This window comes from Acomys minous (genome assembly GCF_964271855.1).
Source record: "Acomys minous genome assembly, chromosome: 1".
In the NCBI taxonomy this organism is placed as follows: domain Eukaryota; kingdom Metazoa; phylum Chordata; class Mammalia; order Rodentia; family Muridae; genus Acomys; species Acomys minous.
Window position 1 is genome coordinate 149,969,451 of NC_140483.1, and position 144,179 is coordinate 150,113,629.

Sequence of the window (144,179 nt, forward strand, 5' to 3'; positions counted from 1 at the left end):
ACATTTTTTAAAACTAAAGAAAAAGAAAAATTGCCATAACACTTAATCTTGAATATCAACTTGAATAATTTGGAGTCACCTCGCAGAAGATACCTCTGGGTGTGTCTGTGAGAGTCTGCCCTGAACGTGAGTGGCACCTTCCAGGTTGGCGCCGATGTAAAGAGGTTTGAGGAAAAAGCGGTGCCTGTTGCCTGCCTCTCTTCGTTTCTTTTCAAGACAGACTATCTGTCACAGTCACTGACGTTACAGTTTCTTGAGAATCAGCCAGAACCTTTTCCTCCCTCTTCCCCTCTAGGACCATTTAAGTGTATGTTAAACAATAAGGAAAACTACATAAAAACGTTTGGCAAAAAATATCCATGAAACGGAAAGGGAGGCGGGGAGGGTGAGTTTACTAAGCCAGGTATGGCAGCACACACCTGTAATCCCAGTACTGAGAGGAAAGCTGCAAATTCAAGGCCAGTCAGGGCTCTGTAGTGAGACAGTATCTCAAAATTTTTTTACTTTTTTTTTTAAAGTTGACTAGGCATTCTTGTCCCACTCTGGGAGTCAAACTGATGAGCGGCCACTCACCTGGGTATTGCTGGTCTCTGTAGCAGAAGGAGAATGCCATGGCTATAATTAAGTACTTAGTTCAGAAACGGCAAACATTTATATTCATAAACCAAAGGAAAGAATTGCTAAAGAGCCCCCATCTAATCACCAGGGGTGGGGGTGGGGAGTGTTACCCATGGTCAATGAGCTACATCAATGACTATCCTGAATCCCAGGACAGCCAGGGCTACACAGAGAAATCCTGTCTGGGAAACCCAAAATAAAAATAAAAAAGATTGCTAAACCCTATGAGAGCAAGAATACATATTACACCGGGTATGGTGGCCCATGCCTGCAATCCCAGCACTTGGGAGGCATAGGCAGGCGAATCTCTGTGAGTTCAAGGCCAGCCTGATCTACAAAGTGAGTCCCGGACAGTGAGGACTGTAAGAGAAACTCTATCACAAGAAATAAAAATTTTAAAAAGAAAGAAGGAAAGAGAATGCATATCACAATATTAGATAATTGTGATATCTAATGCTGTATCACATGATACAGCAAATTAGAAGATATTATAGAGTGATGGAATATAATTCAGTCATACAAACTAGATTGTGGACTTTTTTTTTTTTTTTTTTTGGTTTGTTTGTTTTTTTGGTTTTTTTTTTTTTTTTTTTTTTTGGTTTTTCAAGACAGGGTTTTTCTGTGTACCTGGCTGTCCTGGACTCACTTTTTTGTTTGTAGACCAGGCTGGCCTCGAACTCACATTGCCTCTGCCTCCCAAGTGCTGGGATTAAAGGAGTGTGCCACCACTCCCGGCCTGATTGTTGACAATTTTTCATGAGAAAAAGGGGGGAAAGTGGCCACAGTGTTGTTTGGGAAGCCAGCAGAATGTATTAAAATTATTTCACTAACTTTGAAAGATAGAAAAGGCTGGAAAAATCTCAAGAATGGGATGGAAATGACAGCATGATTCTGTCTGGCTTTTATTTTATTCTTTATGCTTTCCTGCAATTCTCACATTTTCTATAATGAACGTAGGGTCCTCTTACGATAATGTGAATTACTTTTCTGGAGAAGCATCCCTCCATTAGTAATTCCGTTTTTCAATTAGTTTTGTTAGTTATGGTGAAATTTAAAACTCATTAGATACATTAAAGGTAACATTTTTAGATGCTCAGGGTACCCTTGCTCCTGACTGCTTTTAAAATGAATCTGTAATTAGATAGAATAAGAGAGATGAGACTGGAAAGGCTCTCTCAGGGTAACAGCAAACGCATGAAAGGCCCCACTTCAAATATTGCTAAATACTTACCATAGAAATGGTTGTCTTGTGGACATAGTTTGCAGGAATGCAATATATATAAATTGAAATTTGACTTTAGATTTGCTCAGTATGAATAGAGTAAGTAATCCAAATTCAAATCAAACTAAAAGTTTATACTTACATCCTATGAAAATGAGATGATAATCAAACCGATATTAAAAACAAGGTGATGCACTAAAACCCATTACTTTGCACAACAACTGAAAAAAAAAAAAACAACTAAGCCCATTTGCCTAGAAGAATATACTGTTTTAATTTTTCTTTCTACTTTGTTTTTAAAGATTTGTTCATTTTTATTTTATGTGTATTGGTGTTTTGCCTGCATGTTTGTCTGTGCACCGTGTGCATGCCTGGTGCCGGTGGAAGCCCAAAAAGAACATCAGATCCCTGGAACTGGAGGTACAGACAGTTGTTAGCTACCATGTAGATGCTGGGTATTGAACCCTAGTGGGTAGCAGTGCTCTTAACTGCTGAACCCTCTCTCCAGTCCTTTAAATATTTTTTAAGGATTTATTCTTATTTTTATGTGTTTATGTGCAGTGGGAGTGGGGGAATGGGTGTTAATGTGTACATATGCGTGCGGTGTTCCCAGAGGCCAGAAGAGAGTTCTGGATCCCCAGGAACTGGCACTTGTAATCCACTCAGTGTGGGTGCTCAGAGGCAAACTCTGATCCTCTGGGAAAGCAGCAAGCACTTTTAACCTCTAAGATATCTCTCCAGCCCCAGAATATAGTATTTTCAATTAGCGAAGCCATCCACTGCATACATGATTACATGTACGTTAACTGGCAACAAATATTCTAAATAGAGAGCTCTAAGCTCTCTTGGGTAACACAGAAGACACGAAAGGTGTCTTCACATTTGGTGGATTTGATCTGTGAAGACTGAGAGAGTAAGGAGCAGCGTGAAGATCAAGAAATCTTCTCAGAAAAGAGAAGAGTGTGTCCCATTGAATGAAAGGAGTTACACTGCCATGACTTCAAGGTTGAGACCTAGCTAGCTATGGTCTCAGCGGTGCTGATTTAATACTCCTCCCCGCGCCCCCCACTTAGGAGAGTAAACTCCTTAGACTCAAAGAGGATGCAATGTATTCTTCGCCTTCAACTCGCCTTTCAGCTTTTGCTGTAGGGTGTTCCTCTACTACTGCCCTGCTAGTGTATGATCGGAGCAGAGAGAGCAGTGTAAGTGAGGGGAGGGAAAGTCCTACGTGAGTGGCACAGAGAGATGCTATGTAACTGTCCTCTGGCTCCCACTGAGATGCCAGGCTGAAGTTATCCTCTCCCCCATCGCCCCCAGCCGCCTCAGACTCATTCCTGCATCGCCCCTCCCCCTGGAATGTCTTTGTTCAAGCAGTATCTCCCCCGGAAGGGGCCATTTATCATCCCTGTCTGCTTCTCCATTCAGTGCTACCTCTGACTCCTTCCGCCAACCCTTCAGCTATCAGAAGATCAATCAATCGGGTCAGGAGTCTTTTCTAACAGTCCAGACACATACGCTGCTTCCTCTGACTTTTCTAACAGTCTAGACACGCACGCTTCCTTTGACTCTTACAGGGGGAATGGAGTTCTGGTCTGACTAAAGGCCAAACGTCCCCTACCTAGATGTCAGTCACTTCAGCAGTACCTCATGCACCTTGACCTCTGGGCATGAGTCAGACTCTGCCTGTGTCCCTCAAGCTTCAAGAGCCCTGTCCCTCTCTGCATGCAGCTCTCCCATGTGGGAGGTGAGAATTACAGGGCTGTTTTCATTGCCTTCTTTGGATGCCAGGAATACCTGGCTATGCTTTGCCCTGAGGTGTGACTTAAGTCCTCAGTGGCAGCTGGGAGAGAGAGAATCCTGTTACCTTTACTTTTCTCCTCTGTTCCCACACCACTCAGCCTCCCAGCATGCAACAGAAGATTGGTAAGTGCCCAAGTTATGAAAATAGAAATGATGCCGGGCGTGGTGGCGCACGCCTTTAATCCCAGCACTTGGGAGGCAGAGGCAGGCGGATCACTGTGAGTTCGAGGCCAGCCTGGTCTACAAAGTAAGTCCAGGGTAGCCAAACACAGAGAGACCCTGTCTCAAAAAACCAAAAAAGGAAAAAAAAAAAGAAAGAAAGAAAGAAAAAGAAAATAGAAATGATGGCAAGTGGAGGAACCAGGGACACTGGGAAACAGTGACAGAATTGATGTGCCATGGACTCAAAGCTAGAGAAGGAAGGACTTCAGGAAGATTCCTGGACTAAAGGGTTTTCAGGAGGTCATAAAATATAGAAGAAATGGCTCAATAAACATTCTGGAAAGATTTGGTTATCAGTGCAGTTGATTGGCTGAAGGCAAAGGAGATGAGAAATGGCAAAACTGACCTTGGTGCTTCCGTTTAAGGAGCAGCCCGTGTAGCTAGTCAACAGCATAGTTCCAGTATCCAGAACACTTGGTCTTCAGAGCACAACGGTCGGTGATGCTTTAGAACAAGCTGAATTTGAGGGACAAGATACTAACTTTTCCTAGAGAGACATAAGCCAAGGCGAAATCCACTCAGATAGGGAACCAAAAAGAGACAAAAGGAAATTATTGCTTCCATGTCCAGCCTGGTGTATCCATGAGTTTAACTGATGTTACTTACAGGAGCATGGACCAGGGATTACTTAAGGAGCATGAGCAATTTACAGATAACTACCCCACCAAGGAAGAAGTCTCACTTCCCATCAGTTGTTAACTGCTTAATATTCTGAGGAAAGGCTGGGTCTCATATGCTTTACCTTGTGAGCCCTTGTGTGCATTACCTTATGAAAGAAGCCTGTCAACTCCAAAGGGCCCTTCCTTCCATAGATGTTAGTGTGCCCCTTCGTACAATGGCCTCATGTAGTAATCACAGATGCTCTGATTTCAGGACCACAATGACCATGTCATGGCCAGAGAACAAAGTTCCTTAATGACTAGTGAGGGGTCCACGTGTAAACAAGTCTGAACTTAGAACATTCTTTGAGATGCCGTCTTTCAGAGCTGGGTCAGGGATGTCACCAGGAGTCATAGGATTGCCAAATGATTGCCAAAGCCAGAAAGAGAAAGACTAAGAAACAGTAGTTGTGACCAACTAGGAAAGGTCTATCTTGCTAGAGGACATAAAAAAGGCATAAAGAGAACTCTCATGGAGGAAACTGAGCTCACTGGTATCCCGGAAAAAGAGCTTCATCTGAGTCTAGCTAGTCTATTCTAAAAGAAAGAAAGAAAGAAAGAAAGAAAGAAAGAAAGAAAGAAAGAAAGAAAGAAAGAAAGAAAGGTTACAACCAAAACTACTTCTTCTGCTTCCTAATCACCTTCACCTTTTAAAGACTTAAAAAACAAACAAACAAAGAAACAAACCTCAGGTTCCACATCTTCACAATGAAGATAATAATACTATCTCCTGCCCAGGGTGGTAAAGAAGAATGAGTGAGGTAAGGGGGAGAGTCCCTGGCACAGCAAATGCGGATGACTCCAACCACTGTGACTGTCTGTCTTAGTTTCCCTTCTATTGCCATGATAAACACCATAACCAAAAGCAGCTTGGAGAGGAGAAGGTTTATTTCAGCTCACCGTTGCAGTCCGTCATGAAGGGGGAGTCGGGACAGAAACTCAAGGCAGGAACTGAAGCAGACAGCAAGACAGGAGGATGTAGCTCAGCCGGGCGTGGTGGCACACGCATTTAATCCCAGGTCTCTGTTGAGGTCCCCGTTCCCATTTGACTCTAGCTAGTGTCAAGTTGACAAGAACCTAAGCAGCAGACTATAATTATCTGTAACAGTTGCTTCTGATTAACCCCTAGTCATTCTTTCATGAGATAAGGGTTTTAAACTTATTTCAAACACTTTTTTTCTGGCCTCATTTAGCCCTTCCTTGGGATGCAAATGGTGCTAGGAAAAAGAAAGTGATCTACACACTAGATTGCTGGTACCCTGGCACAACTCATATAAACACACTGCCACTCTGCTGCTGGTTTGACTTTCAAGTCCACTCTGCCAAGGTTAGGGTCACTCGTCATGGTGGAGAACACTAGAGGTTCAGTGGCATTGCCACTAGCCAAATGATTGTTGCTGAATTGCAACATGTATTTGGTATGCTGGGTTTTTACTGCTGTGTAACAAATTACCATAAACTTGAGGGCTGAAAACAGTACCCTGTGTCTTAACTCACAGGTCTGAAATTTGGCTACCACCTGGCTGGGTTCTCAGCTCCAGGTCTCACAAGGACAAAATCAAAGTGTTATGTTGCACTGTTTCTTTAAGGGAGCAGCATCCTGTTACAGGATGAGTATGGTTGGGCTTTGTGGTTGTGGGACTAAGGTCCCTGTTCTCTTCCTAGATGTTATCTAGAGTCCTGGTTTAGCTCCTAAAACCCTGCTAGAGGCTAACAGCAGTCAATGCAAAGCTTTCTTCCGGGCCAGATATAAAGTTTTCTTCCAGCACCTGGCAGAAAAAGAACTGTTTCACCCAGTGAGGGTGGGTCTGCCCAAGACAATCTCTCCTTTAGCACATAATTTAGAAAGAAAGGGAGCTGAGGAGATGCCATACAAGCTCAGGCACCTGACTTTGGACCCTTAAAATCCATGGGAAGCCAGACTTGGAATACACAGTTGTGAATAGAGACTTTGCCTCAAACAAGTAGGAAGGACCAACATCCAGTTGTCCACTGATGTCCACCATAGTGAGTGTATGCCTGCACACCACACACACACACAGAAAGAGAGAGAGAGAGAGAGAGAGAGAGAGAGAGAGAGAGAGAGAGAGAGAGAGACAGAGAGAGACAGAGAGACAGAGAGACAGAGAGACAGAGAGAGACAGAGACAGAGACAAAGACATTGGAAGACACATTAAAATTCTTATTACTACATGTATCTATGGAACAATGTTTATGTTCTAGAAAATTCACAAAGTTGTGGGAATAAATAAAAGACTTCCTTTATGCTACATCGCCTCCTCTAGTCTGGCACTATCCAATGCAGACCCCATGAATCATACACAGTCATTGGGCACTTGAATATTTAGTCCAAACAACAATATTCTGTGAAGTTCAAAATATACATATCAGCTGGGCAATGGTGGCACACACCTTTAATTCCAGCACTTGGGAGACAGAGGCAGTCTGCTCTACAGAGTGAGTTCCACAACAATCAGAGCTACACAGAGAAACCTTGTGTCAGAAAGTATTTTTTTTATGTTGGCATAATAAAATGTGTTATTAGAATTCATTTCACCCATTTTTTTGTTACTCCTTTTATTGCCTACCAGGAAGCATAAAAAAAAATCACATATAGCACTTGGGAGGCAGAGGCAGGCAGATCGCTGTGAGTTCAAGGCCAGCCTGGTCTACAGAGTGAGCCCAGGACAGCCAAGGCTACACAGAGAAACCCTGTCTCGAAAAATCAAAAAAAAAAAAAAAATCACATATGATGTGGCTTACATTTTATTTCTATGGGACATCCAAAGAAAGCTAAGAGCAAGAAAAGAAACCCAGACCAGCCACAGAGCAAGAAGATGGTCACTATCATTTCCACAATGCCACAGGAGGGAAGTCAGTGGCATTTAGGGGATACAGAGCTGTGGTCAGTTCAGCTGGGGAGCAGATGGACACGGGGAGACTTGGTATCCTGTTCCTGAGAAGGGACTTCATTCTCCCAGGCAAAACCCTTTCCAAGGCACAGAGACTCTTCTATGAAGCTGCGTGACAACTGCTGAGTGAGTCTTTATTTTTGGTGACACCATTCATTGCGAGTTTATAAAACAATGACAAGTGCCCAAGCGCGCATGGACCACTGCCTGACAAACAACAAGCTGCATCTCCCTGCGCCTCTCTCGTCTTTCCCCTTGACACCAGCAGACATGTCAGACTCTTGGCTACCTTGTACAAGCTCCTAGGCTCTCACCACTGGGAGCAGCTTGTCTTCAAAACTCCTCATTGGCAGGGCTTCTTTTGGCTTTTGATCTTGCCAATAGATGGCAGCTATTATCAGCTTAATTAGAGGGTAGTTAATTACCCTCGTGGCCCTCCCAATTAGTTCAAAGAACTCCCTTAGCTTCCTAGCTTATGAAAAACCAGAGAAAGAAAGAATCTAGAATGTTATGTATAATTTTTTTCCTATGTCTTCCCCATTAGGAATATCCCTGTTGGTTACCTTTTTGCCTGAGTCCCCACTTCCCATAAAGACCTGGTGAATCGTTGGTATTCATTAGACAAGCACTTTCATATGCAAATATTGGATATTTATTAGGCATGCTGAGGAGTAAACAAACAACAGCTCATTTAACCTCTTCAGCTCATAAATGTAATAATAATAATTAGTAGGCATTTACTATGTGCCAAGGATTCTTCTGGTCTTCTTTGGTTTGTGATGTTCACTTAAGGATTTAGCACTAGATGAGCTAAGGCATGAGAGGTCCCAAGAATTGTGCCTGCACCAAGCAAGTGGTCAAGACTTTAGCTAATATTTAACTCACAACATGCCATAAACAATACTGTCATTCTTCTTTTGCACGTAAGTAAACTGAGGCGAGCAAAGGTTTACGTTGTAGACTCCATGCTCTTGTTTCCTTTCCGTGGCTGCAATAGAACACTGCAGCCAAGGAGATAGGGAGATGGCTCAGCAGTGAAGAGCATTTGCTGCTCTCAAAGAGGACCTGGCTTCAGTTCCCAGCATCCACATGGTGGACCACAGCCATCTGTAACTTCAGTTTCAGGGGATCTGGCACCTTCTTCTGGTCTCTGTGGACACCAGGCATACACATGATGGTCATAGTTTATCTCTGGGGGAAGTCAAGGCAGAAACATAAAGACAGGCCTGCTTGCTGTTCTATACAGAACCATCCAGAGAACTCGTTCATGAACAAGGAAATGGAGCAGAAACCATGGATGAATGTGCCTGTGGCTCACTCATAGGCTTAAGCTTCGCTAGCTTCCTTCTACAGCCTAAGAGAGTCTGCCCAGGGAGCAGTGCTGCCACAGTGGGCTGTGCCCTCCTCCATCAACTAACAGTAAAGCCTTAAAATGGAGCTTCCGGAAGAGAAAAAAAGACACCCATGAGACTTCATGCATGGCCTGCTCAGTGGGGTGATACCGGTTGGTTCAACGGTTCTAATAGGCAATGCGAATGTGTTGTCTTGTACTCTCTGTTTAATTCTTTTATAGTTTGCATAAAGTGTCCAAAGTCCTGACGTTCATTTGCATTTTAGACATTTCAAGTTCTAAGACCACAACCTGGCTGAGAGGGTGTGTTGTGACGAGGCAGAGTACAGACGGTGCAGGGTGGGAACCTTCGCTTATCATATGGCCTAGAGCCCTGTGACCTTCAGCTCAGCCTAGTGGGTGTCACTCAGGAACATGCTGGAAATAGCGATCTTTAGGCCCCACCAGAGGCTTTCCGCTTAACAGGTCTCTCTGGCTTTGGCCATTCTCCACTTCTGTGTCTGAGCTCCTACCTATGGGCTGCTGCTGCTGCCCATGAGTCTTGCCCCCTAGTACTTTCTGTGTAAACACGTGCACAGACACATCCAGAGATGCACCTGCCTCCTAGGCAATTCTAAATCCACTCAAGTTGACAAGGAAGTATAGCCATCACAGTTACATGATTCTGTATATAGTTTTCTGAATCTTTGAACTGTGTTTTACATATATTTAAACCCCAATATCTACTACTTGCCCAGGAAATTCAAGAAGCCCAAAAGAGAATAGCCTCACTTCCTATTGGAGTCACAGCCTAGTGAAGGCGGGAGCTTGGAATTAAAGGATCATGGGTAGATAGGTTTATGTTATGAACTGTAATCTGTCCTACAAGACACAGTGTTTAGAGTACTGGGCTCTCACACAAAAGCAGAAGTGTGAATCAGAGGTTATTTTCCTGAAAATGTAGAAACTTGACTGTGAGATGAAGGATACACAGGTATTTCCTAAGATCAGGTGGTTCGGGACAGCCAAGCAACTTTAGAGTAGTGAAGGGGTTAAGTAACATCTGTGTTTCTCAGGAATAGTTTCAAGTAAAAGGACACAAAATAATGCTTACCAAGTGGCCAAGGGAAGCTGGAAAGATGGCCTGGCATTTAAAGGCACATGCTGTTTAGTAATGAGAACCAGAGTTTAGATACTATAACTTATATAGCAAGCTGGGCATCCTGTACACGACTGTAACTCCAGTTCCAGGAGGGGCAGACAAGAGCATGGAGCAGACTCTTGCTGGCTTCCAGCCTAGTGCAGAAAAATGCTAGCCTCAGGTTCTGAGGGAGACGCTGCCTCAAAGGAATAAATGGAGAGCGGTAGAGGAGGCCACCCAATGCCTTCTTCTGGCTCTTACAAAGGTACACACACACACACACACACACACACACACATACAAAGGCATGCATATGTACACACACACACACACACACACACACACACACACACACACATAGAGGGGGGCGGGGCTGGGGAGATGCCTCAGAGGTTAAGAGCACTGGCTGCCCTTCCGGAGGTTCTGAGTTCAGTTCCCAGCAACCACATGGTGGCTCACAACCATGTATGATGTGATATAATGCCCTCTTCTGGTGTGCAGGCATGTAGGCAGAGCACTGTACACATAATAAATAGATGAATTTAAAATGAATTGAAGGGGCTGGAGAGATGGCTCATCGGTTAAGATCACCATCTGCTTTTCCAGAGGTTTTGAGTTCAATTCCCAGCAACCACATGGTGGCTCACAACCATCTATAATGAGATCTGATGCCCTCTTCTGGCCTGCAGGTGTACATGCAGGCAGAACGCTGTGTACGTAATAAATAAATAAATCTTAAAGAAAGGAAGAAAAGAAAGAAAGAAAGAAATGAATTGAATAATGGAGGCGTGGACATGTAGCTTAACAGTACAGTACATGACTGGCCTCATGCAGAACCACTTTGCAAACATTGGTGCCTTAACAGAATATAACAAGCCTCTGTGAAGACAGGATAAAGCTCCAATGGCTGTTAAGTCTCAACCATTAGGCAAGGTCTTTTATATAGAATAGGAGGTAAACAGGCAAACCAGTCCCCAAGATTATTTTTTTCTAAGTCCTGGCTAATGTGCTTGTCAATTTCTGTGGTGTAAATACTTCCACTAGGTTTGATTTCAGGATGGTGACAGGAAGCTATGGGACAGAGAGTTGAAATGACATATGTACATGGCCCTCACATGCTAACATAAGTTGGCCTCAACTGGCCATGGCATTAGACCTCAACTCTAGATGAACCCTAAATATGATAATGCTCAATCCTGTGGTGTGGGAAGCAATAGGCAGCTGCTGGTGGCAGATGGGATGCCTGCCGTACACTTTTCAGAGAATGAAAACGTCCTCTTATTTTATGAGGAAGCCGTGAGGAGGAATATGATGCTTTCTTGCTTTATGTAATCAAAGGCTGTGACTCCAGTGTAACCTCGAGTTTACAAGCCTCATTAAGTCTCTCTTTCTGTATGCATAGGATAAGAAGTGCCCTGAATGGATGAAATCTTTACTATTTAATGAAATGAGGCCTTTTATAATCCAGATTTGATTTATACCCATAAAGTGTTTTAAGTTTTCTAGTTTTATTATCAGGATGTAGGAACACATACACACATCGAAAAAAAAAAATCAACCATCTATTTGCTTGTGATCATAAAACGACACTTTGGGACTGGAGAGATAACTCAACAATTAAGAATGAGGACTGAGCCAGGCGTGGTGGCGCATGCCTTTAATCCCAGCATGTTGGAGGCAGAGGCAGGTGGATCGCTGTGAGTTCGAGTCCAGCCTGGTCTACAAAGAGAGTTCAAGACAGCCAAGGCTACACAAAGAAACCCTGTCTCAAAAAAACAAACAAACAACAACAGAAAAAAAAGGGGGGGTGTAGACTGCTCTTTGCAGAGAACCTGCATTTGGTTCCCAACATCCACAGGACATAGCTCCCAACAGCCTGTGACGGCAGCTCCAAGGGGACCTGACACCCTCTTCTGGCATGTACACACACTCCCCCTTCACCACACATAATTTAAAGTAAAATCACTCTTTCTTTCTCATTTTTAAAGATGTATTTATTCATTCACTCATTTATTTGTTATTTATACATTGCTCTGCCTGCATGTATGCCTGTACACCAGAAGAGAGCATTATATCACGTTAATAAATGGCTATGAGCTACCATGTGGTTGCTGGGAATTGAACTCAGAACCTCTGGAAGAGCAGCCAGTGTTCTTAACCTCCAAGTCATCTCTCCAGCCCCTTTCTCTCTCTTTTTAAAGCATTTTCCCTCTTGTTAGTGTGTAATCAATAACATGGCTGGTTAGGTAACTTGACTGCATTTCCAACACCTGGTCCTAAGCCTCCACTGTGGAGGGACCTAAGAAGTCAAAACACTATATATGTAACTTAGATATTCATTATGTCAGAAGTGTATCCCGTCAGGTTATGGGATATATTCTGCAATTGAGATTTTTAGGCATCTGAATTTCCAGCACTATGTTTTGGTTTTGGTTTTAGTTTTTGCTTTTTTGAGACAAGGTTTCTCTGTGTAGCCTTGGCTGTCCTGGACTCACTTTGTAGACCAGGCTGGCCTCGAACTCACAGTGATCCGCCTGCCTCTGCATCCCAAGTGCTGGGACTAAAAGCATGCACCAGCACAGCCCGGCCAGTGCTATGGATTATAGCTTGTCATACATAATTTCTGACGTCTTCAGGGATCTCTGACTTCCCATAGAAGTTTACAAAGAGAAGCATCAGTGCTGATGGCATCCAAGGTTTTGTGTTCTAGCTCATATAGAAATTGGAATTTCTTAATTGCAAAGATTTTTTTTTGTTATCATTCCCATTTGTTTCATTTTCTTAATTAAAGGACTATGCACTATTTTTTAATATTTCATTTAATTTTAATTTATGTGCATGTGTTGGTGTAGTAGTGTCAGATCTTGGAGTTAGACAGTTGTGAGCTGCCATGTGGATGCTGGGAATTGAACCAGGGTCCTTTGGAAGAGCAGGCAGTGCTCTTAACCACTGAGCCATCTCTCCAGCTCCCTATGTACTATTTTTTAATTGATGTTTTCTATTTATTTACTTTGTGATGTTGTTATGAGGTAAGGTGGATGAGCACCACAATACACAAGTGGAGTCAGAGGTAGTCAATGCTCGCCTCTCCTTCCATTATGTGGGTCCAGGAATTGAACTCTGCTTCTCAGGCTTGGTAGCAAGTGCCTTTACCTTTACCTGAGCCATCTTGTAGGCCTTTATCTTGGTTTTAAAGACTGCAGTACAAAAGTGGTTTGCTTGGCAAAGTATTCAGGGCAGAGGATCCAGCATCATTGGGGCTAACTGTCCTTCTAAATTATTCTCCTATGATACACTTATCGCATTTTTAAAAGTGAATGGTGTACATGCTCCCATGGAATATGACTAGAAATCTCTCCAAGAACTTATTATTTTTAAAGCACTCCCCCTACAGGGATCTGTCATGACATCCTCCATCCAGGTTTGTCTCGAGAGCTGCACATGGTATACTGAAGAACTAGTCCCCATGGGCACAGGGCCATGGGCTGGCCATACTACTCTGAGAGCTCTTTAACTTTTTATTATGGACATGAATTTTTAAACACACCCAAAATTAGAGAGAAATGAGCCACAACAGCCTCAACACCTAAGTCATTGTCAACTCATTGTCAGGCTTGTTCCATCATTAACCTACACCTTTCCAGTCGTTCGACCCTGTTTTCTATTCCTGCGTGACTCGCCCAAGAAGCCATGGATGCAGCAGTCCCTTGCCCACCTTCAGAAGATGCAGATGTCACTGTAGTCCTCCTCTCTGAGCACAACCATCGAAGAAGGAATGAACACATTTCCTAAAGTTGTCTTCAGCCATTTTTTTCTCTTTTTTTTATTATTAATTTATTCTTGTTACATCTCAATGGTTATCCCATCCCTTGTATCCTCCCATTCTTCCCTCCCTCCCATTTTCCCCTTATTCCCCTCCCCTATGACTGTTCCTGAGGGGGACCTCCTCCCCTGTATATGTTCATAGGGTATCAAGTCTCTTCTCGGTAACCTGCTGTCCTTCCTCTGAGTGCTACCAGGTCTCCCCCTCCAGGGAACATGGTCAAATGTGAGGCACCAGAGTACGTTTTTCAACCATTTAAGGGAGTTCCACTTTCAGCTCAAGCAAAAGACACTCATCAAGCGAGACGGGCAGGTCACTAAGGCCAAAGAACACTTTCCAGTTTAACCTGCTGCATGGCCCAGAACACCTTAAATCTCCCCTCAAGCTTTCAGCTCTAAGAGGCACTGTTTACTGAGTGCTGTAAGAAGTGCTGTTTACTGAGTACTCCAGTACTCATTGGAGGCATCCTCATTTTGGAGACTTTAAATTTAAATCAGATTTACAAGGATCCCTGTAATGGGAGCGCTTTAAAAATAATAAGTCCTTGGAGAGGTTTCTAGTGATATTCCATGGGAGCATGTATGTCCCGGACTGTCTCAGATACAAACACTACCCCTGGTTTGTCTCTGTTTGTCACTGGCCTATCTTCTGCCCACCCCCAAAGACTTATACCTGACTGAGACGGTCTGTGACACATGTACACCATTCACTTTTTAAACTGTAATAAATGTATCATAGGAGAATGATGTAGAAGGACAGTTAGCCCCAATGATGCTGGACAATCTTGCCCTGGATAGTCTGCCAAGCAAATCACTTTTGTATTGCAGACTTTAAAACCAAGATAAAGGCCTACAAGATGGCTCAGAAACCTTTAAGCCCAGCACTCAGGAGGTAGAAGCAGGTGGATCTCTGTGAGTTTGAGTAAATCTAGGACAGCCAAGGCTACAAGGAGAAACACTGTCTTGGAAAAAAAAAAATAAGTAAAGTCCTTTCTTTAGAGCAAAGCAGACCATACTGGGAAGAAAGAGGAGAAATTTTCCTTTACCCAGCAAATTTATATTTGCTGTTTGTTTGTTTGTTTGCTTGCTTTTTATTTGTGTGTATACATGTGCACATCGTGCGTGTGTGAGTGTGTGTGTGTGTGTGTGTGTGTGTGTGTGTGTGTGTGTGTGTGTGTGTGTGTGTATTCAGGTGCCCATGGAGGCCAGGGAAGAACATAAATCCTCTAGACTGAAGTTGCAGGCAGCTTTGATGGTGCATGCTCTAGGAACCAAAATCAGCCCTCTGGGAGATCCGCAGGCACTCTCAACTGCTAAACTATTTCTTGAGGACCTGCCCTAGATATTCTTAATTAAATAAACAAATAGGGCTAAGAGAGAGATGGCTAAGCAGGTAAGGACACTTATGACCAAGCCTGAAAACCTGTCTTGCATCTAATGGTCCACAAGGTCAAAAGAGAGAGTATTGACCTCTTCAGGCATACACACACACATGCATACAATTTTTGTTTTGTTTTCTTTGTTAAAATAGGGTTTCTCTCTGTAGCCTTGGTCATCCTGGACTCACTTTATAGACTAGTCTGGCCTCAAACTCACAGCAATCTACCTGCCTCTGCCTCCCAAGTGCTGGGATTAAAGGCATGCGCCACCATACCCAGCCACACACACATATGATTTTAAATTTTGGAAAAAAAATAAGCAAGTATTCAGACAAAGGTACTAATTGAATATTAAGAAAATGTTGGAAATAACTGTCCAATAACAGGAGACTGTGAAACTAACACATAAGATATCCATACAATGAGCTTTTATGAAGACTTGAAGAATGAAGGCAATATATTAAGTAAAAGAAGGTGAATCTTCAAATAAATAGTGAAATCAGATGGTAGAAGAATCTAAAATTTAAAAAGACTTGGACATATTAACCAATTACACATTGTGGTCCCAAATAAGGCTAAGCCTGCACGTGTAAGAATGCTGAGGCAAGCCAGGTATGGTGGCATATGCCCATTAATCCCAGCACTCGGGAGGCAGAGGCAGGCAGATCGCTCGCTGTGAGTTCGAGGCCAGCCTGGTCTACAAAGCGAGTCCAGGACAGCCAAGGCTACACAGAGAAACCCTGTCTCCAAGCACCGAATAATAGTTTTTGAAAGCTACAATGGTACACGTGCAATTATTCTTCAATGTAATCGCGGCATGCAGTTTTTCACATCCTAGAATTAGGTGTGAAATGCTTTGCTGACAGGAGATGAGGGTCAAGGGTTAGTATGTGCTGCTCTCTATACTTACATCTTGAAAACATCCACTATGAAAAGGTTGGGGGAGCTGGAGAAATGGCCCAGGAGTTAAGAAGAGCATTTGCTGCTCTTACAGTGAGTGGACTCAAGTTTGCTCCCCAAAGCACGCATGTTGGGTGCTTCACAAATGTCTCAATTCCAGCTCCAAGGAATTAGATGCAGTCTTCTGGCTTCCAGGAGTACCGATGCACAGAGACAAACAGAGAGAGAGAGAGAGACATATAATAATAAGTAAAAATAATTTTTTAATGAAAAGTCAGGGGCTGGAAAGGTGACTTAGTCATTAGGAGCACTGGCTGCTCTTTCAGAGGACCCAGTTTCAGCTCCCAGCACCCACATGGCAGCTAACAACCATTCATAATTCCAAGTCCGGGGGATTGGAAGGCCTCATCTGGCCTCCATGGGCCCCAGGCATGAGTAAGATGCCCAGACAGACATGAAGGCAAAACACTGATATACAAGCCAGGCGTGGTGGCACACGCCTTTAATCCCAGCACTTGGAAGGCAGAGGCAGGTGAGTTTGAGGCCAGCCTGGTCTACAAAGAGAGTTCCAGGACAGCTATGGCTATTACACAGAGAAACCTTGTCTTGAAAAACCAAAAGTAAAAAGTAAAAAATAAAAATAAAATAAAAGATATGCATATACATAAAATAAAATAGTTAATAAAGTAAAATGTTAAAGTTTTAAGTTAAGAGGTAGTATTATAATGTGACCCTATTAATTTATTCTATTTTTCATTTTTTGAGACAGGATTAAGCTGATTTCAAACTTACTGTGTCGCTGAGGATGGCCTTGAACTCCAGACCCTCTTGCTTTTGCCTCCCAAGTGATGAAAACATATCCAGCTATTAACTTATTTTATTTATCCTTTTTATTATTCTTTATTTCTGTTGTCTTTTGCTTGTTTGTTGGGACAGTGTTTCTTTGTGTATCCTTAGCTGTCCTAGAGCTCATTCTGTAGACCAGGCTGACCTCAAACTAGGGAGGCCGAGGCAGGTGGGTCTTCCAGTTCTAGGCCAGCCTGGTCTACAGGGTGAGTTCCAGGACATCCAGGGCTACACACACACACACACACACACACACACACACACACACACACACAAACAAAAACAAAAACAAAAACACCTGTGTCGAAAAACCAAATAAAAAAAGGAAAAGCCCACCTGGGCAGGGCTCCTTCCCACAGTCCTCCAGAAAGAGGAGTCAACAACATGGCTGGCTGGTGAGTTTGGAAAAAGTGGGGTATCAGGCTGGAGAGATGGCTCAGAGGTTAAGGGCACTATCTGTTCTTTCAAAGGTCCTGAGTTCAATTCCCAGCAACCACAAGGTGGCTCACAACCATCTATAATGAGATCTGGTGCCCTCTTCTGGCACACAGGCAGAATACTGAATAAATAATAAATAAATATTAAAAATAAAAATAAAATAAATAAAATGAAATGAAAAGTAAGGTACCATTTAGCACTTTCTCATCTGTTTGGAGCTACCCTCAGCAGCCATGTCCTTCTCAAAGGGGGAAGTGGCTTTGTTCTGCTGCTGTTGCTGAGGGCCAGTGGGTAAATTGTTCAAACCCTGAATTCCAGCACTAGGACCTGCGAGGCTCAAACTAGGAAGCTTCATTCCCAGAGTAGCATCAGTCACTAATGAGTGCCATCTATTGGCCTCTACCTGCTGAGTCCTCTCTTCATTTCTCACTTAGTTCAAAAAATGAGTAACTAATGGCCTCATTATTGAGCCTCTTTAAGACCCCTTAAGTCCCCTCCCATCAGCCTTTGCTCCCAAAGCCCCAGAATGCGGCTGTGTGCATATGTGTACACATGGTATAAATCTTTTCCACAATAAGAAAACCTCACTTCCAGGACAGCCAAGACTACACAGAGAAACCCTGCCTGGAAAAACCAAAAAAAGAAAAAAGAAAATGAAAGAAAACCTCTCTTAACAAGTTTAGTTTATTCAAAATTTTTTTATTGACTATACTTTTTTCAGGTTAGATTTATTATTTTGGAATAAAAATTGCATTTTACCATCAGCTCTACATTTGACCCATAGTGAAAATCCCAGGTAAGAATACAGAATATAATATACATATCATATTATAATTCTTCAATAATTGATTACCTTTCTCATGCCAGAAATTGTGTGTGCAAATGTCATGTAGATTCCAAAATAGAAAATGTTATAATGCTCTTTACAGAAATAGAAATTATGATGATCGAGGGTGTTTAAATAACTTGCCCAAGGTCACAAGATGACCAAGCTGGATGCTGGATGCTGGATGCCCAGACCCTCATCTTTCCATCATTGTTTTTGTTTTTCCTCTCAACTATCTGTCCAGTAGTCCCTCCCTTCTCTGCTTCAAGACCAGATCACTGCCCCCATGATTCCTCCAGCTGGGCCCCACCTCCTGAAGATTCTAGCTCATCTGAAAATAGAACCACCAGCTGGAGAGAAAGCCTTCAACACAGAAGCCATGAGGCAGAGGGAGCTTCATCTCTAACCATAGCATTGTGCCCTAGACCCCCACCCCTTTCTCTCAGCAATCCTTCTGTGGAGACCTTCCCTCACCACCACATATTCTAGCCTTTGGCACTACAGAAAACTACAGAAACTTTTGAAACCCTAGAAATTTCAGTATACATTTAAAAATGATCATTAAACCCCAAGAGCTATGCTCCCAAGAAACTTGGCAGGAGGCCGTTGGGAAGCTGTGGCTGTCTTTTTGTTTCCATCTCAGATTTCTCACAAGGAATGTCCAGCACCCACCTCAAAGGCCTAAGGGAGGAGTCCACAAAGACACCAGTATGCACAGAGCCAGCAGCTTGATTTGTCCAAGCTTGACCGAGAAGCCGGGTTCTATTTGGAAAGGGTAGCCTTTCCTTAAGTGAGGTGAGGTTCTTTCCCGAAGGTCAATAGTTGTGTAATATGTTCAAAGATTGAACAAATGTTTTATCAGCTACTGAAGGAATGAGACAAAGCAGTGAAAGAGGAACACACAAATATGCATATATGTGTATATATGTATGATATATATGTATATATATGTAAAACTATTACACACATAATGATATGTGTAACTAAAAACCTTGACAAGAGCAATGTAAGGTTTATTTCAGTGCACAGTTCCAGAATACAACCCATGATAGCTAGGAAACCACAGCAGCAGAAGCCTGATGATCTGGTCACATCACACCCACAGTTATGGAGCAAAGAATGCACGCATACTCATGCTCAGTGCATTCTCTTCACTGTTATTCAGGTCACATAGGTCTCCTTCCTAGGGGATGGTACCACTCACAGTTGGTGAGTCTTTTACCCCAGTTAATGTAACCAAGACAATTCTCCACAGACAGACCCATGAGCCAGTCTGATCTAGACAGCCCACACACACACACCATTGAAATTCTCTTCTCAGGTGATTTTAGGTTGTATCAAATTGACAATTCAAACTAACCATGAGAGGGCATAAAAATTAGATTTCCTGAGAATGCAACAGTCTTACTTCAGGGTTTAGAGAAGTGGCTCAGTAGCCCAGCACATGCTCAGGATACATGAGACTATGGGCTTATTATCCAGAAAAAAAGACACACACACACACACACACACTGATCTCATTGGTTTTTTCTTTTGACACATGGTTTCTTTGTGTAACCTTGGCTATCCTAGGCTCACTTTGTAGACGAGGCTGGCCTCACAGCAATCTGTCTGCCTCTGCCTCCTGAGTGCTGGGATTAAAGGCATGTGCCACCATGCCTGGCTCTCATTGGTTCTTAATGTGAATCCCAAATACACTTAGTAAATGAGCAGTGTGTGTGTGTAGTATTAGAATCTTATGGAGAGTTTGATTACAAAAAAGTATCTTGAACAGCTTGTTAGGGGAACAATAACGCATTAGTGACACTGTGACAAAAATACCCTGCAGTTGCTGGGCAGTGGTGGCACACGCTTTTAATCCCAGAACTTGGGAGGCAGAGGCAGGCTGATCTCTGGGAGTTCAAGACCAGCTTGGTCTACAAAGTGACAGCTAAGGCCACACAAAGAAACCCTGTCTTGAAAAACCAAAAATAAAATAAATTAATAAAAATATCCGGCATGCACAGCTGAGAAGAAGAAAGGTTTATATGTGCTCACTTTTAGAGATTTCAGTTCAGAGTCTATGCGTCTGTTGGTTCTGGACCCACAGTAGAGAAGAACATGACAGCAGGAGGACGTGGCAAAGACCCAAGACAGACAGAAATAGGACAAAGACAAGACACCCCCAAGGGCTCATTTCCTCCAGCCTAATCCAGTAAGGTGGATCAGAGGCAAAGGCATGTGCCACCAAGCCTGACAACCCAAGTTTCATCTCTAGGACCCACATGATGGAAGGTGAGGACTGATGCCTTCAAGTTGTCTTCCAATATATATACACAAACACATAGACACACACACACATACACACACACACACACACACACACACACACACACACACACACCCCACATCACATACAATAAGTATAATTTTAAAAAGTTCCATCACCTCCGAAACATAGTGCCATCAGCTAGAAAACAAAAGGTCAATATAGGAGGATTGGTGGGGGGACTCACAAAGCTCCTGTGTATTTCATAACACAAAATCCATTCGGCCCATCTCCAAGAATTCCTATCATCTTAACAGCTCTATCCTGTGAGAGTCAAGGCCAACCCCTAACCCCTATAAAAATCAGAAACCAGGTACAGGGACACATGCCAGTAATCCCAGTAATGGGGAAACTGGTGGAGGAAGAGTCAGAGTTCAAAGCCAGCCTGGACAACACAGTGACTTTAAGACCAGCCTAATCTATAGAGAGAGACAAAATCTTAAACAAAGAAAAGAAAAGACAATGTGGTGGTTTGAAAAAGAATGGGGCCCATAGGCTCATATATTTAAATACTTAGTCTTCACAGATGTGACACTACTTGAGAAGGATTAGCAAAGGTGGCCTTATTGGAGTAGGAGTGGCTGAGTTGGAGGAAATGTGTCACTGGGCATGAGCTTTGAGGATTCCAAAGCACCAGTATGTAGCTCTCAGCTCCTGCTCCAGTGCCTGCCCCCTGTATATTCTCCCACGCTCCCCACCATGACATTAATGGACTATCCCTCTAAAAGTATACTCAACCTCCCAATTAAATGAAGAAAGAAAAATGCTATCAGCCAGGTGGTGGTGGTGCATGCCTTTAATCCCAGCACTTAGAAGCAGAGGCAAGCAAATTTCTGTGAGTTTGAGACCAGCCTGGTGTACAGAGAGAGTCCAGGAAAGCCAAGGCTAAACAGAGAAACTCTGTCTAGAAAAGGCAAAAGAAGAAAAGAAAAGAAAGAAAAATGAGAGCAAAGCAAAATCAACACCTAGCAGGACAAACATTAAATCCTGCAGTTTCATGCCTGATATCAAGGACACCCGGCACTGAGATATGGGCCCCAGAGAGTCCTGGCCACACCCATAAGGCCTTGCCATTTGCAGCACACAGACCCTCTCCCTCTCTCTAAGGATGACTCTGTTCATTGCTTGTGACTTTTTCCTGGCGTAGTCCACATTCTTAGCATTTCTGGCTTCCTGGGGTCTCTATAACTGCTTAGAATTCACCATCACAGCTTCACATTTCACCAGCTCTTTTTAGAAATCTTGAGTAAGTACACATTGCTTCGCCCTCTGACACTCCCATTAAGATCTGGGCCCTGGCCTCCCCAACCCCTTAATTTGCATTCTGTATACCTATAAAACCAACAACACTCGAATGATGCTGGGATCTGCCCTCAGCCCGCTCAAGCAGTAGCTAGTCTCACTCGCACTGTGATTATGGTGGCTTCTAAAGGCCTGGGTGCCTGGAAATGGCAAACTACCTAGTGCTCTCTTTTCCATGTAAGGTTTTTAAGTGATGTTTTGGGTTTTATTTTTTTCCATAAACCTTTAAGCCTGCATTGGGTACAGTTTGTCTAGTTTCAGAGTCACCTTTATGGGATCTTTCCTATTATTCTTATGCAAAGTATTTAGCTTCTTTTTAATGTTCCAGTCTCTTTCAAAACCATGACTTCCTTAGCCCCAACTTTACACAGGCTTTTATGGACAAACTATAAATCTGTCAAGTCTTTCTGCTCTGTTTTTTTGTTCTTGTTTCCCACTGTAAATCTTGCCCAAAACAGGCAACAATAGCCATGCTATCGCCTGAGCGCTATATCGCCTTGACATTTCTTACACCAGATTAATTAGTCCATTACCTTTAAGTTCTGCCTCCCAGTCTCAGGACAATGTGCAGACAAGTTCTTTGCCAAAATGTGACACAAATGGTCTAATAGTCACAGTGGAATCACTGTTCTCATCTGGAATCTCATGAGCAGTGTCTTCATGATCAGAATTTTGTCAGCGTCTCGTCTTCTGAGCTCCCACCAGTGTCACACATTAAGCTGTTCACAGCATTCCAGAGTTGCTCTACCATGTCAAACTTTCCCACATTCTTCCCACTAACCAGTTCCAATGGCTTCTGAAACTGGCAATAAAAATACCTGATGTAACTTACAGGAGGAAAGATTTATTTGGGCTCACTGTTTCAGAGCTTTCTGTTCACAGTCCCTGGCTCTGTTGATTCCGGGCCCGGGGTGAGGCAGACAGTCATAAGCATGAGGTCACAGGGCAGACGTGCTAGTTCATGGTGGCATGTGAAGCCAAGGGAGAAAGGAAGAAGCCAGCATGGAGATAACTCTAAGGACCTGCTCCCGGGGGTCTCATGTCTTCAGCTGGGCCGCACCTCCTCTGATCTCCAGCACACCTCAGAATAGTGTCACCAACTGCAGACCAAGCCTTTTTGAAGATTAGTTCATATCCCAACCATAAAAAATATGTTTTAACTAAAAAACAAAGACACATATAAAGAGCCTGGGCAAGGTGGCACACACCTGTAAAGCCGGCACTCAGGGAAGCAGAGGCAGGCAGATTTCTGTGAGTTCAAGGCCAGCCTGGTCTACAAAGTGACCAGGGCTATACAGAGAAACCCTGTCTCAAAAATACAAAAAAAGAAACAAACGAAATAGTACAACAGGTTTGTGGAAAAATTAAACAAGTGAAAATAAAACATAAAACTAGTATGCACTGTGGTTTTACACACATTATCTTCTAATTAATTAATTGATTGATTTTATTTTATTTTTTGGTTTTTCGAGACAGGGTTTCTCTGTGTAGCCTTGGCTTGCATGGACTCTCTCTGTAGATCAGGCTGGCCTCGAACTCACAGAGATCCACCTGCCTCTGCCTCCCAAGTGCCAGGAATAAAGATGTGCGCCACCACTGCCCTGCTTAATTAATTTATTTATTCACTTTACATCCCCATCATAACCCCCTCCATCCTCTACACACACTGTCCTACAAAATCATCCCAATAACTCTTCAAGGTTGCTACAACATCCTCAGGGTAGATAAAGGTACTGAGGCTTGTAGAGTCCATTTAGTGATTTGCCTTGTTAGCAACCCAGCCAAAAGCTGCCCCACAATTCCACGCCTAATGGTCCTTTCCCACAGAGAAAGAAGATCTGAAATGGGAAAGCTATGGAGAGAAAGTCACATGTTGGAGCATGGAGAGTCGATATGAAGGATCCGATAAGGCCCATGACTGACGACAACCTAGTTATATGAGAAGGCAAACTACAGCTGGGTGTGGCTGGGCACACCTATCATCACAACACTTTGGAGGGTGAGACAGGAGGATGACAGTGAGCTCGAGGCCAGCCTGGGATACATACTAAATTCAGCATGGGATACATAGGAATAGCCTATCAGAAAGAAAAGGAAGGAAGGAAGGAAGGAAGGTAGGTAGGTAGGTATAGCTCAGGACAATAAAGATCTATTTGCAGGACCTACTGAAGTTGCTAAATAATAATATTGAGTGTCAAGGAAATAAAACCACACCCAAACAGTAAAGAAGCCTCTTGAGATGCTGAGAATTCACTAGATCAAATTAAAGACCACAGGGAATAAATATTGAAAAACAAAAATACAAATAAAAAAGACGGAGGAAGAAAAAAAGGAGTGGTTGGGTACGTGCTCTGTGCTAGCTTTCACTTCAAGGTCATTGTTTCAAAAGTAGGAATGATGGCTCTTTGGCTAAGAATAACCATCATTTTCAAAGACTGAAAAGAATGTGTTTAGTCAGAGACCAGCTCATCTGGCCACTGGATTACAAATGGAAAACAGATGGGAAGGAAGGGAGGGAAGCACCCAGATGGAATTGAGATGGGCATCCTCAGAGGACGCCAAAGAGGACCTGGGAAGAGTTTCAACAGTGAGAGAAGTTCTGGGTAATTCTTTAAAATGACTGGGAAAGACATCACAAACAAGTTCTCCACCCTGTCTTCTATGTCAGGATTTCTCATTAGCCTGGACCTCAACAATTAGGCTAGGCTAGCTAGCCGAGAGCCCTCAGGATTCTTCATTCTCTGTCTCTCTGTCTCTGTCTTTCTCTCTCTCTTACACACACACACACATACACACACACAGAGGCATACACATACTCACACACACATACAAACACACACAGGCACACACGTACATACACACACAGGTACACACAGAGGCATACACATACACCACACACATACAAACACACACAGGCGAGCACATACACAGCATTGCAATTAGAGGTATATAGCACCATGCTTGCTTTTTGACATGGATTTTAGGGGTTGGATTAGCTCCTCATGCTTGTGCATGAAGCATTCAGTGAACTGACCTACTCCCTCAGCTCCCAATTTTGTGTTTTTGATGTTTTTTTTTCTTTTTAATTTGTTCCTTTTCTTTTTCTGTATATGTTACTGTTTTCTCTCAGCATTGCAAGGCATCATTCCTCAGGACCCTCAGCATATACTGAAATCTATGGATGCCTGGGCCCTTTATATGTAGTGGTGTATGTTACCTGTGAACACATCCTCATGTACTGTATGTGGATCAACTCTGGGTTACTTGATACCTAATGATATATACATCTTATGTAAATAAATATAGTTCCTTGCTTAGGAAAGAAGAAAAAAGCATCTCCACATATTCACTATGGACAACTTTTTTTTTTAAACAAAAACCTTTTCCTTTATTTTTATGTGTAGAGGTGTTTTGCTTGCATGCCTGTGTGCGCAGTGCCCACAGAGGCCAGCAGAGAGTGGTAGATTCCCCAGAACTGCAATTAATGGACAGTTTTAAGCTGCTATGTGGGTACTAGGAGTCGAATCTGGGTCCTCTAGAAGTACATCCAGTGCTCTTAACTACTGAGCCATCTCTCCAGCACCTTGAAAATATTTTTAAGATTATTTATTATTCTGCCTGCATGCCAGAAGAGGGTACCAGATCTCACTAAAGATGATTGTGAGCCACCATGTGGTTGCTGGGAATTGAACTCAGGACCTTTGGCAGAGCAGCTTGTGCTCTTAACCTCTGAGCCATCTCTCCATCGCCCTTGAAAATATTTTTGATCCAGAGCTGGATTAATAATATATAGATGTGAAACCTTATATATGGGGATGGCTCTAAAATATAAATTCTCTATCAACCAGATCTCTCCCTCACTTGTATGTGTCATGGGGGAAGGGACTAAGGAAGCACAGAAGATTAAGTAACTTTGGCAAAATCATCTTATTGTCACAAGAGTTAAAACTCAGAACTGCACAGGGACATACTAAGTACAACAGAAATATCTACCAACAGAGTTTATTGACAAGTTGTATTTTTTTCTTTGGGTTTTCTATATAAGGCCTTTGTGATTTTCCTAATTGACTCCTAACACTTTTTTCCCAATCTGTATGATTATTAGTCAGGCACGGTAGAACAGGTTGGTAATCCCAGAACTCTGGGAGGCAGAGGCAGGTGAGTTGCTGTGAATTTGAGGCTAGCCTGGTCTACAAATAAAGTCCAGGACAGCCAAGGCTACACAGAGAAACCTTGTCTTGAAAAACTAAAAATAAATAAATAAATAAACAAACATTTTAAGTTTATTTCAGTTTTGTTTGTTTGTATTTGATAATGAGATAATACATTTCTCTCTCTCTCTCTCTCTCTCTCTCTCTCTCTCTCTCTCTCTCTCTCTCTCTCTCTGTGTGTGTGTGTGTGTGTGTGTGTGTGTGTGTGTACAAAAATATGCTTGTAACTTCGCAGTGGTGGCACAAACTTTTCTCTTTTTTTCTTTTTTATATATACATTTATATTATTACACATACATACAATAAACTACCTACATCAAGAGGAACCACAAAACAATCAGGAGTTATATAAATGTTACATTCATAGTATTTGGCTACTTGTATTTGGCACATACCTTTAATTCCAGCACTTGGGAGACAAAGGCAGGCAGATCTCTGTGAATTCCAGGCTAGCCTGGTCTACAAAGAGAGTTCCTGTGGGCTCAATATATTTTATTAACAGCTTTGTGACCTAGCATACGTCACTTATAACCCGACTAACCACAACAATAGGAAATGAGGATTAATGGACACAATAACAAAACCGTAAGGATATCAGTTCTGAGGAATGATTCTCCTGGCACAATCTGCAGGATTTCTTCTGCTGGAACCTAGAGTAGCCAGAACCCAGAATCTCAGCAGGAGCCGGAGCCCCGAAGCCTTCCCTCGAGCGGTTCTCTCTAGGAGCGTCTCGAAGCACAGCGATGAACAGCCAAAACTATCCCAAGTCTCCAAAAGGCCCCGCCTCCAGTTCTGGGCTCATTTATATATCTCCTCCCAGAGTCTGTTCACGGGATCTTTTCAGCTGGCAACAATCAAGCTCCCGCACGATGTGGTCGGTCTTCTAGTGGATTAACCTCACCTGTTCTCTCAGGAGACCATTCCAATCCCGCACTTGGGGTCCTAAAAAACAGGTTTATCTCTCCTTCAAGTTCCAGGACAGCCAGGGTTGAAAACAACACCATCAACAAATAACAAAGTGCTTGTATGTGTGTGAGTGTGCACGATGTGGGTGGATAGGCAGGTACAAATGCCACTGTGTCACCTTTGTGGTGTCAGTTCTCTTCCTTCCAACTAACTTTATATAGGTTTCAGAGATTGAACGGTGTCACCAGACTTGTGTGGCAAATGCCTTTACCTGCTGAGCCATCTTGCTGGCCCTATTAATTTCAACTGTAACTAAACCACAATAGAGACTATTATTTATCCTATAATAAACTTGAAATTCCAGTGAAGAAACAAAGAAAGAATGAAACAATTGGGAATGGGAACTACAAATTACAAAATTAATCTCACTTAGTAATGAGCATTATAGGTAGATTAGTAGCTCAAGCTTGTCGACTTTCTGGCTCTTTTGTTTGTTTTTGTTTTGTTTTGTTTTGTTTTGTTTTTCGAGACAGGATTTCTCTTTGTTAACCTTGGCTGTCCTGGACTCACTTTGTAGACCAGGCTGGCCTCAAACTGCTAGTGATCCACCTGCCTCTGCCTCCCAAGTGCTGGGATTAAAGGCGAACACCACGACCCGGTTCTGAGCTCCCTTTTGGAATGAGGGAAAAAAATGTTGAGGGGATTAGGGGCACAGGAAGACTGTTTAAACACACTGAACTTTAGCAAAAGGTCTATTTCACAATTTTATTGCTAATAATTTTTTAACTCTCTTGCAAAACTGATAAGAAAATCAGCTCAAATAAGAAAAAGGAATGTTGAGTTGCATCAGCAGCACTGTTCAAACATAAAAAAGAGGGGGATGCCAGGCCTTTGCCCCAGTAGCTGCTGACGACACTGTGAAACAACCCCGCACCAAACCATAGCTTAGCTATGCCAAGGAAGGTTGTTTCCAGGGTATTCAAGACAAGGCTTTGGTGAACGTAAGAATTAAGAGCCTGGAAAAATCATCTATATGAGCCGGGCGTGGTGGTTTACCCTTGCAATCCTAGCCTTGAGAGGCTGAGGGTTAAAAGTTCAAGGTCATCCTCAGCTACGTAGCAAGTTCAAGGCCATGCAGGGTTACAGGAGTCCCTGAGTAAATAAACATTCTATATGACTAAATACTAAATATGTGGGAGGCACAGAGGTTGGGTGCTCACTAAGGGAATCAGGAACATTGAACATACAGTATTGTTCCTTCAAAGGAAGGAATGAGTAACCTGTTAACCACCTAGAGGCTGGAGGCAGAGGTATTTAATAACCTGGTGACCTTTGCACTATCTGTGAGGCCAAGACCACACCTGATCTCCCCCGGATTCTTATCAAGAGTTTGTTTTTCAGATGGATGGTGGCAGCCATGCCTTTAATCTCAGCACTCAAGAGGCAGAAGCAGGTAGATCTGAGTTGGAGGTCAGCCCAGTCAGGACGGCCAGTTCTGCAGAGAAACCCTGTGTTCTTCATGGAAAGTGTCACAAGAGTTTTGATGCGGTTGTTATCTGATCTTTATTTAGCTTACTTTGTGCTTTATTGTGTGCACAGGACTGAATTAACTACCACCAGGAAATTTTTCACCAAATTATGCTATGCTGTACTTAAATATGTCTAAAATAAACTACTCAGGGTCAGACTCCCAAAATTTGAACCAATATTGGCTACCTAGTTGTGTTGAATTGAACTACCTTCTTGCCTCACTCAAAACTCTGATGGCAGTGATGACTGTTGAGATTCTTGCAAACCATACACACACACACACACACACACACACACACACACACACACCAAATGGCTTTCCAAAAGATTGTAATAAAAGCCAATTCACTGCCAAACTATGAAAACACTCCTGTCCACTTTGATATCACCAGCTATTTAGGAGTATGAGGTAGAAGAAGCATTGTGAGTTCAAGCCCAGTTTAAGGAATCTTAGCATGACCTTCTCTCAAGCAAAAAAAAATGTAAGGGGGGTATTTCAGTTTCTGTTTTGGCTGCTGTAATAAAACATTCTGATAAAAAGCAACTTAAGGAAAGGATGGATTGCCGGGCCGGTGGTGGCGCACGCCTTTAATCCCAGCACTCGGGAGGCAGAGGCAGGTGGATCGCTGTGAGTTCAAGGCCAGCCTGGTCTACAAAGGGAGTCCAGGACAGCCAAGGCTACACAGAGAAACCCTGTCTCAAAAAACCAATAAATAAATAAATAAAAAGGAAAGGATGGATTATTCTGTTCACTGTTGGGGACAGGCCATATGGCCAATGTTCAGCCATCTTGTCAGAGACTAGGTTCCTATTTCTCCAGCAGTCTGCCATTTACCAGAAACCAGCTGACCCTGTTGTGGTTTGGCAGTTAGGCTAAAGATAAGATTTAGATGGAGCCACCCTGTTGTAGTTTAACAGTTAGATTAGATAAAAATAGTAAAATATTCTTCGGTGTGGCAGGACGTTGTGACCTGCTTGGAATTCCTCACATCGTGAGATAGCCTGCAGCTGGGTTGCCATAGCAATATGCTTCCCTGCCCCCTGCCTTATAAAACCTTCTACCTGGACAATAAAGTTTTGAGAGCTTGATCAAAGACTTGCTCCCCTTCTTCGTGTCTTGTGTTCTGTCCCTGTACAGGAGAATTCTCCTCCCGAGCGTTAGTCGAACCCCGGCAGGCCGGGTCAGTTCACAGTTCAACTGTATAGTCCATCATGGAGGTGAAGTCACTTCACCCACAACCAGGAAGCAGAACTCGGTGAGTGCAGGCTGCTGCCCAGCTCCCTCTCTCCACGTGTACAGTCCAGGATCCCGGCCAGGGAATGGTGACACCCATAGTGGGCAGGTCTTCCCACTTCATCTAATATAACCAAGATGACTCCCCCAACCACCACCACCCCAGCCGAGATCATCCTTCACAGAACACTTGTCTCCCAGGTGATGATGTTTCTAGAGCCCGTCACAACCAACACTAACCATTGCAGGGGAGCTGGGCCTTCAGTCAGCGGTAGTGTTCACCTATCATAGGAAAGGTTCAATTCTCAGGACTGCAAAGAAACTAAAGTAAAAGGAGGGAAAGAGAAACGCAAAATAAAGAGCATCGGGGAGGGATATCAGGGTGGGAAGTAGTGAGCACTTTGTCATATTAAACAGGAGGATTACGCTTTGGAGCACAGTTGATTGAAAAGGTGAGATTTAGACAAAGATCGGCAAAGGAAAAGGCAGGTGGCAGAAGGAAGAATGAAGTCTTCAGGTGGGAATGTGCGCAGACAGTCCAATGGACAGCCAAATATGGAGTGTAACTGAAGCAGTGTGTAGCTCAGAAATCAGAAAAGAAAGGAGCAGAGACAAAAAAAAAAAAAAAAAAAAAAAAAAAAAAAAAAAAGACCAAATACTGGGCCCTTGCAGACAATTTTAAGGAGTCCAGACTTGAATTGTTAAGTCATCCATTACAGGTTCAAAGTGAAGTCATCACATTACACTATAAATGAAGGGGAGGGTTGTGTTTGGAACGAACTGTTAGGAGACAGGAGTGAAGGATGACGGGTCCGTGAATGGAGAGACCCTGACGATAGGGACTACACGTGGTATACAGCATGGACCTCAGCAAGCTGACGACACTGCTACTATCGCCTCTGAGTGTCCAGCCTGCCGAATAGAGAACCCAGGCTGGCTTCCTGTCATGACGATCTTCTTGGAGAGGTCGACTCATGTGTCTGGGAGTTACAAGTATGTTCCATTGCACCTAGCCCTTTTTTTTTTACAGCTCAGTTGAAATTGTTTTTAAATATATTTGGGGTCTGTGGTACATTTCTGAATGCTTTGGCAATGAGTTGGGAACTACCATTGCAGTAAGGATTTAGTTATTTACTGGGGGGAAAAAAAGCCACCACTACCTAGTCTAGAACTTGAGAAGAGGCTTTATGTCTACAAAATTAATGTAATAAATTAAGAATTACCTTACGCCTTTGCTCAGTGGCTAGGCACCGGAGTGATTGTTATTGCGGTGTTCTTTTCTTTAGCATCTTACCTTAGTGTTAAGGTCTCGCTCTGAGAGTGGCCACAAGCCAAAATAGCCATGCCCTAGGGGAGCCCTGAAGGCAGGGCAGGTTCCAGCTCAAGTGTCTTGGTCAGGTTAGGCACAATGAGATAAAAATGAAAATTCAAGAAATGGAGGGCAATTACCATTTTAAGACCTGGAGAGTTTAGGATTGTCAGCTGGTCAACGGGAAGTCTGCAGGCACCTGAGCCGGTCCGCATGTGGGATCCTGTAGGGCTCTGCCTCTCTGAGGGCCCACAGGTATCACTCATCACGCATTCCCATGAAGATTTGTTAAAGAAGATCAAGCCTTTCCTTGGTTGCTCATTTATAAGACTGTTCGTGTACAGGGCTCTTGTGTCCATCCTTAGGTTTCATTATGGACAGTGGCTGTAGAAGGTAGGCTTTTGAGTCACTGACATGAGGAACACCTGAACTACATTTCAAATGAGGACATGGGGAGAGGAAGTTTTGGGGTTTTTTGGTTGTTTGTTGTTTGTTTTTTTTGTTTGTTTGTTTGTTTTGTTTTCCAAGCCAGGGTTTCTCTCTGTAGCCTTGACTGTCCTGGACTTGTGTTGTAGAACAGGCCGGCCTCTGCCTCCAGAGTGCTGGAATTAAAGGCATGCACCACCATGCCTGACAAAGGAGAGGAAGTTTTAAGTAGAACAAAGTTGCTGCCATATAACTCAGTTTGAAATAACTTACATCAGACCTAAAAATATGATAAAGTAGCAACTGACTTATCTCAGTTTATGTTTCTCATGAATGTACTTAAGTAAAGAATTGCTACTTTCCAAAAGATGATCAAATCAGACTTTGTACATCGTTGTATTTTCTTTTTGTTCTTTTTTCTTTTGGTTTTTCGAGACAGGGTCTCTCTGTGTAGTCTTGGCTGTCCTGGACTCACTTTGTAGACCAGGCTGGCTTCGAACTCACAGCAATCCACCTGCCTCTGCCTCCCGAGCATCATTGTATTTTCAACTGAATCAGTTTTGTCATTACTATAACTAACATCTGAGAAAAATAAATTAAGGGGAGAGACTTATCTCAACTCATGTTTTCAGAGGATTATGTATGTAGTAATGTGGCTCTGTGTTCTGGGCCTGGAGTGAAGCAGAATCCCATAGTGGCACAGTGTGTGACAGTGGCCGTTCAAATCATGACTGGCAGGAAGCAGGGATACGAGAAGGAACCGGGGCAGGAAATGACTCTGCTATCCAGATCCTATCTCCCAGAGTTTCTGCCACCTTTCAAAATAGAACCACCGGCCCAGATCCAAGCCTTCAATGTATCAGTCCTTAGGGGACATTTTATATTTAAGATCATACAAATGTCTATCTTCAGGAGTCTCCAAAGTCTTTTTCATTTGTTTGTTAGTTTGGTTTGGTTTCTTTTTCAAGACAGGATTTTTCTGTGTGTCCTTGGCTGTTCTGTAGACCAGGCTGGCCTGAAACTCAGAGATCAGGCTGCTTCTGTCTCTGTCTCCCAAGTGCTGGGATTAAAGGCATGTTCCACCACCACCACCACCTGCAGCAGCAAGTTTCCAAAGTCTTGATAAGTCAATTGATGAAAAGTTTAAGTCTCTAGTGGGGGTGGGGTGGGGGACATGGGGGTGGAGTGGGCACTCCTTTAATCCCAGCACTTGGGATGCAGAGGCAGACAGATTGCTGTGAGTTCGAGGTCTGTCTGGTCTACAAAGTGAGTCCAGGACAGTCAAGGCTACACAGAGAAACCCTGTGTTAAAAAAAGAAAAAAGAAAAAAAGAAAAGTTTTAGCCTTAATAGAGACCTAAGGAATCTCTTAGCTGTGAGCCACTGAAGAAAGAGAGAAAGAAAGAAAAAATTACATAGTACCAAGACACATGGGCTGGAATGGATGTAGCTCAATTGGAAGATATTTGCCTACCATACCTGAAGCCCCAATTTCTAACAGAATCACCAATAAACTGGGTGTGATTGTTCATGTCAATAAAGATCATGAGCTTTGCACGTTCCACACATTGCAAGTTCAATGCCAGCTTGGACTACATGCAACTCCTTGTCAAAAACAAAACAAAATAAAACAAAGCAAGATACAACACACAGTAAATAATCACTTTCCAAAAGCAAACAGTGGAGACATACACAGGTGAGATAAGACAAAAGAAAACAAGATTCAAATCACCTGGAGTGTGGTGGCACACGCCTTTAATGCCAGCACTTGGGAGGCAGACGCAGGAGGATCTCTGAGTTGGAGGCCAGACTGGTCTACAGAGTAAGTTCCAGGACAGCCAGGACTACAAGAGCAACCTTGTCTCCAAAAAAAAAAAAAAAAAGTGGGAGTGGGGGAAGGGGGAGAAAAAAAAAAACCTAAGATGCAAAACCAGCAAGGCAATTATTAAATTTTGTAGCTCTATATTCAATCTCCATGGTATATGAAAGGATGGTGCAAGTTCCAACAGGCTGGTGTTGCCATTAAGCCCACGTAGACTCTGTAATAGGTTGACTCTATTCATTGTCTACAGCTTTCATGACAGACACTCCATGTTCTTGGTGGCGCCACCGTGGCTTGGGCTTCACCCTCACAGATCTGCGTGTCAGCCTGTCAGGGCTTCCTCCTGAGAGCTTGAACCTGTAATACATTGATTGCTTGGTCTGGCAGCCCTTCCCTTGAAAGGCAGATGGCAGCCTCCATGACCCTGTGACTCTTGAATTCTGCAAGGCTGCCAAACTTGCACCACTTGGATGATGACAAGATAGCAGCTAGCTTGAGCAGTGGCCAGGCCTCCTGAAACCAACACTGCAGCGGCCTCTGAGAGACTGTGTTTCTGAATACTGTTAAGCATTTACCAGCCGGGCAGTGGTGTGCATGTCTTTAATCCCAGCACTTTGGAAGCCAGAGGCTGTGAGTTTGAGGCCAGCCTGATCTACAAAGTCCAGGACATTCAAGGCTACACATAAAAACCCTGTCTCGGTGGTGGCGGCATACGCCTTTAATCCCAGCACTCGGGAGGCAGAGGCAGGTGGATCATTGTGAGTTTGAGGCCAGCCTGGTCTACAAAGCGAGTCCAGGACAGCCAAGGCTACACAGAGAAACCCTGTCTTGAAAAAAGCAAAAACAAAAAACCCTGTCTCAAAACAAACAAACAAACAACAACAACAACATTTACATGTATTTCCCTAAATTGCAGAATATTTGATCACATTGTGAACCCCGAGATTATAGAAACCTGTTTCTAATTGTGGTATGGCTCAGTCTCTGATTGTAGAGTTTTTTGCTTGCTGTAAACAAGTACTTGTGGTGTGGCTCAGCCCTAGTACACACTTTTAATGCAAAAACTGTTTATTGTAAACAGATGGTTGTGGTGTGGCACAGCCCTAGCAAACATCTTTAATCTGAGAGTTTACTGTAGACAGGATTGCATAACATTAACCTTAAGTCAAGAGTGGAGCAAACAACCAATGACACAAAGTGAACATGGGGAAAAACCATAGAGGGTAAGAGGAAGTAGGGAGGATGGATAGAGGGACACACAGGAAGTAGAAAGGAGGGACATTGGGTTAAAGGGTATTTTAGATGTTGTGGAGAAGGAGAAAGAGCTTTTGCCTTCTGGGATATGAACCAACTAGGTAGGAAAGGGTTTTTCCTTTTGGGATATGAGCTGACTAGGAAGGGCTTTTTCCTCCTGGGAATCAGCTGAGGAGGAAGGTCAGCTGGGTGCTTTCTCTGCCTCTCTGAGCTAGCAGGTTTTCACCCAGCATCTGGCTCCTAAGTGTTTATTGGTAAAATTGAACAATTGGCATCTTCTTTCTTTATAACAACACCCCTCAGTGAATGATCGTCTTAGAGCAGTATTTTTTAGTTAAATGCACATTCCCTCCCACACAACCAAAACCCATTGTACTCCAAATTTTGCTCCTAATTCTCACCATAAAGCTGGCTAGACAAAACCAGCAATATCTATCCCAAAGTCTAAATGCTATGCTGTCTTAACATTTACTCTGCCAAATGAATCACTGTATGATTTAAATTCAGCATCCTGCAAACCTCTCAGGATGCACCCCAGGAAGCCAAGTGCGGTACTATAAGGATCTATCCTCTTGAGGCTACAGTACTTGGGGCTGGCGAGGTGATGCAACATAGCCTCACCATTATGTGGTACCATCCCCTTTCCTGAGTGTGACTGAGCCTTTTCATGTGCTTCTGCAGCAGAACGGTACTCACTCTTGTCCAATGCATGGCATACATTTTGCTTTTTAGCTTCTCTGGTTTATCTGATTCTTCCCCCCCCCCCCTACTAGAATACAAAACCCAGAAAGGCTGGTTAGCCCTCTGCTGTAGCCTGAAGCCAGAACAGTTCCTGGCATGAAGAAACTCAAAAACTGAGCCGGGCCTAGTGCTGCATGCCACAGGCAGGTCTCTGTGAGTTTCTTTGAATTCTGCTGACCTACGTTTTTATCTTAGGAGCCTGTTACCTTGTACAGTGCACCTCATAAACCATCTTTTTTTTTTTTTTTTTTTTTTTTTGGTTTTTCGAGACAGGGTTTCTCTGTGTAGTCTTGGCTATCCTAGACTCACTTTGTAGACCAGGCTGGCCTTGAACTCACAGTGATCCGCCTGCCTCTGCCTCCCGAGTGCTCGGGATTAAAGGTGTGCACCACCACGTCCAGCTTTTTTTTTTCCATAAACCATCTTATAATAATCTTATTTACTAAGGTCGCTTAGATAAAAAAAAAAAAAAAAGAAGAAGCGTACCAAAACATTTTACTTAGTCTTTTAAATCCTTTAAAGAAAGTCACTACCAAAACTCTTCAGATCTCATCTGTAGCTATTATTAAGACACTCAGAGGGTCACTCTTGGGGTACAGTTATATAGTGCAGATGTAGAATGCTTGTTAAGCATGTTTAGGCCCTAGGGTCAGTCCCTGCTAGTGCAGAAAGAAAATTTTTTGAATGTCTCTTTCTCCCCTTTCCTTAATGCTTATGCTTTAATCTCTACTAAAACTTGCTTTTGATTGTTTGTTTTAGACAGAGTCTCACTATGTGACTGAGGCTGTCCTTGGATTTCCTGTGGATCAGGTGGTCTTGAACTGACAGAGATTGATTGCCCTGCCTCCTGAGTTCTGGGATTATGGTTGTATTGCCATGCCCAATTAAATTTGTTCTTAGCCAACTCCTATTTGGCTTCATGTACTTTCCTCATAGCGTTTTGGACCTCACTGACAGTGCCATGATTTAGATATAATTTGAATGTGTCTGACAAAGGTTCTTTTTTTTTTTTTTTTTTTTTTTTTTTTTGGTTTTTTGGAAACAAGGTTTCTCTGTGTAGCCTTGGCTGTCCTGGACTCACTTTGTAGACCAGGCTGGCCTCGAACTCACAGAGATCCGCCTGCCTCTGCCTCCCAAGTGCTGGGATTAAAGGCGTGCGCCACCACACCCGGCCTGACAAAGGTTCTTATGTTGGCATTTAATTCGCATTCTGAGGTGTTAATAAGAGGATAGAAAGCTATTTACACACACACACACACACACACATATATATTTACTTTTGTTTTTGAGACAGGGTCTTGCCACTTAGCCCAGGTTGGCTCAGGGCTGAAGATCCACAAGGCGCAGGCTTCTCAGCTGGTATGGTAGGTATGCGCCACCACAGGTGTGATCAGGACTCCATCATGTCATTATGGTAGAGGCTCCATTGGATACTAATGACTTTATATGAGGAGAAACAAGACCAAGACTGACACTGTTTGTTTTTAACAACATCTGAAATGTTCAATTTTAACAATGCAGACTCAGGAGCCACATGTTGGGGTGAACGCCTGCTAACATAGAGAGGCAGAGAAAGCACCCAGCTTACCTTCCACTTTAACTGACAAAGTCCTCTTTCCTCACACTGTTTCAAAAAACCCTCAGAGTGAAAACCCTTCTTCTTCTTGTGTGTCTCTCTATACAGCCTCCTGACTTCCTCTTACTCTCTATGGTTTTTTTCCTATGCTTATGCCCTATCAACTGGTTGCTCGCTCTACCTCTTGACCTATGGTTGACTTTACTTTGTCCTGTTTTCAGTATCCATGCAAAAGCTCTTGGATTAAAGGTGTGTGCTAAGGCTGAGCCACACCACAACTAGAAACAGATTTTTCTGGTAAACAACTCAATTTTGGGGTTCATAGTGTAATCAAATATCCTCAACATTTTCCACCTTTGTCTAAATAAAAACAAAAGATTTTAATTCTAATACATTAAATAGTAAAACTATTACAATAATGAAGCTATTTCTGCCAAGTTTTCCATAATGTCCAGGTTGGTTGTATTTGGCAATTTTAGGATGAAGGTTTTTGTTGTTGTTGTTGTTGTTGTTTCGAGACAGGGTTTCTCTGTGTGGCCTTGGCTGTCCTGGACTTGCTTTGTAGACGAGACTGGCCTTAAACTCACAGCTATCTACCTGACTCTGCCTCCCGAGTGCTGGGATTTAAGGTGTGCGCCACCACACCCGGCTAGAATTAAGTCTTTTTCAGTTCAAAGTTTTGTAAAATGTTCATGTCAGGCTCTTATGAACTCAGCAGTTTGAATGTCCTGTGCAGTTTGTAGTCTGAAGCTGATCTTTGGGTGGTGTTTGTGAGCTTAGCTGCAATCCTGGCCAGGTAGGACACAGTAATCAACCCAAAAGTGTCCACTGTTTGTGCAGAACCTGGTGGCAGAAGAGGCATGGGGCAGTTTTTTCCAGTGCTTTGTGTTACCACAGTCTAGGTGCGTTTGTCATTGCAGGGTCCCATCATCTTGGAGATCTCAAAAGTTACTGTTAGGAATGATCTCGATTTACTATAGAAAAGATAAATATCTTAAATGTTATATTCAGCAGATCTCAAAAAGGTTTGAGGACCACAATCTATTAAGTGCATTCAAAGTACACAAACTTTGTTCCTAGTTACCTGCTTCAGACTCAAACCTGAAACATGTGCGGAAAGATAGATGAAGTTTATTTCTATAATTAATTAATATTCTGTATGACTACTAGTATCACAACAAATTTTACATGAACATAATAATATATACCTTACATATTCATATTAATACATATATGCATATATACACATAATATATACACAATACTTTCACAGATTTTGAGATAATATTTGTACCTTAAGATAAGTTTTGAAGAGTCAAATGAAAACCAAAAGACTATGAGATTAGTGGCAGTTATTTTTTGTTTTCCTCTGTCCTATACCAGGTGGTTCTTCTGATATGGGACAGATACTTTGGATTTGCTTTTAGAAGCATGCATGGGTTAAGAGAAGGAGAGATCCACACTCCAACACCAAAGCCAGCTTTACTTTTTAATTAAGTTGGAGCCCCATAAAGACTATTTGCCACTTATGTCTGTAGAGGTCAGCAGGGATGAGCTGGAGGTGGGCCATACCACTTGGCCAATTTACTCTTTTTTTGTTTTTTCTAGACAGTGTTCCTCTGTGTCCTGGCTGTCTTGGAACTCTTTTTGTAACCAGGCTGGCCTCGAACTCATGGAGATCTGCCTGCCTCTGCTTCCCAAGTACTGGGATTAAAGGCCTGCACCACCATGGCAATTTATTCTTTTAGGGGGAACATATTTTCTTGATGATCTGACATTTTTTCTTCAGATGTTTCATTTGTCCAGTAGTCTCTGGATTCCCTAGTTGAATGCTTTTATTTTCCTGGAAAGATAAAAACAAAACCCTGCCCTACCCTAACTCTGAGAGTAGGGTGGGGGAGCGGATGTTCCTTTTGGGGGCAGGTTATATCTTTCCTAGGGTAAAATGTTTTCTGGAAACAGAAAACTTCAATTGAAATTTTAAAAATTATTTTGAAATTTTAAAACTAAATATACCTTAGTATGTGTGGATAAATATACCCATATTCCCCTTTCTCTTTATGTATAAATTCACCATTTAAGTATATTTATTTTTAGATTCCAGCCTGCCTTTTGAAAGCAGCTTTTAAATTTAAATTGTAATTTTTATGTGCCTGCCTCTGCCTCCCAAGTGCTGAGATTAAAGGTGTGAACCACTACCTGGCTATGGATCCCTTATTTTTGTTGTTTGTTTATTGTTTTTCGAGACAGGGTTTCTCTGTGTAGCCTTGGCTGACCTGGAGTCACTTTGTAGACCAGGCTGGCCTCAAACTCACAGCAATCCCCCAGCTTCCCAAGTGCTGGGATTAAAGGCGTGTGCCACCGTGCCTGGCTGGATCTATTTTTTTTTTTTTAAAAAGATGTATTTATTTATAAATTATTCTGCCTGCATGTGAACCAGCAGGACAGAAGAAGGTACCAGATCTCATTATAGATGTTTGTGAGAGCTAGGCATGGTGGCGCACGCCTTTAATCCCAGCACTCCAGAGGCAGAGGCAGGTGGATCACTGCCTACAAAGTGAGTCCAGGACAGCCAAGATAACATAGAGAAACCCTGGGTTTTCTGAGACAGGGTCTCTCTGTGTCCTGGACTCCCTTTGTAGACCAGGCTGGCCTGGAACTCACAGCAATCCACCTGCCTCTGCCTCCCAAGTGTTAGGATTAAAGGCGTGCGCCACCACACCTGGCCTCCTAGTTGTTTGTCTTATAGCAAATACGGCTATGCTGATTTTGTGGTTCCTTTTCAGTACTAGCCATTCCACCCCTACCCCACCTATATGCTGCCATTTTCCATTAGTTTTGGTTCCATAAGTGGTTGATGAATTATCAGGAAACTATGTGTTAGCCAAATGTTGGTTCCCATAGTTCAATAGTTGTCTCTTTTGGGGGAGGGGGAAGTGGTTTATGGCCAGCTGAGCTATTTCTTCAATTTGGAAGGGCACAGACCCCTTTGCTACCACATCCTGGTCATGAAGGAATTCAGATAGGTACCAGCTCCATTGTAATACCTTTTCTTCCATGGCTAAGCCTTGAAGGACTCTGCCTTCTACTGGATCCAATACATCAACATAAGGGTGCCCGCATGACCATATGGTGATTGGAAATGGCTGAGTATAAGGTTCGTCATGCCTTCTAAAACATCCAGATTTGTTTCTCAAAGAAAGAATATTTATTCTCTATATATGGAAAGCATTTGCAATAGAAGCCAACAGGCAAATGTTGGTGGACTCCTTTTTGCTTTATGAAGAAGTCCCCATTTGCTAGGTGTGGTGGCATACACCTTTAATCCCAGACTTGGGTAGTAGAGGCAGGTGGATCGCTAAGTCTGAGGCCAACCTGGTCTACAAAGGGAGTCCAGGACAGTCAGGGCTACACAGAGAAACCCTGTCTCAAAAAACCAAAATCAAAAACCAAAACCAACCAACCAACAAACAAAAAACAACAACCAAACAAAACCAAAAACCAAAACCAAACCAAACCACACACATAAAACATTTAACATTGTACTGTGGAGGATGCTGAGGCACAAGCCCTGTCAGCCTGGTTACTCAGAGTTTCTCTCAAAACAGCAACAGCAAGCAAGGAGCTGCAGAGATGGCTTGGCAGTAAAGAGCATTAACCACTCTTCCAGAGGATCTGAGTTTGGTTTACAACATCTACACTGGGCAGTTCTCAGTGGCCTGTCACTCTAGCTCCATGACATCTGACACATTCTTTTGGACTCTGATGTCACCCCTACACATGTGGTATCTACTCTCACACACAGACAAGTAAAAATAAAAGCTATTTATTTTATTTTTATTTCAGTGTTTCAGACAGGGTTTCTCTGGGTCACCCTGGCTCTTTGTAAGTCAGGCAGGCCTTAAACTCAGATCTGCCTGCCTGTGCACCACAAGTGATATAATTAAAGGCTTGCACCACCAGCAGCCTAAAGATAAAATTCTAAAGAAAAGAACCAACAACAAAACCAGAGAAGAACCTGAAAAATTAAAAAACATCCATTTAAAGGTGAGTGGTGGCGGCGCACACCTTTAATCCCAGCACTCGGGAGGCAGAGGCAGGCAGATCTCTGTGAGTTCGAGGCTAGCCTGGTCTACGAAGTTAGTCAAGGACAGCCAAGGCTACACAGAAAAACTCTGTCTCAAAAAAAACAAACAAACATACAAACAAAAAAACCATCCATTTAAGTATTGGGAAAGACAGTTTCAGGCGGAAGAAACCTCACTTACAGAGGACAGAACCAGCTGTTTGAGAGATGCATGAAAGATGGTCCCGAGGATGGCAGTGAATAGGAGGGAGACAGAAGGAAAGACACAAGCTCAGAGAATTTGGCAAGAGTCAGATCATGATGGCTCGCAAAGGCCAGAGAAAGTTTGCATTTTATTCTAATGTGCAACTAAGGTATTGTTGTGGTTTGGATCTGAAATGTCTCCCAAAGGCTTGTGTGGAAGAGGTGGAGCTGTGTGAGGTGGAAGAAGTTAGATTGCTGGGACTACGCTCTTGAAGGGAGTGGAGACCTGTTTTTTTCCTTCTCTTAGCTTCTGGAAACCAGAAAGCAAGCAGCTCTATCGCCACGCCCACCCAACACAACATATCATGTGGCCACAGGCCCAAAACAACATGAGCAAGCAACCACGGACTGACACCTCTCAAACCATGAGGCAAAAGAGATCTTTCCTCTCAGGCTTATCATTGTGACACTTTATCATATCTGGAAGTCAACCACAAATATTACAAAGAAATGTGACATGATTCTATTTCCATTTATGGTTTCAGAAGACAACTTTGATCTAGGAATGGTGGCGCACACTTCTAACCTGAGCACTCAGAAGACTGAGGCAGGAGGATTGCAAGTTTCAGTTCAGCTTGGGCTATGTAGTTAAGACTCTGTCTTAAGAAACAAAAGCAAAAATAAAACCCCCAGTTTGACTGCTGGACTGTTGTTAGTGTGGGGACTGGAATCAAAGTTTCCTTAGGAGACAGTGACTGAAGCAATAGAAATCCTGAAGAGAGAAAAAAAAAAAAAGGCTGAACTTGAAGGTATAGACTGAAGAGTCAAATAGGTAAGATTTGGCAATGGTTTGGATGTGGTGAAAAAGACTTAGTTTTTGGTCTGAGTACCTGGAGAGGCGGAGACGCTATGAACTGGGGAAGACTGGGAGAGAAATGGTTTGGAGGGGAAAGTCCACAAGGAAGTCAATCGCTACCTTTGCCCATGGTTTTTTCCAGAGTCCTGTTACCCTGACTGCAGTGTGCTGCTTTTGCCTTTGGCTAACCCTACAGCCAAAGGGAGAGATCCCAGTTGCCAGTTATTCAGAGTAAGAGTTGAGATCACCTGGTGACTAAGCCCACAGGAAGACAGAAGGCAGGGAATTGGGTATTTATCACAGTGCAGGGACATACCTTGTGAGTGGAGAGGGAGTCTGGGCAGGGAAAGTTCCCACCACAGAATTACAGTCTAGCTTCTGGGGGTCCATGAAAATCCAAATAGTGACATCGTTTGTTCTCACTGTGGTCTGCTTGTTACTGCTGTTTATTCATTCTCACTGTTTTAAGTCTAACAGGGTTCAGTGCACTATTAAGAAGTATACAGACAAGCACTTCTGGTGTCCCTTATGTTCTGGTGACTGGGTGCTGATCACTCGACGCCTCTGTCTCTGCCTTAAATGGACATACTGGTAAAACTAAGCACTTAACTTTGTGTGTGTGACACTAAGATTTACAGGCATTATCCCATCCCCTCCAACCACCGAGGAAGTGACATTTCAATTTTACTGCTAAGGAAGCAGAGGCACGTCCGCCCATTCCTCTAATATTTACCTTTTACCTACAGCATGCTAGGCACATTTTGTAGGCTCTGGGCAAAACAAAATCTATGCCTTTGTGCAGCTTCAGCACGGGTGTTAGTAAAGGAAGAGATGACACATATGCTCAGTACCGCACGTCGTAGACTAATGGGATCTGAAGAAGCTGCTACTCTAAGTCGGGGTAGGCAGGATAAACTTCACCAAGCAGGCGACATCTGAGCAAAGATTAGAAAGCACCAAGTGCAAAGGAAAGCGCTTGTGCTGAAACTGAGGGCAAACTGCTTAATCTCCTTAACAGGGAGGGCAAAACGAAGCTGTGAAAGGCATGACACAAGTAGGCCTCCTTCTTAAATCCGCTTTTCCTTATAGGTCGGAGATCCCAAGGCTAGGGAGAGAACACAAGACTCGCACGCAAGAAGCTAGCTTCTCGCCGGAGTCTGTCGCAAGATCAGAGAAGCGACCGGCATTACAAACGCTCGGCGGGCGGCGTGCGCCCCTTCAGGGCGGGCCCCAGACAATCCTGCCACTAAGGCTCCGCCCGCTTCACCGCCCGCCTAGGTTCCATGCTGCTCCGCATCCACTCAGCGGGTCACCACGTAGCCGTTCCCCAGCTACGGATTGCGCAACTCGCGCCGCTAGGCGGAGCCTGGACGTAGGCGGGGCGAGTGCGGGCGGGCGGATCCGACCAGGCCTCCCCGAGCGCCTCTGCCCGCGAAGTGCGCCTGCGCACTCCCTCAGCGCGCCGCCGACGTTCCAGCAGTGACCCACCGCCCCGCCTCCAATTCCCGGGCGGAGTTCCTGTTCGCGCCTGCGCACTGCGTCGCCGCGCCCCGCGCCTGCTCAGATCGCCCAGGTCCGGCCCCCATCCTCCGGGTTTTTTTTTCTGGTGGGGGAGGGGGCACGTCTCGGCGAGTCACGGTGATGGCGGCCACCATCCTGTGGTGAGGTAGCGGGCTCTCTGCGGCTTTCGGGGAGTCCCTCGCGCCTCCTGCGGGCCCGGTGGCTGGCGCGTGAGGGAGCACCGCGGGGCCGAGCTTACGGGGAAGGCCGCGGGAGCGGCTGCGCAGCCGAGGGCGGGGGAGCCAGGGGACCCGGGGCGAGCGAGACTCGGGGCGAATGTGACAAGCCCCCCCCACCCCCACCGCCTTCCTCCCGAGAGCGCGAGGATCGTGGCCACCCCGGGGCGGCCAGGCCACGGCATAGGCACCATGCAGGTCACCCTGAAGACCCTTCAGCAGCAGACCTTCAAGATCGACATCGACCCGGAGGAGACGGTACGCGCCGCAGGGCGACGGGAGCGCGGGCCCGGGTCGGGAAGGCGCGGGAGGGCCCCCCGAGGGGCGGGAGGGGCGTCAGGTCACCGGCGGCTTTGTGGGCCGAGAACGACGGAGGCAGATGGCGTGGAGCAGCCCCGGCCCGCGCGGGCACCGGAGGCCGCGGCCCGGAGCGCGTGGTCTTGGGGCCGGAGGGCGGGCGGGAGGGGGGGAGGGGAGGCCCGGCGGCCTGGGCGCTGGAGCCTGGCCTTGAAGTGTACATACAGGTGGGGGAGGGAGACCTAGGCGACGTCACCACCCTCCTGCGACCCGGCTAGGTGCGGAGATCTTAGGGGCCGGTTACCCGGCGTGTGATGGGCCTTAAATGTGCCTAGTTTTCTCTGCAGCCAGAAGAGATGGTAGTGGTGGAGGGAATGAATTTTTTGTCTCCCCTTTTATTTGTGTCTTAGATTGTTTACGAGCCTCTTCCCACCCCCCCATCCCCCCCTCCGGCCACCGAACCAACACCCACAGGTAGAATACGCTCTGAGGCCTGGTTGGTGGCGAAGAATTTTGTATTAGGAACCTTCAGATCAGGATTTTAACGAATTCTCCGACGACTTGGGAACTTGCACATTTCTCAGACTCCCAGAATAGTAGTATTTAAAAGGAGGAAAAGAAAAAGAAACTGTTCTCTGTTCTGCAGCTAAAGCCGATTACACTTAACGAATTCGTGTCATAAATTCTAATGCTGTCGTCTTCGGTCTTCCCTGTAAAAAGATAAATCTACTATGGTAAAGTTAGTGTGGTAAAGTTATGTCAGGAATCTAAAAATGCCCCCGTGCGTGTAATTTTCTCCTCACGTGCTGTTGAAACTGTGACGCTGTGTTAAGATAGTTGTAAAGCAGCAGATGTCTGCCTGTTTGTGGGTATTTAAAAAAAAAACATTTAGCGACTGATTATATTTTGCTTGAAGATGAAGGGACTGGTGTTAATTAAGTAGATCTGAGACCCAAATTCTATTTGTGGCTCTGAAACTCGTTTACTACGACGTGGACAAATTACTGTTTCATTTTCTGAAACAGGAACAGTACCAGCAGAGATGGTGAGGATTAAATGGCATTTACTTGGCTCATAAATGAAGCCTACTATGTAATCAATATAGATATATTTGTGTGAAGACATGGTGTTATGTTTTACTTATCTCAGCTAATATCAGAAGTCTCCTACATCTTTAATAAGCCAAGAATTGTGATTTATATTATTTACATTTTATTTAATTTGCAGGAATATACAATAATTCTTGAAGGTACAGAAAATACCAGCTACATATGAGAGCTCTGCAGTCTTCTCAGAAGCAATTGCTAACCCCTAGTGGACAGGGCCCAGTGAAATAAAATTCCTTTTTTTTCTTTTTCTTTTTCTTTTTTTCTCTTCTGAGACAGGTTTTCTCTGTGTCTCAACTCTGTAGTCCAGCCTGGCCTGTAACTCACAGAGATCTGCCTGCCTCTGCTTTCTGAGTGCTGGATTAATGCAGTGTGCCACCATTTTTCTTTACTACTTAAGAGTACTGAATAGCAAACTGAAAAGGTGAAAGTGCAGGGCTGAGATGCCAAGCATTTGTGAGACCCTAAGTTCCATCTCCAGCATGTTGAGAGAAAAAAATTACAGCACAGTTAACTGTTTACTGATGTGAAAAGCGAAATATGTAAAATGCATGCTTGGCTTAGGGCTCATTGTGGGTGATATAGGTCATGGTAACTTTTTGGGCTTATAATATTAGCTTATCCCAGAGTCACTTAAACACAGAGAGGTGAGTTTTGCTTTATTTCTTTAGTATCTGAATTTCTTAGAGTTGTGTAGTAACTTCATACTACTGGGGTTTGTGTGTACACATATATGTATGTTTTATACATATGTATGAATTGTATGCAGCATATATACATTATATGTGCTGTGTAAAATTTATGCCGCACTTTAGTTCCTCTACATGTCTATTATTTTTGAGCCAGTGCAGTATTAAAACCCTAACCGCACTTACTGTTTGAAGTTTCTTTCCAGGGGATGTAATATTTTACACTTTTAGAAATATAATGTTTGGTAAGTTGTTAGTGACTTACTCAACTTTGTTACTGGAACAAATATACTTTGTTGATATTAATGTTGTATAGAAACCAGTAATGCTTGCTGTGAGTTGGAGGCCAGCCTGGTCTACAAAGCAAGTCCAGGACAGTCAGTGCTACACAGAGAAACCCTGTCTCGAAAAACAGAGATAGACAGAGACAGACAGACCAGTAATGCAAACTGTTTTATGAGGCGTGTTTTCACTCCATATTCCATGCCTCCTTTTCTTTGTGCTGGGGATCCAGGACAGGGATTCTGGGCTTTATGCATACTACACAAGCTTTGTACCAGGACTTGCACCATAGCCCCTTTATTTCCATCTATACTGAGGTTTGATCTGTGTGCAAACACACATATGTCTTTTTCATTCATTCATTTATTCATCCATCCATCCATCCATTTGAGGCAGGTTTCCTGACTGACCTGAGACCTCACAAATAACCAAACCACCTGCCTGTGCCTCCACTGTGCTGTGGTTAAAGCTATGTGACCCCTGCCCAGCATACTTTAGGTTTGATAATTTTTTGATACAGTGCTTCCATAAAAATAAAAAGCAGATGACACAAAATACGTTCTTCCTAACTTGTTACAAAAGTGTAACCAAGGATTTTAGAAGTAGATCAGTTTGGGAATTTTTTCTTGTTTTTGTTTTTCAAGATAAGGTTTCTCTGTCCAGTTTGGGAATTTAAAAGTGGATCAGCAGGTAAAAGTTCATGTCACCAAGCCTGATGGCCTAGATTCAATCCTCTCCACGTGCATGGTAGAAGAGAGCTGAATCTAGGAGGGAGGCTGTCTTCTGGCTCCTCACTCACTGGTTTGGGCACCCTCACCACCATGAATGAATATGTTTTATAAAGTAGATATAAAATTAAGATTTTAGGAAAGCCTATGCAGTTTACAGACCTTGTCTTTGGAAACTTAAATTTGTGTTTTCGGGTTTGCCTCAACTAGTTTTTACTTAGAAGGAACTGAGAAATCAGGTAACTTATGGCATCTTGTTTAGAAAGTCTTGGGAGCTTGACGTGAACATGAGCAAAGCGAGAAAGGATTGAAAGCTGAACGCAGTCCTAGAGTAATTCATTGCTGGACTGCGCAGTGCTGAGTGAGCTCTGCCGCTGCTGCTGAGCACAGGGACCTGGAAGCCAGGGTTTGGGTTTTCTGGGAGCTTAATCACTTAGTTGAGGCTCAGTAACTAAAGGGCAAGGGGCAAGTCTTATTTGCCTTTGTCTGTTTGAAAGCTAAAAGTTTGTCTCTACTTTTTGGTTTCTCTGTGTTTACCTGTCCTAGACTCACCTCGTAGACCAGGCTGGCCTCAAGCTCACAGTGGTCTATCTGCCTGCCTCTGCTGGGATTAAAGGTGTGTGCCACCACACCTTGCTCATCTCTACTTTTTAAAACGACAAAAAAACCCCAAACAAACAAAAACAAAAACAAAAGCTGGGCGATGGTGCAAGAGGTAAGTGGATCACTGTGAGTTCGAGGCCAGCCTCGTCTACAAAGTGAGTTCAGGACAGCCAGGGCAACACAGAGAAACCCTGTCTTGAAAAACAAACAAAACAAAACAAAAAACCCCAGTATTTTAAAAGATTTTTATTTTGTGCATGGGTGTTTTGCCTACACATAAGTCTTTGTGCTACATATGTGTGGTGCTTGTGGAGGACGGAAGAGGGCATCAAGAACACACACACACACAGGTGTTAAGTACTGTGGCTAGTTGCCACTCGGGTGCTAGGATTTGAACCTACGTCCTCTACAAGAGCAACCAGTGCTCTTAACCCCTGAGTCATCCATGAACCCCCAGAAGATTTTTTTTTTTAACTTTAAAGTACAATACCACATTCTTCTTTATGCAGTAGTCAAACATTAAGAAACAAGGATAAGGTCAGGGCACCTCTTTAATCCCAGCACAGAGACAGGCAGAAGTATCTGAGTTCAAGGCCAGCCTGGCCTACAGAGTGAGTTCCATTAGGAGAGATTTGCTTCATTTTTTGCTGGGGTTGTAAGTAGATCATTACTGTAAAAATGATGAAGGAAATTTAAGCAGTTTATATCGCATGCTGATGCAATTTTGAAATGTCTAATAGACCACTACTGTAAACAGTTTGGTGGTGGTGGGAGGCTTGGTTGGTTTTGGTTTTTGAGGTTCTATAGTCGTTGTATAGACCTGGTGGGCTTGACCTCAATTTGTGGGTTGTGACCTTTTGGGGGGCACTCAAATGACCCTTTCACAGTAGTCTGAGATATTCTGCATTATCAGATATTTACATTATAATTCATAACAAACAGCAAAATTACAGTTGTGCAGTAGTAGTGAACATAATTTTATGGCTGGGGATCACCACAACATGAGGAGCTGTATTAAGGGGTCCAAGCGTTAGGAAAGTGAGAACCACAGCTTTAACACCCTTAGCGTTTCTGCAGTTCTTAGTGAATATTTAGCAGGACATAGAACAAAGTTCCTAGTTGTTTCAATAGTCTTGCTGCTGATTTAAACTGCTAAGAACATGCAGATTAAGAAATAAATTTTGAGCCAGGTTTGGTGGTGCATGCCTTTAATCGGGAGGCAGAAGCAGGCGGATCGCTGTGAGTTTGAGGCCAGCTTGATCTGCAAAGCGAGTCCAGGACAGCCAAGGCCACATAGAGAAACCCTGTCTCAAAAAACCAAAAAAAAAAAAGAAGAAGAAGAAGAAGAAAGAAAGAAATTTTGGCCAGGCGGTGATGGTGCACACTTTTGGTTTTTTTCGAGACAGGATTTTTCTGTAGCCTTGGCACACAGAGAAACCCTGTCTCGAAAAACCTAAATAAATAAATAAATAAATAAAATTTGAGGTAATGAAATAGTAAAAAGAGTCACCGGAGAGATGGCTCAACAGTTAAGAGCACAGTTTGCTTTTTCAGAGGTCCTGAGTTCAATTCCCACCAACCACAAGGTGGCTCATAACCATCTCTAATGAGATCTGGTGTCCTCTTCTGGTGTACAGGCAAATAATGTATATGTAATGAATAAATAAATCTATTTACAAAGCCAGAAAAAATAAACAAGCATTAATTTGGGATGTGTATGTGCCATGGTATGTGTCTGAGTTAGAAGACATCTAGGAGGAATCAGTATTATCTTTCCATCATGTGGTCCCAAGAATGAATATATATATATATATATATATATATATATATATAAAAATAACTGGGATAGAACCCAGATCACCTGCTGAGGCATTTGTTAGCCTTAATATGATTTTGATTAAAAACAAAACTATAAAGATATTTATATCTGTAAACACTTTGCAATATAGTCATTTACAAAGAATTACTTCCCTTTGATTATTTCTTACAATTTTGGGGATTGGTATAAAATAAATGCTTTAGTTCTTATTCTGTACACAATGTTTGCTAGCCATTACTTTTTTAGGTTTTTTGTTTGTTTGTTTTATTTTGTGTTTTTTGTTTTTTGAGACAGGGTTTCTCTGTGTAACAGCTCTGGACATCCTGGACTCTCATGGACTCTCATTGTAGACCAGCCTCGCACTCACAGTGACCTGCCTACCTCTGCCTCCCAATAGCCACTGTTTTTAAATCTGTTTTTGTTATGATTTATTTATTTATCGATATAGTCAGTGCTAGATTTAGTGCTTTCTAAATTGTTAAAACATAAAAATAGTAACTGTTAAACTGCCATTATATTATAAGAATTCTTGGAATTTAGAGCAGATACAGTAGGATAGAAAATTCTGATTTGGCTTTTCTGAGACTTTTGCTCTTTCTATGTTCACAGTAGGCTTTTTATTTTCCTTGGTAGGCATTTAGTAAAGATTTTCACTAAAATCTACCAGTAAACTATGAAGTTTCTGATTCATTCTCTCCTCCGCCTCGTGTGTGTATGTGTGTGTGTGTGTTTGTGTTTTCAGTTATTGAGTTCTTTTGCAAAAACTGACAGAGCAAGATGATGTGATAGCCTTTGATGGAGTTGTTGCCTTCAAGTCCAGAAAGGTCTTTCTGGAGTAGGTGACATGAAAAACAAGCTGAGATCTGATCATAAGGCACATTTCTGCGGGGAACCTTTAGAATACAGACCTTAGGATTTCTTTTCTTTCTTTCTTTTTTTTGTAATTTTAAAGATTTTTAAAAAAGATTATTTTTTAGTTTTCTTTATATATTACATATACAGTATTCTGTCTGCAGTACTCCTGCACACCAGAAGAGGGCACCAGACCTCATGATAGATGCCACCACACGGTTGCTGGGAATTGAACTTGGTCCTCTGAAAGAGCAGACAGTGCTTTTTTTTGTTTTTGTTTTTCGAGACAGGATTTCTCTGTGTAGCCTTGGCTGTCCTAGACTCGATTTGTAGAACAGTCCGGCCTCAAAAGAACTCAAAGCAACCTGCCTGCCTCTGCCTCCCGTGTGCTGGGATTAAAGGTGCCCACCACCACACCCGGCCAGACAGTGCTCTTAACTGCTGAGCCATCTCTTCAGAAGCACCCCAGACGTTAGTATTTTAAGAATGTGTTATGGAAGTCTAAAAGGCCAGTGTTTCTGAGGTAGCAGTGAGGACCTGAGTTAGACTAGGGTTTAGAGCACTGGGCTGTTGTGTAGGATATTGTTTATGAGTTGTATGGGTTTTTTTTCCCTCGTTTTTTGAGACCATATCTTAATCTATAGCCTAGGCTGGACTCAGGCGTATGGCAATCCTATCTACCTGAATGCTGGGATTATAGTCATGAACCACCTGCCTCTCATTTATGATCTTAAAAAAAAAAAAGATGTCCTGATCCTGAATCGGGAACGGGTACTAAGATGGACAAGAAAGAAAGCAGGTGGGTCAGGTAGGTGCTTGTGCAGTAATTTTAAGTAGTTAAACCTTTGGCCAGGATTGGAGATGGAATTGAGACGTATTTTTGCAAGGTAAAATGTTCATGTTATTTTTATTAAACTTTTTTTCACTTAGCTTCTATCTTAAGTCAGCTATCACACAAATAATTGAGATTTTTATGTTGGTTTATAAGGCTTTGCAATACAATTTGAACAGTTTATGTCTGTTTTTAACCCTCTTTGTTATCCTGACTCCATCTTTGCCAAAATCCCGAAGTTACTTGCTTTTTAGTTCTTTCTTTGCTCTAACTGAATCTTCATCTCTCTGTACCTCTTCCTAGGCTGAATCCCCCGGCTTGCAGGGAGTCTAGCCCTATTCTCTCCCCTGATAAAACCAGTCCTGGTTGTTGGTTTGGGCGGTTTATAGGTCACTACTGGCCCTGTGAGCAGCATCCTAATAGAAGTGGAGCCAGAAGATGGATTGAAGTGATGGCATGTGCGCAAGTAGAAGAGTAGCTATGGGCAGATAGTATTCGTTATCTTTTTTAAAGACTTATTTATTACGTGTACATCTGTAGGCTAGAAGAGGGCATCAGATCACATAGATGGTTGTGAGCCACCATGTGGTTGCTGGGACTTGAACTCAGGACCTCTGGAAGAGTTGTCAGGTCTCTTGTTTTTGTTTTGTTTTGTTTTGTTTTGTTTTTCGAGACAGGGTCTCTCTGTGTTAGCCTTGGCCATCCTGGACTCACTTTGTAGACCAGGCTGGCCTCGAACTCACAGCGATCCGCCCGCCTCTGCCTCCTGAGTGCTGGGATTAAAGGCGTGCGCCACCACGCCTGGCTGTCAGTGCTCTTAACCGCTGAGCTATTTATCCAGCCCCTGTATTCATTATCTTTTCCCCTCTTATTATGGTTTTAAAAATATGAAATTGGTTGGGAGCAGTGGTACATGCCTGTAATCCCAGCCCTCAGGGGGGCAGTGGCTGGTGGATCGCTTGGTCTGCAAAGGGAATCCAGGATAGCCAAGGAAGACAACACAGAGAAACCCTGTATCACAAAACCAAAAAAGAAAAGAAAAATACGAACTTGAGCACAGTACTTCTTGGCTTTATAAACTAGAGGTAAACACTGTTTAGAAAGGAAGACCATGTCTTTGTTTTGCTTTTCTTTTTTTTTTTTTTTTTTTTTAAAGATTTATTATTTATGTATACAGTGTTCTGCCTTCATGTACACCAGCACACTAGAAGAAGGCACCAGATCTCATTACAGATGGTTGTAAGCCACCATGTGGGTGCTGGGAATTGAACTCAGGACCTTTGGAAGAACAGACAGTGTGCTTAATCTCTGAGCCATCTCTCCAGCCCCTTGTTTTGCTTTTCAAGACAAGATTTTTCTGTTTCGCTCTGGCTGTCTTGGAACTCTCTTTGTAGACAGGCTGGCCTGGAACTCAGATCCGTCTGCCTCTGCCTCCTCAGTGCTGCATTAAAGGCATGCACCATCAGGCCCAGCTTGTATTTTTTACCCTTTTTTGTTTTGTTTTGTTTCTTGTTTTTTTCCGAGACAGTTTGTCCGTGTAGCCTTGGCACTCCTGGACTCACTTTGTAGTCCAGGCTGGTCTTAAACTCACGGTGATCCGCTTGCCTCTGCCTCCAGAGTACTGGTATTAAAGGTGTGCGCCACCATCGCCCAGCATTTACCCTTTATTTTTTTGTTTTGTACACAGTGGTCTTTATTGTTTTTCAGCTTCAGTAGTATTGAGAAGTATTAGTTACTCTGTTGCTGTGACAAGACACTCATGACCAAGAGCAGCTTATGGAAGAAAGTGTATTTTGGTTTGTGCTTCTAGAGGGAGCATACGTAGTGGTTGGGGAGACATGGCAGCAGAAGGCCAGAGCAGGAAAAGGGAAGAAACAAAACCATATTTCATATACTTACAGAAGTAGAGAGAGTTAATTGGAAATGTAGTGAGGCCATGCACTCTTAAAGCCCACTCTGAGAGATGTCCTACCTCCACAAGCTGTCCTTGACTTGCTAGCCTGCAATTCACAGGGATCTACCTGCCTCTGCCTCCAAGTACTGGGATTAAAGGTGTGCACCACCAGCCGGCCTGTCAGTAAGTTCTGTATGTTGTCACTGCTAAATACTCAGCATAGCGTACCAGAAGCCAGACTACCTGAGTCAGAGTCCTGCCCAAATAGCTGATTTGTGACCTTGGGCAGCTTATCCAGCCAGGGCTCTGTCCTCATCACAGCATGGAAAGTGTTACATGATAGCATTTTTGATGATTCTGTGCATCTGAAACAATGTGTACATAGAATTTTTCTGTCAGCAGTGCTTGACAGACGGTCCTGTTCCTATACCATTCTTCTCCATTAAGAATCCCTGGAAGCTGTAAAATTCCCCTGGCTGTATCCACTTGTACTGGTGCAGCCTGACAAGTACTTAGTTGCAGCGACTTGTCTCAAAGTCATGAGTTGCCTACTAACATTCATTCTAATCCATTCCCTCTCCCACTGCTGTAGGAAGATTTTAATTTCTATTCTATTTTCAGCTAAAAATCCTAGATTTTTCTTGAGAATTTTGACAGTACATCTACAAGACTACTACAATTACCTACTTGTTAGTGGCTTTTAAATTTTTTGTTTGTTTTTCAAGACAGGGTTTCTCCATGTTAGCCATGGCTGTCCTGGACTTTGTAGACTAGGCTGGCCTCGAACTCAGAGATCCGCCTGCCTATGCCTCCCCAGTGCTGGGATTTGCACCCACACCCAGCTAAACATTTTTAAAAAATTGTAAATGCCTATCTATTATGGATGTACCACTTAAAACTAGTCCCTGCATTTTTTCACTATATCCTGTCCTGAAAGGGAGGGGCACCTATATTAGTCATCTTGTGTGTCTGTGACTAAATATATCCAAGAGAGTAACATGAGGGAGCGGTGATTATTTCTCTCATGGTTTCAGAGGCTTCATCTCACAATCTCTTGGCCTCCTGTACTTGGGTACATGGCAGCCGGAGCTACTGGAGGAGCAGGCCGCTCACCTCATGGAATCAGGAAGCAGAGAGTAGAAGTTACAGGTTAGATTTTAAAAGGAATGCCTCCAGTGACTAACTTGCTTCCTCCCTGAGAGTTTCCAGAATCTCCCAAAATAGTGCTACCAGTAGCAGAATGTTGTTAATACATGAACCCGCCGGGAACATTTCATACTCAGACCCCAGCCTCTCCGCTTCTCCGGGTTTCCAGCTTTAGAGTATGCAGATGTTTGCCCTCATCTTAATAAAACCTCCTTCCTCTTTTGTCCCCCTTGAGCTATGGCTTTGCTTCTTGGTTCCACCTTACAGCAAAACTCAAAAATCGTTGCGTCTGTTTCACTGTTTTTCATGTCTTGCTCTCTTCCAAGTGCCCTAGACAGTGTTCTTAGAGAAGTGTCTCTCTCACCCCTGCTCTCCATCTGTCCACTTGTCTTTTATCTTTGAGGACAGTATTTCCTTTAAAAAGATCTTTTTAGTTTAAAAAGGGAATATTATAAATTACCTGCTTGCCTTAAAGTTGATGTGAAAAATCAGATAATTCGGTACATAAAATGTATAGTAAATTGTGGAAGAAGTTGTGCTGTTTTTAAAATAAAAATCCCACTTTCATCAGTTTTCTTTTATTTTGATAATTCTTATGATCCTTTCTATGAAAAGCTTATGTAAGGTCGGATACTATGGTGCGCACCGGTAATCCCATCATTCTGGGAGACAGGCAGGCAGATCTCTGAGTGTGAGGCTAGCCTGGTCTACAAAGAGAGTCCAGGGCAGCAAAGGCTGCACAGAGAAACCCTCTCTCGAAAAACAAAAAAGAAAAAGAGAAAAGAAATAAAAGAAAAGCTTGTATAAATGGTACGCTTTCAGCCCGACATTGTCAGTGCAGTAGCTTTGAAGGGTATAAGCTGCCATTCCGACTTGAAATTTGATCTCTAGGATAGGTAGTGTATGGAATTTTCTTTTTAAAGAAATGTGCTAGAGCAAATGATGATGTGCCATCTGTTCCTTACAAACACCTGGGCAGTGAAGCCAGGCTCAATTCTGAGTAAACATCATGTAAGCTTATTCAGGCAGTGGGGGTAGATCTGCAAATGACTGGTGTATGTGATCAAAGCTTAGATGCTCAACAGTGAATAAGACTGTTTCTTATCCCCTGCTTTGGTTAACTAAGCAGGTAAGTTCCTGTGACCCACACAGTAAGATGGCTTATTTTTGTGGAATTCACCTTTTCTTTTTTTCCTTCCCCCCTCCCCCCTTTTTCCCTGTCTTTCAACACAGGATTTCTCTGAAATTGCCCTGGCTGTCCTGGACTCATTTTGTTTTTTGTTTGTTTGTTTGTTTGTTTAAAAGATTTTATTTATTATGTATACAGTGTTTGAAAGCCAGAAGAGGGCATTAGATCACATTGCAGATGGTTGTTAGCCACCATGTAGTTGCTGGGAATTAAACTCAGGACCTTTGGAAGAACAGCAGAACAGTCGGTGCTCTTAACCTCTGAGCCATCTCTCCAGCCCTCTGGACTCATTTTGTAGACCTGCCTGGTCTTGAACTCAGATATCCGCCTGCCTCTGTCTCCCAGGTGCTGGGATTAAAGGCCTGGCCCTACACTTCTGTTTCTATCTGCTTTGATCTTGTTAAAATCATAACATCTGGAATTTATTTTTTTGTTGTTGTTTTTGGGGTTTTTTTTTTTTTTTTTTTTGAGACAGGGTCTCTCTGTGTAGCCTTGGCTGTCCTGGACTCACTATGTAGACCAGGCTGGCCTCGAACTCACAGCGATCCACCTGCCTCTGCCTCCCAAGTGCTGGGATTAAAGGCGTGTACCACCACGCCCGGCCCTCTGGAATTTATTTATTTATTTATTTATTTATTGGTTTTTCGAGACAGGGTTTCTCTGTGTAGCCTTGGCCATCCTGGACTCCCTTTGTAGACCAGGCTGGCCTCGAACTCACAGCGATTCACATGCCTTTGCCTCCCGAGTGCTGGGATTAAAGGCATGCGCCACCACACCTGGCTTGGAATTTATTTTAAAAGCAATTAAATTCATGTTTATAGATCGACTTAGGAACATTTTACGTAGTTTCTGTGGGAAAAATAATAGATCCAGAATTTAAATAATAGCCTTAGCAGGCCAGGGCATGGTGGCACACGCCTTTAATCCCAGCACTTGGGAGGCAGAGGCAGGTGGATCTCCATGAGTTCGAGGCCAACCTGGACTACAGAGCTAGTTCTAGGACAGCCAGAGCTGTTGCACAGAGAAACCCTGCCTCGCAAAACAATCAAACAAAACCTTTGGGTAATGATTTCAATGAAGATTGCTTTTAAAAATAGTTGCATTTATTTGTCCACAAATACCACATCCCTCATCTGGAGATCAGAGGGTCCTCTGGGAATTGGTTCTCTTCGGCTTTCACCATTTGGGTCCTGGGGTTCAAGCTTTAGGTTGCCCTGCTTGATAGCAGAACCATCTAGTGCCTGAAGGATTGGTTGTCTTTGTTTACTGTAGCTTCTCATGTAGTGCTCTACCACCAATTGCTGGTTAGGAGAGATACTCTTACTTGAGTTCAGTGTTGCAGTCTTCCTGTTTTCATTGAACTTGGTAGACAGCCTCCATCAACGTCCCACGTGGTGTCGTCATCTCACCCCCATTTTCTTTGTATACCCCTGGCTATTCTGAAGCTTGCTCGGTAGACCAGGCTGGCCTTGAACTGGGATATCCGGCTGCTACTGCGCCCCCATCCCCAAGTGCTGGGGTTAAAGGTGTACAACACCACTGCCCAGCAATAGACACCTGATACATTTCTGTAATTATGCAGAAACTACTTTGGAGGAGAAATTTAGAAATTTGGATTATATAATGATAATTGCTTCTCTTTTTAAATATAAAAATGCAATGTTTTGTATATTGTTAATAAGTGTTCAAGGCTATGTTTTATTTCAAACTCTAGTTTTCTCCTTAGTAACTTAGGCTTGTTATCGTAAAGTGGAAGCTTTCCCTCAGTTGAGTAAGTCTCATTAGACTCTGCCTTTCATGTAGTTGCAGATACTAGGTCTGTTTTCAAAAAGAAATTGTACAGCCACTAGGTTTTTTCCTTTCACAATTTTGTAAATATTCATCCACACACCCACAAGTATTCAAATGAATATTTGTGCAGTAATCCGCTATCCAAGCTTGATGAGTGTTGAAGCTGGTTTTCAGGTTTTAGTGTTAAAACTGTATCTGTCTGCCTTGGAAAGACAATGGGAGACTCTTCTGCATTGAATTGCTGGCTCAGTGGCAGGCACATTGCCTTTAAAATGTCTGTGCTTCAGTATGTAAAGTAGACCACAATTGAGCAAGAAATTCATTGTCACAAGCTCAAAAGCACTTTGTATTCTAGAAACGGGGTTCACTCAGAGGGACCCCGTTTGTAATTAGTTTGTAATTCATTTGTGGCTTCCAAATAGTATCACTTGCAAATACAATCTTTTTCCATAAACTTAATATCTAATTTTGTTATTTTTCTGTTGCTGTGATAAATACCATAACCAAAACCAACTATTAAAAGGGACCATCTTAGTTCATGGTTCCAAGAGGAAAGAGTAAAGTATGGGAAAGCATGGCACTGCAAGACTTCTGGAACTGGAAGCTGGCAGGTTGTGTTTTCATCCACACACAGGAAGCAGAGAGGGAAAGCAGGAAGTGGGATAAAACCGTAGTGCTTCAAACTTATTCGCAGTGATATACTTCCTCCAGCAAGGCCACACGTCCAATAGGTTTCACACCTTCCCAAACAGTACCACCACGGGGGACCAAGTATTCAACTACTTAGGCAAACTTAGTGGGACATGTCTCATTCAGAACACCAAGCCATCCAACAACATGCCAGTTGTTCTTTGCCTTACCATTTAGTTGACTTTGGGCAAGTAATTCAGCATATTAAATGCCACTTCTCAAACGTTTTGACATCTACCATATGACCTAGCTGTACCATGCCTGGCTATTTTCCCAAAACATTCTAAGTCAACACGTCACAGAGATACTTGACTGAGTGTTTGCTGTGGCACTAATTCACAAAAGCTGTTAGGGAGCCACCCATTGGTGCCTGTCAGCAGAGGACTGGGTAAAGAAAATTTTGTCTGGGCATAAAGAACAGTTACATTGTTTGCATAAAAATGGATACAACTCAAGATGACCATATTTAAAGCCAAATGTGGTGGCTCTGTGAGCTCAAGGCCAGCCTGGTCTACAGAGAGAGTTCCAGGACAGCCAAGGCTGCACAGAGTAACCCTGTCTGTAAAAACAAATTCACTTACGAAAGTCGTAATTACATTGATAAAAACTTAATCCTTTTGACTGAAAGTATGTCTCAAATAGTACAAATTTTATCTCAAACCAATAATAGATACGGTAGAGCTGGATCTCCAAGAGAATATCCCCCCAAAAACCATATTTAAAGTCAGTTCCAGGGGCTGGGCATGGTGGCACACGCCTTTAATCCCAGTACTCGGGAGGCAGAGGCAGGCGGATCGCTGTGAGTTCGAGGCCAGCCTGGACTACAAAGTGAGTCCAGGATAGCCAAGGCTACACAGAGAAACTCTGTCTCAAAACACAAAAACAAACAAACAAACAATAAAGTCAGTTCCAGAAATACTAATAGTACACGTTTTCTCTCATTTGTGGACTCTAAGTTTGATGAAGATAAATCAATATATGTATATGACATGAAAGTAGAGGCGAAACTGTCTAGAGAAAAAAGGGAATAGGTGTCCCAAATGGGAAGATATGAGGGAGCAGAGCATGCCCTAAGTGCATTGTATACCTGTATGGAAATGTCCGTATGTAACCCAGTACCATGTGCAATGAATATATACCAATGAGGGGAAAGTGGAAATTAAAACGAATTTTCTCATAAGAAGATAACTAATGACTTAGTGTAGGGGTAGATCAAAGTTGTTAAAGAGGTTATGGACTTAAATTATGACCTCACCGACCATAATTTTATGTCACGGGAAAGTATAATAAATTGGATAATGACATGTAATTTATATTCTGAGTTTATTGATGCTGAGATGATTTTCTGGTGTTTTGGGGTTTTTGTTGTTGTTGTTTTGTTTTCTTTATTAAGATAGGGTTTCTCTGTGTAGCCTTGGCTCTCCTGGACTCACTTTGTAGACCAGGTGGCCTCAGACTCAGAAAGGTTGCCTTTGCCTCCCTGAGTGCTGGGATTATAGGTATGTGCCACCACACCTGAGGTTCTGAGGTTTTTGTTTTGTTTAATCGTTTCATATTTACCTGTGAACTTTAGAACAGTGGGAAAAGAACGAAAATCTCAGATGTTCATTATTACCAATAAAGATTCAGGAGCCAGATACTGGAGTGGGAAAAAACCTGCTAACTCACAGAGGCTGAGAAAACACTCAGCTGACCTTCCTACTCAGCTCACTTCTCAGAGGAGAAAGCCCAAAAAGTTCACTAGCTCAGCCGACAGTCCAGGAGGAAAAGGCCAAAAAACCCAAGGCCAAAGCTTAAAAAGCCTCTTAGCCATGCTGTCTTAAATGCCCCTCAACTCGAAGTCCCTCCTACTCTTTAATCCCCGTCCACTGGCTTCTCGATCCTCCTCCTCTTGATGTTATTAAATCCGGTGTACAGACAGCACAATCACCTGTTTACAATAAAGAGAAAGTTCTTGGATTAAAGGTAGGGCTCAACCACACCAAACAAGAAACAGGGTATTATAGTTCACAACCTTGGGGTTCACAACGGGATCAAATATCCCCCTGCCACAGGAAATACTTTGCCAAGAGTTGTATGGCCATGTTGATGACATTGGCTTTTTTGGTTTTTGTTTGTTTGGAGATGGGTTTTCTCTGTGTGGCCTTGGCTGTCCTGGAACTCCTTGTAGACCAGGCTAGCCTCGAACTCAGAGATGATGGCTGCTTCTGTCTCCCTAGTACTGGGATTAAAGGCGTGTACTACCACACCAGTTTTTTTTTAGGAATTGAAATGCCATAAAGGTCATTCATTCCAGCCCTCCATTATAGGTGAGACTGGTGCTAAAAGAGGTCTAAATACAATATTTAAGTAGTCCAGCGGCTCTCAGCCTTTGCTGAGCTTGGAACCACCTCTGATGGGCATCAAAAACACAAGCAGGGAAATGGCATTATGTCTTGTTGATCTTTGAATTGGTTATAATGAAACATAAGAAACTTGCTTTTAGTATTGATGCATTTGTATTTGTTTCTTAGAATGCTTAGGGTCAAAGGCTTTTGTTCATTTTGCCGTTTTGTGTGCATGCTTGTCATGGTATAGGGTTAGAGAACAACTTTATGGAAGTCACATCTCTCCTTCCACTAAATGGGTCCTGGGAATTAAACTCAAGGCCTCGGGTTTAGCTACAAGTGCCTTTACGAAGCCATTTTGCTGACTCTGGGAGTATCTTCGGGCCTATCTTCCCCTCCCCCCTCCCTGTCCCTCTCTTTCTCCCCCCTCTTTCAAAGTAAGGGTTTTATTTCGCACCTCCAGCTGGTCTGGAGTCCATGCAGAGCAGGCTTGAGCTCTGTCTTACGATTTCTGTTGCTGTGAAGCACCATGACCAAAAACAAGCTGGGGAGGAAACGGTTTATTTGGCTTAGACTTACAGGTTGTAGTTCTTCATTGAAGGAAATCAGAACAGGAATTCAAGCAGGGGGGAACCTGGAAGCAGCAGCTGATCAGAGGCCATAAATAAAGAGGTGCTGTTTGCTGCCTTGCTTCTCATGGTTTGCTTAGCCTTTCTTTTTTTAAAAGGTACTTATAGAGATTTCTTTCTCCTGAGCTTGCAGGGTCATAAGAACTATTATGTTTTACAGTGATTAGGTCTCAGGCTGAGGTGGGCCACAGGTAAACATCACCTGTGGTTTCACATCCCCAGGCCTTATAATAAAAATCAGCCCTGTCTTGAAAAAACAAAAAGCAAACAAATAAATCAGATGTCTCTTCACTGCTTAGCCTTTCTTATAGAACCCAGGAACACCAGCCCAGGGATGGTACCACCTACCATGGGTTCTTCCTCCCCTGGGAATCACTAAGAAAATGCTCACTGGGAGATCTTTTTTTTTTTTCCTTTTTCCTTTTGGCTTTTTTCAAGACAGGGTCTCTCTCTGTGTTAGTCTTGGCCATCCCGGACTCGCTTTGTAGACCAAGCTGGCCTCGAACTCACAGTGATCCGCCTGCCTCTGCCTTCCGAGTGCTGGGATAAAAGGTGTGCGTCACCACCACCCCATTGGTTCTGTTGTCTTTTGAGACAGGATTTCACTGTGTAACAGCCCCAGCTGTTCTGGAACTCATTCTGTAGACCAGGTGCCTGCCTCTGCCTCCCTAGTGCTGGGTTTAAAGGCATGTGCCACCATGTCTATCTTAGAAGGCTTTCATTTCTTTTGGTTTTTTGAGACAGGATTTCTCTGCATAGCCTTTTCTAACTGGGGCTCACTTTGTTTTGTAGACCCGGCTGGCCTCAAACTCAGAGAGATCCACATGCCTCTGCCTCCTTTAGTGCTGGGATTAAAGGCATGTGCTACCATGCCTAGTTTAGAAGGCATTTCTTTTTCTTTTTACAAACATTGGAGACTTTTTTTTTAAGAACTATGTTTTTGGTTGGTTGGATTTTTGGTGGTGGTGGTAGTGGTGGTTTTTTGTTTTTATTTGTTTTGGTGTTTTTTTGGGGGGTGTTTTTGGTTTTTTGAGACAGGGTTTCTCTGTGTACCCTTAGCTGTTCTGGACTCACTTTGTAGACCAGGCTGGCCTCAAACTCACAACCTTCAGCGTGTACCACCATGCCCAGCTGTAGAAGGGATTTCTTAATTTGACTGATAAGGTCATAAATTTTGTGAAATAAAACCTTTAAATTGAAATTTAATTTTTGTTTTGAATTGGTTAAATCAAAATAAAGAAGTTTTTGTTAGATGTTTGTCTATGCTGCTGGGGATTGAATCTAGGCTTCATGCATGCCTTAGGTCTATGTATATATAACATGATAAAAAATAAAGCTCATGCCACAGGCACCTAATAATACAGGGCAGGTCTTTGAGCAAAATATTGGAAAGACAAGATCTTTAAAGTGCTAATTAAAATGTGTTTTCAGTGTACACTGTAATTTTTGCTTAGGCTTAATTTTCTTATTATATTTAATGTTTTCTCTAGGTAAAGGCATTGAAAGAGAAGATTGAATCTGAAAAGGGGAAAGATGCCTTTCCAGTAGCAGGTCAGAAGTTAATCTATGCAGGTATGAATTCAATTTTGATTAATTGCCATGTCTTGCCTGTTTGACATTGTTTTAGTTTTAGAAATGTTGTCTTAGAAATGACAGTATTTTCAAAGTGACTCCGTCAGGAACATGATTGCATAGATAATGATAGTAAGAAATAGTTATCTAATTACAGCTTAATATTCAGTCTTCTCTTTGCACATTTGCTTCCTGTGTCCATGGGGTGAAATTACTTAGTCTGTGAGCATTGTGACGGACTTCGGTGTCATTCATAAACTGAGTGTCATTGCTTTTAATCTATAAAGACATTATATACTAGTTGACTAATGTGCATGAAATCATTCCTGTTAAAGACAAGTTTTACGTCTTCCTAAGCTACCAAATTTGAAGAATGAAGGTTTGTTTTGTTTCAACCATCAAAAGGCCCCCATGATAGGATCAAAAAATATTAAATGCAAGTTATTGGAATTGATAATTAAAGAGGCCCAAGTAAGAAAATTCTTAAGAGTTCAGACTAGGAGATTCAAATTTAATCAGCCTCACTGATAACCCAGGAAAATAGACTCAGGGATTTTTGTGTGGCCTCTTTGGAATGGATAACTAAATTCAAGGGAAAGGAAACTCCCAGGAGTCCTGACTATTCTCAGTGTGTCAGCCTGAGCATGGCCTCCTTGATCTTTGGCAGTGTGCTCACTGAGTCCTGGGATTCTTCCCTTTTCTTGTGTATTGTACTGTTTTTATTGAGGTTTTGTTTGTTCACTTGTTTTGTTTGTTTATAATTATTTTGCTTTTATAACATTGGAACATTTCTGATTCATCAAGTGTTTGATATTCAGAATAGGAAGCTGCTCATCTCAGATAACCAGGCAATTGAAATGTTTTAGTTTCCTTTGTCTTTAAGATCTCCCTGTTTTCAGGACTTACTCAAATTTTCTTGCCTACTAAGTCTTAGATACAATTAGTTAATGAATTAAAAATCAAATCAGTTGGCATTTAATGGTAGACATTTTCCCATCAGACATTGATGCTCTTAAAGTAGTAGTCCACTCATATTTATCTTATCTGGTTGCTAAAGTTTTTCCTAGAAGTTTTACTTGGTAAAATTAATGTTGCTGATAAATTGAGTAATTTCTTTGTAAGGCGAAGCTTAATGTGTCTTTAAACAACATTTTCCCCTTTGAATTATTAGGTAAAATCCTCAGTGATGATACCGCTCTCAAAGAATACAAAATCGATGAGAAAAACTTTGTGGTGGTTATGGTGACAAAAGTAAGTTTCAGGCCCCTTCCTTATCTTTATGCATGTACTTCATGTCAAAAATAGTGGCCAAGTCCACAGCGAAAAATATCTATGCATTTCCATAACATACACAGCTTATGTAATAAATAGCATGGTGCATTTATCTACTTTCCAAAATGTAGGCAGATTTACCATGGTCCATTTCAAAGGCAATAACTAGATATTTGTGGTTCTGAAGTCATCTTTATATAAGACGGCCCATGCCTTTAATCTCAGCACCAAGGAGGCAGAGGCAGGCGGATCTCTGAGTTCAAGGCTATCCAGTTGACAAAGGAGTCCAGGACAACTAGGACCATTACATAGAGATGCCCTTGATAAGAGTTTTTTCTCTCATTTCCTTAAACTATGTTCACTCTGCTTTAAAAAAGAGGTGCTAGAATACGATTAGAATAAAATAATCATGTGATTATTTTAAAATTTCTTAGCAATTAAATTAATGTCTTCACTCTAGCTTTTAATATACAGCCTTTCAGATAGTGGGTAAGTTATGTGTTAGACCTAACAGGCTTATGGCAGGAAAAGAAAAAGAAAAGCATGAAATGAATGCAACTTTAGTTTTCAGTGAAGAGATGAGAGTTTTAGAAAATAAAAAGGAAATGATGGAATGATTTTAGTTTTTTTGAGACAGGATCTTGGCTGTCTTGGACTCAACTTTGTAGATTGGGCTGGCCTTGAACTCTCAGCAACCTACCTGTCTCTGCCTCTGCTACACCCAGCAGTAGAATGATTTTGAGAGTATCTCATCAAAGATTTATTTAATTATGTATGTATAGAATGCTCTGCCTGCATGTACCTCTGCAGGCCAGAAGAGAGCATCAGATTGCATCATAGATGGTTGTGAGCCACCGTGTGGTGGCCAGAAATTGAACTCATGACCTCTGAAATAGCAGTCAGTACTCTTAGCTGCTGAGCCACCTCTCCCTTGGAGAGAAGTGTTTTGTGATTTATGAAGGTGAAATATATTGGGTAATTTTATGAAATAGAGCTTGAGGGCTTGGGGGAAAAGCTCATCCAGTAAAATGCTTGTTTACCTTGTAAGCCGAAGAATCTGAGTTCTGTCTCTCCAGAGAGCCTTCACTAAAAGCATGTGATCACATGCATTGTTTGTAAGCACAGTACGGGGAGGCAGACAGGTTCAGTCCTGGGGCTCAGTGGTCTTCTAATCGGGCCCGCATGGTGAGCTCTAGGCCAATAAGAGACTTTTAAAGGTGGGTGGCCCTTGAGAGTTGACATCTGGCCTCTGGCCTCCACATGCATGCCTACACACACAGAGCGTCAACATGGATTCCTTAAAGAGAGGACTTTGTATACTTGCTTATTGAAAGATAATCTGAGAAATAGCAACACACTGTCGGTCATCTTTTCATTGCTGTAATAAAATATCCAAAGGAGAAATGTAAAGTAGAAAAGGTGTTATTGGGCCGGGCAGTAGTGTTGCATGCCTTTAATCCTAGCACTCAGGAGGCAGAGGCAGGTGGATCCCTGTGAGTTCGAGGCCAGCCTGGACTGCAATAATAGTCCAGGACAGCCAAGGCTATACAGAGAAACCTTGTCTCGAAAAAAGCAAAAAAACACTTATAGGTGTTGTCATGATGGGAACACCTGTACATTTCTATCAGCCTGTAGTTTTTCTTCTGTCCTTAGAAAGCCATTAGAATTGTTCATGTAGTCTGAAAGGCCCTTCCTCTAATACCACAGTCAGATTTAATTCTACCCTCCTCATACTAGTTTATCATAAGACTTTCAGGTTTATGTCAGATGTGGTGGCACACACCATTAATACCAGCACTTTGCAGGCAGACACAGAGCTCTCTAATTCTAGGCCAGCCTGCTATACCTAGTAAGTTCCAGGCCAGCCAGAGCTGCTTAGTGAGATGCTGTCTAAAAACAGTAAGACTTCAGGGTTTAAATGCCTGAGCTTGGGAGGGAGCAAACAGCAACACTCTTTGTAATAATGAAAGCAAGTTTAAGTTGATGGTTGATTTATCAAAGACTAGTAGTGGAATAAATGTGAGTTTCCTCCAAAGTCATAGAATATTAAATAAGAGCAGTAGGAAATAGTGAGATGGATGATGAAAATCTATTGCATATAAAATGGATTATTAATCAACTCTAAAGAAAACTGAAACCACAAAAATTTCAGAAAAGTTGATAGACCTTGGATGCTTTAAGCAAGGTCACTCCAGCTCAGAAAGAAAAAAAGTAGACGTTCTCCCTCATTGATGCTGGCTTATTGTGTACATTCATGTATGTAAACATATGTGAGTATAGTTAAGGTACAGAAAGGAGAACAAGAAAAGATAATAAAAGATAAAATTCATACTAATTACCTTACATATATGGTTCACATATAGTGTACTTCCTGTGTAAGTCTTTTGTTCTCAGTGCGTAACTTTTACCCTTGGCTGTCCTAGACTCACTCTGTAGACCAGGCTGGCCTCTGCCTCCCAAATGCTGGGATTAAAGGCAAATGACACCGCCGCTTGGCAGTGCATAACAGTTTCAATGCAGAATAGGTCCTTAAATGAGCAGTGTCCATGTGTGATTCTGTGGAAAACTGTTACCTTACTGGGAAATGAGCATTTTTACCTTTTGGGTTTCATCGTTTGAAAATTCTCTAGGCTGTTCTTTGCAAGCACTGCTAAATTTGTGCTTTATTCATCAACCATGAGTTTTAGCTACTGAGTAACAGTGTGAAGATTATTAAAATTATGTTCGAAATTTCTTGGAGTTTTTAAGATTGATTTTATTTTTCCTGCAACTCAAGAGTAACATGCCAGGAATTTGAGAACACTGTTAGAACTAAAATGTATTGTCATGCGTGGTGGCGCATGCCTTTAATCCCAGCCCTCAGGAGGATTGCTGTGAGTTCGAGGCCAGCCTGCTCTACAAAGCGAGCCCAGGACAGCCAGGGTTATACAGAGAGACCCTGTCTCAAAAAAACAAAAACAACCAAACTTTCATTTCTCCAAACTAAAGCCATACTCTTAAAACTCTAGCTTTGTATGACTAGCTTATTTCCCTTCGCACAGTGCCACAAGGTTCATCTGTTTTGTAGCATGTCCTTTCCTTTTTATTTAGCTTTATTCATGATGGCACAGGGGACAATAATAGGATAAGCCCACATTAGGGTAGTTGTGCTATATTTCCTTCAATATTCTCATCAGTGTAGCAAAGAGTATAAAGGTCTTGGGATGGATTATGCTTTTGAGGAATAGATGCCAGAAGCCTATCACTTAAAAGATCAAAGCAGCGGAACACTTTCATGGTGCTGTGTATTTAGACCTACTTTTCAGAAATAGCTCACAAGTAATTAAATGCATTAATACGAATACGTATTTCTCAAGATTAGTTATTATAAAATTTTAATGCTTAAAAAAATCAAAAGCTGTATATTTGTAATGTTCCATTTTATTCAGAATAATCATTGTGAAGGACTTTTATCTCATTGCAGATTTAGAACCTTAATTACTTTAAAGAGGTAGGTACCAGGGCGTGACGGTGGCAGTGTGTTACTAGGACCTCAGCACTCAGGAAGCTGAGGCAGCGAGACCCTCTCTGAGAATACAAACAATAATCTTCACACTGTTAAGTTGGCAGTTAAGAATTACAAAAGGAGGACCTGGAGAGATGGCACAGCAGTTAAGAGCACTGATTACTCTTCCAGAGGTCCTGAGTTCAATTCCCAGCAACCATATGGTGGCTCACAACCATCTATAATGTGATCTGAAGGCCTCTTCAGGCATGCAGGAGTACAAGCAGGCAGAACACTGTATACATAATGAATAAATAAATCTTAAAAAAAAAAAAAAAAAAGAATTACAAAAAGGAAAATGGAGTATATGGTAGCAGTGTTTTAAAGGCTTTTTTGAGCCCACACTAGTTGGTTAGCTTCCTCCAATAGTTTATTAGTTCATGTTGAACAAGACACAATTCAGCTCACTGCTTTTGATTTGGGATTGTGGGAGACTCTGCTCAATTTTAATCCCATCTTCTGTTAAAATAGTTGATTTAAGTCTACAGAAAAGTTATGAGCTGAGTAGACTGAATACTAATAGGGTTCAGATAGAGTGAAATTCAGTATGATTTTTTTAATGCCTGTGTAATTTAATTTGCTGCATAGAAGGCTTTATAGCTATGCTTTTGGTTGAGGAACTACCAAGTATATGATCATACATTGTTTTGCTGTGTATATGTTTCTAGTCCTTTGTTTACTTACAGCTGTTGTTGGTTTATAGTCAGTAGGCAGTTTTTTTCCCCTCCCAGAATAAAGCATATTTGGAGTGACCTTAGACAGTCTACTTAGACTGCAGTCTCCTTTGGTAGTGCTGTTAAGTGGCAATATAGACTTTAAAGTTACAAGCAAGATGCTTAAGTAAAGATTTGTAAAAAAAACTATATGGCATTTTGGGGCACGTGTATTCTATATTTAAAACTGACTTTTTGGGGTTCTTTTTCAAATTGAGTTGTAAAGACCGAAATGACTGTCCAATGCTAATTGCACTTGATAGTTAAGGTAATGTCAGTTATCTTAGGAATTTTGAGGAGCAGTAAATTCCTTTCATTTGCTAATGTTGATCTTTTATTATCCATTCAAAAATTATGGTCAAGTTACTTGGTGTTTTGTTGTTGTTGTTGTTTTGTTGTTTGTTTTAAAGATTTATTATTATGTATATAGCACTTTGCCTGCACATACACCTGCAGGCCAGGAGAGGGCATCAGATCACATTATAGATGGTTGTGAGCCACCATGTGGTTGTTGGGAATTGAACTCAGGACCTCTGGAAGAGCAGTCAGTGAGTGCTCTTAACCACTGAGCCATCTCTCTAGTTGCACTGGTTACTTGTTACTAGGTTGATCATGTAGCTATTGTAGTACAGTGAGTGATCACATAATGCCTTTTATTTACTTGGCTTTTTACCACATCCAGCCCAAAGCAGTGACAACACCAGTGCCAGCTACAACTCAGCAATCAAGTACTCCCACCACTACTGCAGTTAGCTCTACCACAGCAGCCGTGGTGGCTCAAGCTCCAACTCCTACCCCTGCTTTGGCTCCCACTCCCACACCTGCATCTACTACTCCAGCCTCAACTACAGCATCTTCTGAACCTGCACCTGCTAGTGCAACTCAGTCTGAGAAACCTGCAGAAAAGCCAGCACAGACACCAGTGGCTACCAGCCCTGCACCAGCTGACAGGTAAGGTCTGCATTTAAGAAATTATATCACAAAGCAGTCATTTAAAAAAAAAATCAAGCTGACGACTGTGTTACATTTTTATTTTTAAGTGAACTCTGAATTGCGCTCCTGTTTTTCATGTTTGCATATATATGTGCACACACTAGTGTATGGAGGACACAGGCTGAGTAATGTGTCTTCTTCTATTCTTCACATTGTTTATTTGAGATGGGGTCTTTAGCTGGATCCAGAGCTGGCCAGTGAACCTTTGGGATCAACCCATTACCACCCTCACAGCCCTAGAGTGATAGGGACATGCCACTGTACCCTACTTTGTCATGGCTTTGAGGGATCTGCAATCAAGCTTTTTTTTTTTTTATGCCTGCATAGCAAGCCATTTTTATCAGCTAAGCTATCTTCCTAGCTGGCAGTGTCTGTTCTGATACTTTACTACTAATAGTATAGGCATACATTTTTTATGCAGCTTTCTGTATTCTCAGCTTAAAAAAAATATGTTTATTGGAAAGGCACTCATTTTGAGTAGAGATGTTTAAGAAATATAAAAATTTTAAATTATTTATTTATTCTGGCTTTTCAAGACAGGGTTTCTCTGTGTAAAAGCCCTGGCTGTCCAGGACTTGCTTTGCAGACCAGGCTGGCCTGGAACTCAGAGATCCACCTGCCTCTGCCTCCCAAGTGTTGAGATTAAAGGCACCATGCCCGGCTAAGAAATATAAAAATTTTAAAAGAATAATTATAAAATATTGACAGCCAAACTTTTGTTTTTTGGTTTTTCGACACAGGGTCTCTCTGTGTTAGCCTTAGCTGTCCTGGACTCACTTTGTAGACCAGACTGGCCTCAAACTCAGTGATCCGCCTGCCTCTGCCTCCCAAGTGCATGCACCACCATAGCTCAGCAGTCAAAACATTTTTTATTTGTTGTAATTCTGGCTATTTTTTTTATTTATATAACATAAGTAGCCTTCCATGTCAATAAATAATTCAGTTGCTGTGTTGCATTGTATGTAGTTCTGACATTTGTTAGCTCTGTTAATTTTAGAAAAGTATACTTAAGATTGTTGGGTGTTTTTCTCATCTATAAAATGTGGTTCATACTAAGACAATCTAAAGCAAGTGGAAAGCGGCACATGTGCACATGACTGCTAGGTAACAGTCAGCAGTAGCTTCTCTTTCGCATAACTCCGTTTGTTGAACCAGTAACTAAACAGTATGGATTCATTTATTCAGAAGTGCTATTAGAGGAGGTGACTGGCACCCGCGGCTTTTGTAGAACACTCTTAGCTGCTTCCTCATTACTGCTAGAGCCGCTATTCCTCACTGAGACCTGGTGAATCAAATGAGAGGGATGGGGGAGGAATTGCAGTGAAGGTTATTGAACAGTTGTTTTTTTGTTTTGGTTTGTTTTTGATTTTGGACAGGTTTGTGTGTGCTTGTTCTTATTTGCAGGTGCTGAGATGTTCCTTTATTCATAATGATAGTGGTCAAAGCAAATAGCTCAGTCATAGTAATTTTGGCTAGAAATCACAGAAGGGATTTCCTGCCTTATCTAAAATATGAGTTCTATTACTGCAGCCTGAAATTGACACAAGCTAAGCACTATAAAGCAGCATTGTACAACTTCTAAGAGCAAGTGTTTTACAATTTTTATTGCATTTTTATTTTTGTATGTGTGTGCGTGCACACCCGAGGCATGCATATAGAAGAGTACACTGTGGGAGTTGTCTCTCCTTGTACCCAGGGATGAAACCCAAGTCCTCTAGCTTGCTGCTCAAGAGCTGTCTCTCTGGTCTGGGCATGCTTTTTAATACACAGGCAAATTTTGGGGATGTTCTGATACACTTAGTGATTGTCTATGTAATTTAGGAAGAAGTGAGAGTGAATCAAGATTGAGGAATAGTGTTTAAAGTACAACTCAGTCTTTAGTGTGTAGAGAGATTTGTAAGTGCTGAGTGCTGGGAGCGATGGTGTAGTGCTTATGAGCACTGACTGCTCTTCCAGAGGACTTGGGCTCAGTTCTCAGCACCCGTATGGCAGCTCACAACTGTTTGTAATTCTAAGATCTGATACCCTCACACAGACACACATGCAGGCAAAACACCAATGCTCATAAAATAAAAATAAATAAATGATTTTTTTGTTTTTTAAAGATAATATGAACTTAATGCCTGGCTGTAGTTTTGTTTTTAAAACTGGAATGAGGACCCATGAGATATCTCAGTAGGTAGAGGCACTTGTTTCCAAGCTGTCCAACCTGATTTTGATTCACTTGGCCACGTGGTAGAAGAGAAGCAAGCGGCCCGTGCACATCCTTTGTCCTCCTGTGTACTCTGCCCACACGGTGTACACAAATGTGTGCCACACATGCACACAAATGTATTTATAAATGTAATTCACAACTAAAGTTGTGGTTCATAACTGTCTGTAACTACAGGTCCAAGAAATCTAACGCCTCTTCTGACCTTCAAGGCACTACACATGTGGTGCACATATATACACACACACTCAGGGATACTAAAGTAAAGTAGACAGTGTAATTGCCTTGATACTTAATATTTATAAATAAATACTGTACCTTGAGCATAACTCCACTCATAACCACCCTCCATTGCTCCTCCCATTTGTCCTCTTCATTCCTGTAGATGACTTCACTTCTACGTTGTCATATATACACATGTGGTTTCTTATTTCCACTGTCAGCATCTCTATGGGGTTTTATAATTTTGTTTGTCATCCTTTTATTTTGAACCTAATCTGATTCCTCAACAGAACGTGTGTGTGTTTGTTTTGCTGGGGATTAACTTAGGATCTTATTGGATCTTAGGCCTTAAATTGGTTTTCTCTAGGTTAGAATAAGTGTATACCCCTACCTGCCATTTTGTGTGTGTTTGCTATAGAATGTGTATGCCTTCTTTCCCTATTATTGAAAACTTACAGGTTAAACTTCACTGTGAAAGACTTGCCAGCCTCATTTGGTTTCTACATCTGATACTTTTATCATGTACTACTTATGATATTTCTTTTGCTGTGACTTTGTAGGTTATTTTCACTACAGTATCGTTTTCATATGTCACAGCATATTTTCTGTAAAGGCATTGTTTTGTGTCCTTTTGATGTTACGTAGAATGATGGGTTCTCAGAAGTGGTCTTAAGATTGAATTTTCCCCTTAAACCCTGCAGGTAAAGCTTTTGGTATAATCTCTTAAGAGACCGGTATTCCCACAGACTTTAATACTTAAAGAATTCTTTAGAAATTAGTTCCTATAATAATTTAAATGAATTTTGCATACTTTTAAAACTGTGATTTTTCTTTACAGTACACCAGGAGATTCTTCCCGGTCAAATCTTTTTGAGGATGCAACAAGTGCCCTTGGTGAGTGAGTGTCTAACTTACAAAATACGCCCTCAGACTGTGCAGTTTCATCCTCTAGATCACATTGGTATATCAGTTTCATGATCACTTACTTCTAATTAAGTTTTAAAATGAAGTATTTCAACCATTAGTCATTTAACTGTAGAGACTTTGATATTTTCCATACTGAATTCTTTAAAATCTCCTCTTGCAGCTAAGTATGCTCCTTGAAGGAAATTACTTTTCCAATGTGAACTTTATATGTAGTCTTATCAGGTTTGGTCTGTGTGTGGCCTCCTCCAGAAGCGCCTTTGGAAGACCTTGCCAGTTTGTTTTGTGTGCCTCCCCCTTGCTTGTTTCTTCCTGTTTTCATCCTCTATGCTGGCCTTCTAGAGTGCAAGCTTCGTCCTGTTGCTTATATGGCACATACCAAAAGGCCTTCTTGCCCAAACCTTTGCTTTTGCCTGTTAATAAAGTCCATTTCCGTTTTCTAATCTGTCAGGTTTCTCCCTCCCGTTATTAATGGGAGTTTATGTTTTTATTGTTTATGGCCTAGTATCCCTGCTCCTGTTTTGGTGCGATAGATAGAGCATTGGGATAGTTGCAGTCACCTGTTTGATTGGTTTCTGGCTCCCTAACAGCAGCATTTTGACAACCTTGCAACCCTTGGGATTATATATCAGTCCTGACCTACTTGGGCTTTAACTTGTTGGTACCTTTGTCATGTGTAGTGACAAAAATGTAGATGTTTTAGTCAACCCAAGATTTCCGGGGTATACTAAATTCAGAATTTCATCTCTTTGAGAGACTATCCTGGGGCAGCACTTCTAGCGAATACGTTTAGTAATTTATAAGACTGAAGACGTTACTTCACACACAGAAAGCCATACATTGTAAAGACTTGTCAGAAAGGCATGGGAAGAACTGAAGTAGAGTAGAAAATGGTAAACTATTCTGCAGCTCCAGAGCTAGAGCCAGTTGGCTGTGTCACTGGACCATTTCATCTCAGCCTTATCATCCCAGGATCTCTTTGCTCTGTTGAGTCCCTGCTTTTTTGTTGTTGGTTTTTGGTTTTTTTGTTTGTTTGTTTGTTTGTTGCTTTTTGAGACAAGGTTTCTCTGTATAGCCTTGGCTGTCCTGGACTCCCTTTGTAGACCAGGCTGGCCTGAAACCCACAGAGAGAGATCCACCTGCCTCTGCCCCCGACACCTGGCTGAGTCCCTGCTTCTTTAACTTCCCATTTGGCGTTTGTGATACCTCTTCTGTTCCGTCTCTAACCAGTCTTCTCAAGCACTCTAGTAAAATACTCTTGCTGTTTTGTATTTCGAGACAGGGCTTCTCTGTCAGGCTGTCCTGAAACTCTTTGTAGACCAGGCTGGCCTTGAACTCACAAGATCCTCCTGCCTCTGCCTTCCGAGTGCTGTGTTGGGGGATGGTGTGGTGTATTGTGATGCTTATTACTGCTTGTTGTCTCTGTGACCCACCTATTGCTTAATAAAAAGCTACCCCACCTGGGCAGGGCAGAGAAAATAGGTGGGGCTAGGAGAGAGAGAAATCTTAGGAAGAAAAAGAAAGACCGCCACAAGGAAAAAAAAGAGAGAGACCTGAAGAGAAGAGAAAAAGGCTGCCATGGGTTAGATGGAGGAAAAGCATGTGGCTGGCGTGGATGGGGATTTGGCCCAGATGAAGAACATGAACAAGTATATGAAATTATGGGTGGGAGGTAGCTTGATAGAAGTTATTGACAGCAGATGGCATCGGATTGAGACCGGGATCCCATGCCTGCCCCACTATGGGAGGTAGTTTAGAGGCTCTTAATCTCAGGGTCGTGGGTTTGAGCCACACGGTTGGGTGCCACTTATTATTTTAAAGTAACATGTATTATCTATAGGCCCGGCTAGTAATTAATTAAGGCACTGACACTTGTTATATTTTAAAATAGCCTTAGTTAACCTGGGGCAGGGCAGATATCAATCCTCTAAACTACCTACCATAGTGGGGCAGGCATGGGACCCCTGTCTCAATCCCATGCCATCTGCTTCCAATAACGTCTATCAAGCTATCTTCCGACCATAATCCCAAATACTTGCTCATGTTTTTCATCGGGGCCGGATTCTCCATCTACACCGGCCATGTGCTTCTCCTCCACATAAACCGTGGAGGCCTTCCTCTCTCCTCAGGGTCTCTCTTCTTCCCAGAATTCTTTTCTCTCTCTCTCTCTCTCTCTCTTTAAGCCCCACCTATCTCCTCTGCCCTGGCCAGGTGGGATGACTTTTTATTAATGAAAAGGTGGGTCACAAAGACAGCAAGTAGTAATTAGTATCAAAATACATGAGACCACCCCCAAGCAATGCTAGGATTAAAGGTGTGCACCATCATGCCCAACTCCTACTTTACTTTTAAGAACCTTTGTTGACGACATTGGGCCCATCTGGAAAGTCAGTTGATAAGCAGGCTCACTCCCCATGTCACCTAATCTACACACATACAGGTCCTAAGGGTTAGCACATAAACACTTTACGAGGCTCTTCTGCCTACTTGACTACGTGTTGCCTTTTACATTGTTAGTTGTCTTTGCATAACACAGCAGGATATGAAACATTATAGACATCATACAGTCAGGAATTATGGAGAAATGTTTCTTGAGCGTTCTGTACTTTTTCCTTGTCCCCTACACACCTGTTTAGTGACTGGTCAGTCTTACGAGAATATGGTAACGGAGATCATGTCAATGGGCTATGAACGAGAACAAGTAATTGCAGCCCTGAGAGCCAGTTTCAACAACCCTGACAGAGCTGTGGAATATCTTCTAATGGTGAGAAGTGTATTTTACATGTCTCTTCATTCTCCTTAATGTCAAACTCTTACAGAAATTAAGATTTTAATTGATGAGTTAACAATTCAGTGGGGAGCACTATATGCCAAATAGTTTGTTCCGCCCTCACCCCTAATGTTCACATTTTGTGTTGATAAAATATAACCTTTTGGAAATGACTCTGAAATGACTTTAATTAGTGAGTTATAAAGTGGCTCTTCTTTGAGGTAGAGCCTTATGCACCACCGAAGCTCTGGAGAAGTATCTTGCTAACTGAATAGACTGACACCTTCTATCCTAGTTGCTAGTGTGATCTATTATGAATTAGTTAGAGCAGAATTTTAATTGTCCTCTGTGAGGAGGCAGTATTAACCTCTCTGTTTGGGAATTTAATGGAAGTCTGGGCCCTGGATCTGCTGTTTTGAGTACCTGCAGTTGCAGGTGCCCCTTTAGCCACTGTTCTTTCAGTTCCTTAAGTTTGGCTTAATGTTTAACAGGAAATAAGAATTTGATGAGTTTTTAAAAATATAGTTGTAACTGCTCTTTGTTTAAGTCCTGTGCATCAAAATAGAAAGTCTATGACTGTACTTTTAAGTTTCAAAAGATAAATGCTTGAAACAGCATCATTTAAAATTTATTTCATACTTATTTTGTCAGTTTTGAAAGTCCCCTCTCTTTTAATGTGTGACAATTTCTAGATATTTGCTCAGAAACATAAGTCAATAGAGGAGACTTTCTTGCTTGGCCACCAGTCACCTGGTATTCATGTAAACACATGTTTCATGGAGCAAAAGTTGCCTGAAGCCCCATGAAGAATGAATGCCTTAGTTATTAATGTTCTCAGAGTTTAATTGGATGTGGGTCGTGGCTGTCACTGGACAGTAAGTGGAAAGTTCTGTGGAACAGAGCTGCCTTGCACTACAGCATTGTACCTGGGCCATTTGTAAGATTTAATAAGCAAACATGTAACTTACACAGTGATGTCCAGTGAGCCGCACAGGTTTTGCTGTATATAATATTTAGCATATGTGTTTTTGAGATGTCTTAAAGCTTGAAATTTGTGTTGGCAGGGAATTCCTGGAGATAGAGAAAGTCAGGCCGTGGTTGATCCTTCTCCCCAGGCAGCAAGTACTGGAACTCCTCAGGCTCCAGCAGTAGCTGCAGCTGCAGCGACCACAACAGCAACAACAACAACGAGTTCTGGAGGTAAAGTGACTATTTCAGATGCGAATGGTCTTGAGTTTTTAGTGTAAGATCATTTAATGTGAAGTACTTCACTGGTAAGATTTATTCCCAGAGCCTTTGTGTAAGCCTTACTTTGTGTCTTCACTCACAGTAGATAGACCAGTCTGGCTTTTAGAGCACACCGGTGTGGTCAGAGCTTACTCTACTAATCGACTGTTGAGAAAAGATGGTTTCATGGTTTGGACTCAGTACCCATGTAGTGTGGAGCTGGGTGGTGGTGGTGCACACCTTTAACTCCCAGCACTTGGGAGGCATAGGCAAGCAGAAATCTGCCATTTTGAGGCCAGCCTGGTTTACAAAGTGAGTTCAAGATGGCCAGGTGAGCTCAGACCAGGTGTGGTGGGCACTCCTTTAATCCTAGCACTGGGAAGCAGAGGCAGACCCGAGTTTGAGGGAACCCAAGTCTATGCAACAGAGTTCCCGAACAGCCAGGGTGTATAGAGACCCTGGCTCAAAACGGGTGGTGGTGGTAGTGTACAATTTCAAGGCCACCCAAATCTTAGCGGATACACAGTTAGCTTAGAAAACACTGTTTTTGTTTTCTTTGTTTGTTGATAATTTCTTGCTCATTTTGGTAGCCAGTTGGGACTCTATTATAGTAGAAAGAGGAGGCACAGCTCTGGCTTAGATTTTAGTATTTCCTATTCGTCACCTACTAGGTAACTTAGTCTCTCAGTCTCACAGAGACTAGTATTATGTGTTTCTTACTTGTGAGCAACTACAATAACATGATAACCTTTTATTTTGATAGAGGATGCTGTTTTTTGTGTGCACGCATTTTCTGTGGTGGCTCACAGGGCATTGTGGTTGGCTGCCATCTCAGTGTTCTATCTTATTGCTGGTGGTATAACTTCTACAGAGCAAGGCATTAGGGTTTGAGGAGTTTGTGGTTTATTTTCTCTATAACACCTGAGAACTCAAGTCATGTCATGTAAAGTATTTTCTGTCTGAATGATGGTTTAACCATCTCCTGTTACGTGTTGGTTTATTTGTTTTAAAATGTTTGCATCTGTTTCAGGGCACCCACTTGAATTTTTACGGAATCAGCCTCAGTTTCAGCAGATGCGACAAATTATCCAGCAGAATCCTTCTCTGCTTCCAGCTCTGCTGCAGCAGATAGGTCGGGAGAACCCACAGTTGCTGCAGGTGACTAATCCACATAAATTTGGGAAATGGGGTTGTCGTTTGTTGGTTTTGTACTATAATTTGCCTGTGTTCTAGATGGGCATACTGAAGATAAAGATTGAATTATGTTAGTTAATTATGTTTGGGAAAGGTTTATTTCCTCTTTCAGATGTCTTCGAGAGTCTGAGAGGGAGTTTTAACTTTGTAAACCACTTTTCATAAGCTTGCTACTAGTGGGACACTGCCTGTTAGAAATTTACCTGTGGACATTTCTTATTTCTTTTTGGTTTTTTGAGAGAGGGTTTCTCTGTGTAGCTTTGGCTAACCTAGACTCACATTTTAGACCAGGCTGGCCTCGAACTCACAGTGATCCACCTGCCTCTGCTTCCTGAGTGCTGGGATCAAAGGCATGCGCCACCATGCCTGGCCCCTGTGGGCATATTTCATGCTCAGACCTGGAAATACCTGAGTTTTGTGCAGCACAGCATGGCCTACGAGTGTGGAAAGTAAAGAGACACAAAAAAGAAGTTCTCTTCTGTGTCTAAGCCCATAGTAGCTTTTTGATGTTGATTTATGTGAGTGGAATGTTTTAAAAGAATTTGCATTCTCCATTTACCTTCCAGAACTGTTATGTTTCTTTAATAATAATATTTAAAAATCACTTAAATTTTTTCTTTCTGGCTCTTTTAGATAGGGTTGGACTTAAATTCAAGTGCACTATGGGACTCAGGCATGCCTAACATGATCTTTCTGCCTTTGCCTTCTAAGTGCTGGAATTAAAGTAAATCATCATGCCTGGCTTAACTTTTTCCTACTTTATTTAGAATTGATTGCTTTTTTCCTGAAGACAGTTATGATCAGTGTCCCATTTCTTCTGTTTTTAAAATCAACTACAGCAAATTAGCCAACACCAGGAGCATTTTATTCAGATGCTAAATGAACCAGTTCAGGAAGCTGGTACTCAAGGTGGAGGAGGAGGTGGAGGAGGAGGAGGTGGTGGTGGAGGAGGAGGAGGAATTGCAGAAGCTGGAAGTGGGCACATGAACTACATCCAAGTAACACCTCAGGAAAAAGAAGCTATAGAACGGGTGAGTTTACGTTAAAAAGAATTTGAGTTTCTTGGTTCCCCTAGCACCTGGGATCCTGCTAGCATATACCTGTGGCATTTCTGTTCGCCAGAAACAGTGTTGCCTTGTTCCAGTGGCTGCCCCATCCCCTGCCTTTTGTATTTGTTAGCCCCAGCAGCAGCAAAGAACCATGTTAAGTAAATCAAGTATGCATATTAATAGACTAAAGTTTTTATTTGTGAAAAATGTAAGAAAAACACTAAGCATTACACCTACTTCAAAATCATTCATATTTCAATTTTTACTTCCCTACTTTCCTCAAACTGTTAAATAAGTGTCTATGGGAATTATATAGGAATGCTGTACAATAAACACGAAGCATGGCTATTTTAACTTTGTTCGCCTTCACTAAATAGACCAGTGCAGGTTTGGGCACTGCAGTAACTAGATTTGTGCTGCTGTGATCAGTAACTCCTTTTCTCTCCATGATTTTTTTTTTGTTTGTTTTTTTTTTGTTTTGTTTTGTTTTTTAACCTCATTTTCACATTGTTACACTGTGGCTTGAGGTGGTGACCAGATCCCTGTGTTTACGGAGACTCCTTTCCCCTCCCCAGCTGAAATTAAAGATGTGCTCACCCATGCCTGGATTTAACTTCCTTCTGAGTTTAAACTTAGATTGGTTTCTTATTTCTCATCGTAAATTATCTTTTTCTCTGTGATTTTTGTTTGTTATATATTTGTCTGCTATTATATAGAACATTGCTTTTAATCCAAGTGAAAATAAGGTTTACTAGTTTTTCAAGAGTTCACACATTTAGGTGTGGGGCTGTGATCCACTGTGAGTTCTATTTGTAGGAATGAGGATCTGTCCTTTTGCATGTGGCTATCCATGTATCCCAAAACCATTTGTTGAAAAAAAAAATTGAAGTTATGGTTGTTATAAAAAGTCAGCAGTGCATGGATGTGTTGGGGTTATTTTTTTGGATTCAGTTTTAATCCTTTGATCCTTGTTTATTCATAGCCATTGAGCCAGTACTTTATTCCTCACTTCTTTGATGACAGATTTCTAGGAAGTATGAAATCAAAAGCTCCAGCTTTGTTCCAAAATTGTGTCTATTGTGCATCCACCATCCTTCTTTGCAGATCTCAGGATCAGCTTGTCAGGTTTCTGGGGGTATATCTTTTAAAGAGGCTGAGTTTAGAGCCCTTCTTTTTGTTTTGTTTTTTTCAAGACAGCGGTCTTTGTGTAGCCCTGGCTGTCCTGGACTCACTTTGTAGACCAGGCTGACCTCAAACTCACAGTGATCCACCTGCCTCTGTCTCCCAAGTGCTGGGATTAATGTCTTTCTCCACCACACCCGGCCTACAGCCCTTATTATGCTCAGCCTGGAGATGAATTTTAGACATGTTCCATATCTTTTTTTTATTTTTGTTTTGGGGTTTGTCATTTGAGGTAGTCTTGCTATATAATAGCGTAAAGTGGTCTAATTTAATGTGTAAGTGAGGATGCTCTTAAAGTCACGATCTTTCTCCCTTCATTTTGCAAGTGCTAGAGCTGTTGATGTACCACTTTTCACCCACTGAGACATTTGTTGGGTTCACAGGATAGAAGAGCATGTGATCCCAGCACCTGGGCAGTACAGGTCAGCTGTAGAATCCCAAGTCTTAAGATAAGCCTACACTGCGTAGTGAGTTCATCTCAAACAAAGCAACTTAATTCTTTTGTTGGTTGGTTGGTTGGTTGGTTTTCGAGACCAGTTTTCTCTGTCCTGGACTTACTTTGTAGACCTAGCTGGCCTCGAACTCACAGAGATTGGCTTGCCTCTGCCTTCAGAGAGTAACTTAATTCTTACCAAGTCATGTTCAGTGGTGGTAGAGCTGTAGTAATTAAAAATGTCTGTTACTTATGAGTTTATTCCTAAGAATTATCTCTCCTCCCTCCCCCCCTCCCCCCCTCGAGACAGGGTTTGTCTCTGTAGCCTTAGCTGTCCTGGACTCGATTTGTAGACCAGGCTGGCCTTGAACTCACAGCGAACCTCCTGTTCTGCCTCCCAAAGGCCGAGATTAAAGGTGTGTACTGTTGAACTGAATGGTTGAAGGTATACAGTTTGTTCAGAAGCACATTCTGTGCATGCTTGAGACTGTAATTGCTCTTATTAAGCATTCTTCTGCTGTTAAAACCAGCTGCCTTACAGTACTGGTTAATGTCTTTGACTTCCTTGTCCTCTGTCTGATTGTATACTGTTACTGATAGTGATGGCATTGAAGTTTCCAGGTACAGCAGAATTGCTGCTTTTTCTCTTCGGTGTTATTTTTTGTTTGTTTTGTATATTTTTGGCTTCTTGTTATTTATTTATATATATATATATATAATTATGGTTTCTTGCTCCCCTCTTTTAAGTCACAAAAATATCCATCTCTGTAACAGTTTTGTCTAATAACTACAGCTACTCTAGTTGTCTTTTAGTTATTGTTTGCATGACACTATATTTGTAACATATTTGTGTCTTTGAGTCTTCAGTTTGTCTTGAAGTATGTGAGTGGATCCTCCCACCCCTCAGTCTCTTGATGGTTACTTCAGCTACCCTAGTTTCATCTTGGGTACAATATAGATAACTAGCTCATCTTTTGGAGTCTTTTTACTTCAATTTATAAATAACTTCTTGTGCTAAATTGGTTTGTTGTTTTGTTCTTCTCTAGTTCTTAATAGTCGTCTTTAAGTAATGTGTAATAGAAAGTTATTGTGATAGGGAGGATATTCATCTCACTGAGAATAACTGTATGTAGTAAAGTAAGCTGGTAGTTGACTTGAGTGTTTAAAGGTTTTAAAAGCAGTGAAAATTGGATCTCAGGTCATTTTAATAGATTTCATAAATGAGATTAAGTAGCTAATATTGGTGTTTCAAATATACTATACATTTAAGTACATATAAAAAAAGCACTGTCATTTCACAATACATCATGCAGTGGTACTACAATTGATCACCACTTTCCTAATATAAAGTGTTGAAAGAAGCAAGAGATCAACATTTGACAAATACAAGCTGTATTAAGAAACGAAACATTTACTTTAGAAAAACTTGGTGTGTAAGATCTTCCACATGTTCTTCTCCTTTCTTAACTGTCCCTTACTCAATCCATTTGATATTTATATTTCTACACACTAATAGACGTTTAAATCAAGACAGTTAGCTACTGACTTTCAGTATAGGTACCAGAAAGTACTTAACACACAGTACCTGTTGTTTAATTTCCTTAACTCAGAAGATTAAAAAAAGAGTCTTTTGGGTGATTGTAAATGTATTCTACCCCTATGAGTGTTGAACAACGAATCCAGATTCAAATGGGGCTGAACTTGTAAAATTTTCAAGAACATTTTCTGTGTCCAGTGGCTATGCTCCAATCCCTAGTATATAAAGCAGACACATTCTACCACAATTTAATTGCCTTTTTTTCTTTTCCAGTTAAAGGCATTAGGATTTCCTGAAGGACTTGTGATTCAAGCATATTTTGCTTGTGAGAAGAATGAGAATTTGGCTGCCAACTTTCTTCTACAGCAGAACTTTGATGAAGACTGAAGGGACTCTTTTGTACCTCACACTCACACCAGTGCATTACACTAACCTTGTTCACTGGATTGTCTGGGGTGACTTGGGCTCATAGCCACAATATTTGGTATATGGTAGTAGGTTGGTGGGGGTGGGAGGGAGGGAGCTAGGATTTAGGGCAGGGATACATACAGTGCATGTCTGCTTCAATTAGCAGATGCTGCAGATCCACACAGTGTAAAATACTATTCAACCAAACATCCACCGTTACAGGTCTTTATTCTTCTAAGCAGTAGGTAACTTTTCCTGGGTTTCATTCTTTCTAGTGTACTAGATCCAAAAATTTAGTGTGATGCCCTGCTTTATCTTTCCTTTGACTTAACCTTGGTTTCTGAAAGAATCTTTGCTACCTAGAATCTACAGTCTGTTTTATGGCAACACTGGATAATGGCTTTTTGAAATTGAAAAGGAAAAAAAAAAACTAATTGGGGCATCTATAAACAGAAATGCCAAATTATTGATGGTCATCGTTGCTGCTTCACATAAATATGAAATTGATGCAAAGGAAGCCGTTCTTCTTGTTCAGTGCTGAGGGCGGGTAGAAAGGGGACTTTTTCTTAAAATGAAAATAATTACTGCTATTTTAAAATTTCCTGATTATTGAATGTGATACCCTCTAACATGATTTGAAAAGCTGTACACATATAGGCAGAGTTATTTTCCTGTTTACATTCTTTGTTTGGGGAAATTGGTAGGTGTCTAATTACTGTTTACTTCATTGTTGTATTGCAGTAAAAGATTTAAAACAACCATTGCATGTTTGCTTTTGATGTATCCCTTTGTGAAATTAGCACTTTTGGGGCCAATGAAGAAATGCAGCATTCAGTCTCCTTTCCCCTCCCTTTTCCTCAGTAGAAATGTGTTTGATCAGCAAGTTGTGAGTCATACTGCTGCCTTTAAAACACACACACACACACACACACACACACACACACACACACACACACACACCTGATTCAGTTTAAAATTAATGCAAATCTCTTAAAGCTGGGTTCCTGACACTTGTGGATGTTTTTCTTTATTAGATAAGAACGTGTTACCATTAAGTCCATTAGTATTATGTTGCTTTCAAACAGAGGAGGTGGGTGGAACTGTACTCCAGCATCTTTTACTGCATCCAAACATGGGAGAAAACTTTGTATGCTTGGGAGATGTAGCTGGAAAGTACTTTGGAAAATATACAATCAAGATATCTCATGGCATATTAAAAGAAAAATCTCAATCACAGTGTTGGCTTTTATTTGGATTTTGCTCATCTCAGTTTTGTTTTGTTTTGTTTTAAACCCCCTCACTGGCATTTCTCTTTGATCATAAAGAGGGGCCGGGTATCAGCTTGTTGAACTTGTCATAATCTTTTCCTGAACATAAGTGAGACTTGAAAGAAGATGACGTGGAAGAAGATGCCTTTGCAGACCCCTCCTGCACAGTCATGAAAATAAACGAGATCATGATTTTCCTTGGTGATGTGCCATGTTTAATTTTCATGTATTTATTCCGTAAACATGGTAGGCTGTTGGGTGTGTTGCCCATGTGTTTTACAGTGGATCATGTGTGTTATGAGAAAGAAACAGTAAATGCATCTTTCAAAACAGCAGCACTGTGTAGGGGAGAGGAGCGCCACATTTCCGGTGAGACGGGGATGCTTCCATTTGCTGTTCTGCCTGCTTCCTTATGGCTGTCAGTGTAAGACGGCACAGGAAGTTTATGAAAATAGCGCTGCTGTTTCTTTCTGGAAATTGACCACAGAGGTTGGTGGTGATTTGGAACTTTTGGATACAAACCTAGAAGTAGTAGAAGTAATGGTTTCCAGAGGACAGCTCGGGCCAGTGCGACCATTTCTTAACCGAGAGCCACCATGCATGAGTGAAGTGGGCTTTCTGCCTGTTGCTGTTACTGTTAACAGATAGTTTAGGTAAATCTCTCAATGTAAGCGACTACTGGACTTTGGGGCCTTGCATTTGAGATCTACTGGCATCGTTAGTATTTCTATTGTCTAGCTGCTCTGTAGAAAATATGAGGAGCCTGAATCTATATTTGTAAAATTATTTTACCATCTTCTGGTCAAATATTTTGTTTCATTGTTTAAAAGTACGGAAATGTTCCACCCTGTTAACGTTTTCCTGTACTAGACGGCAGGATTCCAGAAAATTGATTATAAAGTATTTTCAACATATCTGACATTGCAGTTCTCATTTTTTAAAAATATTTTTTAAGTATGAAATAATTTAGTAGATGAACTCATTTATTTGACACATTAAGGTATGCAAAGAAAAATACATGCAACTGCTTTAAAAGAACCACATTTTTCATATTACTAAACACAGCAATGGTCAAAATTAACAAATTATAGAGTGGAGCCCAGGATGTAATGCATAAAACACTCCATATAGAAAAGGTTGAGGCTTCTAACTTCACTGAATCCAGTACTGTACGTGCTTCTTTATACTCCTCTGCTGCTTCCAAGTCTCACTTTCTAATATCGCCTGAAGATCAGTACATGCAGCTTCCAGCTGCCTCTGGCAACCTGGGATCATCTGGGACTCTGGCAGGGTCTCTGCCTGTTTCTTATGGCGTAGTTTTAACCATCTTCATTCAGCCTTCAGTTTTTCAATCTTGCTTTCCTTTTTCATACATCACTTTTGGGGGCGGGGGGGGGGGGGAGGACCAGTCGCTTTGCCATGCCAGCCTTAATCTGCCTCACACAAAGTTTGGTCATAGTCCCTAGAGCGCCTCAGGAAGGCTTAAAGATTCCTACAAGCTTAGATGGAGATGACACTTTGATTATTGGGAATTGGTTGCTGTATCATTTGGGAGACCAGACTCAAGGTCGTGGTTCCAATACATGGACACAGTGGCTGGGCTGTAACCGAAGGTTGTAAGGCACTTAAATTTATTGGTGTAGAATTACCATTTTCTGCATTTCCAGTCCCAGCCCAAGGGTAATATAACACCTAAACAGCAGTGATTGCTTTCTGAAACTAGGGTGCTCACTTCCTGACCACATCTCTTCTGGTTGTTGTGAAGCAGAGGCTGGAGAGCAATGACCACATGAGCAGAATCTGCTTAGCCACGGCAAGCACAGATGGTCCTCACTTTTGTTTTTCAAAACAGGTTTTCTCTAGTTTTGGCTCTTCCTGGACTGGATTTGTAGAACAAGCTGGCCTCAAACTCACAAAGATCCACCTGCCTCTGCCTCCGAGTACTGGGATTAAAGGCATGCCCCACCACACCCACCTGTTTTGGGTTTTCAAGACAGGGTTTCTCTGTAACCAGTTATCCTAGAACTCAGAGATTGTGCCACTGTGCCTGGACCACTCTTCACATTTTTAAACAATACAAAAATAAGTTCTGTGCAGTGAAACAACACGTCATTGTTCCTCTAGTTTTGCACATGCTCAGCCTATGCTCATTTAGCAGTTCAGTCAGTTTGCTATGGATTTCTTGGAACACACTGTAAAGCTTACAAACATACCTCCTGATTCTTCACAGAAAATGTTCAGCCTTCCCTATTCTGTGGCCATGCTTCCTTTGTGACCATGTTTGCTTTCTACCTTGCCATGCTAGGACGTATGACATCAGGTTTTCACTTAGTTTGGTCCCCCTGTGGACATCACCAGCTCCTTCTAAATCTGGTGTCTCCACTGGCAACAGCTTTGCCTGGTGTGCCTTCTGGCCTTAGGCTGCTTTCAAGTTTCTCCCCATTGCGTTACAGTTCTTGTCCTTTGAGCAGGATAATGAGAACTAGTCCGGAGCATCTGCACACTGACTGGGGCTGACTGGATGGATTTCAGAGTCTTTCTAGAACTGGTTGGCAGAGGCTTGGACTTGTCAGGGAAGCACTGTCAGTCATGGGACCTGTAAGGAAGCTCAGGCATCTATTGCAAAGAGCCTTATCAGCATAGTTAGTTTTGATAGCTGTAGACTCTTGTGTTCTCACTACCTTCAGGAACAGACTAAAAAGTTGTCATCCATCCTAGTGCCTCCTCAGTTGATCTGTCCCATTCTTTTTATTGTTGTTGTTTTTGGTTTGGTTTGGTTTGGTTTTTTGGGTTTTTTGAGACAGGGTTTCTCTGTGTAGCCTTGGCTGTCCTGGACTCGCTTCGTAGACCAGGCTGGCCTCGAACTCACAGTGATCCGCCTGCCTCTGCCTCCTGAGTGCTGGGATTAAATGCGTGCGCCATCACACCCGGCATCTGTCCCATTCTTACTACAGAGCTTTTGTTTTGTTTTGTTTCCCTCAAGACGAGTTTCTCTGTGTAGCCTTGGCTGACCTGAAACTCCGTAGACCAGTTTGGCCTCGAACTCTCAGAGATCCTCCTGCCTCTGGCTCCCAAGAGCTAGTTGTTATACTATTATTTTAGGTGAGACAAAGTGTACATGGTCAACATAGGTCCAACTTTAGATAGATGTTAAATATGAGTCCTACACCTCACTTGCTAAATGGCCCTAGCTGGCCTGTTAACCTGACATGTAGGCCAAGGTGGCTTTGTCTCTATTCCTGCTCCCCCCTCAAGTCCTGGGGTTCAGGTGTGCCACTATTTCTGGCTTAGGATATTTTTGATCTGCATTTAGTTGGGTATGTAGACGAGAGCTCATGGACTCAGGAGAACCAACATTCCCGTTTACAATAGTGTAAAGATTGGGAAATTCCAGCCTCCTTTCTTATTAGCTCTTAAGAGGATGGATATTTGAGTCAGCATTCTCCAGAAACATGTGACCAATAAGCTAGATTGAGAGATGAGCATGAGAGTCTGCAGGCTGGAGAGCTAGTGGTGAGTGAGTCAGCCCAAGGCCAGAGACCTGAAAAGGCTGGTGTGCTGCCATGAGATGGCGATTTCCGAGGCACTGCTGTGGCCAGTGCTGGTAGTCCCAGCTCCAGAAAGGAAGATGCACCTGCGCCTGCCTTGCCTTGCATTCAGGCTCTCCACCCAACGGCCATGCTGCACACCTTGTAATCCTAGCACCTAGCATGTGGTGGCGGGGGGGGGGGGGGGGATCCAGAATTCAAGCACAGCCTTGGCTGTGCAGCAAATTCCAGGCCAGCCTGGGCTAAGAAACCCCTTTTGAAGATAAACAACAGAAACATTGTATGATAGCCACCCACGTTGGTGACAGCAGTCAGCTTTACTTGTAAACCCACAGATTCAAGTTCTTATCGCCGAGGCCAGTGGTTCTCAACTACTAGGTTGAATATCAGATATCCTGCATATCAGGTATTTACGTTATGATTCATAACTAGCAAAATTACAGCTTTATAGTAGCAACAAAGATCACAACATGAGGCACTGTATTAAAGGGTTGTAGCGTTAGGAAGGTTGAGATACTGCATCAGACCCTTAGACACATCCAGACAGCACTTTGCTAACTGGGTGTCCCCTCGCCAGATCCTAACTGCTGTTGTAACTAACCACCACAGACTCACTGCTTCTGTCACAGCCCTCCATACTTACATGGGTCCTTAGAACTGAACAGCTACTTTAAAGACTAAAGCAATGTGTGACCAGATCTGGATTAGATTATTAACAGCATCCACTCCAATAGCAAACTCAAATTATTTGAGAACTGATTTTAAGGTGTTCAGTTGTACAGTTACTGTTTACATACAGTGGCACTTGAATCACCTCAAAACTGAAAGAAAGAAGTTTACTGGAGAAGTAACATTTACCGTGATTTAGAATGTGGAGTACTCTTTATGAGAAACCCTGTCTTGAAAAACAAAAAACAAAAAAACAAAAAAAAAAAAAAAAAGTATTTTGTAGCCTAGAGTAACTTCAGCATTTTACTGTGTAGTTTTAAGAATATAAGCTTTGCACAGTGGCAGTATCATAGCCAATGAGGTTTATCTGAGGCGTGATTATTGCTAATTGAAAACTTTTCCCAATACCCCACCATGACGACTTGAAATATAGTCAGCATTGGCAATTTTTGACAGTCTCTATGGAGACTGAACAATACTGGTCTAAAAATTAGATTGTTCTCCCGGAAAAAAAAAAAAAAGAATAGAGTTTCAGGTTGTTTTTTGTACTTTTTGTTTGTTTTGTTTTTCTAGGTTTCCTTTTGGTCAGATTTTTTTTGATCATTTTGACTAATACACTAGTTTAGTTAAAAACTTTTTTTTTTTGATTGTTTTGTTTTTGTTTTTTTCGAGACAGGGTTTCTCTGTGTAGCCTTGGCTGTCCTTGACTCACTTTGTAGACCAGGCTGGCCTAGAACTCACAGCGATCCGCCTGTCTCTGCCTCCCGAGTGCTAGGATTAGTGGCGTGTGCCACCATGCTCGCCCAAAACCTTCTTAATTAGTCATTAAAATTTTCTCTTCTACATTTTTTGAGACAAGTGTTCCTCTGCAGTTCTGGCTGTCCTGGAGCTTACTGTATAAGTCAGGCTGCCCTCAAACTCACAGACATCCATTGTCCTCTGCCTCCCAGGTGCTTGGACTAAAGGTGTGCACCACCATGTCCAATGACCTCTACTCATTTGCAATTCAAAGTGGCCTTTATAATTTTACACCGTTTATTCAAATGTAGCACCATATATACGATTAAACAATAGTTTAATAATATAATATATCGATTGATTAATATATTTAATTTGCAGGATAATGTGGAACTAAACAAAGAGCTCCCACAACCTCACATCTGCCTGGGAGGACCCTTTGCAGTTTTGCAGAAATAGCCAGAGTCCCAACAAGTTAACAAATTGCTTTTAGTTTGTCTCAAAGCAGGACCTTTCTTCTTTGATCTTCATGACTTCAGTATTTCATATTTCTGAGCAACTGCCATAAAATGCCGCTCATCACTGGACCTGGGCACACACTTGTCGGAAAACCTGAAGATTGCTACTGTAGAGTGACCAGGCTGCTCCCCTGGAAAGCTAACTTCTGTCATAAGTCAAACACCTGATGGGAGCCATGTTAACCTTTTTAGAAACGCTGTGTTTGTCACCTGCTTGCTTTCGTATCTACTGATGTTTCTGAATCAATTACTAAGTAATGGTTGCCATGGGCAACTTTCCAACAGAGCACATTAGTTAGCAGTTACTGTCTGCATTCTTGCACTTCCCCCTGGTGGTCTATATTTTTGAGGCGTTGGCCTCCTGCTTTGCTTCGTAATAATAGGTCATTTGTTATTTCAGGGGTCGGCTGGTGACAAGTGCCAGGCTGTAGCAAATCTGACTAGCTCCCCTCGATTCCTGCCATAGCTGTAAATCCCAGGCATCTGCAACTTTAGCATCAGAACCTTGCTCTCTGCCCTTTCCCCAGGAGCGCTGGTTCCCTTTCCTGGAGACTCCTTAGAAAGCAGAGTTGTTCTTTTTGTGTGACTACTATGCCTTCTGCATCTGACACTGACGATAACTACACATTTGCACATGCAGGTAGTATATGTCTATACACACATATATATCATATGCATTGATATGTGGAGTATAGTACCATGCTAAACATGTCTAATACTCCAAGCTTGAGCCCTGCTTCTTTTGTGTATTTTGAATTCCTTGCACAGTGAGGAAATGGTCTGGCACTGTTCTTCATAGAATTTTCAGCTCCCTTGTGTGCCAGTCTCCTCAGGCGCTCAGCTGTCATCTGCCACTGTGACTGGCCAGTGCATTCATATTTTATTATCTTTTTTGAGACCATCTTACTCTAGCTAAGGTTAGCCTCAAATTCACAGCAATCTTGTCTTGGCCTCCTGGGTGCTGAGATTCCAAGCATGAGCTAAAACGCCTGCCCACATTCCTGTTTCAGTAGATGAAGCTGGATGCATTTAGGTTATTTAATTTTGAATTCCATCAATGGGCCTCTCTTCAGGGAAGGCCTTGCTTAGCCTGCTCTGGTTGGATGCTACCTACAGGTTACCCCCTATGTGGTGTTAAAGCCCATGGATGGTGTGGGTAGTGAGGGAGATGCCAGGAGCAGCAGAGTCAAGCAAACGCAGGTCCACAAACTGTACCTGTGCCCCACCCCCACCCCCAGAGTCTGGCTCTCTGCCTCGCCTCTGCTCTGTCCAGTGCAGCCTCTCTGGTTGGTTCACAGGCCATCACTTCAGGCCCACACTTAATTCTGAACAGTCCTCACCACCTTGTTATTGCTGCCTTTATTTCTAAGTTATAAATGGCCCCTTTAGGAAGCTCTTCCTTGATCCTTGTAGAATTTCCACCAGGGCGCTCACCTCTGTTCCAATGACCATTCAGTGCCTGCCAGAGAAGTGAAACCCTAGCTCAAAGTTTTGTTGTTGAGCTCATTAATATGCAGTCCTGGAAGAGGGACACCTGGGTAGTATCACGGAGTTCATGCTATGCCTTTCAATCTGAGAGTTCCGGCAGACTTCCGACCCGCATTCATTTTCTGACTTTTTTCCTTACTTGATAATCATACACACGCCATACTAAAATGTATTTCAGTAAGTAAAGGGCAGGGTCTTTCAATGTGTGTGGGATGTTCCTAGTTAAAGTGGCATAATCAGGAACAATGCAGACAACTTGGTTTTTGTTTGGTGGTGGTGGTGGTTTGTTTGCTTATCTTTAACCATTGTCTGTTTCTGGCCAGTGAACACAAATTGAAACAAGTCTTGCTTGGAGACATTGGAGAGAATCTTCCATGTTCATGTAAGTAGCTATGGAATTAAAACTAGTCTTCAGCTGATTCTGATGTGGCATTTCCTTTGCGAAAAGTTGGACTTTCCTAATTAAGTCCAAACACAAACCTGGAATATATATAATTTCTGAAAGACCATATTGCCTTTGCTACATGCCAGTTTTACTTAAACCAGAATTAACAAAAATCTTGTTTGCCCTTCACAATCTGAATTCTGGTCCATGAGGTAGATCATGGTTCATTAACATGCCAGGAGGCATTAGGGATGGGATAGATAAGGCAGTCACTGTTTCATTGGTGGCCTTTTCAAGACAAGTCATTAAATATGCCTTTTCCTACCAGTGGAGGTCACTTCTGGTCCAAGGATGCACTGTTGGGTTTTGAAAACCTCTATCAGGGTGTCTAGGTGAAGTCTTTGCTCTTGGCATACATGATGGCTAATGCAGCCGCTGACGTGTCTTCCACCCAAACTGACCATGAAGATCTGGTCCTCCCTTCTATGACGTGGCACATGGTACACTTCTGAATAGAAGTCTTGCCTGTCTCACATCAACAGTGCCCATTTATTTGCTCTTCTGTCCTCAGCCCACAACTGGTAGGAGTCCCAAATCAGATCTCTCTTTCTCTTTGTCTCTCTGTCTCTCTCTCCTTCTCTCCCTCCATCTCATTTTACCCTCCCTACCAGAATCTCTGACTACGCTTAACCTTAAACTATGTACCCAGCGATGACTTAGACCTCTAGTCTCCTTGCTACCACCTGCTATGTGCTGGGATTACAGGCACGCACCACCGTGCTCAGTTCATGTGGTACTTTGGATCAAACCTAGGACTTTAGTGCATGCTAGGCCAACACTCTACCAACGGAGACCCATGCCCACTCACTGAATGGCTTTCAACCTCCTTTACAAACCTCATCCAGTGTACACTTTCACCCTGGCTTAGACCTGTTTATCCAGATCTTTGTACCTCCTATTTACACATATTAACCATTCCTGCCTACAAATTCTCTTGTAGTTGTTTCTCCAATGAACTCTGATGTACCCCTAAGATCCCTCTAGAATATGGAAGGCCCTGTAGAGACCGGGTCTAGTGCCAGCAGAGGACTGCTCCCCAGGAACACTCTCTGAAAAATTGTCAGGAAAAACCACACCTCTGACCACAGTTCTTAATTTGTTCAGATTTTGGTTTCTTTGGTTTTTCGAGACAGGGTTTCTCTGTGTAACAGAGCCCTGGCTGTCTTGGACTCACTTTGTAGATGAGGCTGGACTCGAACTCACAGATGTCTGTCTGCCTCTGCCTGCTGAGAGCTATACCAACTACACCCCACTTGTGCTGTTGTTTTTAAGACCATATCAAAAAATTCTTTGATATGGTCTTAGACCTTTGCCCTAGCACATGCCTGGAAAAAGAAGCCCGCGAGGGCTAACGAGATCTGGAGTCTAATGGATGCTCTCTCACAGCTCTCTGGTGTTTATATTGCTATCAGCTGGCTGTCAATTTAGAAGCACTAGCTTGTTCACCTTTAAAACTCGTCCATGGTGACTCAAAGCTCACCCAACCAGAGGGCAGCGGGCATGAGCTCACTGCCAGATCTCCCGTCTGGCCTGTGATCCTGCTGAAAGCCAGCGATTTCCATTATCCATCCCTGGCTCCGTGCAGGTGCCACGGTCCAGCTGGAGCAATAGGTCCTCTCTTGATTATGTTGATTTTTCAGGGAGAGGCTGCACAAAGTGAACCAAAACCACTCCCACATAGCCACTCTTTCCTGTGGCTGGAATACTTAGGCAGTTTTGTGCTCCCATTAACACCACTGGGCTTGGGGCTTGTGGCAAGCCAGGACGTCCAACTTAGGCCTTGTTCAGAACATATGTGTGCGTGTGTGTGTGTGTGTGTGTGTGTGTATGCACGCATACACACTCATACTATGCAAATAGCAGCCTCTCTGTGTATGTTTCAAGGGTAAGAAAAAGCAAAACAAAAAAACCAGCCCTTTTTTTGTTTGGTTTTGTTTTTTCAAGACAGTTTCTCTCTGTAATAGCCCTCGCTGTCCTGTCCTAGAACTCTCTTTGTAGATCAGGCTGGCCTCAAACTCACAGAGATCTGCCTGCCTCTGCCTCCCAAGTACTGGGATTAAAGGCGTGCGCCACCATGCCTGGCTCAACTTCCAGACCTTTGTTCCTTTGGATATGCCTTCCTATCTTAGGTTTTCCATCATGGGGCTGGTTGGCTTTATTGTCAACTTGACACAAGCTAGAGACACTGGGAAGAGGGAACCTACATCAAGTTGGCCCATTTGTAGACAAGTCTGTAAAGGGCATTTTCTTGCCTAACGATTGAAGCGAGGGGGCCCCATCCCACTCCAGGCAGTGCCACCCTTGGGAAGGTGTCCTGGGTTGTATCAGAAAGCAGTGAGGAAGCTAGTAAGCAGCGCTTCTCCGTGGGCTGTGCTCCAGTTCCTGCCTCCAGGTCCCTGCCTTGAGCTCCTGTCCTGTCTTCCTTTCCTAATGGGCTGTGATTGGGACATGTAAGGAAAATTAACCTTTCCCTCTCCGAGTTGCTTTTAGTCGCGGCGTTATATTACAGAAATAGAAAGCAAATTAATACAACCACAGTGGGGAAGTCAAAGCGGAGGGAGCTTGAAGCAGCTGGTCACAGCATACCCCACCCCCACCCCACTCCCCCACCCCCGTCAGCAAATCATGATGAATTCATTTTAATTAAGACATGATCATGAGCCTCTGGCACAAGCGCAGTGTTGTCAAGTTGACAAGGGGTGGAATTGTTGTGCTTGGCGTTAATGGTCAAGTTGACAGAATCTAGAATCACCGGGGAGATCAGCCTCTGGGCATTATTTGGATTTGGTGAGATCCAATACTCTATGTGGAGACCGAGAGCTGAGTATTTGCATGGGCAGGGTGGGGGCGGGGGGAGGGGAAGGGGAACGAACTCACCGGCAGGGGAGGGAAGTACTTGTATGGGCTCATCCCCGGATCCTTGGATGGGGGTACTCACGTGGGCTCATTGCTGGGGGCGGGGAGGAGGGGGAAGGGGTACTCACATGGGCTCATTGCTAGTGTGTGTGTGTGGGAGAGGTACTCGCATGGGCTTGCCAAAGGGGGAAAGGACATTTGCATGGGCTCATCGCTAGGAGGGGGGTACTTACCCGCATGGTCTCACCTATGGTGAGGGGTACTTGCATCCCTCCATCGTTCATCACTCTGCTTCTTGACTACGGATGTGATGTGGCAAGCTGCTTCGAGCACCTGCCTCCTTGACTTGCCGTGATGGCCTGTGTGTACCTTGAACTCCTGTTACAGCAGCTAGCATCTGGCATGCAGTGGGTGCTTAGTGAAATGATGTCGCTGAACACAGCCTACCAGGCTGCCTCCTTGTGATGGCTTCCATTCGAGTGGAACTCACCTGGCCTCTCTGCCGTCCTGGAGCTGCTGGAGAAATGTAGTCAACTTTTATGTCCCCAGAGGTTTGCTGGGCTTGATGTTTCCCCAGTTGAAGAAGCAGCCCCGCCCCGCAGCCCCGTAGGCAGAAGACGATGGGCAGCACCCTAGACCCCTGAAAGGACCACGCGTGGGGAAGGGGACCCAGGGTGTTCGTTGAGACAATGCTGCCATTGGTATCTGTTGGGGCAATGGCAACTTTCCAAAAGAAAATGCAGGAGTTAGGAAAAACTCTCAGCCTGGGGTGGGTGGGGCCTGGGTCAGAGCCAGCGGAGAGGAGTCATGCACAATAGGAAAGGCGTCTCTGGTTAGGAAAGACCTTCTCCAAGAACTAAGCTCGACTGCCTGTTGTGTCTCAGCAGTGGATGGTAGGAACCCAGCCCCTTACACCCCTGGCTTTCAATGACTTTGAGACAGGTACTACCATCATCTCTCAGTTGACACTTGTTGCCAAGTGTCCCCCACTGCTGATCCAAACAGGAGGTCTGTCCTGGGCCGACTCCCACAATGATAGACCTCTACTGGGTAGGTCATTGTTTCCACGGTCATGTGTCCAGGCCAAGCTGTGGGCTCACTAATTCATGTTTTCATGTGATAGCTATTGCATACTAAGTACCAGGCCGAGTGCTAGCCCAAGGACAGGAACTAAGCACGGCTGACCTGCTGTGAAGAGGATGAAAGACAGTGTTTTCCAGAGCCATCACAACAGTAAACGCCTCATCAGCACCAAGACACGGTCTGCAGAGGCACTGGTCAAAAATCAAGGAAAGCTTCATGAGAGAGGTGATTATGATCTGGGGCAGGAGGGTCATTAGAAGCTCCCACAGTAGAAGTCCCAGCATTTGAAGCCAAAACAAACAAACAAAAACCAAAAACAGATTTTGCAGAAAGAAGAAATCAGCAGGCAGACTCTGTATGTATTGGGTGTGACTTGGGTCTTTTATAGGGTGAGATTGGGATTGGGGAGGGGGTGAAAGAAGGACAAGACGAAGTTATAAGTGCTGTTCTACACTAATCAGTGGATGGAATGCTGTTCCTGCGGCCAGCCCAGGCCTCCTTTATTGATTCTGTGTTTTACCAAGCATCTACTATATTCCAGGCTGAGACAATGTAGAACCAGAGAGGACCCAGACCCATGTCTCTGATGCTACATGTATTCTTACATTAGGGACAGTTGCAGGTAAATCAATCTAATGCAGGAAACAGATATGTGGGCCTATTTTGTTGGGGAGTAATGGATGAGCTGGGTTATTTTCCTCCCTGAGACAGAAGACTTGTTTTATTTTGTTTTTAACAAGGAGTAGATATACTTTCCAATGATTGAGATAATTATTCGGCTCCCCAGGCCTTCCTACAAAGCAAGGGAAGCTGGGAATCCCCTGAATCTAGGCTGCATTTTGGGGTCCTTGCTCAGAGCTGGTTTGTATCCTTTGCTGGGGGTGCCCAAGGACAGCCAAAGGTGTGGCTTCTCAGTCTGGTCCCAAGAGCCAAAACGGAACAGCAGATCCTTGTGAGGAAAAACTCAACCTCCTCCGAGGCTGGCTAGGAACATTCCCCTGGTGCAATCGGATATTAGCCTACTGACTGCCCTTTCTCCCACAGGAAAGAGGGCTGAATCAGGATGGCCCAGGGGAGCAGGAAGAGCCCTGCCTGCTAAGTAACTCAGACCTGAGCTCAAATCCTGCCTCACCCACCTATCGGCTATGTGATCTTAGACAACCCAGAGTTTTCTGAGCCTAAGTGTCTTCACTATCATGTTGATAAACCTCAGTTCTTACACTTAGCTCATTTGGTGGTTACTGACAAATTATAAAATCAATGCCAAAGAAGTCACATAGTACAAAACAAGCAAATGGGACAAAACAGAAAGTCCCTGAAGGCAATTGACATTTCCTGAGGGCTATAATAGAGCAAGATACCAATAGAAGATTCTACTCTAGGGTCTATAACTCCCTCTCACCCCCACGCCACGCCACACACCACGGGGCCTTTGATCAAGATTAGAGTACCAGGCATGAAATCCCTCCGTGGAGCAGGCTTCAGATCCAATCATAAAGTGCTTTGTTATCTCATAATAGCCCTGCCAACTGTTGTGCCACTGGGCACTTCTTGCCCGGCAGGTCAGAGCTACAGCATGCAGGGGCCCGCGCTGGGTATGACCACTGCTGTCTTTTCTCTCACAGCAGCCTGCATGGCACATTCTGGCTCTATGAAAGGTAGCCAGCAGGGAGGATATTTTCTGGCTGGTTTGAGATCGATTCTTCTGTGGCCTGCAGTTAATCTGTGAGGGACCCTTGCTCAGAGAAGCTTCTTTTTGCAATGGGCCGCAACAGTCAGTCCAGAGTTGTATAAATGGGGAGGAAAAAAAAATGCTGAGCTAGAGAGTGAGTGTGTAGTTTGTGAGCTGGCTGGTTTTTGTCAACTCGACACAAACTAGAGCTATTTGAGAGGGAACTTCAATTTAGAAAATAGCCTGACCAGATTGGCCAGTGGGCAGTCCTGTGGGGGAGTTTCTTTGTTGATGATTGATGTAAGAGGGCCTGCCTCACTGTGGACAGATGGTCCTGGGCTGTTGAAGGGAGCGGGCTGAGCAAACCATGCAGAGCAAGCCACAAGCAGCGTTCCTTTGTAGCCTCTGATCCAATTCTTGCCTCCAGGATCCTACCTTCAGTTCCTCGCCTGACTCACAGTTCCTGGACGATGGACTCAAAGCTCTAAGGTGAAATAAATCCTGGTCCCTCAAGTTGCTTTTGGTCATGGTGTTTAATCAAAACAGTAGAAGCCATAACTAAGTCCTGACCCGGACATCTATGTTAAACCCTGCAGCACCAATGCTTGGGTAATGTCACAGAAGAGGAGGCAGAAAGAATGTAAGGGCCGGAGGCTGGGAGGTCTGTTGTGAAAGGTGTCTGCTGGATGGGACAGGGCCACCGCACTCTTGAATTCACAGCTGCTGTGGTCGCACATGCACAAGACCTAGCCAAGCAAAGATCCAGCTTAGATGGGGGAGGTATTCTCCAGGCTCCACCCATTACTGAGATGCTATTGGCAGTTTCTAGTTGCCCAGGTGAGAGAATCATTCTTTTTGGAGGATGTGGTCACTGGTAAGATTCCATGCTTCAGTGGATGGTCCCACTCCCATGCACATATGGGCAGCACTAAACGGGACTTAGTGTGTTAGTCACAAAAGAAAAAGAGAAGAAATTAGAAACGGGACATGCTGATGAAGATATGGACGGAATTGGAGGTTGGGAGATGGAAGTGGGATATGATCATATTACATTATATAATGTATGAAAATCTCAAGAGAAATGGAATTTTTTTCTTTTTTCTTTTTCTTTTTTTCAAGACAGGGTTTCTCTTATGTAACAGCTCTGGCTGTCCTGGACTCACTCTGTAGACCAGTCTGGCTTTGAACTCACAGAGATCCACCTGCCTCTGCCTCCCAAGTGCTGGGATTAAGGGTGTATGCCACCATGCCAGGCAAGAAAAATTTTAAATGAACAAAAAAGTAAAATTTTCCTTTTAAATTAAAATGCTTAAAAAACTTGCAATATATGTGTGTGCCTGCTCACATGTATGAACTTAGGCACATGAGCTCAAAGTTTGGAGGACAACCTTGTCGCTGAGTTCCTACCTTGTCATTCCTTTGAAGCAGGGTCTCCTGTTTGCCACTGCCTATGCCAGGCTTACTAGCCTGCAAGCTTCTAGAGTTTTCCCATCTTTGCCTTTTGTCCTAAAACAGCACTGGAGTTGCAGACACCTGGTATTGCACCCGGCCGGCTCCACATGGACACTGGAGATCCAAACACAGGTCTGCATGGTTGTGTGGCAAGTACTCTACCCACTGAGCCATGTCGCCCTCCACACCCCCTTTCTTTTATAACATGGGGTCGAACGTAGCTCAGCTGGCCTTGAACTCACAGTGCATCTGAGAATAAACTTTAATCCTCAGTCTTTTTGTTTCCACTTCTCAAGTGCTGGGGTTACAGGTGGGAAGCACCATGCCCCATTCCAAAACACAAAATCCTAAAGTAGATGTATGCATAGATGATAGAAATCATATTTTTAAAAATTGGCTGTGATTCTAGCCCTCAGGGAGGCAGAGGCTGGCAGATCACTGTGAGTTCGAGGCCAACCTGGTCTACAAAGTGAGTCCAGGACAACCAAGGCCACACAGAGAAACCCTGTCTTGAACCCTTCCCCCTCCCTTCCTCCCCCTCCCCCTCCTAAAAATAAAACATTGGCTCCCAAAAGACATATTTATAATAGCAAATGATATGTTTGTGTAATTGGCTATTTGGCCCAAAGGAAAATTATTATTATTAGATTTTCTTTTGTTTTTTTTTTTCAAGACAGGTTCTTTCTGTGTTAGCCTTGGCTGTCCTGGAGTCACTTTGTAGACCAGGGTGGCCTGGACTCACAATGATCTGCCTGCCTCGTTCTCCAGAGTGCTGGGATTAAAGGTGTGAGCCATCACACCCAGCTATTTCTTTTCTTTTAAAAAATATTTACATTTTATCTATTATCTATCTATCTATCTATCTATCTATCTATCTATCTATCTATCTATCTATCTACCTAGTATATGTGTGACCCTTTCATGCCACAGCATCTTTGTGGAGGTCAGAGGACAACTTCTGGGAGTTGGTTTTCTCTTTCTACCACATGCGTCCCAGGAATCAAACTTCTGTCTTTGGGCTTTGAGGCAAGCGTCTTTAAGCACAACATCATCTCAGTGACCCTAAAATGATTTCTTTCTTTTTTGTTTTTTGTTTGTTTGTTTGTTTTTTGAGACAGGGTTTCTCTGTGTAGCCTTGACTGTCCTGGACTCGCTTTGTAGACCAGGCTGGCCTCAAACTCACAGCGATACGCCTGCCTCTGCCTCCCAAGTGCTGGGGATTAAAGGCGTGCACCACCATCACCCGGCTCCTAAAATGATTTCTTATGTGTGTTTCTTATTAGTTATTCTTTGGATGGCTTACCATCCTTACTAAAAGAGGCAAAACTACAAGACAATAGGGAAATCATTTCAGCTTCAGAATAGATTAAACTTTTGAGGCCCTTGGGAGGCTAGACTTATCGTATTTAGAAAAAAATAACTGAGTCTTTTTTTTTTTTTTGAGCAATTTTAGAATTTCAGAAACTCTTGCAAAGAGAATATAGAGAGATCTTGGGTACTTTCTCACAGTTGTCCCTGTTAATACTTTATGTTACTATTTATGGCCCATTCGATACTGTTACTAAGGTAACATTGGTCCATTATTGTTGCCCAAACTACAGACCAATAATAGTTTTTCCACTGATGCCGTTCATGATGCTAGGGCTGGGGAGACGGCTCAGTGGGTAAAAACCTTGCTCTTCAAGTATGAGGGCCTAGTTTGGTTATCCCAAACCTGAATTAAAAAAAAAAAAGCCAGGTGGGGTGCACACTTTCAGTACCACCTCTCCAGAGGCCGAGGAAGGCAGATCTCTGTGAGTTTGAGGCTAGTGTGGCCTATAGAGTTAGTTCTACACAGAAGAAACCTGTATCAACAAAACCAAAACAAACAAAGAAACAACAACAACAAACCAACTATACAGTGAAGAGAGCGAACAAGCTGTGTTTATATAACACAGGAAAACTCCATTTCCCCGTTGTCAGTTAACTTCCTGCAGTCCCTTGTACCCTTTCAATCTAATTATCTCACGGAACCAATGAGAAAAGGCAACTCCTCTCACTAGGTTGTGTTAACCGTCGCCAGATGCTTTGGATAAGAGCCCAGCCCTACCGTATACCACCCATGTGACCTGTGGCGTGTTACTTAACCTGCCCATGCCTCAGTTTCCTCATCTTTAACATCAACTTCATAGATCTCTAAGGATGAAAGGCATTGACAGAGGTAAAGCTTTGGAACAGGGCCAGGCGTGCGTGAGTTCTCGGTAATTAATGGTTATTCTTGAGATCACAGGGCTGTTTTGAGTGTCAACTGAGATCAGCACAGCAAAGGTACTTTGTAAACACCAGGGCATGATAAAGAATGTAAGTGTTATTCTTTAAAAGTAAATTACATTAATTAGCTCATCACTGTGTGTGCGCGCGCGCCTTGGTGAGCCTGCAGAAATCAGAGAGAAGCTTCCAGGGCTTACTTCTCCTCCTGCTGTGTGAGAACCATTGGTCACACTCTGGGTGTCAGACTCTAGCAAGCACCTTTACTTGCTGAGCCATCAATTGGGAAAAGTGCGCTTTTTTTGTTTGTTTGTTTGTTTTGTTTTTCGAGACAGAGTTTCTGTGTCTTAACCTTGGCTGTCCTGGACTCGCTTTGTAGACCAGGCTGGCCTTGAACTCACAGCCATCCTCCTGCCTCTGCCTCCCAAGTGCGCTATTTTTTTTTAAAGAGCCACTTTATTGTATTAAGAGGTACCAGGAGTTCACAGGAGATAATGATTTGTCTGAACATAGCCAGGTATCACTGGAAAACAGAAGAGCTCATGATGAGCTTGAGACTCGGTGGGGCCCTTCTTATGCTATAGTTTGAAAGGTAACCATGGGGCACTCTAAAGTTTCACATTTACTCATGGAAGGGCTTTCTTTCTTTTTTAAAAATTTATTTATTATGTATTCAGTATCCTGCCTGCATGTGTGCCTGCCTTCCAGAAGAGGGCACCAGATCTCATTATAGATAGTTATGAGCCACCATGTGGTTGCTGGGAATTGAACTTAGAACCTCTGGAAGAGCAGCCCTTGCTCTTAACCTCTGAGCCCTCTCTCGAGCCCATGGCAGGGCTTTCTAATAAGCTCAAACATTGCAAACGCCGTGACGGGAGGTTTTGCCCTTTTCCCTACCATCTCCCTTGCTAAACCATTAGATTACATTCATATAGCTAGGCCCCAAGGTCTATTTCCTTATTTGGTCATTGACTGCTGAGAATAAACAATAAGGTCCATCATTCAAAATTCATTCTTTGGCCTAGGGCGATAACCTGTCCAATCAGAACTTACCAACTCATCCTAGCACAGACTTGTGGGGCCCGTGGACTGTGTGACTGCGGAAACCCAGCCTGGAGCTAGAGTAAAGTTGAGATGTGTCCAAGATTGAAAACCTCAATCTTGAGACTGGAAGGAATAAGGATTGCTCCCTCCCTGTTCTGTGCCTGTGTGCCTTGCCCCTGGAATTCTTCTCCATGCAAATGAATCACTCCAGCATCTCAGCCCCAGCTAATGATGTTCACTCACCCAAAAATTCCTACCCACTTCGCCAAGGTTTATATAGCTCTTACTCCTCCCAGTAAAGAGAGTTGTGTGACTGGAGGAGCTGCGTCACTAACAGGGCGGTGTCACTGAAAGAGCTGTATCAGAGTGATGACCCTCCCCCATCCCCCACCCTGTGCCCAAACGGGATCCCGCAGACCTGTTCAGCTAAGCTTCATTCCTTCCAGTCCAGCACCTGGACACCCTGAAGAAGAAACCCTGGGCTCCAGAATGACACAGACTTCCGCTTTTCTCTGTAAAGAAGCACTTCAGTGGAGCAGGCGTGGTAGCTAATCCCAGCAGAGGCAGAGGCAAGAGGATCTCTGTGAGTTCGAGGCCAGCCTGGTCTACAAAGTGAGTCTAGGACAGCCAGGGCTACACAGAGAAACCCTGTCTTGAAAAATGTAAAAACAAACAAACAAAAAACCCCAACACACTCTGCAGGGACATCAGAGGCAGCCCCTACCCCTGCTTGCCTCTCTAGGGTAATACAGCTCCTCTGTGCTGAGAATTTGTTTCTGGGTGTGTTCTGAACTGACTGTCACATCCCCCCCGCCATACCCCCAGTCATCAGAACCAAACTTAGTGTGGGCATATTTGCCAGTGTTCCCTCCTTCACTGCCATATGTACTGAAAGCCTTCTGTACCCACTGTCCTCAAGGATCTCAAGTGTTTGCAGGGGACTAGGTGAACAAAGTGTGCAGCTCATTGCCAGCCAGCTCTCAGATCTTTCCCTACTGCCTTGAAGACTACATTTCCCAGGTTCCACTGCCAGCTAGATCTGCCTAGGTCTATTCTCTTCTTCCTCCTCCTCCTCCTCTCCCTTCCCCTCCTCCTCCTTCTCCTCCTCTTCCTCCTCCTCCTCATTACCCCTCACCCCCAATATCCAATATCTCATCTGGGATCCTGTCTCCTTCCAGGCTCTGGTTACTCCAGATCGTACTGTCCCTCAGTCGATTTCCTCAGGTTCCCCTAGTCTAGTTTTCCCCCATAGTTCCTCCTGTAGGAGCTGGATTTCTGAATTCCTGCCCACATCGTCCCAGTGTGCTCCTAATCCCTACTGGCTTCCAACTTGAATTCTTTCTGTTGCCTTAGTTACCTGGAGTGGGCTCCACTGTCCTGATGGAGTCTGACTGAGGTCAACATAAGCTGGTGTTTTCAGAAAGCGGCAAGTGTTTTGAAGGACACCTTTTTTTGTGGAGAAGGACCAGGAAACAGTTCTTCTCTGAGAAAAGAACTTAGAATCTGGAAAAAGAGAGAGAGGGAAAGAGAGAGAGAGAGAGAGAGTGAGAGAGAGAGGCAGCTATGTGAAGGCTTGTGGGAGTGTCCTGCGGGGGAAGAATAAAGGTATCCAGTCAGGGATGATCTTGCTGCATTCATGAGGCAAGAAGAAAAGCTGGGGGTGGGGGCAGGGTGGAGTTCAATGACTGTGCTCACTGTGGGTCTCCTCTTCCCTTGGGGGGGGGGTGACGGCCACCAACCCCCAAGGCAAGAAGAGGAGAAGACAAGTCACAGGGCCTGGAAGGCCATAAGCACAATGGAGATGAGTTTGGGAACCGCTTCAGGAGCTAGCTTAGCTTTCCTCAGGAAGAACAAAGGCGATATAGGCCTTGGGGAGTGGGTGGAGCCTTCCAGGATGGGCGGACATATTGGTTGAAAGCAGGCACTTTAAGGATGCTTGTTTTACATTTGGCAGCACGCTCCTATCACATGAGTGGGAACACAGTACCTAATTATCCTATAGGTGCAGGGAGGGGAGAGCTAGCAGGGAGCTGTGTCAAGGGCCATGTGTGGTTAAGGGCATCTGTGTCTACAAACACTCTCCAGATGGAGTCAGGCAGAGAGCTGGAGGCCCTGCTGGGGAGAGGGAGTCCTGCACCTAACACCTAGCTCAGAATGCCTGTTTGAGGACTGTAACTTCGAACAGCAGGGTCCTTCCACCAAGTGACAGAGCACTTCTCAGTATGCATAAATCACTGGGTTCCATTCTCACCAACAAACAACAAACAGAGGTGTGTGTTTGTTACAGTGGAAACACTGGAAAGCTGAAAAGCACACTACCAAGCAAGAATGGCCGAAGCAAGGGAAGGGGTGATGGCTGGCTGTTAATGGGGTCAGGAGACAAGTGGGGTTCAGGTGGAGCAGGGACAGTCAGGAACCTTCAAGAAATGCCCTTGAGTCCTGAAGGGAGCCCAGATGCAGGGAGTGTGCCTCGCAGTTGAGGCCAAGGTCGCACAGGGTCAGAGGTCGGCTTGTGGAGGCCCGCAGAAGAGAAGCATGTCCGGAAGGAAGGTGTGAGTCAGAGATGGAAACAAGGCAGGTAGACAGGCTGCCTTTGTGAGCAAGTGACGCTAGCTGTAGGCATTTAAACTTCTCACTGATCATCAGGAAGTGCAACACCTACCTTCTGCTCTCCAACACTCTGTGTCTTGTGGTTGATAGCACAGCATCACTCAGCTGGCTGCTAATGTTGAGGTATGTGTGCCCATTGAGGTCTCCTTCTGGCACATTCCTGCTTGTACCAAAGCAGGATCTATGTAGAAGGCTGTAAATGTAACTTTTATTCTCTTGACCGATTTGTCTCAGAGGCTTACTGCCTCCATCTGCTAACCTGGGCCCCGTCCTGGAATCTTCCAACCTCAGTACAATCTAATCTAGGCCTAGAGGTTTTTTTTTAGTTCTTTCTGAACTCCTGCTGACTGGTTCAACTCAGCTGTTTTGGCTCAAACACCTCTCCAAGCTGACTGATCTAAACTGGATTTTTCAGCTTCTGACTGAATTGTACTGCTTGGCCTTAAACTAACTCTAGCAACCTGCTCTAATCTTCTGGCTCTTTCTCATTCTCTGGCTCGTTCTGTCTTCTCCTGTCTCTGTAAAACTCTCTTGGTCAAACTGCCTCCTCTTCCCTTTCTCTCTCCCTCTGTGCTGCTCTCTCTTATTTCTTAAGTTGCCTGTCTTTCCTCTCTGTTCTCATGAGCGTTGGGCTTATCCTGTTCTGTCAAATCTGATTTGCCATTTAGACATCACTTTTTCTTTCTTTCTTTCTTTCTTTCTTTCTTTCTTTCTTTCTTTCTTTCTCTTTTTTTTGGTTTTTTGAGACAGAATTTCTCTGTGTAGCCCTGGCTATCCTGGATTCATTCTGTAGACCAGGCTGGCCTCAAACTCAGAGATCCACCTGCCTCTGCCTACCTAGTGCTGGGATTAAAGATGTGTGCCACCAAGCCCAGTGTGTAGCATTTTTGCATTCCAGTTGGATCACACAGACCTAGAAGGACTTTGGGTATGACCCTTTGCCAGAGCAGCCATGTTTCTGGGTTAAAATTCCTCCACAGAGGGCATTCTTATTTTTTGTTTTGTTTTGTTTATTTTGTTTTTTGGTTTTTTGAGACAGGGTTTCTTGGCTTGGCTTGGCTTTGGCTGTCCTGGACTCACTTTGTAGACCAGGCTGGCCTTGAACTCACATTGATCCACCTGCCTCTGCCTCCCAAGTGCTGGGATTAAAGGTGTGCACCACCACGCCCAGCCCAGAGGGCACTCTTAATTAACAATTGATCATTGGGAAAACTGGGCTCACAGAAATTGCAGGCCAGTGGCCCTCTCAGGCTTAAACTTTTCCTATGTGTTCCTGTCCCAAGACCTGTGCGTCCTTCTTCCCGGGTGGCTTATGCAAATGGTACTTTATTGTCTTACAGTCCTGAAAGCAAGAAGTCTGCAATCCAGGAAGTAGAGTTACTTCCTCTGTAGGCTGTGAGGAAGAATCAGGCCTTTCTCCAAGCTCCCAGGTTTTGCTGACCATCTTTGGCTTGTAGAAGCCTCATCCGCAACTCTGCAGGTGTGCTAGGGTCCAAATGTCCCCATTTTAGGAACGTGCAGTCACACTGTGTTGGGAACGATAGGCCATATGGCCAATGTTCAGTCATCTTGTCTAAGTCTACACCTTTAAGTCTCTGTCTTTCCCAGAGCTTACCTTTCACCAGAAACTAGCTGACCCTGTTGTGAGTCAGCAGCTAAAGAGAGATAGGGATGGAGCGACCCTGTTGTGAGTCAGCAGTTAGACTAAAGCTAGAAGACAAAGCAAGATGCCCTGTGTGGCAGGACATCATGACCCTGCCTGGAATTCCCTATGTTTTGAGAAAAACCCTCAACTGCGTTGCTATAGCGATATGCTTTCCTGCCTTCTGAATTATAAAAGCTGCTGCCTGACTAATAAAGTTGAGAGCTTGATCAATCAGACTTGCTCTCCTCCTTGTGTCTTGCATTCTCAACAGGTGACCTCCCTCCCCGAGTTTTAGTTGAACCCTGCAGGTCGGAGCAACACTGAGTCAAGTACTCTTTACTGAGCTACTGTTTCTTAAAACAGGATCTCTTTTTGTAGCCCAGGCTGGCCTTGCTCTCTCAGTCTTCTGCCTCAGCCCTCCAAGCACAGGGACCATCAATAAAAGGAGACTGTGCAGAGCCCAAGGCATGTGCATGTGTCTCCTCTCCTGGCCTGGGAGTTCATCCTGATCATCTGCTAAGACCCTTTTGTTAAATTGGTTCACTTTGAAAGTACCAGAGAGAGAGCTTCAGTGTCTTTGGGGGACACAACAATCAAAGTCTGAGCACTAAGTATGATATTAACTCTAGGAAATAGAAGGGACATTGAGTGACCTGGGACAGTGACTTGTCCTCACATACCATCTATGGACCACAGGCTTTCCCCGATTTTCTGTCGTCTCAGGAAGAATTCCATCCTGCAGATGAGCTGGATGAGACTCAGGATGTTCCTGAAACTGATCAGTTGTACCATGCCCCGCCCTCTCCAAGTTTCTCAAAACAGTAAGAACTGCTCAGGAGATGAGAGAAATCAAGTGTATGAATTAAATGCTAGAATGCAGCCACAGCTCAGGCCACAATATCCTTCAGCAGCCTTTCTCCTGTCACAGATGCTGACACAGCCTCCTGGGAGAGTATCTGTAGAGTCCCTAGCTGACAGATTTCCTGGTGCCAGGATTTCTTATCTGGGGCTTAAGTTTATATCAAAGTGAGTATGGGTGGCCACACATCCTACTTCCCACTCCCTTCCCTAACTCCTGCCTGTGAATAAAAGGATCTTGCTGCAGGCTTGTGAAATCTTCCTAGCATTATAAAGGTATAAAAAGGAACTTCCACGTTTGACACATAGGTCCTGATGTCCTCCCTCCATAACCCCACCATACTGTTTGTTTCTGGTGCTTGGGTCTAAATTCTCCTGAGTGTCCCCAATGTGTTGCTGTCTATCTGTCCATGGTGTTAATGTTATTTTTAAAGAGTTATTTATTATTATATAAACAGTGTTCTGCCTGCATGTATACCTGCATGACAGAAGAGGGCACCAGATCTCATTATAGATGGTTGTGAGCCACCATGTGGTTGCTGGGAATTGAACTCAGGACCTCTGGGAGAGCAACCAGTATTCTTAACCTCTGAGCCATCTCTCCAGGCCCCATGGTGTTAAATCTTGCTGCCAGTCTGTTTCAGTGTCACCTACGGTGCCTGAATCCTTTCACTAAAGCTGCGTGGAAGAGGTCCAAGCTAACCAGCCTGCCGACATGAGATATTTTCCCAACTGCTGGGCTGCCTGTGTTGGACTCTCATGCCCAACTCGGGAAGGGGGTCGCCGTGAGAGACCACTTGAGGCACAACGCACTGATGCAAAAGCAAAGGTTTATTGTTATTGCTGATGCACCAGGGTCCCTCAGCCCTCGGGAGGTGAAGGACCCCGAGTAGCTGTTACAGACTAGTTTTTAAAGGCTAAAACTACAAAGCACATGGGGTTCCTTATCAAGCTTAAACCATATGGACATTGGCAGTGGGAGACCTCTTGTGGGGACTTGGGTGTGGGTCCCTAGGGCGGTTACTAGAAACCATATGGGACCTCTGATATAGGGAGGTCGCATGTAGCTATTCTGGGAACTAGGGTGGAACTCTGAGGCTAGTAGTAACGAGAACTGGGAGAAGCCTCTGGGCAGGGCAAGCAAGCGTCTTACATTTTATAATTTTACAATTTCTCACCTGCAAGTGGTGTAGTGAATTGAGCTCTGTGCTTTAACCTTTCATGAGTTTTAGGATTCTGCTTTGCTCCACCTACTTGTGATGTCATCGCTTACCTGCCACAGGGGCATGACCCTGCCCAGGGCCATAGAAAAGGACAGACCCTCCACGTGGTCTTGCTCTCTGTCTCTACTCCCTCTTATGCCTCTATCCCTTTCTCTCTCGCTCTACTCTCTTATTCTTCCTGTCTCTGTCTTTCTCTCTCTTGTTCTCTCTGGGGTACCCCTCCCCCTTTTTTTCTCTCCCCATACTCACTTAATAAATCTCGTATAATATAATTTCTGTTGCCTGGGATCCTATTATCTTATTTTCTTTTTATCAATCATAACAGTGAGCTTGTCACCCATGCTGGAGTGGGCTTTCTGTGATGCAGCTGGTCTTTGAGCCATTTCTGTTTCCATAAGTAACCCCGATAAACTCTTCAGTTCATGTAAAAGTAACTTGTATTTGCCAATGTAATTGTCATCTAAGAAAGAGGCTTACTTCTGAATAAACTTACCCTTTCTAGATCTTTTGGGCTGACTGGTTCAACTCTCCTGTTCTGGCTCAAACTCCTCTCCAAAATGAGTGGTTCAATCTCTCTTCTTTCCTGGTTTCTGACTGAATTGCTCTGCTTGGCCTCAAATTACCTCTGCAATTTGTTCTACTCTTCTCATTTCTGTCACGACCCCTGCAGTGGAGTCTGTGTGACAAATGAGACTGCACAACCCACGGCAATGACCCCCATCCAGGGAGAGCCTCCTGAAATGGGTCTGATGTTCCTGCCAGGAGTAACTGTTTGCAGCCTTCTTGTTTTGGAACATTTTGTCTGTTTTTCCTTTCTTATCAGAACTTTTCAAATATAACTGTGTTGCTAGGAGACATCTTAACTTGGGACTGCAGCCAAGGGTCATTCAGGCAATTTTACCACCAAGTTCCGTTGCACTTGCTAATAAAAACATGGCTAAGGATTAATCATAGTTTCTATTATGACTTACAAAAAAAGTGTTTAAGAAATCTCCAGATAGTGACGAGAAGGGCTAAGAAAAAACTGTCTTGACACACAGCTATTTAGCATAATGAGAGAACATTGACCTTTGTTAAAGAGGACACCATTAGGTACCTGCCTTTTCCTTCCAACTCTAGATTTTTTATTCTTTTGGACAGTCTTATGTAGCCCAAGATGACTTCAACCCTCTATGTAGGTAAAAATGGTTTTGAATTCTTGTTCCTCTTGCCTCTGCCTCCCAAGTGCTGGGATTAAAAGCAGGTATCACCACACCTGGTGATATTTTATTATTTGACCCAGAGTCTTACATAGCCCAAGATGACTTCAACTCTCTATGTAGATGAAAGTGATTTTGAATTCCTCCTACCTCTATCTCTCAAGTGCTGGGATTACAGGTATGCCGCACCACAACTGGCTTTTCTTCTTATTCTAGATGCTAGATTGAACATCAGTCAACTCAGATTGCCACCCCTACCCATTCCTCAGGAGAGTGGTTCACTTACCCTCCTCTGTCTGAGGGCAGTAGGCAGGCTGTTGGCTACACAAAGTTGGAAGACAGAACTCTTAGCGATGTAAGGTCAGTAGATGCCATCCAGCCTGACCTCTTCTTTTAGAGACGGGAAAACTGAAGTCCCAAAAGGAAAGTGAAGGGTGTGGCATGGTGTGTCATGCATGAAATCCCAGTACTAAAGATGTTGTGGCAGGAGGAGCTGGAGGTCAAGGCTAACTTTTGATTATATAGCAAGTTTAATGTCAACTTGGGCTATATGAAACCTTGTGGCAAAAATACAAGGAGAAATGGGTGGGGAATTCTTTCTCCCTTGGGATGTCTGGCATTGGGAAAAATTGAACGTCCTCACCATGAGATGCTTGGGTTGAAATAAATATATAAGGGAAACCCTGGTGCTTTCAATGGCTAACTGCAAACTAACTGAATGGGAGGGTACCCCATGGAACACAAAGTAAGGACTCAGCACATTCATCCAATGAGCTCTTTCGTCTAACTGTCACCATGAACAGTGTGGGTTCCTCACAACTGTGTTGAATGAATAAACTGGTCCTCTTTCTTCCTTTCTAGGAAAGGAAGCAGAATGGCCTGGTTGGGTTCCCTAAAACAGAGCCTAAAGGCAGGGAGGGGACCTGAGTAAGTGACATGATGGCTGCAGAGATGGGTGGCCCACAGAATCCTGCTTGGGGTTTGTAGTGCATGTGGCTAACAGGGAGAACAGGTGACTGAGGACCAACAGATGTGGTGCAATGGCTGCACAACTGCTTCCTCCTCTAGCTGTTGGTCTCAGTGGCTCGTCTAGACATCTCCCTGAAGCTGGGTCCTAGGTCCTGGTAACTTTCCAGTTTCCATGGCACTAGCTTCCAGCTGGCAATAGGGCTCCTGCTAAGTTCTGATTTTTAAAATTCCAGACTGGTTTGGTTGGCTCAGGTGTGATAACTCCAGAGGAGCCATATGGTGAAAACAGGTAAAGGCATCATCCTTCACCAGATGTCAAGAGCTGGCTGTCACTAGCTTGGGGATAGACTTGAAAGTAGCAGCTCTTTGTCACAATTACTACGGTCCTGGGAGCATCAAGGGACAGACTTCTTTGTGTGATCATGTAATGAGGATACGTGTCTTAAGTGTAATTGAATCCCAGTGTGATAATAATCGCCAATTCTTACCTTCCATACATCATACACCAGGTGATGTTTGAAAGCCTAATTAGATTAACAAGCCACCCAAAACAGCCCTTTAAGACACATACTTACTCCTGGGATAATTAATTTTATGTCAGTTTGCCAGGCCACAGTGTACCCAGATATTTGGTTAAACATTATTCTGGGTGTTTCTGTGGAAGTGTTTTATGGATGAGATTCATCTTAAAAGGTAGGTTGGATGCTGCTTCTCTTTCTCCCTCCCTCTGTGAGTTCACAGCAAGACAGTAGCTAGCCATCTGCAAACCCAGAAGGGAGCCATCGACAAGAACCCAATGAGCTGGTACCTTGCTCTTGGGCTTCCAGCCTATAGATCTGTGAGAAATGCTCAAGTGCAGCCTAAACATTCCAGCCTAAGGTATTTTGCTAGGACACCGTGAGCTGACTAGACAGTTTTTAGCTACACTTCCGAGGCTGCTGGTTTTGCATACTGGTACTGAAGTCAATGTCTGGAACTCAGAAGCCACCAACACATATCAGTTGAATAAATAAATAACAATATAAGGAGAATATCATTTTCTGAGGTGAAGGTCAGGCTACAGTGCTGATCTTCAATGGTTACACGTTCCTGGATGCAGCAGGTGTTACCTGAGGCTACCAGAAGGTAGGCTGTTTATCATCAGAACATCAGAGGATGTTCTGGGACTTGGCCCTGGCCCAGCTATCTGGTGACACCTTGGTGCCTCTGGAGTATTGTTTTAAAATTACATGTATTATCTATAGGCCCGGCTAGCAATCAATCAAGACACAGATACTTGTTATATTTTAAAATAGCCTTAGTTTACCTGGAGCAGGGCAGATATCAGTCCTCTAAACTACTTCTCATGGTGGGGCAGGCATGAGATCCCTGCCTCAATTCCATGCCATCTGCTTCCAATAACTTCTATCAAGCTACTTCCCATCCCTAATCCCAAATACTTGCTCATGTTCTTCATCTGCACTGGATTCTCCATCCACGCCCGCCAGGTGCTTCTTCTCCAGCTAACCCATGGCGGCCTTCCTCTCTTCACTTCAGTTCTCTCTACTTTCTCCTCTTGACCGCCCTTCTTCTTCCCAGAATTCCTCTCTCTCCTAGCCCCACCTATCTCCTCTGCCCTGCCCAGGTGGGATGGCTTTTTATTAAGCAAAAGCTGGGTCACAGAGACAGCAAGCTGTAATTAGCATCAAAATACATCAGACCATCCCCCAACACTGGAGGACGGCTCCTCCTTTTGCTTCCGAACAGAAGACATCTCTGTCCTGTTATCTGGAAAGCTGGAAGCACAGAACCCTCAGCAAAGGCCCCAGGAGTCCTGTGATGGTGCCACTTATTGGCAGAGCATAAATACCCATGGGTCAGGGGTGGCATGTGGTGGGTGCCAGGCAGTGCGACTGCACTGAACTGAGGGAGACTTCTGTGGATTGCCAGCAATTGTTGAGCTGGATAGAAGTGGGGTCAGGTAGAGCCAGGCAGTGGGCTCTGAGTTGTCCTGCGGCCAGCAGCTATTTCTAGGAGAGCAGTTAAGAAGGTAGAAATTGCTCAAAGGTTTCATTTATGTGTTCTGATAGCCTCAGGTCCCTGAGGGGATTTTCAGTTTTGGAGGAAAGAGTTGGAATGTGTGTTAGGGATGCAGTAAAAGAATTCATTCGTTCAGAATCAGGAACCTGTCTAATGACCTAACATCCAGGGTAGAAGGTAGAACACAGTCCATTTCCATTGTGGGCTGTGGGGAGGGAAGGATCTGGAACCCACAATGACTCCCAGAACCCCAGCTCCCCAGGGACTGGGTCTATTTAAGAGCTGCAGAAAGATGTTCAAGCCCACCACCCCAGGTGTAGGGATGTAGTTCATAGGTGTCTATATAAAATACAGTACATGCCTCTTAGTTCAAAACTGATGACAAATTTCAAGATATTGGATGCCGCAATTCAGTAAAAATGTCCTTGTTACACCAACTGAAGGTACAGATTGACTATTTGGTGATCAAGATGGAACCCTCAGAGGACAGAACAAACATGTCATAGTTACAGAGATCTGGGATTGGGTATCAACTCCCCAACATACTTCAGCTGTTTCTCTTATGTGTTTTTAAGACAAGATATCATCCATCCATCCACCTTTCAGAGTCTCCTGTAGCCTTGGCTGTCCACGAGTTCACTATATAGCTCAGGATGACTTTTCATTTCTGATCCTTCTGTCTACTTCCTGACAGGTCTATGGTCTCACGTTGTAGCCCATACTGTTCGGGAACTTATTATGTAGCCCAGGATAGCTTTGACCTCTGGGCAATTGTCCCACCTCAGGCTCCTGAGCTAGGATCAAGCACCACCTTGTCCAGCCATTTCCTCTCCAGAGTAATGTAGACAACACAAGCCTTTGAAAACACATTTCATTCCCCCCTGTCATCCCAAATCATATTCTGATTTTTATTTTGGGTTCACTTCCTCCCGAGGGGGAGGGAACAAGGTTTAGCATGACCATTGGCTAAACCAATCACTGTGCCCAGTTAGTGATAATCACAACAAACCTGCCCAATCCAATCCATCTCAAGACTAGCAGAAGCCCTGCCCTTGCCACCCACTCTAGCTAAGTGGATGTGGGTGGAGCCTGGGTAACATCAGCCGGGTTTGGCAGCTTAGAGCTTGCTCTCAGATGAAGCCAGCAAATCTGAAACAATGACGGCATTCCTGTCCTGACTTGGCGCTTGATGCAAATCTAAGGCATCATGGCTTTTCGTGGCTGACGAAGGCTCCGTTTTCATTAATAATAATAATAATAATAATAATAATAATAATAATAATAATGATAATAATTTTTTAAAGCTGGGTGTGCATGCCTGTAATCCCAACACTCAGGAATCAGAGGCAGGTGGGTCTCTATGAGTTTGAGGCCAGCCTGATCTACAAAGTGAGTCCAGGACAGCTAGGGCTATACAGAGAAACCCTGTCACAAAAATGAAAACAAAAACAGAACCAACTGATCTGCTCCCTCCAGGGGCTGCTTTGAAGACTAAGTGAGGAATTCCACATAGAGTTCTCAGCCAGCCAGCTATTTTGACATTACTTCCATGAGAGAGAACTAAGCCATTACCGTCACTGTTGCCACTGTTGCTGCTGGCTTTGTCTGGTGTAGCCTGGCTTGCAGTTGTAGCTCTAGTTGATTTCCAGCTGCAGAGATCTGGGGGAGACCCAGGAGGGGCTCCCCAGAGCTGCCTTTGTTTGGAAGCTGCATCCCAGTGTGAGCCTCTGGTGGCTTCCCTGCGTGCTCATCCTGCTGAAATTGCAGCCTTCTCAGCTGCTGGCCATGGAGACAACCCAGAAAATGAGTCTGCCTCAGTAAATATTGAACCAAATTATGCAAATGAGTTCACACAAGCAACTCAGCTGCAGAGACAGAGTCTGATTGGTGGGGCCTGGCCCAGTCTGTAGCAGACCCCTCTCCACTTTTTTTTGCCAGTGTTTTTAGCTAAAGACAAATACCTGGGCCCCTCTGGGAAGGGTAGGGGGTGCAGAGACAGTGGGTGGGTGGAGCATGGGACCTTGCTGGGTCTGGAGCCCGTGCAGGAGGGGAGCTGGAGTTGCTTCCAGGGGAGGAAAGGCAATGGTACTCAGTTCTTTCTTTCCCATCTCTGCCTTAGTAACTGAACCTTTAAGGCCACAATATGACAAAGGGATGTTTCTCATCCATTGATGGACCACCCTACAGGGACAATGGGACAATGTCCTCCACCCCTCACTCTGGGAGATAACATTTTCATGGAGACCACTGAAAAGAGACCTGAATTTGGGAGACAAGGGGTTCAGCAGGTGGTAGGCTACTGCCTCATGGAGGATGTTTGTGCTAGTGGAAGGAATAGGTGAGATGAACTGGAGGCCTCTGGCAATCCAACAGGCACTTCCTGGGAGGTTCACATGCACAGAGGTATTTGCCTAAGGGCAGGCAGTTTGAAACTAGAGCCAGGGGCCCAGATGAAATGGGGCCAATGGCTGGTGCGTTTATTAGCTTTTGTGTCATCCACTGCATTTCCCAACAGAAAATAATCGAGGGAGGAAAAGGTTTCATATCGATGTCATTCTATATGTTAGACCCTCACAGCGGAGAAGGCAGAATGGAGGGGTGCATGTTCACATTAGCATGGAAGCAGAGTGAGCACCAGAGCCAGGGGGTGGCTCTTTGTGACCTCCTCCCACCAGTGCAGCCTCATCTCCAACTGCTAGACTCAGATTGTCAGAGTCTATTCCTGGAAGCCCATTGAGAGTCAGAGTCCAGAGTCGATGCAAAAGCAAAGGCATTTTAATTGAGCCGATGTGCCGGGGTCCACCAAGCTCAGAAGAGTTGAGAGACCCCGAGTAGCCAAAGGAGTGAGTTTAAATACCCTTTACAGATGCATAATTCAGCAACAGCAATTAGTACAAACCTAACTGGCTAACAAAATTAACCTCTAAGGGCATTGGGTAAATTGAATGGAACGTGGGAAGGAGTCAGGGAGCAGCCCAGAGGGGAAGGGGGCAGCCCGGAGGCCGGGCATGAAGGTGTGGTTATTCTAGGAACTATCTTGAGCTAGTGGGTTTGAGTAGGGTGGGGTAGAAGCAATGGGATGCAGCAGTGGAAATTTTTAACTTGTCTCAGCTTGGCATAGATATTTAATAAAAGTTTAGCATGGCTGCGTTCTGGCTAACTCTGGCTGACCTGAATTCTTCACAACAGCTTCCATAGCCCTTCAAAATGCCACTACCAGCTGGGGAACAAGGATTCAAACACAAGCTTGGGAGGGACAGTTCAAGTTCAAAGCATCACAGCTGGGGTGGGTAGACAGTTTGGTCCCTCACGCAGATCTTTAGCCCTTCCGGATTCTGCGGTTTGGAGGGACGAAGCTGCAGGCCCACACTGAGGATGCTGAGCAGAGATGAAAGCAGCTCTCCCCTGAGACGCAAGTGGCCAGAGAAACAACACAGGAGAGAACCTTCTTTCGGTTCCCCAAGGACGGCTACGGGGCTTGGTGTGATAAGGGCAGAAGGACATAGCACAGCTTTGGTGACTCAGGACTTGATGTTTTGTAGGGTAGTGAATACTACCCTAGGATGGACCTGGGAGCTCTCAGGCAGGAGTGGCCATGGCCACCTCGTCACCAAACATCACCAACGCTTCTGGAGTGGGAAATGAGGGAGAACCACTTGTGCGTTCTTTTGATATCTGTCCAGAGGACTGAGGGAGACAGGCATGCTTAGAAGGACCCATACTTCCCAGCAGTAGGGAGGTACTGTGCAGGTCCCCCACTCCTGATGCAGCAAATGGCCACAACCACGGTAGTCTGAGCTGGTACAAATGCGTTATCTAACAGTTCCCACGTGCGTGTCTTGGCTGAAGCTAGGGGTCTTCAGGCTATCTTCCTATTTGGCTCTAGGAAAGAATCCATGTCCTTGCCTTTTCTAATTGCCTGGGGCTTCCCACATTTCCTGCCTTGTGGCTCCATGCCTCAGGCCTATGTCCATTGTCTCCTTAAGTTCTTAGACCCTGATCATCACATCTCCCTCTTTGGAGACCTCTGTGATTGGTTTTATTTGGGCCACCAAGAGAATCCAGAATGATCTTCATATCTAATTTGGTTACACACACACACACACACACACACACACACACACACACACACACATTTACTTGTTTATTTTGTGTGTTGGGGTACATGCGTGTGGAGGTCAGAGATCAACTTGTGGGAGTCAGCTTTCTCCTGTTGCCTTGTTGGTTTGGGAACTGAATTCAGCTAATTAGGCTCAGAGTCAAGCTTTTTAACCTGTTGAACCATCTCCGTAGTCCTAACATTCTTATTTCAAGGTCCGCTAATTAACAACCCCAGTTCCTTCTGCCTGCAGACTAACCAGACACACTCACAGGTTCAAGGAATGAAGAGGTAGACAGCTCTTTCTTCTGTATATGTATGCATGTATGTGCATGCTTATGTGTGTGTGTATATGTGTATGAGTGCACACATGTATGCATATGTGTGCACAAGCATGTATAGGCTAGAAATGACCCCCAGGTATTGTACCTCAGGTGCATCTACCTTTTTTGTTTTTGTTTTTGTTTTTTCCGAGGCAGGGTTTCTCTGTGTAGACTTGGCTGTCCTGGACTCACTTTATAGACCAGACTGGCCTCAAACTCACAGAGATCCACCTGTGTTTGCCTCCCAAGTGCTGGGATTAAAGGTGTACTCCACCATGTCCGGTGCCATCTATCTTTTTTAAAGTGTAGTGTGTGTGTGTGTGTGTGTGTGTGTGTGTGTGTGTGTGTGTGTGTGTGTTCATGTGCAAGAATATGCAAGGAGCTTCAGAGGCCAGAAGAGGGTGTTAGATCACCTGGAGCTGGAGTTACAGGCTGTTTTATGGCACTGCACCATGGGTGTTAGGAACTGAACTCAGGTACTCTGCAATAACAGCAAGGGCTCTTAGCCTCTGACCCATCCCTCCAGGCTCTCACTCTTTCTCTTCCCCCTCCTTCTTCTTCACCTTTTTTTTTTCTCCCCCGAGTCTTTCAAAGTTTGGAACTGGCCTGGAACACACCTGACAGGCAAGTCTTGGCTGCCTGACAAACCCCAGAGATCCGCTTGTTTTCCCGAAGGGCTGGGATTACAGTGTGCATTAGTGTATCCAGCTCGTTTCCTTCTAAATATGGTCCTGGGAGGTAGAACTCAGGTTGTCATGTTTGCAAGGGAAGCAGTTCACCCAACGGAGCTATCTCCCAGACCCAGAACATGAATACTTTTAAGATGTGTTGTTTTGCCTATCACAGACATGGAGTGAAAAAACTGAGTGAATGCTGTTGTAATTTAACCCCCAAGGCTCCCTCCAGGCTGTCAAGTCCTGGGGAAACCAAATCACACTGAAGAGTATGTTTACCCTCATGGAGATGAGCAAGAAACAAAATCCATTAAACACAGTGAGCTCGGGGACAAACCGCCTGTGTGACAGTGAGCTTGGTGACAAGCCACCTGTGTGAACCGGAAACCATGGGCTCCACACTGTGGCTCACCACATGCCCTCTGGGCAGTTAGAGAATTCTTCTTCCCAGAGTTAGCAAGAAGCTTACAAATACATTTGCCATATTGCAGATATGCTACCAAAAAAAAAATCTCTCCTTTTCTTTCCTTTTCCTTTTTTCTTTCTTCTTCTTCTTCTTTTTTTTTCTGATCCTTTGTACCCAAAGTCCAAACTTTTCTGGTTTTATAGTTCAACATCCCTAAGCATTTCCACTTTTAATTTCACGAGATCCCGGCTTATCTGAAATTATTGTAGCCACAGGAAGAGTAGGGGTAAATTCAGGGAACATTGAGCTGTCTGTAAGGAAAACTTGCAACGAGGAACCGACAAGTGGACAAGGTCAACTTGACAACAAAGATTGTGCTCTTGCCAATCATCTGTGAGGCACTGAGAGGATTCTCTTTCTTTAAGTTTTTGCCTACCAGAGGCTCTGACTGAGTTGGTTCTGCTTCCCGTCATTGAACGCCGCCCCCTTAAGCCCCACCCCAGTCTTGTTCCTAGTTTAACCCTGCTGGCGAAGTCTCAGTCCTTCTTATCTCTGTTAGCTTATCTCTCCCCACACCTGCGTGGGCACACCTGCGTGGGCACACCTGCTTGGGGACACCTACTACATCCAGTCACTGGAGGAAAGTCATCATCTGGGGGAAATCCCAGGTACATTCACATTGGCTAGCCTTTGTTCCAGGTCTGCCTCCTCCTTGTTCCTTTTACTGTTCATCCTTTGACCTTCAGCTCTGATGGTAACTGTTTTGTGCACAGCCATGGACCACACTAAAAGATGAGCAAGTCTAGGATTTGCCTGTGAGGGACAAAAGGAGAAAAACTTAGTGACTTAGGCTGGGCCGTGGATGCGCACACCTTTGAATCCAGCAGATGCAGGTGGATCTCGATGAAATTGAAGCCAGCCTGGTCTACAAAGCGAGTTTCAGGACAGCCAGGGCTACACAAACCCTGTTTTGAAAAACCAAACCAAGTTGAACGTGGTGGCACACACCTTGAATCCCAGCACTTGGAGGCAGAGGCAGGAGGATCGTCATAAGTTCAAGGCCAGCCTGGTCTACAGAGAGAGTTCCAGGACAGCTAGAGCTATACAGAGAAAACCTGTCTCAAAAAGCAAAAAACAAACAAACAAACAAACAAAAAACCCACAACCAAACTAGCCCAACCCACAACAAACAAAAAACCCCAGACAACTCACTTGTTTAAAGTGTTGAGCAGGAGCCAGGGATATGACACACTGGGCAAGGAAACTTACTAGGCAGGCATGAGAACCTGAGTTTGGATCCTGGAACCCATGTAAAGCCTTAGTATGACAGTTCTTCATAGATCTTGGAAGGTCAAATTTTAGCTTCATAAGGAGAAACAAGAACCATTTAGCCCTAGGATAGCTAAAATTATCATGAACAGTAAAAAAAAAAAACAAAACCGCTGTAAGTCTCACCATACCTGATTTTAAGCTGTACTACAAAGCTATAGTAATAAAAACAGTATGGTATGGACATAAACCAAATGGAATAAAGTTGAAGACCCAGACATAAATCTACATACCTATGGACACCTGGTTTTGATAAAGCAGCAAGAAACACACACACACACACACACACACACACACACACACACACACACACACTCACACTCACACTCACACTCACACAGGCAGCCAGGGAGCATCTTCAACAAATTGTTCTGGTCAAATTGGATGATTGGATGTCTGCATGTGGGAGAATGCAAATAGATCAATCCATACTTACTACACTGCATAAAACTCAACTCCAGTTCAATCAAAGACTTCAATAAAAAAAATGAGATACATTGAACCTAATAGAATACAAATTGGGAGCCAGGTGCAGTGGCACACACCTGTAATCTCAGCACTTGGGAGGCAGAGGCAGAGGCAGAGGCAGGTGAATCTCTGTGAGTTCAAGGATAGCCTGGTCTACAAAAGTGAGTCCAGGACACCCAAGGCTCCACAAAGAAACCATGTCTTGAAAAAATAAAAACCAGAAGAAGACGACGACAAAGTAGAAGAAGAAGGAGGAGGAGGAGGAGGAGGTGGAGGAAATGGTCTTGAACTCAATGGTATGGGATAAGACTTTCTGAACAAAACACTGATAGTTCAGGCTCTAAGATCAACAATTAATAAATGGAACCTCATGAAACTGAAAAGCTTCTGTAAGACAAAGGATACCATCATCTGAACAAAGCAGCAGCCTACAGAATAGGAAAATATTTTTGTTAATGTTTGTGTTTTTGATAGAGGGTTTTTCTGTGTAGCCTTTGGTGTCCTGGACCTCAATCTATATAGACTAGGGTGACCTCAAACTCAAAAATCTACCTGGCTCTGCCTTCCAAGTACTGGGATTAAAAGAATATGCCACCACCCATCTTAGGAAATTTTTTTTTTTTTTTTACCAACTACACATCTGATAGAGGACTAGAATCCAGAGTACATAAAGGACTCCAGAAACTAGATAGCAAGAAAACAAATAATGAATAAATGGATCCAGATCTAAACAGCGAATTCTCAACAGAGGAATCTCAAATGGCTGAGAAACACTTAAAGAAATGTTCAACGTCCTCAGCCATCAGGGAAATGTAAATCAAAACTGATTTCATATTGCATCTGTCAGAATGACTAAGATCAATAGCACACGTTACAGGACATGCTGGTGAGGATGTTAAACAAGGGAAACACTCATCCACTGCTGGTAGGAGTGCAAACTTGTACAGCTACTATGGAAATCAGTATGGTGATTTCTCAGAAAGATGGGAATCAATCTACCTCAAGATTCAGCTATACCACTCTTGGGCATATACCTAAAGGATGCTTCATCCTACCACAAGGACACTTGCTCAAATATGTTCATTGCTGCTCTATTCAAAATAGCCAGAAATTGGAAATAATCTAGATGTCTCTCAACAGAAGAATGGATAATGTCTACCTTTATATAATAGAGCATTACTCAGCTGTTTTTAAAAAATGACATCATGAAAGTTACAGGTAAATGGAGCAACTAGAAAAACCATCCTGAGTGATGTATCTAGACCTGAAAAGATAAATATGGTATGTATTCACTTATGTGTGGATATTAGCCATTAATAAATGATAACCAAGCCACAACCTGTAGACCCAGAGAACTTAGGTGTAGAGAAATTTTAATACAGAAACATGGCTGGACTAACCACATCCAAAGACCTTCCAGGTCTGTGTGATCCAACTGGAATGGAGGAACACCTCTCACCTTTAATCCTCTGGCTAGAACACAGACACCTTAGTACACACTTTTAATCCTAAACAACGAAAGTAAAGTTAGTTTGTGTAAGGAAGCACACTTGTTTGAAAGTGCTATCTAATGGAGGGACAGACAAAGTGATGACTAAGAGAAAGATTTGACAGAATAAGATACTCCCAACTCTCATGACAACAGCACAGGAAAGAGAGGTGATTTGAGAGAGAGCTGGGAGAGTCAGTCAGTGAGTTAGGGGTCAGTTGAGAACAGTACAGTAGAGTAGGGTACAGTAGAAAAACAAATGGAATTGAATACAGTAGAGAGTTCAGTAGAGAAGACAGTAGAGTTAAGTTCAGTGCAGTACAGGCCATTTAGGGCAGTTAAGTTGAATGCTGTTGAGTGAGTGCAGTGCAGTGGAGTTGAGTTTGTTCATGAGTTTATGAAGAAGTAGTTAAAGCCAGAGTTCAGAAAGATCGAGAAAGAGTGAGCTTATTCAGCAGGAAGCCTCAGGCTAATAAAGGTTACTTTTACAATAAGGGATGGTGGAGGGGTGCATGGATCTCCTTGGGAGGAGGAAATAGAATAGATTTTATGGGTGAACTTGGTGTGGGTGGGAATGGGAAGATCAGGTAGCAGGGGAGGAGAGAGAAGGTTGAGTGGGGAGATTCAGGGAGAGACAGCTAGAAATGAGGGGCAATCAAGGGATGGAAACTTCCTAAAATATATGAAGGCCATCTTAATGAAGTTTCCAGATAACGAGGGAGATAGACTCTCAACTGGCCATCTCTTGTCAGAAAACAAAGCTTCCAGTACCAGGATTGGGTTACATCCAATTGAGTTGTTGGCCAAGGAGGTTCCACGGAAATCCCACAAACACTTAGCACATTGTCAAGACAATAGTTAGCTCTCCACAAACTGATAGCAAGGTCTCATTGCCAGAGATAACACCTATGCAACTCACTGAACATTGAGAGATTAAGCTAGGTCTTACCTAGAACCTTCACCCCATGTTCTAGTCTCTTTGGTACAGAAAGGTACTCGGTAGGCTCCCAAAAGAGAAATGTAAACACCAACCCAGGCATAAAACCTTTGATCTACAATTTGCCCTACTTGCAAAAGATACAAGGCAATGAAGGCACTGAACTTTTGGAGTAACCAACTACAGTCTAACTTGGCTTAATGTCCATGAGATTGAACACAAACTTGACACTTCTTGGGTCACCAAGAACCAGAGACTAGATATGCCTGAAACCTAGGGAAAAACCAAATAATACTTGTTGGGGGGGGGGAATAAAAAGTGACTCATAATGATATTCTGTATACTCATTATGCTGGATAGCTTTATGTCAACTTGACACAAACTAAGGTCATTTGAGGGTGGGAAACATAAATTTAAAAAAATGCTTCCAAGCTGGGCCTGGTGGCTCATGCCTGTAATCCCAGCACTAGGGAGGCAGAGGCAGTTGGATCTCTGAGTTTGAGGCCACCCTGGTCTACAAAGTGATTCGAGGACAACCAAGGCTACATAGAGAACCTGTCTTGAAAAACCAAAACCAAAAAACTCAAAAAACAAAACAAAACAAAACACCCCCCCCCAAATTAAATAAAGAAAATGCCTCTGTAAGAGGTTTGTAGGCAAACTTGTAAGGCATTTTCTTAATTAGTGATTAATGGGGGAGAGACCATCCCTACCCCATTGTGGCTGGTGCCATCCCTTAGGCTGATGATCCTGGGCTCCTTAAGAAAGCTGAGCAAACCATGAGGAGCCAGTTAACAGCACCCTTCCATGGCCTCTGCATCAGCTCCTGCCTCTAGGTTCCTGTTCTGTTTGAGTTCCTGTCCTGACTTCCTTCAATTATAAACAGCAATATGGAAGTGTAGGCCAAATAAATCCTTTCCTCCATAACTTGCTTCTTGGTCATGGTGTTTCATCATAGCAATAGAAAGCCTAATTAAGATGCGATTGCACACATGCATGAAATATATCAGAATTGTAATAACCCCATCTACTCTCTTATCCATCTCCTACTCTCATTGATTTTCTTTTTCATAACTTGTCCCCCTCCTATCATACTCCCCGTACCGTGTGTGTGTGTGTGTGTGTGTGTGTGTGTGTGTGTGTGTGTGTGTAAGAAGACAAGGTTGTGGAGTCAGTTCTCTCCTTCTACATTTATGTGGGTGCCAAGGATTTAACTCATGTCACCAGGTTTCTGTGATCTTATTTTGAAAAGGATTTACTTACTTATTTTATGTATGTAAGTGCTCTATTTGCATGTACACCTGCGTGCCAGCAGAGGGCATCAGATCACATTACAAATGGTTGTGAGCCACCTTGTGGGTGCTAGGGATTGAAGAACAGACAATGCTCTTAACCCTATGAGCCATCTCTCCAGCCCCTTTCTCTCTCTTCTTAAGGCATTTTCCCTGCTGTTGGTGTGTAATCAGTAACATGGCTGTTTAGGTGATTTGACTGCATTTTCAACACCTGGTCTTAAGCTTTCACTGTGAAGGGACCTTAGAAGTCAAAATACTGTATAGGTAACAAAAACAAAACAAAACAAAAAAGTAGGTAAGTAGTGGGGTGGGGACGTCACCACAACACTTGGAACTGTATTAAAAGGCTGCAGCATTGGGAAGGTTGAGAACCACAGCCATAGAGGGATCTAATATCCAGGAACCAGTGATTTCAAGATTATAAGGAAACCAAGGTTACTAAGGATTGACTGCCAGCAGAGAGAAGGAGAGAAGGAAGACCAGGAAGGAGGCGGGGTACAAAAAAAGGGAGACAGATGACCCGAAGGCAAATAAGGAGAGAACGTGACTGGGAAAGGAAGAATTGAGTTAGTCTACACTGCTCACAGGGAACAGACTGGGAAGCCTGAGACCTGGCCAGTGGGTTTTGTGGCACAGAAGTCACTAATGAATGGTAAGGACTTCGTGGCGGGTCTAGGGATATCACGGCTGTGGGTAGTGTAAGAGAGGGCCCTTCTAGAAATTAGAAACAGAGCATACAGTTAAGACACATGAAGGAGAGCCGGGCGTGGTGGCGCACGCCTTTAATCCCAGCACTCGGGAGGCAGAGGCAGGCGGATCGCTGTGAGTTCGAGGCCAGCCTGGTCTACAAAGTGAGTCCAGGATGGCCAAGGCTCCACAGAGAAACCCTGTCTCGAAAAAAAAAAAAAAAAAAACAAAAACAAGACAAAACAAAAGACACGTGAAGGGGCTTCATCTGCAAGGGCACGGAGACTAGGACTGGAATTTCTTTTTCAAAGACTTGAAAATAGCGTGCTGCTTGCTGACCGATGGCTGTGGTCCCAGGTGAGAGAGCAGTGCGAGAATTGGTGGAGCCATGTTCTCAGAAGCAAGAGGGGCTGTGAAGAGAGGGATCATAAACCAATGGTTGCCAAGCCTCGATCTAGAGTCACAGGTTGGAGTTGTTCTCATGTATTTGATGCTGCTGAGCAGGTGACATCTAAGTGCCGAGGCGCCTCCGAGTCCAGGTCCAGCAGGGTCCTGGTTCAACACAACACTGGGGCGAGGTCAGCTTACCTCCCAGTGAACAATAGCATTAGTGGAACCCTGTGTTCACATCCTACATTGTAAGGTGCTCCCTCTGCCCTCTCCGTGACCGGTGCTGAGCACACAGGGAGAAGGAAGGTCCAAACTGAAGTGTTCCCATGCCGAAAATGGAGTAGGATGAGGAGAGGAAGATGTGGACACGTCGGGGGAAGCAAACCGCGTGAAGAAAGGGGTGCTTAACCCGAAACTCTCCTAGAGACGTACTGTGAGATAGAGGACGAAGCGCGCCCACTGGCCTCAGCCAAAGGAGGCTTTGTTTCAGTGGCGAGGTCAGGAGGAAACCAGATCGCCGTGGGCTGAGCACGCGTGGGAGGTGAGGCAGTGCAGACGGAGTGAGAGGAGTATTTATTCAATTCATTCGGCTGTTAAGCGAGGGAAAGCGGCAATGACAAGGTCAGAGTGAGGGGAAGAGAGCGTTCTGTCAGGATGGGAGGTGAGATGTTTCTGTGTAGGGAGGAGAGAACTGAAGAGGAAGGTGGAGCGACAGAGAATGAGGAGAGCCATCGCAATAGAGCGTTGAAGGAAATGGACGAGACTGAGGGATGAGGAGACGGAAAGTGGGCTGTGCAGACAAATGGGGGCATTCTAAAGTGGAGAGAGGAGAGCACTGTGGGGACAAAGTGGACTGAAGAATGTCAGGATGCCAGGGGTATGAGAGAAGACGTTATAGCAAGAAAAGTGTAAAGGCTGGATGCCTGTGGCTGGGCAATAGCTTAGAGGCTATTGATGTGCCCTGTTCACCCTGGAAGGAAGTGAGTACCCAAAGCCAAACATAAAGTGAGTACCCAGATCAAAACATAAAGATCTGGCCAGGTGCCACACTGCCTTTCTCACCACCTAGCCCCTAAGAAGTTGGTTTTCATGCTTGCTTGTTACCTTCTGTTTTAGAGTCTTGTTATAAAGCCCTGGCTGGCTTTGAACTTACGGCCACCCTCCCTTATGCCTCAGCTTCCCTAGTGCTGGAACCATAGGCATGCTCCACCAGCCAGCCTGCCGCCTTGCTCTTTGACCTATCAAAATATGTTGAGATGGCAGAAACGCAGTTGGCCATCTGTCCAAGAAAGAAACGAGGGACTCATGACCTTGTTTAGATGGTTCTACGTGCCTCAGTCAGAAAAAACTCAGGAGCTACACGTGGCATGCACATTTACAAACCCAGCACCGCTGGGGGTGGAGGAGGGTCAGGCGTTCAAGGCTAGCTCCAACTAAATATTGAGCTTGAGGCCAACCTGGGTTACATGAGACCCTATTTCAAAAACCCCAAAGAAAACTAAAAAACAAAACAAAAAACAAAAAACAACCAACCAACCAAACAACAACAACAACAAAAAACCCTGAGCTAGTGAGGAGTATTTTGGAATCAAAGTGGACAAAGCAGAAGAAACTTCAGGCCAGTGCAAGGAAGCTCTGATGTTTCCTTAATACAGTGGCTCTCAACCTTCCTAATGCTGTGACCCTTTAATACTGCTCCTCATGTTGTGGTGACACCCCCACTATAGAGTTATTTCTGTTTCTACTTCATAACCACAATGGAATTTTCCTACTGTTACAAATTGTAACATAACTATATGTGTTTTTCAATCATCTTAAGCAACCCCTATGAAAGGGTCATTCAACCTCCAAAAGGGGTCACGACCCACAGGTTGAGAACTACTGTCTTAATAAGAAAGATACATATGCCACCTCAGAGACCAGTGTGTTCCTTTTGGAGAAAGTCAACGTCTGCTGTGGGGAAGGGTAATGTCCTACATCATTCCTTTGGTTTATTTTACAATATTTATTTCAGTTTCTTGAAACAAGCTCCTGCTATGCAATATAGGCTAGCATAGGATTCACTAGGTAGCCTAAGCTGACTTCAAAGTCATGTTTGTGTTTACGAGTGCTGGGGATTCCAGGTGTGCGCCACCACCTTTGGCCACCCTCAGACAATTGTGGAGAAAACCACAATAGGAACACCTGACCACGCCCACACCGGTTCACAGGGATGACTCAGAAATCAGGTGTTGAAGAATAACATTGGGGACAGTGGGTTTTCCATGTCTGGAAGACAGAGGAATGGAGAGTCAGGGCATCTTTGCAACATGAAGTGCACGGGGTGTCCCAAGGTGCAGAGAGGGGATGTGACCGAGGGGTGACAGGAAGAGCAAATCTGAGACAATATGAGCAGTGAGGGACTGGAGCATTAGAAAAAGATGGATGTAGACTGCAGTGCAGGTATCATGCACCCAAAGCATGGGCAGCTTGCACTTTGTTTTGTGTTTTGAGACAGGGTTTCTCTGTGTAGCCTTGCCTGTCCTAGACTTGCTTTGTAGACCAGGCTGGCCTCAAACTCACAGTGATCTGCCTGCCTCTGCCTCCCTAGTCCTGGGATTAAAGGTGTGCACCACCACACCTGGCTGCTTTTATATTTTTAAGTGAGTTAATTGATTAACACCATACAGTGGCTCATATAGCCCAGGTTGGCCTTGAACTCACTACATAGCCAAGGATGGCCTTGAACTCATGATTCTCCTGATCCTCCCCACTGTTGGGATTAGAGTTTGCTACTATGCCTGGCTCTGGCCTGTGTCAAACAGCTCTTGTGCTGGCCCAGATCTTCTGATGTAGCTGTTTAAATGTTAACAATTATTTTTGAGCAGATGGCTTTACCCTCCCATTTCACACTGGGCCCCACAAACAATGTGGTTGATTTTGTGAGGTTTATAACACTCTAAAAGATGCTCCGCACAACAGTGCATGCCTGTTGTCTCAGCTACTCAGTGTGCTAAAGCAGGAGGATTGTGAGTTTGGGGCCAGACTAAGCAACATAAAAAGACTATGTCTCAACACACACACACACATACACACACACACACACACACACACACACACACACACAGAGACACCCACAGATGCACAGACATACACACAGAGACACCCACAGACACCCACAGACACCCACAGACACCCACAGACACACACAGACACACACAGACACACACACACACACACAGAGAGAGAGAGAGAGAGAGAGAGAGAGAGAGAGAGAGAGAGAGAGAGAGAGAGAGAGAGAGAGAGAGAGAACATCAATTCCTTGACATAGAAAGAAGAAAAATAAAGAGTAAAACGAATGGCTGGGCATGGTGGCACATGCCTTTAATTCTAGCAGAGGCAGGCAGATCTCTGTGAGGAAAAAAAAACACTTCCCATACATTTATGAACATATTAACGTGTTCATTTATTTATGGAAACAGGGTCTTTATAGCCCAAGCTGGCCTTAAATTCAGCACTCCCCCCTGCTTCAGTCTACTGAATTCTAAGATTACAGGTGTCTGGCATGCTGGCACGTCTCATACTTAGACCTCTTCTCAACTGTTATCAACAGTTACGTGTGTATTTCCTCCTTCTCTGCTTGAGACAGTGAGACCCTGCCCCCCCCAAATATTTTTCCTCTTTATTTTATATAATGAATCTGGGTTAGGAATGGATTCTCATACAATTATTTCTTCTGTCTATGTCAAGGAATTTATTCAGCTACAGAATCGTTGTGTTTTCTTTTTCTTCGTGTATGTCAGTGTGCCATGTGTGTGCCTGGTACCTGGGGAGGCCTGAAGAGGGTATCAGATGCCCTGGAACTGGAGTCCCAGATGGTTGTGAGCTACCATGTGGGTGCTAGAAATTGAACCCAGGTCCTCTGAAAAGAGCAACCAGTGCTCTTGACTTCAGAGCCATCCCTCTAGGCCCCGTACAGTTATCATAATCCTTATTCTTCTGTGGTTTTTCAAGACAAGGTTTCTCTGTGTAGCCATGGCTGTCCTGGATCTTGCTCTGTAGACCAGGATGGCCTCAAACTCACAGCGATCTGCCTGCCTCTGCCTTCTGCAAGAACTGGGATTAAAGGCGTGCGCCACCACAACCTGGTTGTAGGTAGTCTTCTTAATGTGCTCATGAATTTAGTTTGGAAAGGTTTTGTTGTGGATTTTTGCATCTATGTTTATCAAGAGATTGGTCTGTAGGTTTTTTTGTTTTTTTGTTTTTCTTTTTGTCTGTGTCTACTTTGTTATTAGGGTAATACTGATTTTCTAGAGTACATTTGGTAGTGTTTCTTCACTTTCTATTTTGTGGAACAAGTTAAGACTTTGTATGAGGGAAGCTGGAGAGATGGATCAGAGGTTAAGAGCACTGGCTGCTCTTCCAAAGGTCCTGAGTTCAATTCCCAGCAACCACATGGTGGCTCACAACCATCTATAATGAGATCTGGAACATTCTTCTGTTGTACAGGTGTACATTCAGGCAGAGCACTGTATACATAATAAATAAATAAATATTTTTAAAAAGACAGAGTTTCTACTGTAATCCTGGCTGTCCTGGACTTACTTTGTAGACCAGGCTAACCTTAAACTCACAGCAATCCACCTGCTTCCCAAGGGCTGGCATTAAAGGTGTGCACCACCATACCTGGCTTGTATATATCTTATAAATCCAGTTGATTCATAGTGTATTTTCACTCTAAATTTTTTTGCTTGTTTTTATTTTTAAAAATCTATCTAAATATTAAATTGGGGTGTTGAAATCCTTACTATTATTGTGCCAGGACCTATATGACCAATTATGCCTTTTAATGTTTGTATGAAATTAGGGACACTGTTATTTGGTTCACAAATGTTTGAAATTGTTACATTATCTTTCCCCCCCCATACAATCTCCTCCCAAAACTTAAAATGTGTATGAGTGTTTTGCCCGTGTGTTTGTTTGCATATCATGGACTAGTATCTTGTCTATTCTGTTTAGCTTTATTTCTGTATTGTGTTTGTTTGTTGTTTTTTGGGTTTTGGTTTTTTAAGACACGGTCTATCTGTGTAGCCTTGGCGTTCCTGGACTCACTTTGTAGGGCAATCTGGCCTTGAACTCACAGATCTGCCTATTTCTGTCTCCCTAAAGTGCTGGGATTACAGGCCTGCACCACCACAATGGGCTTAGTTTTATTTCTGTTCCTTCTTCTCCACCACGGACTCTTAGGTTTTACCCATTGAATGTGCCCCAGAATATCATTATGTGCTCCTTAATATTTTTCCTTATATATGTCTATTTGTCTCCGCTTTGTCCTTCATGCCTGAATTCGTTATTCTGCATGGTCTTGTCTGTTAATACTGCTATCTGGTGTGGTTTGTATTTTATTGAGCATCTCTTTCAAGTATTTCTGTTTGGTTAGTTTTTAATGTTTCAATCTTCTTGTTGAATTTTTCATCCATATTTTGACTTTTCCTCCAATTTACTAACAGCTGAAGTCACTGTGGAAACTGTCTTGTTGAGGTCTTGGATAGATTTCCTTAATTTGTGCATCTTTGTGTTTGAATATTCTACGTGACCCTTGATTTTTTTTTTTAAAGTAAGACTCTGAATTCTATCTCAGGCATGCCAGTTCTCTCTGTGGTTTTGGATTCTCTTACAGCAGAGTGAGTCAGTTGTGGAGGTCATGGATGCGATTGTGTCTTATCCCTCGTGACTCTTTGTAGTGTTCTGCACATCTACCTGAGTGGGTTTCTCTCCTAGTGTTGACTTCCCTTCCTTCCAAATCCTTTTGATGTTCTGTTTTCCATGACTCTCCTCAGAGGGCTGTTTGCCAGAAGCTCAGCTGGTCAAACTTGGTTTGGATTGTCAAATGGAGTTACCGAGGTGATCCTGTCTTGGCTGTATGCCAACTGGATCAAGGGAGGTGTTGCAAGCTGAGCACCAAGAAGACCAGATGGAGACAAATCCTTGTCAATCTTTGGATTCTCTGAACCTTGTTGAGACAAGATTTCAAAGGCCAGCCCCACTGAGAGCTGTGTATGGTGGTTAAAGCCTTAAGACCTAGTGTCTGTTCTGACATCATGAGAGTATAGACTCCTGGTCCTGCAGTGACTGCTGGGACCTCAGAAGTTACAACTCTAGCCCCACACCTTTGAAGTTGCCGGAGCCCACATTCTGGTCTCTCAGGGCCCTCTGTAGCTCTATCCCTGCTCTGACATCTAGGCCTGGCGACTTGGTCGCTTGTCTGACATGAAGAGAAGAAATCCAGCAGGGAGGGGCCACATCAGGACAGTGTTTATCATCGTTTCTTATAGAAATGTAGCTGAGACTACTGGACAACAGAGGGCTTACACAAGGGAACTCTCCATAGCATGGTGAGCACTTGTTGGGCTTAATTTCATCTCAAATGGACAGGGAGGGCACACAATGGCGCCTACATGGCTGCTCCGTCTTCCTAAATCCAAGAGAGACACATCTAACTCCATCACAATTCAGCCCCATCAAATCTAAGCCCAGCCTCAAACCCTGACCCTCCTGCCAACCTGAACACAGCCCAGTGCAGAGCTCCACAGAGCTGCCTCATTTGGCTTTGGCCCGAAGGACAGACTTAGTATTGGGGACCTGATAGACTCTTTCTAATCTCTCTGACATTCAGTGAACTCTTACGGGGAAGGAGAATTGTACTCCGTGGTGCTGTGACAGCCTCTCACAACACCTGACCATCATCTTCAACCCTTTGTTGGATTCAGGCTATTTTGGCTTTTGGACCTCACCTACCAAGGGCATCTGGAGCAGCCTCCCTCAACCCAGTGGGGCCTGAACCTATGCTTGACCAGTCGATCCACAGGCAATGCTATGCTATCTGTTGTCATCACTGAGAAGCAAGAGGGTAGCGCACATCAGTTGGATTCCCTGGAGAACACTGGCAAATGTCAGACCAACAGGAGTGCGATAGAACCCACAGGGCTCTAGAGGAAACTTGGCAAGAAGATTCTGCAGCCACCTGAACAAGCAGGCTGGGATGAGGTCATTTTCCACGTGATGAAACTCACAAGTAGTATCTTTGAGGAAGATACACATTTGGAATTCCCATGGCCTCAGGTGCAAGTTGCTCATGGGAAGGATGAGCTGAAAACGGTGGGCTTGGTCATTTGGAAAGGGTGGCAGCAAGTGGGATCCCTGGGGACATTGTTAAATGACCTGGGATGGAAACAAGAAAAGGAAGAATGTATAGAACCATGGGGTGGGATTAACAGGCAAGGGACTGCACCCCGAGCACAGGCAGCTCCGGGTTTTCTAGGCACCGGGGTGACCCTGGATCTGCAATCATCCTGTGAGAGATTGCTTGTGCCACTGGCTTTTAAGAAGTCCCCCTAGGGGCTGGAGAGATGGCTCAGTGGTTAAGAGCACTGTCTACTCTTCCAAAGGACCTGGGTTCAATTCCCAGCACCCACATGGCAGCTCACAGCTGTCTATTACTTGGGTTCCAAAAGATCTGATACCCTCACACCAATGCACATAAGTTAAAATTAAATATTTAATAAAAAAGAAGAAGTCCCTTTACTGGCTGGGTGGTGGGGGGGCACGCCTTTAATCTCAGCACGTGGGAGGCAGAGGCAAGTGAGTTCGAGGCCAGCCTAGTCTACAGAGTGAGTTCCAAGACAGCCAGAGCTACATGGAGAAACCCTATCTTGAAGAACAAACAAACAAACAAACAAACAAGCAAAACAAGCCCCTTACAGGTTAGGAAAACTAGGTGTAGGACTAGAGAAAAGACACAGCGGGTAACAGCACTTGCTGTTCTTGCAGAGGACTCAGATTCAGTTTCTACCACACACATGGCAGCTCACAGCTGTCTTTAGCTCTAGGTGCAGAGGATCTGCTGCCCTCTTCTGACCTCCACAGGCACCAGGCACATGTGTGGTGCCTACATATACATTCAGGCAAACCACTCATACACAGCTAACCAATAAATCTTTAAAACACACACACACACACATAAAAGATCTGGGTGCAGTGGTGCACATCTGTAATCCCAGCATTCTTGGAGGCAGAGGCAGGTGGATCTCTGTGAGTTTGAGGCCAGCCTGGTCTACAGAGTGAGTCCAGGACAGCCAGGGCTACACAGAGAAACCCTGTCTCAACAAACAAACAAACAAATAAACAAACAAAGAAACAACAACTACATCTACATGGAACATAGGCATAATGAAAGCTCATTCTTTTCTTCTTTCATGCACATATTTCATACAGGGAAGGCTGTGGCTGGTCTCGAGGAATAACTGCCTGAAGGTTAATATTACAATTAGCTACTAAAGTGGAGAGAGAATCCTGTTGGAGAACAGCTCTCACTATCCAAGTACAGCTTTCAGAAGGTCCTTCATATGGGGTTATGTCACTGCAGAAGCTGCGTAGGTGTAGGGAAAAGGCACAGTGCTGGGCTCACTTACTACTGTGTCCTTGGACAAGCTACTGGGTTTCTCTAGAGCTTGTTTTCCTCCTCTGCAAAATATCCCCATGATGTTATCAGACCTGGCACAGGATTAAAGGCCAAGTTCATATTGTCTCTGGCATTCGTGTGTGGTGGCTCCCTCCCAGGCTTCCCAGTGCGCTTTACTAGAAACACCATGCTCAGCTACTACACTTCACCCAATCTCTGTGAGGCCACCTTTCTCTTTCAGCTCCCTGGTAAGCATAGCACCCATCTGGAGGCAGCTAAGAGGAAACCCACGTGCCCCCAAAACTGTAGATAGAGGGGGCAAGGTCCACCCTCAGGCTCTCGGGTGGGTCTCATGAGGTCCCGGACTTGGCTGGATGTCGTGGTGCATTCAGAACAGCCACGGTTAGTTGCCAATGTCCTGTTTCATTTAGCAATAGGATGCTCTCAAGGGTCCTGGTTGGGATGTAAGATATCAACAACTTTAAAGGACCGAGCAAGTCGCTGGCCAGTGTCTGTTATACTTGAGACTGGAAGTTGTTGGTGTTCACTATAAACAAAGGCAGAGAAAGAAGGATGCCAAACCTGTTTTCTGTTTACACCTCCTACCTGAACAGCTTTGCCCTCAGCTCCTATAGTAATAGGAGGGACAAGAGGAAACCCAAGGATTTTTTTGATGACTGTGGAAAGCTTTAGGGACAAGAAAATGCTGCTGACCAGAAGTGGAGTTCCTTCTTGGGACAGCCTCCACTCACATGTACTGGGCACTTGGCTTCCCTTTAACCTGTGGCTGCTGGCACACTTTCCTGTGCTCAGTCAGTGCGGGGGAAGCTCTTCTACTCTCACCAAAGAGGACAACAGACATCATCCCAAGAATGTGAACTTTACACTCACTCCTGTTGGCCACGGCCTAAGGGGCCCTCCTCGATTGCTCAACCGTCCCTCTTCGCCCTCCCTGCTCTTCATCTTTTGCTGCCTCGGTGGAAGCTGGCTCAGATTGAGCAACGCTCTGGAATAACTGGGTCAGATCCAATGTGCGCCTCGAGGAGGAGACAATCAGGCTGTGGAGGTGACTTATATCAAGGAGCGGCAAACGTGCTGTGAACTGAACAGGAAAGTCAGGAAAACCCACGCAGGTGACTCAGTGGCCCAGCACCTACTGGATCAAGCCCAGCTGCACTAAGAATGCAGATTCGAATCACCAGGAGCTGACTAGCTCCTCCATCCTCTGTTCCCCTACCCGCAACTACACATGCTAAGCTTCAGCCTCGCTGGGGTTTCTGATGTCACCTGAAGTGTGCCAAAGATCTATGCCTCTGGTCCCCGGTTCTTTCTCCTTGCAGTGCCCTGGTACATGCATCTACATCTGTGCATGTGGAGGCTAGGGACTAGGTGTCTTCCTCGCATTACTTTCCATCTTTTAAAAATTTTAGATTTACATTTATGTATGCATGTATTATTATTATTATTATTATTATTATTATTATTATTATTATTATTATTTTGTGTGGGAATGCGGCATGCATGGCACAGTGTACATTTGCAGCTTGGAAGCCCACTTTTGGAAGCAGATGCTTTCCTTCCTGGAGCTCTGAGCTCAGGTTGTCAGGCTTGGTGTCACCTCTGCCTGCTGAGACACCTTGCCAGTGACCCACCTAAAAACAGAATCTCTCATTGAGCTTGGAGCATATCAACGTGCCAGTTCATTTAGGTTGGTTGGCGCCAAGCTGTGAGGATCCTGGTATTTCCACCTGTCTAGTGCAGGGATTATAGGTGCTAGCTGCCACATCCTTCTTTTTATGTGGGTGTTGGGGATCTGAACTCATGGTCTCATGCTTGTATGCCACACACGACCAACCATCTCCCTAGCTCTGTTTATTGTTTCTCCCTCTCTCTCTATCCTGCCATTCTGAGGTGTCCCTAACACCCCCGGCATAGTTCTCTGCTTTCCTCCCTCTTCTTCCAAAGCACATTACGTGTATCCCCATATACTGTATAGCCGCCTCTCAGCTCATCAGATTGAACTATCAAAGGCTGAGCCATGTCTCACTCATTGCTGAATCTTCAGAACTTGGCACTGCGCTTTGGTATGACATTCTTAGTAAATGCCTGTCAAACAGATGAGTGAATGAATGAATGAACAATGGTAAGGAGATTTGCTATGGGGGGGGCGGGGTCAAGACACTTTGATTTGGAGATGTAGTGACTACTGTGGGATTTGGGCCACATCACAAAGCCTGCTCTAATCTCAGATGTCTCTCCTCTGTGGTGTTAGTAGCACCCACACACCTTCCCTGTGGCACCTCAATGAAGACTCAATGACATAATTTGTGGGGAAACATCTTGAAAGTGGAACAGGGCAGAGCACATGGCCCAACAGCATGCAGTCTACTGGGTTGATTGCGTTCCAAATCTCACTCCCATGCGAGAGAAGGGTTGGAGGGGAGGCCTCCTGCTCCATGAACTTGCCAAGAAGCTATCAGCAGAGAAATCTTTCAGAGAGAGAGCACAGAGACAGATGTATGTGCTTATATGGAAATGTGTTTTGGACCAACATAACACGAGAATGGAATCCTTTCAAAACCCCCTGCATCCAGCCTCTGTAGCTAATTACTTCCACCTGGAGGAAGGAAGTCAGGCATCAGGCAAGCAAGCATTCTCACTCCAAGTTTGGAGAGAGAATGTACAGTAGCTGTCGCCTGTAGGTCTGCAGAATGGCAGCCAGGTCATTGGTTTGAAGGGCTCCAAGGTCACCAGTTGGGTCTTGTGACTGGAAGGGGACCTGAAAAAAGGGGACGCAATTAACCTAAGAAACATGCATGGTGGAACTGAGTGTGCTTCCTGGTCTGCCTTAAACCCTTTCCTGTGGACTAATCTCCCAGACTGGCCTTGGACTCTCTGAGTAGCAGAGAATTGACCTTGAACTTCTGACGATGTCACCTGTCTCTCTTGAGTGCTGGGATTTGGTAATGTGCCACCACACCTGGCTTTATGTGATTTTGGGCACCCAACCCAGAACTAATGTCAACCACTCATGTCCCTTAGTCTCTTAGGGGACAGGACTGGAATGAAAGGACAGCTCACAAGGAAAGGGGAAGGGAACAAAACCTCTGACTCGTTATTTGGCTCCCATCTGAGACTGCTATTATGTCTGCCTTGTTGCTTAAATAGTTTACAGGCTTTCTCATAGTCCCTACACCAACCCTACCCTTCCTCTTCTCCCCTGGCTTAGAAGACTCCTGAATTTAAAAAAGAAATAGCCAGGCGGTGGTGGCACAAGCCTGTAATCCCAGCACTCAGGAGGCAGAGGCAGGCCAGCCTGGTCTACAAAGTGTGTCCAAGATAGTCAAGGCTACACAGAGAAACCCTGTCTCGAAAAACCAAACAACAACAACAACAACAACAACATAAATAAAGAAAGAAAGAAATGCCACATTGTCCAATAGACACTAAGAATCACAGCCAATTTCTTGGGCCTGTGATTAAGGGTTTATCTTGGTTCTAAAGGCTTAAAAACATCAGAGAAGCTGGGCATGGTGATGCATGCCTTAAATCCCAGCACTTGGCAGTCAAAGCAGGCAGATCATTGTGAATTTGAGGCCAGCCTGGTCTACAAAAGGAGCCCAGGATAGTCAAGGCTACACAGAGAAACCCTGTCTCACAAAACCAAAAACAACAACAAGAAGAAGCAATCAACCAAACAAAAAAGTCAGAGGATGCAGTGCCTCATCAAAGACCTCCAGGGGTTTGGTATTGGGATCAAGGAGGTAGCATCCCAGCCCCTGGGAACATTCCACTACACCCTTCACTGTAGTGAAGTTGATGATGTCTTCTTAATTGCTCTCATTTAGTTTGTTATTCGTTTGTTTTGTTTTATTTTGTTTTTGAGACAGGGTTTCTCTGTGTAATAGCCTTGGCTGTCCTGGCCTTGCCTTGTAGACCAGGCTGGACTTGAACTCACAGAGATCCGCCTGCCTCTTCCTCTTGAGTGCTGAGATCAAAGGTGTGTGCCACCACGCCCGGCTTCTCCACTTAGTTTTGAAGACAATGTCTCTCTGTGAAACTGAAACGTCAATTTAAGTAAAGTGACTGTCTCTGCCTTCCTAGAGCTGTGACAACTGATGTGCACTGCTGTTACTAATTTGTCTGTGTGGCTGGCTGGGGATTTGAACTCAGGTACTCTTGCTTGCTTGGCAGGCACCTTACTGACTGAACCATCTCTCCAGTCCCTAGTTGCTATTCTTGATTGTATTTCCAGATTTCACTGCTAGCTGTGTCAGTAGTTTACCCTACTTCCTGTCTTAGCATTTCTCATGTGGACAGCAGTACCAGTCTCTTAAGCTGCCCCTTTCCTTTCTTGGTAACTGTTCTTCCAGTCTGTCCTTCACAGGGGAGTGAAGAGCAATATCATTATTTGTTTGTTTTCTGGTTGATTGATTTTTTTTTTAATTTGGTGGTAGAGATAAAGTCTCATAGAGACTATGCTGGCCTTAAATCCTTGACCTCTTACATCCACTTTCTTGAGACAGAGTCTTACTGTTAATGATATTCTGCTATACTTGCAGACAGGAGCCCAGCGTAACTGTCATCAGAGGGGCTTCACCTAGCAACTGATGGGAACAGATGCAGAGCCCTACAGCCAAACATTAGGCAAAGAGGAGGAGGAAGGAGTAGAGGAGCCAGAGGGGTCAAGGACACCATAAGAACACCTACAGAATCAACTAACCTAGCCCCATAGAGGCTCACAGAGACTGAACTGCCAACCAGAGAGCATGTGTGGGAATGAAGTAGGCCCCTTCTGCTCATATGTAACAGTTGTGTAGCTTGGTCTTCATGTGGGACTCCTAACCGCCGAAACAGGGCCTGTCTCTGACGCTCTTGCCTGCCTTTGGGACCTCTTCCCCTCTACTGTGCTGCCTCTTCTAGCCTCAAAAGAGGAAGATGCACCTAGTCTTACTGCAACTATATATGCCAAGGCTGGTTGATAAAGAGAAAGGAAGAGGGGTGTTTGGGGGGAGAGGGGAGGGATGGGAGGACTGGGAGCAGAGGAGGGAGGGGAAACGGGTTGGGATGTAAAGTAAATAATTAAACTAATTAATTAAAAAAAATCTTCCTGGGCCAAGCATGGTGGTGCACTCCCAGCACTCAGGAGGCAGAGGCAGGAGGATCTCTGTGACTTTGAGGCCAGCCTGGTCTACAAAGTGAGTCTAGGACAACTAAGGCTACGCAGTGAAACCCTGCATCGAAAAACCAAAAAAATTTTTTTTCCTCTGAGAGAGAGAGAGAGAGAGAGAGAGAGAGAGAGGGAGAGAGAGAATCTTATTATGAATCCTGCCGATTTCAAACTCATCTTCCTACCTGGGCATCCCAAATGCTGGCATTATAAGCTTTTGTCACTACACTCAGCCAGGGAGTGTATGTTTGGTTGGCTTTGTTTTTTGGAGTCAGGGTTTCTCTGTGTAATAGATCTGGCTGTCCTGGAACTCTCTTTGTAGACCAAGTTGGCCTTGAACTTAAAGAGATCCACCTGCCCCAGGCTAACACAGAGAGACTCTGTCCTGAAAAACAAAACAAAACAAAAGAGAGATCCACCTGCCTCTGCCCCTGGAGTGCTGGGATTAAAAGGGTGTGCCACTACGTCTGGCCAGGGTCTCATTCTTAATGACATATAAGAGTCACCTAGAGAGCTTTAGCTAAGTGCCTGGGTCCTGCTCCCACAAATGCTAATGATTTGGGTGTGTCCCCATATAAAGAGTCTTGAATGCCTCTTTGGGGGTGGGGTAGAATTAAGATAGTCTTTCTGAAACTTGAAGGACAGAGTCTAAATGCTCTATTAGCATCACTGAACTATTCCCAGGCAGGCCATAGCATCTCCCATCTATTTAGTTTTCCAAGTGATTCCTGCATAAAGGCAAGGAGATGATGGCTGTCTGCAGTTAATGTGTGGAAGATGGTTCAGCCTGAAGGAGGAGAAGAAGCAGGGAGACCATTTGGGAGTCTGACACAGTGTCAGCAAAGACATGATGAAACAAGAACCAGGGCACAAGTGATAGAAACAGAATTCCACTGACTGTTCCGCCTGCTTTCAAGTCCAGAGGCTCAACTAATAAGAATGTTCATGGATGCAAAATACTTAGGGACCATCTTACTCCTTTCAGCAAAGGAGTAAGTTTGCATAGACCAGCACAATGTCTTAACAATCTCTGTAGGAACAGGAAGAGTGGGGAAGGATAGTCTGGTACCACACACACTCCCAATAAACTATGGCTCCTGCATGCTAGCTCCAAAGGGGCTTTTACCACAAGGCCATTGGTTCCCCTTCCTCGGAACAGCAGGCCATCCACTGAGCTCATCAATCTTACCCACTGAGGCTGAGCCTGCCTTCGTTACACCCCATCATCCTCTTATTTGTCTGTTCACTGTCTCTCCATCCCTTTCTTTTGGTTGGGACTAATACTCAATCCGTTGGATGCATCTGGCTGGCCTTGGTTAAGATGGCAAGAGTGAGGCTGTGGCATTCTTGGACAGGTATGAAGAACTCTCCCATCCATACTCTTTCTATTGGGTCAAGCATCCCTTAGGGACTTCTGTTGTTCTGATCAACTAAGACTTTTCCAAGAACCATCTGGTATGAGCAGCATGAGGTCAGAAAGCAGATGTGCAGAAGTGAGCATTTCCAGAACCTTTTGGCTTCCAGATTGATGTCCTGTGGTGATCGTGGGCCACAGTTCTCTTGAGATCTCTCCAACAATCTCCCCCCTCCCCCCAAGGATGGTGCTTTAGGGGCAATGCAGACACGAAGTCTGAAAAAATGCTGACAAGCAGCCCACGTCAGTCTGAGAAACTCACTTGTTTCTTGGAGGTTTTTATTTTATTTTTTTCATTAACACCAAAGGTAATCTATTGTTTTGTTTTAGTTCACTGCAAATAATCAGTGAAAGAACACATGGAAAAGAGCTTTGTAAACTGTGAGGACCTCTGGGTCCAGAATGCTTTACAATTCTAAGTGTAAATGCAAATAATTGATGTCTGGAAGTGAACCGTACGGGTTGACGCATTCCCTTGAAATGCCAAAGCTGGCTGGCCATTGGTTCACCACATAGTATGCATGGTTTTCCAAGAAGGGATTATAAGTTATCTTTGGACATGCAAGAGTATTTTGTAAAACAATGCTGTGCAAGTTGTAACAAATCTAAGATAAAGGCCTATGGGCAAGATACCCAGATTTACAACATACTGGCTGTTTTGTAATTTAAAAAATAATCTCAAACCCGATTTTGGAAAGAACTGTCTGTCTTCTAGCCAAAGAAAGGCAGACTCCAATGGAAATGGTGCAGCGCCTGTTTCCAGAGTCCAATCAAGGTGGGAACACAAAGTGCGTACTGGGGCAACAGCCCTGGTAAGACACTGGCGGGCAATCAGGTGAGCAGGGCTTCTGACGGCAGCAGCTACATCATACTGGCTCGTGGTAGCCATGTAGGTACTGGGGCTGTGGGCGCTTCATTTAGGATTTTTGGTTTTTGGTTTTTTGAGACAGGGGTTCTCTGTGTAGCCTTGGCTGTCCTGGAACTCTCTCTGTAGACCAGGCTAGCCTCAAACTCACAGAGATCCCCCTGCCACTGCCTCCCAAGTGCTGGGATTAAAGACATGCTTGATTTAGGATTTTTAAGGAGAAATTGAAGATGTATGCATTTGTATGCATACCTATATGAAGTTTCCATGTTTAAATGAGACTGTGTGTTGCTCAGCGGTTCGAGAGCAGTGGTTCTCGACCTTCCTAACGTGGCAACTCTTTAATATAGTCTCTCATGTTGTGGTGACTTCGAACCATAAAATTATTTTCATCGCTACTTCTCGGCTGTAATTTTGCTACTGTTATAAATTGTAATATAAATATCTCCTGTTTTCCAATGTTGAGAACAGGTTGAGAACCACTATTCTAGATGATGAGGACTATTCATCCAGCATAAAACCCACAGTCTGGGGATGCGGGGAGGGCTCAGCCGGGAAAATGCTTGACCAACATCATGAAGACTCAAGCTCCATCTCCAGAACTCAGAGCAGAAAAATGCAGAATGCAGGCTGGGCAGTGGTAGCTTGTGCCTTTAATCCCAGCACTTGTGAGGCAGAGGCAGGTGGATCTCTGTGAGTTCGAGGTCAGTCTGGTCTCAAAGCAAGTCCAGCACAGCCAGGGCCACACAGAGAAACCTTGTCTCAAAAAAAAAAATGCACTGGTGCTGACAATTCCAGTGCTGGGGAAATAGACACAGGTGCCCTGGAGCCTGATTGGCAACTTCTGGTAAAAGTGAGAGAGCTTGCCTCAAACAAAAAAACAAACAAACAAAACAAAACAACACCAAAAAACCCAAAAGCAAGATGACTGGTTCTTGAGGAATGACTCCCTGGCTTCTACACACACAATAACAAGTGTGTCCATATCCACGTGAACAGGGACACAAACAATACAACACTGCAAAACTTACGAAACTCAAGACAGTATTGGTAATGTGGTCCACTACCTGCCTAGGTAACTATGGGCTTTCCCCATTCATCCACACAGCATTCAACACAGCCACAGTCCAGTTACTCTCAGCTAGTGCACTACTTACCAATGCGTTGCCTCTTAGGGGCAATCCAGGGGTCTTCACCTTGCTTGGTGATAACTAAACCCTCAAGACACTTCTCCATTGGCAATAAACTCAGCATTAAGCTTATTTCCTTCCTCCTCCTATAGCTTTGTTAACAGACCATTAGCACATCCTGGGCAGCCAGCACTGTCCTTAGCATTTCACTAAGTGGCTTTCACCTGTGACTTCCAGCAAATTCTCCTCTCGCTGCCAGTAAAACCTTTCTCTGCTGTTTGACTGACCCCAGTCTGGCTGCACTTTCTGGTGACCTTTTCTGTCCCTCCCCAAGGCCCAGGGCCAGTCTTTTATAATCCCTCCTAGGCCCTGTGGCAAGCTTCTTAGCCACCAGAAGCCACCTGTGGCCTTAGTTCTTGGCCTTGGTGGGAGGGAGAAGGGAAGTAAAGAACTGAGTACTTTTTTTCTCCTTACTTCTCTCTCTCTCTCTCTCTCTCTCTCTCTCTCTCTCTCTCTCTCTCTCTTCTGTTCCCTATGTTTCTATGTCCTTTAAAGTCATCCCAGCTATTGAGTGTTAACCATGTCACGCTAGTACAAAGTCCTTTGAAATTTTATGAGCTCTCTAGAATTGTCAGCTGCATAAAAAACAACAAGGGGGACAGTGATCTCCAGGGACGGGGGTTGGGGGTGGTGGTGGGGGTGGTGGTGGTGGAAGGAAATAGGAAGCTAGTGCTTCACGGGGTGGGGGTGGGGCTTGGGGGGATAGGGGACCCCCCAACTTCAGCTTGAAAAGACTGCAATCTGGAGCCGATGCCGGCAGTTATGTGTAACAATATGAACGTACCTGAGGGCACTAACTGGCGTGGGAGTTGTGGTTGCAGTTATGTTGTGTAAACAGGTTTCTATTTTAATCCCAAGTGTGGGATATGGAGTTGTTTTTAGTTTGTCTACAGCGATAATTGCCTCGTGCAGTTCGGGGAGGGGCGTGGTCTTTGCCAGCTGCAGTTAGTGAAATTCTGAGGACTCAGAGAGGATATAAATACCAGAGCCAGAGAGAGGAGAGACAGATGGAGGAGGAAGAAGGCTGCTTGTTTGTCCTGCTGAGTTTGCTATTGCTGGACTGCTAGATGTCCTGACGACTGAGATTGCTATTTTCCTAAAGAACCCTACTGGAACTAGCTGGAACTAAGCTGGAACTAAGTCTAGAGAGGTCTACGTCCCCTTTCCCTGCTAACGTTTCTCTCCTACCTAGGGTTGGGAAACTGGAAGGGAAGTAGTGTAATGGCCAAGTTGCAAAACCCCCCAAAGACCACTAGGAATCAGCCAGGCACAAATTACACAGGGTCTCATTTATTAGTCAGGCTCAGCCTGGGCTGCCAGCCCCATCATCAGGAGGGAAGATGGCAGCCCTGAGTGCTAGGGCAGCAGGGTTTTTAAAGCCTTGCTGTTACATGATAGGTTAGAAGGATACAGGGTCAAGAGAGGAGACCGGGGCCTGATCGCAGGGGCAAGTTTTTCCGTTTGTTCTCTTCGCAGTAACATGTAGCTCTGATTGGTTGCTAGCTGTAGGTTTGTGGCTCTCCCTGGAGACTCTGGGGGACTGGGGAGGGGGGAGGGGGAAGGGCTAGTGGAAGGAGGGGCGGGGAGGCGGGGTCAAGTTCTCAGGTCCTGAAACCACAATGGCCCTGGTTTGGTCTCTACAGTAGAGACATTAAGGAACCTCAAATAAAACAGAATTAAAAAAAAAAAATTAGCACCGACAGCTAACTGCATTTTGCAAATGCTGGAACAGGACTCTGGATGTCAGTGTGTAGAATGTTGGCCTGGCATGCATGAAGCCTTAGGTTCAGTCTTTAGTATCTCATAAAGAGGGCTTGGTGGTGCATGCCTATAACCTCAGCCTCTCAGGGGTAAAATGCTGAGGATTTGGAGTTCAAGGCCATCCTTGGCTAACTCTGCCAGTTTAAAAATCAGCCTGGAATACACAAACCTCTTTTTTTTTTTTTTTTTTTTTGGTTTTTTGAGACAGAGTTTCTCTGTGTAGCCTTGGCTGTCCTGGACTCACTTTGTAGACCAGGCTGGCCTCGAACTCACATCGATCCTCCTGCCTCTGCCTCCCGAGTGCTGGGATTAAAGGCGTGTGCCACCACGCCCGGCTTCACAAACCCCATCTTAAAAAAGTCAAGATGGTAAATTTTAGATTTCAGGAAACAAACAAACAAAAAATTAAAACTATTAAAATTTCAATTGCAGCCTGGCACAGTGGCGCCCATCTAGAATCCCAGCACATGGGGAGGTAGAAGCAGGCAGGTTTTGAGGCCAGCCTGATCTACAAAGTAAGTTCAGGACAGCCAAGGCTACCCAGAGGAACCTGTTCCTGAAAAAAAAAAAATCCTCCCCAAATTTCAATTGCAGGTGTGTCTTTTTCCCTAGCCATATGGTACCACCTCCTGTTCTCTCTGTTCACCTGGCCTTTGCTTTGCCCTCTGGGTATTTTTTGTTCAGTCAGTTCCCTTTCCCCATCTAGAATCCATTCTTCCACTTCTTTAATCCCCACATCGCCATAGTTTTAAAGCCCAAACATCCTCCAGGACTCTGTACTGGCAGCTTCCATCAGGACACACTGATTCCTGGCTCTGTCCTGGCAGCTCCCATCATCAGGACACACTGATTCCTGGCTCTGTCCTGGCAGCTCCCATCATCAGGACACACTCATTGCTCATGACACTTCCACTTCATCTCCATGTTGCGCCTTTAGATCTTGTGGTAGCATCATTCACATGACTCCATCTCTTAGTGATGGAGAAGCTTCTTGAGATTGACTAGACACTGAAAAAGTCTCTGTATTCCTCTAAAGCATTCAGCAGAGAGCCTTGCTTGTAAATATTCATAAGGCGAATCAATAAAGAAGACTTTTTAAAAAATGTGTTGACACTTTCAGACTCATTTTTGTTTTATTCAGATATGGCCAAACTGCTTTAGTCTCGTCTCCCAATCCAATCAACTGGAAGTGGCCACTTGAGGGGCAGAGCAAAGATAGAGAAGGCCAACAACCTAGTCTCAAGGCAAAGGATTGTATGATTGATTAGTAATGTCTGCCATCAGTGTAGGGTTAAAAATGGCAGCAAGCCCCAGATAGCTTGACATTTCTGTTCCGGGTGCTAGGGTGAGAAGGCACATGACTTCACAACAGAACACCAGGATTAGGGAATGTGTCTTCTTTGGTATTCTGTGAGTTTGTGCTCTTATTTTTGAAGCACTGGAGATTAAGTATGCTACTCACATGCTCTACCCCTGAGTTATAGCTGAAACTATTTATTATTTATTTTATTTTATTTTATTTTATTTTATTTTGGGATACAGCATTGCTAAGTTCCCCAGGCTGATTTTGAATTCACTCCATAGCCAAGGTAGTATTGAGCTTGCAATCCTTTTGCCTCAAGCTCTTGAGTAGCTGAGGTTTCAGGTCTGTAAGACCAGGCTTAGCTCGTACATACTCTTAGTTTTAGTGTGGAAATTACACGTAATTTTGGTTGATAAAGTCCTCACAGCAGCTCTTCTCTAATCCAGCAGCATCCATACAGTTTCCATTAAAACACTCCAGTTACTTTAAGCAGAAAGCAATATGAAACAGAGAATTTAATACTTTAAAAATAACTGTTGAGGGGCTGAGGATGTGGCTCAGTTGGTAAGGTGCTTGCCCAGCATATGCATAGCCCTCCTGGGATTTAATCCCTTGAGAGTGCCACGTAAACCAGACGTGACAGTTTACAGCTATAATCTCAGTGTTC

General features: G+C 43.8%; 2 protein-coding genes across 2 annotated transcripts; both read left to right on the forward strand.

The window, feature by feature from the left end:
* The first annotated feature begins 30,376 nt into the window (after nt 1-30,376).
* On the forward strand, nt 30,377-43,830 carry LOC311598203 (uncharacterized protein). The gene is made up of 2 exons (XM_084783186.1): nt 30,377-30,599; nt 42,949-43,830. Exons 1-2 carry the CDS (start codon nt 30,553-30,555, stop codon nt 43,340-43,342), a joined length of 441 nt encoding a protein of 146 aa, XP_084639312.1. The 5' UTR covers nt 30,377-30,552; the 3' UTR covers nt 43,343-43,830.
* Nucleotides 43,722-82,957, forward strand: RAD23B (RAD23 homolog B, nucleotide excision repair protein). Its single transcript, XM_084783174.1, has 10 exons — nt 43,722-43,853; nt 61,960-62,041; nt 63,213-63,292; nt 68,253-68,521; nt 71,836-71,891; nt 74,558-74,685; nt 75,756-75,891; nt 76,949-77,076; nt 77,952-78,143; nt 81,587-82,957. Exons 1-10 carry the CDS (start codon nt 43,788-43,790, stop codon nt 81,698-81,700), a joined length of 1,251 nt encoding a protein of 416 aa, XP_084639300.1. The 5' UTR covers nt 43,722-43,787; the 3' UTR covers nt 81,701-82,957.
* Nucleotides 82,958-144,179: the final 61,222 nt, after the last annotated feature.

Bases quoted from the DNA above. Each gene is read 5' to 3' on its own strand.
- LOC311598203 (XM_084783186.1), top strand. From the start codon at position 30,553: ATGACGATCTTCTTGGAGAGGTCGACTCATGTGTCTGGGAGTTACAA. The intron at 30,600-42,948 runs GTATGTTCCATT...TTTTCCTTATAG, and splicing joins CATGTGTCTGGGAGTTACAA to GTCGGAGATCCCAAGGCTAG.
- RAD23B (XM_084783174.1), top strand. From the start codon at position 43,788: ATGCAGGTCACCCTGAAGACCCTTCAGCAGCAGACCTTCAAGATCGAC. The intron at 62,042-63,212 runs GTATGAATTCAA...TTGAATTATTAG, and splicing joins TCAGAAGTTAATCTATGCAG to GTAAAATCCTCAGTGATGAT. The intron at 75,892-76,948 runs GTAAAGTGACTA...CATCTGTTTCAG, and splicing joins AACAACAACGAGTTCTGGAG to GGCACCCACTTGAATTTTTA.